Here is a 144,179-nt window from a genome sequence, read left to right as displayed (position 1 = left end):
ACAAAACAAGATGGTCAAGCATATCTTGGAACTGATAATGTTAGATTAATCGATAATTTTATACCGTTTTTATTTTCTAAGATTGAAGTAAGAAAACACAATAAATTGATAGAAGAAGTCGAAAACTGTGGCCAATTAAGCACAATTAAAGGAACTATTTGTTATTCCAAAAGTGATGTATTTTCAAACAGTTTTGAATCAACTTTTAAATTTGGACAATTTGAAGCGGTCGGTGATTTAGCACATTTCGGCTTAGGATTTTTTGAAAATGTTACTATTCCGATCTATAAAGGAGGATTTTATCTAAGTTTTATAAGAGCAGAAGACGATGATGTGATTCTGAAGACTGCAACTGGAAATGTTATGCCTGTTGATGGCAAAATTACAATTAACGAGTTTTTCATTAGAGTTCCGATGATTGATTACAAAACCACGAGTAAAATTCAGTTGATTGATGAAATTATAAAATCTCAAAACATCACGTTTAATTTTCTAGATTGGCAATGTATTGAACAAAAAGGTATTTCCGGAACAACTTATTCGTTCGATATCACAAATATTTATAGAAATATCTTCAATCCCAAGTTCGTTATCATTGGTTTTCAAACAGATAGACAGAATAATCAAGAAAAAAATCCTTCAAAGTTTGATAGTTTGGATGTAAAAAATATCAGAGTAAAATTGAACGGTTCTTATTATCCAGATGAATTACAAAATTTAAACATTTCCGGTGGTCTTTTCAGAATCATGTATCAGATGTATCAAGATTTTAAGAAAGTTTACTACAAAAATATGGAAATGTATTACAACCCCAAAGAATTTATAGCAAATAGACCCATTTATGTCATTGATACAACAAAGAGTTTGACAAATATTTCTAGTTCAAAGAACGATATAATTATCAATATGGATTTTCAAAATGCTGTTACAAACGCGATTTGTTATGTGGTTGTGGTTTCTGAGAAATTTTTAGCCTATGATGTGATTAAGAACGATATTAGAGAAATTCAGTAGTTAATGATGTTCATATTGTTCTCTTTCATTCCTTCTAAAACTTCAAAAATATACTCTTTCGCTGATGAAAAATCTCGATTTCTTCCGGAATAATCTTTGTAATCATAAACAAAATATCCTAAATAGTTGTACAATAGAATGAAATTATTTCTTTTTATCTCGGTAGTTGAAATATAAACATAAACATTTGCGCTGAAAAATTTATATCTCGGCAGACTTAGTTCCATAGCTTCCATTTATTCTTTTTGTAAAATGGAAGAGTATAATGCCAACTGTTACAAGTGTTATAATAGAGGAGAAATTATTGATAAAAGATTAGTTTGTAGAGATTGTAATTTAATTTTGTACGAAAGACCTAAGCCTAGGAAATTTCGAAATAAATTAACATATTTGAATAACCTGCTTATGAAATTACAATATGGAGACAAGAAGCAAACACATTTTGTTACAGAATTTAGAAAACAGAATAAAAATTTTTACTTATCTCTTGGAACCGTTGACAAAATTATTTTCCTTTTCAAAGAATACATTAGGTTTGTAGGTTTAAATACACACGTTTATTATGAGAAGATTTTACCTATAATCTTTCACTATTTGGACATTGAATTTGACTACGATTTTAAACCTGAAATCTTTGATGATTTTATAGTACATTTGGAGAAAGTAAATGAAGAACCTCGTGAAAAGAATGCGGTTTTACTCACATTCTCCCCGACTTCTCGAGTGATTGTTAGCAAATTTCATTATTTCCGTTTATAGATTTTTTATTAAGATTTCTGGATTTTTTCATTAAAACAGCTTAGAAATTAGAAGCCTACAATGAACAGTAAAACAGCTATAGATTCGGTTATTTTCCATTCGTGAGTTACAGATTAGTTTATTGTCCTTTAAACAGTATTTTACGTTGATTTTCTGTGTGTCCCAAAAGTGAGCTAGAACCCTTACATTCATATCTACTTATATATATATATATATTATATATATATATATATATATATATATATATATATATATAGGCTATATACATTCGTGATGAAATTGGGTAAACAATTATTGTTTTTCTTAGTTTAAATCCTCTGAATACGAATCTGCCAATTTACAAATCTAAAATTGGATATGTCCGATGTTCAGAATGGCGGCGGCCAAAACCCTTTCTTGTCACTAGCCTAAAATTTGTACCGAATGACGATAACACATGGGGGTGGTGACTTCTGAGGTCGTAGTAATAAATACTCGAATTGCAAAGTTTACTTATAAGTTCAATTTAATTAATGAAACTTACAAGCACCACTTTTCGTTGGTAAATTAAATGTATGCCTTGCCACGTTGCTGCCAATTAGAGTACAAAAACTAAAAATGTATATCTGATAGGTTTGCCTAAAATATCCAATGCTCTATGGAATTATGCCTACGATATTTTACTTTATAAAACTTTAAGATTTTACTTCCCTTCGCAATACGTAGACTCACAACCTGGGCGTCGGCGTCTTGGCACGAGACATTGAAGCTGTAGTCTAAGAAGGGTTATTTCTAGTCGGTAATTACTAGAAGAGGAGTAGAAGTTATGACAGTGGTAGCCATCTACTCAAATAATACGTGAGCTCGCCTAAAACAAATTCGTGACGGTATTAGCCATTTAATGAGACAAAAAACTTATCACGACAACGTGCTCGTTAGAAGGACGACGCCACAACTTGTATCCATTTCAATCAAGCAAATAAAAGATCTTCAAGGGTAAGTTACTTTACTATTTACAACTTTACTTTACGTTACATTCATTTTTATATGTTTGGCATCAAAGAGCTAATTTAATAATACGAAAATATAAATTTTACTTACGGACATAGCGCGCGAGGTGAAATCGGTCACGTAGTTGGGCTGCTACGAAGGGTTACAATGAAATATTCATACGCGTGCCAATTAGGTAGTTAGTCCGTCGATAATTTAGTTCCGGAACATTGGATAAAAAATAATATTAAGTTGTACTGGCTAACTAGGTTGTGAAATGTTGCATTATATAAAGTGGAACTAACTAACGGTACAAATTATTATTTTACATATTCGTTAACGTACCAGTGTATGGTGCATCATCCTATAATAACCACTACTGTACTTGGTAGTTGTATTAGAAAATATAAACATCTACTTATGAGCTTTATGCAATACCAAACATAGTACAATTCACAAACTTTACTTACCTCACGTTTAAAGTGCTTGGGATCCAACATGACGACTAAGGGAATCGACGTAAGTAAGTTGTTCAGAAGTAAGCGAGAAAATAAAGAAAATAAGAAAAGATAGTATTGGAGTCAAACATTGATTTTGGAAATAAATATTATTAGTTGGATACCTATTATTTAATTGGTAGACTTATTGTAAACATGAGATGGCAACACTGACACCAACCTCTGAAATTACAGAACTATCGTACATGCTATAAACGAAGTATCTTCATATCGTATGAAGATAGGTTTACATTATTATACTTAATTTTCACAGTATTTAAGATTTAAAATATGAGATAAATAGCCATTGGAATACGGATAAAAATGAACTCAAGGTTTTTAGTGTTGAAATATGAAATGCCTTGGATATTTGCCTTGGAGCTTAACCCCTTTATTGTGAGAACTTCATATTTATAAACTAATTTGTAAAATGTAGGTCGTATATAAAAAAGTGTGCGTTCAGGAGGAGTTGTACTCTGGTAGAATTCATACGCTATTCAATATTTACTGAATAAGATATGAGATGTAAACATTCCATTTGAGGTTTCAAACTGGGGAATTTGTCATATGTTGGTTTCCACTGAGGTCTCGTCGAAATCCTCAGATTGTTTTCTTGCGCCGTCTTTTCACCAAGAGTTTTAGAGATTAAATCTGTAAACATATACTACCTTGGCTTAATCCACAACAATGGCAAAGTGTAGGTAGGAGGCTGATGATACAGTTAAAGATAATGTTCCCATAAAATTGTCAACACAAATTGTTTAAAATTGAATTAGTAGTCTATATGGGACCTATGGGACCAAGGGAATCACAGATTTTACGTTGTGTCCCATCCACAAGTGTACTGAATGTATTTATTTCAACGGCAAACGCCAATTTTATACAGAAATAACGAAGAATAATTATGGACAAGATGTACTAAAGTTTTCTTAGGAGCTAACAAGACAGAGAGTAAATAGTAATACACAACATGGAGGCATGACCAGCAAACAATACAGGCAACAACTGTACAAGACTGGAAATTGTAAGGCTAGTAAACACTTTATAGCAATAGGACATAGAACATAGAGCCTAAGGAGAGCTATTAAAATAAGAAATAACAACAATGAATTAAATACTATGAAGGAAAAACAGTAAATAAAGTACCGGTATATAAAAAGGACTAGGATAAACTAGAGTGGGATTGAGTCAACAGTGTATAGGGCTGAATTTGTTGGCTATATTAATATACTGCAGAAGTCTAACTTCCAATGATATATCCCATTCCTCACAAACCAACTGTGTCCTTGTTTAATTATATGTAAAGATTCTATTACTGTTTCCACTCATTTGATCCGTAGATTAGTTCGGAAGTAAGGTGACACCATCTGTTGGTTGTACAGTTTGAGGTTTCATTATCTAACACATCTACTTGGAGTATCCAATGTTGATTGGCACGCAAGTTTTAGTTTTAGTTAGTCTCAGGGCCATAAGTCACGAGAACGCCCAATCACAACCCAGCTCAGTCTCGAAGAACTGGAGCCCATACGCAACTAAAAAGTACAAGTCACACCTCAGCTACTCACGGTATCCATCTAATCTGAGGCAGAGCTAGAGTAAAAAAGTATCAACATTTCACAAGCTCTCCATATACATATGTAGAAGATCAAGAATATTGTAAACAGATCTTAATGAGTCGGTACGTACGAGATCCTACATACGCGATATTCAAGATGGAAACCACTACCACCGGAATACAAGGTCATATCGGAATTTCGTCGAAAGCAACGTCGTACTGTCTGGTCACATGGGATCAGGGTTTTTTCCCAAAATACAAGCCACCAATTGTTTGAAGGACTACATCATGGCGGTCTTACGTGGATCTCAGTACGTATGTGCTCAGAAAACAATCTCAATAGGCTAAAAATTAGAGTTCAGCTATTTCTGTGACACATTTTGAAGTTTACTGTCATACCTGGGAGAGCGTAAGGAGACACGTGCAATCGTTTTTAGTACCCACTAACTCTAACCTAAAACTGATATGAGGTCCCAGGCATCGGAGTTCAAATACAGCACTTTGCCATCAGTCCCGTAAAGTAAGTATCGGAAAATTACATTGAGTCCATTTAGGATTATTGGACAGTGTAATCCTTTTTGATCTCGCCAATACGTAACAGACAAAGAGTAACAATAGAAGAGGAAATAAATTATAGGAAAGACGCTATCGGTATAGTAAAATCGCTTTTATTTGATTACATCATGCTTGTGAGACAATAGGGACATTTCTACCAGAAATCTTTTGCATTTTTGGGAGTCCCCGCGTACTTTATAGAAAATAACATATAGCTGCATCCGAATTCTTATACTGATTTTTCCTAAGTACCTAGGACATAATATAAGGAACTAGGCGTTGTCAAACAAACAAATTCCTCGATAAGCGATTTATTATGATGACTGTACAATGTTTGCATGAATACTAATTGAGGTAAAGCCAGGTCCAATGACTGGCGGCGAAACCAATCAGTGTACAAATAGTGTCAGTAACACACAGGCTGTTTTCTCTTTAGTAAACTGTATCGGATTTGCGACCTTCTTGTAATTGTACAGGACAGTTAATATCGGATAAAGCCATTGCCACAGTGTCAGTAACACACAGGCTGTTTTCTCTTTAGCAAACCGTATCGGATTTGCGACCTTCTTGTAATGGTACAGGACAATAACGGATAAAGCCATTACCACAGTGTCAGTAACACACAGGCCATCTTTTCGTTAGCAAACCGTATCGGGTTTACGACCTTCTTGTAATTGTACAGGACAATATCGGATAAAGCCATTACCACAGTGTCAGTAACACACAGGCCGTCTTTTCGTTAGCAAACCGTATCGGGTTTACGACCTTCTTGTAATTGTACAGGACAATATCGGATAAAGCCATTACCACAGTGTCAGTAACACACAGGCCATCTTTTCGTTAGCAAACTGTATCGGGTTTACGACCTTCTTGTAATTGTACAGGACAATATCGGATAAAGCCATTACCACAGTGTCAGTAACACACAGGCCATCTTTTCGTTAGCAAACCGTATCGGGTTTACGACCTTCTTGTAATTGTACAGGACAATATCGGATAAAGCCATTACCACAGTGTCAGTAACACACAGGCCATCTTTTCGTTAGCAAACCGTATCGGGTTTACGACCTTCTTGTAATTGTACAGGACAATATCGGATAAAGCCATTACCACAGTGTCAGTAACACACAGGCCATCTTTTCGTTAGCAAACCGTATCGGGTTTACGACCTTCTTGTAATTGTACAGGACAATATCGGATAAAGCCATTACCACAGTGTCAGTAACACACAGGCCATCTTTTCGTTAGCAAACCGTATCGGGTTTACGACCTTCTTGTAATTGTACAGGACAATATCGGATAAAGCCATTACCACAGTGTCAGTAACACACAGGCCGTCTTTTCGTTAGCAAACCGTATCGGGTTTACGACCTTCTTGTAATTGTACAGGACAATATCGGATAAAGCCATTACCACAGTGTCAGTAACACACAGGCCATCTTTTCGTTAGCAAACCGTATCGGGTTTACGACCTTCTTGTAATTGTACAGGACAATATCGGATAAAGCCATTACCACAGTGTCAGTAACACACAGGCCATCTTTTCGTTAGCAAACCGTATCGGGTTTACGACCTTCTTGTAATTGTACAGGACAATATCGGATAAAGCCATTACCACAGTGTCAGTAACACACAGGCCGTCTTTTCGTTAGCAAACCGTATCGGGTTTACGACCTTCTTGTAATTGTACAGGACAATATCGGATAAAGCCATTACCACAGTGTCAGTAACACACAGGCCATCTTTTCGTTAGCAAACCGTATCGGGTTTACGACCTTCTTGTAATTGTACAGGACAATATCGGATAAAGCCATTACCACAGTGTCAGTAACACACAGGCCATCTTTTCGTTAGCAAACCGTATCGGGTTTACGACCTTCTTGTAATTGTACAGGACAATATCGGATAAAGCCATTACCACAGTGTCAGTAACACACAGGCCATCTTTTCGTTAGCAAACCGTATCGGGTTTACGACCTTCTTGTAATTGTACAGGACAATATCGGATAAAGCCATTACCACAGTGTCAGTAACACACAGGCCATCTTTTCGTTAGCAAACCGTATCGGGTTTACGACCTTCTTGTAATTGTACAGGACAATAACGGATAAAGCCATTACCACAGTGTCAGTAACACACAGGCCATCTTTTCGTTAGCAAACCGTATCGGGTTTACGACCTTCTTGTAATTGTACAGGACAATATCGGATAAAGCCATTACCACAGTGTCAGTAACACACAGGCCGTCTTTTCGTTAGCAAACCGTATCGGGTTTACGACCTTCTTGTAATTGTACAGGACAATATCGGATAAAGCCATTACCACAGTGTCAGTAACACACAGGCCGTCTTTTCGTTAGCAAACCGTATCGGGTTTACGACCTTCTTGTAATTGTACAGGACAATATCGGATAAAGCCATTACCACAGTGTCAGTAACACACAGGCCGTCTTTTCGTTAGCAAACCGTATCGGGTTTACGACCTTCTTGTAATTGTACAGGACAATATCGGATAAAGCCATTACCACTGTGTCAGTAACACACAGGCCGTCTTTTCGTTAGCAAACCGTATCGGGTTTACGACCTTCTTGTAATTGTACAGGACAATATCGGATAAAGCCATTACCACAGTGTCAGTAACACACAGGCCGTCTTTTCGTTAGCAAACCCTATCGGATTTACTACATTCTTGTTATGGTACACGACAGCAAATATCCTGTAACGCTACTGCTAGACTGTTGAATTACTCTTGTAAACTTATTTCAGTATATACGAAAATGTTGAGGGTTATATGGTATTGTGTAAAATGTAAAAAACTATTTTCAAACTATACGGAAAATATCAAATATGTAGCATTTTTGGGGACAAAAATATTTTGAAAATCGCCAAATGAAACTTCCTTTCTACATTCTACCCAAAGAATATCTTCTGATATTAACTTTAGAATAGAATAGTCAGGGGAGTCTTACCTGACTCTTTATTCACCTTTTATTCGGACTAAAGGTACAAATTTGCTCCATAAAATTATTTAAATCTTGTTGAAATATACGTTGTGCACAAAATTCCCAGTAATTGTAAATAGTTTCATTGTAAAAACACGTATGTATTACACATAGGAGATACATAAGTGGATTACACATGTAAGTAGCTTTATGATATGTTTTAGAATTTTGATAAAAATTATTATAGAGCAATTTTTGTGAATAAACACTTTAAAAACATACTTAGTTTACACATTGTGTTATATTAAATTTGACTATCGTCATTTTTGTGATAAAAGGTATTTTAAAACCACTTTTCTTATAAAATTTTGTTGACTGTAAAACCTATGGCAAGGTTTTAGTCAAACTACGCTCAAAGCAATTATGTTAGTTTAATATTATATTGTTTTAAATATATTTATAGGATTGTTGTCATTGAGCAAGTAGATAGAAAATAAAAATTATTAAATGTTAATTCAAATAAAATTAGAAATGTATATAAAGCTAATAATTTCACTAACTGCAATGTATAGTTATACATACTATTTTGAATGAACCGTTTATTTTTGTGATTTGAGAAAGACCAATGGCCAGTTTAAAGATATACTAAGCATTTTTCTGGATTATTGTCACTTTGTGTTCAACCGAACAAACTGTACAAAGTTTAACTCCTGTTTAAACCATAATAATAAGTATACACTTTTAAAATACAATTAACTGACTTAAAAATACACAAGAAACATCAGCAAACAGGAAGTACGTATCATACATGTAGTGTGATAAGTCTGGTATTAACAAACATGAAAACGCTGAACTGAACTTGCTGTATTGTAGGCACCAATAAAAATATATTAGCATAAGTTCTCAGTTCATGTATAGTAAAGAGTGTAATAGCATCAGTTCATGTATAGTAAAGAGTGTAATAGCATCAGTTCATGTATAGTAAAGAGTGTAATAGCATCAGTTCATGTATAGTAAAGAGTGTAATAGCATCAGTTCATGTATAGTAAAGAGTGTAATAGCATCAGTTCATGTATAGTAAAGAGTGTAATAGCATCAGTTAATGTATAGTAAAGAGTGTAATAGCATCAGTTCATGTATAGTAAAGAGTGTAATTTTTTTACCACCGCCACTTCACTTCCTTTCATTTTTCGCCGTGGGTAATGACTAATGAATAATGGAATACAGAAAATTTAAACTTATTTTCTAAGTAATTATTTTAGTTTAATACTAAATAGACATATCTTAACCTTCTACTGCATGTTTTAGCTTTAAAATTGCTTCACAAAGACCTTAACGGATTTTGAAATGATTTTTTAGATAACATTTTGAGAACAAGTTTTGAGTGTATGTCATCTAAAGCAGGTTTACGCCCACTGAAGGAACGTCCACACTAGTTAGTCGAATTTGCTTTTTCCTCAACATAGAACAGTTTGTTTCTATAAATAATCTATAGTGCGTGCTTGTAGTTTATTTAATTACACTCCAACTTTAATGTCAGAAATATCGACTTGCTTCGAATATTAAGTTGTATTTTTTTCCAGTAAATGACTAAGGCTGTGGGTTTAAAGTTCGTTTGTTACAGACAGAATAATTATCTGAGTGAAGAAGGTTGTCTTCATTACATTTGATTTTAATATTTCTATTCATTTTATCATATAATTCATCTTACACATTATTTTCTACTGCGGTAAAACCAAATGAATTATTTATCATTTTTGGAGTTGTGTGAAGTATTCAACTGTTATTTTAAGTATTCATTATTCCTGAAGTTATGCATTATTTTTCTTTAGATAATAATACAAATTATATTTGTACTTATATTGGACGAGTCTGGATAAGTGTAATTTAGGAGTTCAAGAACAAGTAGTCCTAACTTCGTCTGGGGAAATAAAGACACGCAATAAAATATAAATAATACATAATTGTTCAGATTAAAGTAAACGTCACTCCCAGTTGCTGTTATAAACTGACAAGTTGTGCAGAGATTGATCAATAATTCCGATAGAATCAGTCTACGCAGAACAGCTAATTATTGTGAAAGGTCAATTTTACTAGATCAAAATTAATTTCTCTGAAATCAAAGTTTTAAGGAGTTTCGAGAGAGAATTGATGGGCACTTCTGTCTCCATTTGACAATATTAGAAGACTTGAACAAACTTTTTAATTAGTCAAGTTTTAAGACGGAAATGATTAAAACGTTGCTTAATTCATTTGTTTTTTTTTAAAGGATGTATCTCCGCCATGTGAAAATAAATCACAGTGCTTGATTGTAGTGTTTTGTAGAATTAGCAGCAATCAGCTAAGTGACGTTATATTAGAACTATTAAATGACATTAAAATATTGAATTAAATATCAACCTGTTTACTTCAGAGTATAGCTTTTATAAGTGCCTTATATTTAATTTTTAATAATTGGTTTCTCCATAATTATGAATGCTTACTGCTTAGTATATGGAACCAAAACAATAGTGGATTTTATTTGATAATTAATTTTACTTGACAGATCACCGTGGTGAGGTAAAGTCTATATGTAATAGTCTACGTCGTCGCTTGATCTCCTGAGGGTTGACATTAAAAACTTTTTAATATGCAAGTGTAATTAAATAAATTAAAAATATTTCATTCCCCATGGCAACCGCAGAGAATGTAAGTGATTAAATTAATTAAATTTAATTACTTAAAAGTAATGTATTTAATTTATTCTACTACATTAATGAAACTTAATTACAATAGAATTAATTAATACCAATAAAAAAAATTATTAACATTTTTGAATACTGTTTATTTTTGTTTTGTGACTAATGTTATGTGTTGGGTAGTAGTTATGTAATTTTTTACTGAACATTTCACATTATGTTTTTGGGTTGCCATTTTTAATAGTTAGGGGTAGATAAAAAGTCTAAATCCAAAACATTTAATTTCAAGGAAGTCTTTGATATAATGTATCATTCAATAAACAATTTTTAATTTTAGAATTATTTAGGATTCTTTAAGTTTGAGCCCGATTACAAGTGCCCCTACCATATAGTTTCTTAAATGGTACCTATGGAACCCTCTATGAACACGGTTTAAGATCATTCACTTCTAATTTTGAAAAAAGTCTACCGTGTAATAAGGTCTTTAAGACTAAGTATTACACAAAATAGTGTTTACGTTTAACATTTCTCAACAATTAACCCCAGATCAGGCCATTTGAGGTATTTTCCAGCTCTTTGCGGCGATCAAATTAGGGAGTATGGAGGAATAAAAAGTGATTACTTAGTTTGATTACTGTATATTATGTAAGAAACGTGTATCTAGTTTATTTAACTAAGTCCAAATTATTTAAATTTAATATGTACACCCTTATACATACTCTCAAACACACATGTATATAACTAGCAGCACCCGTGGCTTTGCACATTATTTCCTGCTGAATCACAGGTAGTCTACGCCATAGGCAAGTCCTTTTGAATGGCATAATAAACACTTCACACTCCATCTACTGATTCTTCTTTTAACAACTAACAGAGCGATGTTTAGGGGCCCTGACGTCGGAGAGTAAAGGAGTGTTGATGAGTACCAATTCCATATTAATTGAATGGGTAGATTCAACAATTTCATTGAATTATTTTAGGCAGGGATAAAAAAGATTTACTCCAAATTTTACGTCAACTCCACACCGCACCACCCGGCAATTCTCGATCCTCACGCACAACTTAACTGTAACCAGTACCAGTTACTCAACTACGTAATAGCATCCGCGTCCACCACCACAGTCAACAGCATCTCCACAAACTCCGTACAAGGTCGCAAACTAAGAGCCAAAAGTAAGTCCGAGGCTTTCAGTTAACGTTACAAAATATTATACAGGAAGATCTAGTGCTCAACAGGAAAGAGGTAAATAACCTGTTTTGTAAGTTCTATCTTTAATTTTTGGTCTGGGGAATCAACATGAACTGTTCTTGCGAGAGAGAGTGCAGGCCCAGGATACTTCCATGTCGAATGTGAATTGCTCGTGATATACAAGTATGAAGATTAAAAATAATGAAGACGTATTCTTGGAATTTATATTAGTTGTAGTAATCGAGATTTATAAAACAGGAGCTTGCGAGTAAAAATCGTTTCTGATTGAATCTTTTTGGGATTGGCATGTTACGGTGTTTTGAGATAGAGGGGCGGGGAAGGGAGTCCAGAAGCCCCTCGAGAGAAATAACTTATTGCAAAACGGTATTCTTATCAAATAAAATAACCGACCTTAATTATGGGTACCCCTTCCCATAGATTCAATTTTAGTTTAGTCTTGGATTATTTTGAATTATAGTAAGCTTCAATACTCCATATGCGTCAATATACATATTTTCTCAAACTTCCACTATCTATCCTATAATTTATCAGTAAATGTTACCTGACCCATATCACGAATATTGAAGATCTGTGGATCTTAACCAATCCAGCGTAGTATTAACACTTGATTTAAAATGTAATACATCTTTAACTGGATTATTGTCACATTACGTGTAACTCGATTAATCACCAAACTCTTATAGCATTTACACAAATAATGTTGTGGGAGAACTGTATATTGTTATAAACACGAGTATATATTTAATTGAGATTTTATCTGTAGCAAGCTGACAATTAGTGATGATTATATAGTGTCCTTTTAAATATTAACTTAGTAGCAAGCATGAATATTTTGAAGGCTACTGAACAATTTATCTACTTATGAAAGTTGGGAACTTTGGTTTTTTTGCCGCAGGTAGTACCAAAGTACGAGCGAGATAACCTTTCCCACGTTGAACGATCTGGCACGTTTTGTGAGGTATCACGTAAGTACTCATTTTATACTTATATAGCCTATTGACAAAAATAGTGCCCTCTGGATAGTACCAAAGTACCGATAGGTGTATCTTTGCCTAGAATCAAATTTGCAGCTGATTGGGAGACTTGACAGATAATTAAACATAAATTATAGACTGGATATCTTTCAAGAACGACATTTCCGATAAAGAAATTGTTAATTCGTAGTGGAAACTAGAAATACTGACATATAGGAAAAAATGAAATAGATGATAAGATAAGGCCAGAAAAAGTTATATACCATGTTACTTTTAGCATTATTTCTTTTCGCCGGAAATCGTTTTCTATAGAACGTGCCGTGATTCCCGGACTAACAGCCCAAAATCTATCTGTTCGTATGAATATATATAAAAAAGTGATCCTCAGTCCAATTATTTAAGAGACTCGAAGTAAGTGCCTAATTCTACTTGTTTGGTCCGTACTTCAATTCTGTCAGCCTGTCTGTATGTTTATCTGCTCGCAAACTATCTAGACGACGAGAAGCAAAAGTTAAATATTAACTAACTTTCATGATCTCGGTCCTTATTCAGGATACTACCTGCCGTAGCAAGCCGAATAGTGCATCAGAATTGTTACTATCACAGTATTGGATAATCTATCACATTACATATAAATGCTATAAACTAATGACGTGTCAGATTAGAACTCCCAAAGCTGTTTGGTATTAAAAATTAAGTAATTTGAGAAAAATACGATTGATTTGAACAAAACACTAGCCCGTTATTTACATCAACATTTGCAACATACACAACAACATAAAACATTATACATAACATAAACAACTAATAAAATATTACCACGAACAAAACCTATCTATTTTATTTTATTTTTAAGTTTTGGTTCGGTATTTTTTTTTATTATCATCAGACACTGATATTCAATATAATATTGTATACTACAGCTAGAGTAGTAATAGCTTATAAACAGATTTTGCAAACGGAAATTCCTTTGATAATCAAATAGAATAGGTTTTTTATTTCAAAGTTGGCGTAGAATGTTTTAATCGCTATAGCTAAAAATAAATAATTATGTCATAATAATCTAATTGCAATAATGATTCAGTTTCCCGCAAGCCCGGCTGCGGCTGACGCGATGGGCCGGAGATGACTCACACTCAAGAGATAAACACAAAAAATAACGAAAAAAGGATTTTGATCCAACTATTTAACCGATTTTAAAAAGGAAAACTTTACAAAATTCGTAGTTAGCAAAAAATTCAAGTACATATTTGCTAACTAAAGTACTACCTGCAAATGTTCATTGTCAAAATAATTAAATATAAGTTATGTACAGCATTTTTGTTATTATAAATAAAATAATATTTCTGCTTTTATATACAAAATTATACGATCACCTAGTTTACAAATAAGTTTAAAAAATTTAAATCGGTTGATAATTAAGGAAAAAACAATAAACTGCTTTATTCTGGTGCTGCACCGTGGTGGCTCAGTTTGGAACTAATTCCGGCACGTTTTGTCTTAATGACTTTGACCAAAATTACTAGCTATTATACATAATGACTGGATATTACTATTTATATATTATCATATATCATATATATATATATATATATATATATATATATATATATATATATATATGATTTCAATAAACATTGAATCGCAAAACGTACTTGCTCCGCCGGGAGTCGAACCCGGATCTCTCACTTGCCGGGTGAATGTGCTACCATTACACCACAGAGCGCTTACTTTTTCCGATTCAATTATTTTGTATTTGGCCGTATCTGTCACATATGCGTTTAAATAAGCAAACTAACATATGATCGGAAGACCAAATACCTGTCAAACGACTTTTATTTTCATTAAATTGTATAAATGGCAATAGCCTTATTTAATTTCAATAAACATTGAATCGCAAAAAGTACTTGCTCCGCCGAGAGTCGAACCCGGATCTCTTACTTGCCGGGTGTACAATATATATAGAATATATATATATATATATATATATATATATATATATATACATATATACATGTATATATATATATACATATATATATATATATACATGTATATATATATATATACATATATATATATATATATATATATATATATATATATATATATATATCCAGCCATTATGTATAATAGCTAGTAATTTTGGTCAAAATCATTAAGACAAAACGTGCCGGAATTAGTTCCAAACTGAGTCACCACGGTGCAGCACCAGAATAAAGCAGTTTATTGTTTTTTCCTTAATTATATATCTATATTCTTCATGTGAATAATATATTATTCAAACTAATGACAGCTTTTTCAATCAAAAATAGTTTAAGATTGATCTAATTTTATAAATGGCAACCAGAAGATCGAATCATGGATAGAGTTAAATGTAAAAGGATTGTTAGTTTTATGCCTTTTATTGAGGTCCTCGAAAGAATTCGTAAGTTGCGCTTGTATACTTGAATTCCTTGACAATGTCTGATAGATTTTATTAAAGTAATTAATTGTTCCCAATTCTAAGAGTTGCAGAATTATTTGACACACATATGTTAATTGATTTACTAGAACTGCAATAATAAATAGTCAAACACTAACTTGCTTTTAGTCTTTGGTCTTCAGATTAGATTAATATTTCTTATAGCTAAAGTAGAAACGCCACAGAACTTCTAATACGAACAATAATCTACAATTTAAAACATTTAAATATTTAGTTTGTTCCGAAACGTGGAAGTTCATATTGAGATAAGTCAGACCCATAATAAGTAATAATATCAGACGCATAAAATCAGTTCATAATAATGAACTGATTTCCTATACACTGACAGTAAAATTTTATTTAGTATATTACAATCAATACTTTAATACAAACCTTTGCTTCATTAGTAAACTAAAGGAACTTGTTACTTAAGTACGGATCTGACATACAGTTTCATGATCATTAATCAAGGAATCAATGACAGCCGAGGAGGGTGATATAAGCTAGTAACCAAGATATGATCAATTATGTAAGACGTATTATCTATAGCTGGCTATATCTATATCTATTACTATCAATACGATTTCCTAATCCATACCCATTTTATACTTCTTTGTTATCATCCCATATATTGGTTAGCTAATTTCACGTTAATGTTGAACTCACCCGATTGTAACATATTTTTATTTAAACTTTTTAGAAATGTTGAAAACATTCCAATAAACATATTTTATATTGCTTATAAATTGTAGGAATGGCAGAAGAGTGAAATATCTGATGTGGTAAAAGGATCACCTACAAGTACAAAACAGGCCACAATATGACATTTAATAGCATTTTAATAGTTAATCATTTTCTAATTTTAGTGTAATGATAACATAAAATACCCGACTTAGTTGTAAACAGAATACCCATCTTCGAAAACATCAATGTCACTGACAGAACTAGCTGTATGAAAGAACAGTCAGGGGAAAGTAGACACATCATATTAACATTGACACTCCTAATATTTTGATGTATTTTGCACAATTGTCCACGAAATAAATCAACAGCAGAGAAAAGTATACCTTAATTTGAATTTAGTTTCTTAAAATTCTCAATTGAGTCTCAGTCCTTACTTATTTTCGCTCTAAATATTTAAAATGTACGCATGGAAATACATTTTAAAATGTATAAGAAACAAGAAATAAGGGCTTACCTTTAATTGGCTAAAAGATAGTCGTATGAAAATCAGATAAAAGTTACGCTCACTATCTTAATCTCGCGTCTCATTTCTTTTCTTTGCCGTCACCTTTAATCACCAAATCACCACATACAGAAATTATCATTTCTTTTTTAAAACACAATAATAAACAAGCATGCTATCATAATGCATGCAATAATAACCTTTCACGTAATGTAAAAATAAAAACAAAGCATTCTTTGTTTTTAGTATATTCAGTAATACCACTCGGAGAAATTCGTTCATAATGGAAATATGCCATATAATACGTTTTAAACAAATTATTATTAACTGTAATTCAAATTCCTGCGCTAAATGATACGTAGGTTGTGTAAATTACTATTGTGTTGTAGTCAATACGCGTTCCGAGTATTTTACATACCAGAGAAAATAAATTATTTATTTTTGATGATACCACGTTGGATTCCAATATACATACTCACGTAGGATGTTTCCAGAGTAATGCAAATTAGTCATGTTATGCGACATTTTACATATCAGCTGATAAATACCATTTGTGTTATTCAACAAAGGAACTGTTGAATATTTTTAATAAATTAATGCATTACTCTGTGTTACTGTTTTCGTTTGTTTACTAAATTCGTAGTTATAATTTGTTTTTTTAAACTCATTTAGTATGTATAAAGGTCTGAATTATAAGCCTGGTGGTTTAGTGATTTGCCAATAGGGTTCTCTTAACCACCTACATGAATATTTCGGAGTGAAATAAGATGTGCATATGAACTGTGGGAATAAATAAGATAAGGGTTTTTTTTGCATTTTTTTTAATGCAAGTAAAGTGTCATTGGAAAAAAGCATTCTGCCCATCCTGTTACAGTTGTAAAGAGCAACTCAAAACACACAGTATTTATAATGTTTTCACACACGTTACAGTATAAGATAAGTACACATACTTGTATAACACCTACTCCGCGTATCCCGGCTAATCCTGAGGTCATGAACGACAACAAAAGTATTCACCAGCTACTCAATCCCAAAGTACCGCATATCATTGTGCGTATAAGATACCCTTTTTATCCTTATTCTTCCATGCGCTTTTACTGTTGGAACTGATCTGTGCGAGAATCTAATCCAACAGAATAAGTCGATAAAGAACAAGGCCGATAGTACTGATAAACATTGCAGTGACCACAGACAGGATTTGAACCCGCGTATTAACTCAGACCGAAAGTGTAGCACTTTGGGCCGGGAAATCACCGGGTCCCCCCAACAAACAAGCAATATTTCAAACACCGACTATAGCCACTCTGGCCTATACTTTAAACTAACCCATTAAATACTGAGTTAAGTGTCTGTCAAACCATTAGAAAAGGGAAATTGATCATCAACGTCTTAATAACGGTTAAATATCCAACGCAAAATTTGAAGCTGATACAGTTTCATCCACGCTACTGACAGAATAACATTTAGGACTTTAACAATTTCAAACTCAGTCATCGTCAAAGTGAAACTGGATCAAATAGATTACGTTCACTTCCCGAGGGCGCTGGGTTTTATATTTTATTGAACAATATTTTATTTACAGACTTAATTTAATAATAATTTATAACAAGGGGAATAATAGTTTTATTCATGATTTCTGTTTAATTAGCTTAAATTAAAATTAACTATTTTATTAATAAAACTCAAGAACACCTTCCTTCTACTTGCATATCCATTATTAGTATTGGATATAATTTAAAGTTATTAGTAATTTGGTGATGACAACTTCAACAGTTTTGTTAACGGTACAACAATATTGCATTTCATATTGAAATAGCTGAAAGTCGATTACAACCCATTGTATTTCACATGCAAATAATTGAAACGCCTACAACTTAACCCGATAACATTAATATCAAATAGCACAGTAGGCTAGTGTTCTGAAAAGTTGTTGAAGTTTGGTCTTAATTTAATTGGCAATTCCGTTGTTTGATCGAAATCAAACGCAATGTTACATAACACCGCAGAACTAATTAGTAGCTAACACCATGGAACGTTACAATTACTCTGATTTAATTTATAGGCTTTGAGTTCTGTGGTTATGTCAAACACTGAGTAACCAAAGGTTTACCAGTTTTTACCCGTTGGTGACTCCTCAAAACACTTAAAGAATTTGAAAAAAGGCTTTAATAAATCGATTAACTGTAGTAAAATCGCTCAACTATTTATGTAACAGGATCCAAAATAAATCTGAGATAATTACAATGGCTACATCTACATCTACTTCTACTAGAGTACTATCTACTATTTATTCTGTTCTAGATAAGTTTTATCGATATAATATTGGTTAATACAATTACTGACCAATGGTCTCGCCTGGCGGATACAGAGGTCATCTGAAGGTCACATGTCAAACACGGTGGCTCCATAATAGGATAACTGCTCAGCCGTCAATAATTGATATGCAAGTCATTTGGCATTGATGTCATGTCAGGTGAAGTCAAATTAACTGATATTTCAAGGTATTCGGAAGTTACCTTAAGAGCCGGCTGTAATAAAATGACCTTCAGTAATGGAAACTACGATGACAATGTAAACCTCGTATAGTTTACACAGTAATTTCTGATCGTTGTGATATGGGAGATGTCTAATTTTAAATATATGTTTAATACGCATCCTTTCTCTTAGTTGTTTTAGTAAGTGTGTAGTTTTTGATCAGGAAAATAATGAAGTACAAAAATGGTCTAAAATGTTTTTCTGAATAAGCTATAAGAAAAAACTTGTTACGGAACTATTTTACGACTAATAATAAGATCATAAAAATGCATAAGGTTTAATATTGTTCTTATGCGGCTTCAATTTAGATTGATTGGCCGCCATTACATTGGCCTGAAGCGTTTGGCCTACAAATAAAAAAATAAAACATTCGTGGTGTATTTTAAATTAAAAGGTATTTCAAACTACATTTTATATTTCCATATCACCACAGTTTCAAATTGATAGCCAAAACATAGTTTTCTCAGCATTCCTAAAGAAAGTGGAAATTAAATTCAAAAGCACTGCAAATTGAGGAATTACTACCAAATAATGTTAATATGAACAGTCATTATAAATTAACTGAAAACAGACAATAGTAAAACTGTTCGCTCTTGAAATGGAATTTGTACCGAAGTTAGCAATTAATTAAATGTGGTACTTATGGAAGTTAGGGAGTTGAATTATTACAACCCTCACCGTCATTAAGAGAGCAGGGCAGCTAGCTTTATATTATTAGAAATCCTCTGATCACACATGAATATCGGATCACCCGAAGCTACCAGGACGAAGCAATAAAAGGATAGCTAATAAGAAAACACATACTATAAAACTGGAAATCAGACCTCGAGTAATTTCCAAAACAGGAGGTAAACTTCCAAATACATCAATGAGCCGACAGACGACGTGACCAGCTGCAGCGGCAAGATAAAGATGGCAAGGAACAGTCACTGGGCAAGTCACCAGAAACGGCGACACGCAGGCTGAACTGAACGACACCGCACTAATGCAGATAGATGCTGACAACTAAAGATAACGGTAAAACTTAATATACTTTTCCTTTATTATAATAAAGGATCCTTTATTAAATCGGATTCGTTTCCGATTTAAACTCTCCAGATTTTATTTTATGGAGATATTTATCGCCTACACGTACTTACAACATAAAGCCGAAAAACTAAAAAAATAAATATTGTCCGATTGGCACATTATTAAACAAGAAACAACACTTAAACCTGTAACAATTTTTATCAGAGAAAAATCTTAGTGCTATATCTTATTATTAGGTCTATATATTTAAAATTGAAAATAATAAATTAACCTAAAGTGTAAATGGTTATTTACAGTGTTATTAACTTATTATTATACACAATTCACAGTACTAATTCATCCATAATGGGGTTTTCATAAACGTTTACATATTTTAATTTATATTACTGTAGTGAATGAATTTTGTTCATTAATTTTTTTAAAGTTCTGTATCAATAAATTGTACTAAAGGTTTTTTTCATAAATTACTATAGTGTTCTTTTTTATTTGTAAAACATTAAATATAGTGTCAAAACTATGGATGTAAAACTATGATAATACTTCAAAAGCTAGTTCTTGTAATAAACAAAACTAAATTAAGAAGATCGTGTTTGATCAAAAGTCTATGTAAAAGCAATTATTTACTTTAGTAGTGGTAAACAACATTTTAGATCCATTAATTTAAGTATTCGTTCACAATTAAGACAGCACAGTAAAAAATCCTTGTTTTTACTAATGAATGCCCTAAATAATTGGTTTCCTATGTGGGCATCCGTCTGTTGCAGTGTAAACGTGTGATGGTGATATCGTGAAAAGTCCAGTTTATGTAGATAGTGTGCTAGTTTAAAATATTTACCTATGATGATTTGAATGTATTAACAGATTTTTATCCTAATCGCAATAATATTATAAATTTGAAATTGCCTTTGCACGCATAAACCATTCAACCGATTATACTGAAATTTTACATGAACATTCTTAAGGGTCCCTGGGATGAATATAGGCCAATACTTATTTCGAAAATTCTTCAGGCTATGCCTTACTAGTCTCTAAATCAGTTACAAATCCCACTTTCGTCTTTAAAGTTGTGAAATATCAATTGAAAGAGCCTTTTAAACCAACTGTACTTTTTACACATTGTGTTATGAAAGCAGGCTATGCCCCACTAGTCTCTATAAATCAGTTACAAATCCCAATTTCGTCTTTAAAGTTGCGAAATATCAATTGAAAGAGCCTGTTAAACCAACTGTAATTTTTTACACATTGTGTTATGAAAGCAGGCTATGCCCCACTAGTCTCTATAAATCAGTTACAAATCCCAATTTCGTCTTTAAAGTTGCGAAATATCAATTGAAAGAGCCTGTTAAACCAACTGTACTTTTTACACATTGTGTTATGAAAGCACGACCATTTTTCAATAATTTAACCAATAATTTCATAGTGAAAACATAACAAAACATTATTTCAACATCGTAGCAACCAAGCAAACCAAATAATTTATTCTGGATGCAATGAACTAAATTGTGCACGTGTACATGTGAGGTTGATTATGATTTTAGTTTTGAATGTTCAATAAAAATATCTATATCCATAAAATTTAGGAAACTGTATTGTTTTGAGCCCAAGCTCATTAAAACAATTATATGTAGGTCTATGTTTCTTGGGGAAAAATAGCAAACTCATTAATCATAATTCTGCTTAACATCTGGTCCTCTTTAATCATGAAAATGGGTACATGATGAAGAATAGCCTATACTCGTATGACTAATTCCATTTAAAAAATATAATGCCATTAATAATTATTAATTTAATAATTCCATTAAAAGATATCTATGACTCTGCCGTATTACTTGAAAAGTGCTTTCACTAACAATACTATGAACTTTGTTTTTGAGTTCCTCTAAATTGGTCTAAAATAGTTCGTGTTACTAAAATCGTGGAAGCTATGGAATCAAATACTCAGAATGGTGCATAGAAATTGCGAGAGAAGCTGTGGGTATGTAAATAAATAATTAAATCAAAGTTCTGATTATTAGCATTGCATGACACTGGAACAAGTGACATAATGTTGCTTATACAACAAACAACACACACACCTCTGCTCTGTTCTGCTCGCTTATGAAGTTATACAAGTGGAGGAGGTTGTGTTTTAGGTTATTGAAAATTAGGATGCACTGTAGTCCAGTAATCCAGGAATCTAGGAATCCAGGCTTGATTATCAAGTGACGTCTGTATTGTAATGCCTCATGTGCTGCATTAGTTTATTAGAGCTTCAGTCTAATATGCAATTGCTAGCCTAACTTTATTTAGCTAAGCAACCGAATGTAATGGTTTCGGTTTACGTTATGATTGATCTAAAGTAAATTTACCTCTTAGATATTATATCATTATGTACTTTAGAAGAAAGTAAGTAGTCATATCAAAAGCTACTTACATTGTATTAAGAAATCAGTTGTGAGTATCCTGGATATTTCGTAATTCTAAAATTTCTGCGTATTTTGTGAGTATCCATATTTAAAAAATTATATTGAAAAGAATTTTATTATTCAAGAAATTAAAGGTTAATTCATTAATAGTTAATAATTTTTAACGAGGTTTATACATTAACAATGTAAAATACATCACAATCCATAAATATTCAGGTTTTGAATTTTATGTCAGAGTTATATAGGTGCTAAAAAGAAACATTACATTGATCCACGATAAACGCATGTTGATTTTCCTCTGCATGGGGCTATAAAAATGTACTAAACAGTCTATCCTGAAATCTATTTAACGCCTTATACATTCATAGAATACCTGTACCACCGTATTTTTACTTACCCTAATTACAACACCCACACTATTTAATAAACGTAGTACCTGTACTCAACGTTGGTGCATGTAATACTACAGAGTAGAGATGGATAAGTAGAGCAGACTTGAATGCAAACGGTTCACAAATATCTCTCGTTCCTTTCTTATCCAACAACGAATACGTATTCAGACTGGTGGTTTCTGCTAGCAGCTATTGTTGTGTTTCTTGTTGGTCAGTTATTGCCTGACGTTTCTTCTGTAATGAGAATTTCTCAATACATGAATCTTTCCGGGTTCACCAACATTACGGTTCATTATATACGTTTTATTTATGTAATTCCAATTATGTTTGGTTTAAAGTGGTATTTCAAAATCTTAAGTGGTATAATGTTACGTATATTGTTTCATAAACTGATTAAGAGAAAAGAGTTTCGAGAGCTTCATTTACCTTAAATTTCTTCTTTTTAATCTCTGTACATCAATTCCGATAAAAATACAAACGTTTACGGCTTTAATTGAGAAATACAGTTAAGGACAAAGTTAAAAATAAACTTAAATGTAAAAATACTAAACTCAGATGTTAAATATGACAATTAAAATGTAACTTCATACGACAATTATTTCTTATAAATAAAATAAATTAATAAATTTGCTGCTAAGCGCTAATTTAGAGATTGCGCCGAAAAAGTGGACCAATTCGGTTAATCATTTTTGTAAAATATTTGTTGATATTGATACGAAAAGAAAGACCAAAATAGTTTGAGGATACATCGAAATTCAGAGAAAATAATAATATTTATGTTTTATAACCAAAATTTAACTGACACTAAAGAACTGTTAAAACTTTTAGCAGAAGTTACTCAAAGAGACTGAAACATTTGTTTACATTTAAATTTTAGAACATTGCTTGATAAGGAATGTATTGGAGACAGAGTTAATATCTAACTTTTACACCATATTGCGCCAGTTACGAATTTAAAACAAATAATGTATTGAAAATACTATTTAAACACTGTTTATAAAATCCACTTTTACGACTTCGTGAATGTTTTACATGGTACTCAAAGCATTGTGACATGGCATTTCTACATCAGAGGAGAGAACACTAACATGCCTCAACAAGTCAAATTTATTGTTCCCTCCAGAATACAGTCCAAAAACAACAAGACTTCTTTCTAAACAGCATTTGAAAAAGAAATGAAATGTTTTTAGCCCCACGAGTGATAGGATTTGCTGAAGCTCAACCAATAAGTTAGTAAGAATAACATAAATTACTTCAATAAAAGGCAAGTACTCTTGTACAGGTATATGCAAGCCTTAGGGCTGCTAACTAAAACTCGCCAAGCTTCCCTTAAATGCTTCAAGAGCTTTAAATATTTGGGCCTGGTCAATGAAATACATAAAGCGTTGCATGTTACTCCATATATTGTCACTAAGAAATAGTTTAACTCTCCAAATTCAAATCTCTTCTCCACTAGTCATTTAGACGTTGGGCAGTAATTCAAGCGAGGAGTGATCGTTGAATGAGCATCATGTTCAGTCACCTGTCTTCGACATGGGGGAGTGCTCTGGTAGGGAGAAGATATTTCGAAATAATAGGTGCAAATACACGAGTTAGTAGCCTAAACGTAGGGAAGGAATATTTATGAACCATTACTACATAACTATAACCATATAGCACACTCTTCGTTCTATTTCAACCTCTATTTGCACAACAAAGGTACACTTTTATAAAACTTTCATAAAATAATCTAAAGACCCAGAAAATGATCTCCAATCAATAGCTCTGTAACTTACAAAGAAGTCCAAACATGAGTAATAGTATATTACTGTCAGCAAACTGTTATCACAATAATTTGAAAATAATACATGAATAGATGATGATAACAGGGAAATACACATACAATGAACGACAGGCAAATCGAATCACGTTGAAATAAACTCAGTAAAGTATGGTTTGTAATAAACTTGTGATCCGAAATAGGTAATATAACGAGGCTACGTAACAAGAGTGGAAAAGTTTGAGGCTCTGGCCGCATGCGTCAGGACGCCCCCTTGCCATCACCGCTTAACGTCGCGATGTCTGGCAGTCTCTGTCTGTCCTTGCTCTGCAGTGCTCCCCTTCAAACTGTTGCTGTCTCCGCGCGTCACGTGATCACATACATTTATCCTTATAGTCAATATCACTAAACATTTTTGGAAATTTATTGAAATTCGTATAGTTACGTTTGTAAAAATACATTGATAGATATTTGTTTCTTAAAAGAGCATTTCTTCGTAAATTCAATCTAAATTGCCTGAGATAAAAATGAATGTAATATTTTTTATAAAAATAATTTTTGATTTCTTGTTAACCAAATTTTGAAATTGTGGTTTTGTGTTTTTGTACTGTATGTATTTGCACTTGTATCTGAAAGCAAATCGATTAAACCATCATTCGTATATATTGTTACAAAATTGAGTACTTACTTTTATACGTATGTAATTCTTTGTCTATTAAGAACGCACTGTTGAACTTTTATGTTACATATAACAAAAAGGCCAGGACTACTTCGCTTATGCTCTTGGACATGTATACTTTGCTAAATAGAAATGGAAGACTTTCAACTTGTGGTGTAGTTTGTGTGGCTGTCGCTGAGTAGTGAAGGGTTGAACGTCGAGGAGCCCGTACAGACCTGAAGGATAATGTCTTCATCTTGTAACGAGGTAAGGACTGTTCAGAGGAGTTATAAAGAGTGGTGGACGGGGAAAAAGTATAGCGCATTCTATCACAGTTAGTTATATCATACACATTATAGCTCTATCTGTACTTTTGTAAAATATGTATAAGCTTAGTGACATTTAGGCAATACACTCTCTTGAACATAACACAAGACAAATTGTGAATGTGTTTTACCCACAGTGTTTTACATTAGAAGGAACACTTAAGTATTAACACGTTCAGATGGAAAATACAATAAATACAAATTAAAATGCTTGGAGCAAGTTCACCAAATGATATTGATAAATATCCATTGGTACTACATTTGAGATAATTGACAGTAAGTTTTTATTATAAGATGTTACTGGATTAAAAACACTTCACAATCACCAGCTCATTGCTTATATACTTCTAAATGTACTGTTTCACAAAGATTTCGTTTTAAAATTTATCGTAGACTTACCTTTCTCAGGAGATTCATACTGTGCTTAAATTTAGTTTGTCTAGTTTATTTTCATTTGTTACAAGACAAGTTAAAAGAGACATAAATTCTTCTAAAATTCAGTAGTACAACATAAGTATTTTTTTATTCTATTTAATATGTGATTAATATTTAGTAATATATATATATATATATATATATATATATATATATATATATGTGTGTGTGTGTGTGTGTGTGTGTGTGTGTGTGTGTGTGTGTGTGTGTGTGTGTGTGTATAATCAGATCATAGTCACAATATATATATTCAGATAAATTGTAAATTATTATAAATTCTCAGCCTATTGCTATCGCCATAATGGTTGTACTTACCGAACATGTATGCACTGAACAAGACACCTAGAGCCCAAAACCATCCACGGTTCAAAATAATATAACGCTGCTTGAATAAAGGATAACTGTAAAAAACATTCAAATTGAAACTTAATCCGAAATTGCAATTCTTACAAGGAAGTACAAGGAAATAAACAACTCCGTTATTCATTCACCTAGAGGAAAACAAAAATGTGTTATGGAATGCTTGTAAGATTTACTAAAAATTTAGTCATTAAAATTTGTTGTATATCAAATAGTTTTTGATATATTGAGTACATGTATTAATAAATACATATATAAATATATAGTAATAAAACTTAACCTGTCATAAAATATACCTACTTTTTCCGTCTGAAACGGAAAGACTATTCAGTGCATTATTCAGCATTAATTAATTAATAATATCAAATTATAATATAATTATTGCTCACTTTTCCAAAATATTACTTAATTCACAGCCGATAAAGTCTACGGGGTCAGTTTCTCAAATAAGACTAAAATTGATATCTTGTAATGAGAGTCGCATGTATGTCAGAGTAACTCTCGCGTCTAGTGGAGGAAACTAGTAACATGGGGAACCCTGTGCGTGTGGCCGTTGGCGGAAAAGGGATTAACAACTACGAGATTTAACTGGTGTGTTTTATATTCAGTATGATAAATCCAAGGCCATACGTTATCTATTTAAGTAATTGGGATCTGGAGATTTAGAGTTCAATGAGTAACACGATCTCATTTATGTATTGAAATATTATGTAATAAATGAGGAAACACAAGAACTGAAATTAAATTTAACGGCGATTAAATCCTGACCTTAGAGTTTTCCGTTGCAAATTAATCTTTATATACAAGTAAAGTTTCTATTAGTGTCGAAAATACACTGCCAAACTTTGTTACATTTTACTGTTAACGCAAGCAAGAAATGTCCAACGAGACAACTGTTAACAAGAGTTTTCTCTAAAATTTCTTGCAATCTACTGAGTAGTTTATAGTTCTGTTTTTAAATAGAATTCTAATGTTATCTGTTTACTTTAAAGAAAGCAAATCTAGACTTTCGACAGTTATAATCGTTTAGTCGGGTTTAAATAAACATAAACAGTCCTTTCGTTTTTCTATAAGTTTTTATACATTTAGTATACGATATAATTTGTTGAGGAACTATTGCATATTGTAGTACACAGTATTATGTACGAGTATATTCGTATACTCTACACAAATATGACTTTCATTGTAAAAGTTGTTTGTTTTAAAATATTTACATTAATGAAATAGTTTAACAAATTAATTTACTATTGAACATTAATAGTATCAAGTAATAACTTTGAGTAAATCAAGTGTTTTCTCAAGAAACGCTTCAAAAGCACTGACGATATTGGTCAAAGTTTATCAAAAACTATAACTCGATGGGGCTGGGAATGCAATTTGTGTCTGTTTACCCGTACTATATCTCGAAAACGAATTAACCTATAAACTTGTAATTGTATTTAAATATTAAGAAGAAGAAGAAGAAATCTTGTGCAACATTGAGCACGATGATGGTGCATCGTTATTCCATGGGATTTGCTAGAGAGTTAGCAAATATTTTTATTTTGTTTTTATATATAACAATGATGGCCACGAGAAAAGACAGGATAAATAAATGTGGAAACAAACTGTAAAACAAAGTTATAACTAAGAGGCAAAATTTGATTTGATTTGGAAACATTGATTGTTTTGTCTTTGAATTAATGTACTGAAAACCTTTCAGTGAAAATATGATACATTTTCATCACAGACTTCCAAAAGCAAAAAATTATATTTGATATTCCCTGTTTACAGATATCGTGAGATCTCATTTTCACCGTAACATTTACCTAAAGGGTTGAATCATTTGCTCACAAAATGCGCAGTGGCCTATAACTGGTCAGTCCTTAATGAAACTGTCAGCATTCAATACAACGCAACAAACGTGTTTGTGACGCATCCCGACAAAGATTAAACATTTTTCAGACACATTCACAGAGAACACCGGAGAATTGAAATACCTTTCTCTTTCCTGACAGTCCATACAAAAACCGGGATCCACTCTGAAAAATGAACTGCCTGTCTGCAGTGGCAATACAAGAAAGTATCATGAAATCAATCAACGTCAGCGATAGAACGGATGTAAACACGGAAGATAGTACTTCATAAGGGACAACTTTTTCGTTTTATTTCATAAAAATTATCTTGTCAGTTCTAAAAGTTTATTTGACCTATTCCTAACCAACAAAATATTACAAAAAAATAATAACCTGTACTAAAGTAATATAAATGAGGAAATAGATTTATTTTGCTCAATTTATTACTATTATAATTATTATTTTACTCAATGATTTGATTATTTTTAATGAATAAATCCAATTATTCATCAGTAAAACTCAGAATTTTTTTATCTGGGTTTGTATCCTGTAAACCTTTAATTTCTGAATACAAACTTCAAGATATTATCCTTTGAACTAGAAAAAAAGGAGCCAAAAAACCAATATAGATAATAGTCTATATTTTTTTATTGTCTGTTGTTTTTGTTGTCTCTTATACAGACAAGAAAAAATGGTATTTTTAAAGTAAGAAGCCAAAATTAACCTCTAATTTAAAAAATTGAAATTCAATAGTTATTTATTTTTACTTGTATGTAAATTAATAATAAAAAAAATATTTTCAGTTAAAAAGTTTTAATTACCCCCATGTTGAAATAAAATTTGCAAAGTTTTAAATTAATGCATTCTGTAAACATAAAGAGTTTCGGAAATGTTTGTTAAAGTTAGTTTATTAGCTTTAAAAGTGATCGTAAACGAAAAGAGACAGTGCATTACTTGAATCCAGCCTTTCGCTCCTCTTGATCTATACACCAATATACTCGCACTACAGTTTGTCGTGTGAATATTACATCACGCTGTATGAAGGGTGGGCCAAAATTCCCGAACAATGTAATATTTCTTCAGGAACGAACTTTAGAGAAACTAAGTCTCAAATAATTGATGTATTGCTTATTAAACTGTATACACGAACATCATGTTATAGGATTTTGGGGCAACTTTGGTTTTTTTAAATAAGTTCTTAATTTTTCGCTATAAATTTATGTTTTAGTAAAAGTAGAAAACGTTTGCCTGAAAAGTATGTTCCAATTCTACCTTTTTAAAAATAGCGTATTGGAACTTACAAGTAAGATTATGTTTGCGGTGTAAAACAAGTATCAAAGTTTCGATATGCGAATGATTAATTTAAAAAATACTTTAAAATGAAAGTGCCGTATAAGTTTCTGTAAAATATTAATTCACGAAAATATGCGTTTCCACAAAACACAAAAATAATAAAGCAAACACCATAAAACCTCTTAGATAGAGAATCTCTAAGAGAATGATACGACTTACTAAAACTTTCATAAAAAACCTAAGAAACCCTAAAGGAATAGGCCTTTGCATAGAAAGTAATCCCAAAAAATTATCATAAGAAAAAAAATTATGTTTCATATAAAATTAAGATTTAATATCATAAAACCACTTAGTGAAAAAATAACTTGATACAAAATTTATCTTATAAAAAATGTTCAACTCTGTTTTTTATACACCCATAGAAAAATAAAAACTTTCTTTAAATCATGAAGGGAAACATTTGTTCAGTAACTGACAAATTTCCAATCACATATTTATTTCTCTAAGTTTAATTTAAACGTAACACATTATTAATTATTATTTAAGGCATTGCTTACTATACTAATTTTATTGGCTTCATTAAAATATAACTCTGTTAGGGAGGGAATTAGATGTGAGATTATTTAGGACTCGTATTGATGAGGTGGGTTGTCCATCCTTATCTCAAAAATGCACCTGTATTTACTGAAGAAACACAGGACATTTGTAACGTATCCACCAGGAGAACCATGGGTGGATACCTGGATTGTATCAGTAGAATTGGGCTACTGATCGGAGGATAAAATTCCAATTAATGTACGTCATCCCATTTTTGTGCCAAGTTCTATACTTACTAAGCCTATAGTCTTCGATAGGGTTGCAATTTCGTAATTTTCTTTTTTCAGCCAAATATCTTCTGGTATCATTAGCAGATTCCATCAACCCGTTCTGTCTCCAGCAGGTCAGTGTTCTCAAAGTTTTAAACAAGAGCTACAATTTAATTTGATGGCGAGATATGACTTATTCACTTTTATATGACCATGTAAGAAATTCTTAACACTGATTAACTGTTATTATTATAGGACCCTATGTGAATTTCCACTTGTCCGGAAAAATCTTCAATATGTGTAGTCATGGAAATTGGAAAACGTCCTTAAGCCAGATACCCTTTTGTCTCTTTTATCCAGAGCATTCGACTCCAAGGTCTTTAATCCTTAATCTTTCAATGACTACTTGTACATTTTAAAACCTCAATCAAGCTTGGTCACGTCATGAATGAAATTCTTTCACTTTCATCCCTACAGTCACGGAACTTATTAGTGGTATTGGTTTAGAGGGCACCCTATCATCAATAATTTAATATAGAATTTCTAAATTGAACAAAAAATCAAGTTTTATTTTAATACAAATTTCGTCTAGCTTTTTTATTTAATAAATTTAGTATTTCAATGTGAAAAGGTTTGCATAAAAAACCCAATTTCTGGGTCATGTGAGCCAACATTGATATGACAATATCCAAACAGTATTTTAGGATACGAGTTATTGTTACTTCATGGTCTGAAGGACAACCTCATCTCTGATACATCTGAACATTAATTGTCTCCCGTAAAATGCGTACTTGTTATTATAGCTGTTAAAATAGTTAAGGAAAAAAACTGTTATTGAAAAAAATATTTTTTTAATACCGTACCTTTTTCTTCGTGCAGATTCAAATGTATAACGTTATGGCTTGATCTGATGGCATTACTAGTGTCAGAATTAGTTTTTTATATTTATGATTTATCGTGCTATATTTTAACAATTAAAAAGCCAGTGTAAAATGTTTCAAACAGTTTATGATCAAAAGTATAGCAAATTAATTAAAATTGAGTATTTCGGAATAATTTTCTCAAAAGTGTATGGTGGCTCCACGTAGGTTTAAGTATTAAAGTTAGAGTTTAAAACACGTTGTAATCAGACTCAAGATAAAATAGCTGAAGGTGATAAGATTGTGATTTTATTATCATGCAATATGTTTATAAATTGTCGTTGGAGTGAGGCATATTTTTGTTTTGATAATGTTTTTACAAAGAAAACGTACTTTTATTTAGGTATATTTTTCAAATTTAACATTTGTACTCAGTATTACTTAAAAAGATTAAATTATTTAAAAGTGTAAAAAAATCAGGAAACACGGTTTCTTTAAATTTTTTAAATTGTTAATTAAAAAGCCGTGACAACGAACTAAAAAATAACCTATTTACCATACTATGTTCATTGGCTTAGTTTCCCAAATATGACTAAAATTGTAATTGAGTGGCATGTGTATAATGAAATAGTTCAAAAAATTAACTTACAGTTGAACATCAATAGTAAAATGAAGCGTTTACTCAAAAAGCGCCTCAAAAGCACTGATGGTATTGACTAAGATTTATAACACGTGGGGCTGGACAAATTTAATTTGTACCTGACTGCCCGCATTACATATAGAAAACGAATTAATGTATAGAATCGAAATGGTACATGAAAATTAATTTATTATGTGCAATATTGGGAGCGATGATGGTGCGACGTCACGCCATGAGATTTGGCTGGGCTTAGGTCAGTTAATATTTAGTTTTTCATACGTAACTATGATGTCCACTAGTAAAAGCAGAATACATAAAATTGTAAACAAACTAAATCCAATCATTTGAGATTACAATATGTGGCTTTTAGATATAGAGTAAAAAGGAAGAATGGAAAGTCAATAGTTTCTATGATGGTACATTACTAACCATGAAATATAGCTGAGATCATTGAAGGGTCTGATTAGTAGACTGACCGTTTCTCTTTTATTTGCCGGAATGAATGTAAAGATTTCTTTATTCAGGACGTCTTTCAACATGTAGGACTTATCGAGAATAACATGCGTCATTGATTTGAAATTTGCATCATTAAATATCTAAGCTACTAATTAGTGTACTACTCGCGGCTCTTCATGCATTATCACACCAAATAAATTTTGTAGTCGTATGCACCTTTTCTAAGTGGAATTCCAAGCAATGTTGTGAAAAGGGATGCCAATTCAAACATTTCCCAGTTTTCTGTCGTACTTCCGAGTGATTGAATAAATGGTCAGTGGACCCTTAAGTCAACGAGAAAAATATATAAACCACGGTTTCAGGAAAACATTATGGCCATGTCAGTTTAGTGGACCCTTGAAACTGCTGGAGACACATCTACAGTTACAAAAACATTGCAAATCGTTAAACTTTTCATACAGGGCACTGCTAATACGAATAAAGTCCACTTTTTTCTACATTTGTGCAGGTATGAAGCGATGTTTCTTTTGTACAAACTACTAATGCATAAATTGTTTTTTGCATGCACAGTGATAGCTCACACAGTGTGATCATTAATCGCAAGACGAGTGACTTCAAAAATTTGAAGAGCCGAGTTATTATGTTATTGATAGTAAATATGTATTACTTTTGTATTTACTTTTGATAAAACAACTTGAGAACTATAACGAAATAACTGGTGATCGTTTTTCGGATAAAACTGATGATCAGTTAGAAGGAGAAGTATTACGGTATCTGTCAGTTCATTGAACACGATGTTCTGCTGAAACACTTCAAGCAATTACATTCCAAACTACGTTCTTCTTAAGATGTTAAAATGTGACTTTGTTGGAATATAGCTATTTAATTGTATTCCTTCTGTATTTTGTAACACTAAATACTTAAAACTCACCTTAACTTTTTTATATGCTCAAAATCATACTGTCAAGAGATTCGTGTGGACACCAAATATTTTGCTAAAGCGCACAGTATAAAACTACTCGTACTATTGGAAATGTCGCTATGATATTGCAGATGATGAGTACGGACCAGTAATCATGCTTGACCCAATTTAAACTAACGAGCGTACACCAGTGATGAAGGAACCTGCTATGTTTCATGCTAGATGGAGCATGAATCACCATTGTTCTGTGTGTAGCAATACTAAGTACGAGACACGGGAATTCATATTATTATTAACTGAATATACATTATCTTAAATTACAAACCTAGAGTTAATCACAAATCTCATTGTACAAAATTTGACTGAAAGATACGTTGCCTAATTTTAATTTGCCCCAGCGTTTGAATGAACAACTGGTGTAACTGGAGAACGTGACATATTTATCAATGAATACAGTTTTAGATTATCTAATTGTGTCGAACATTGATGACCATTCTCCAACTCGCCTATTTTTTCTTCCAGCGGTGAGGAATAATATAATATACTCTATTATATATATATATATATATATATATATATATATATATATATATATATATATATATATATATATATACTATATAGAAATTCAAAATGTTATCTAGACAAATTTAAATTTGAACCTAAGCGATATTATTTTTCATAATGTTTACCAAGTCAAATAGTATATACCACAGGGTTTTAAAAGTGGATGTCCATAGAGCAGAATATTTGTGAGCCGAGAATGCTAATCGTTCACGGAGTCTATACATTAGAGTCTAAAATAGACTTAGACACTTAGACTCTTAGACACAAATAATTGAAAAAAATACGAAATAATAAATGAAGAATAAAGATCAGATTGTTTAATATGAGCCCTTATACTTAATTAAAATCCTTAATTAAGTATCCTTAAAATCCTTATACTTAATTACTGTTACACATAGTTTGACTTAATAAACATTATATAAAAGTCATTAACTCAGATAGAATTCTTCATATTTTTAATGCTTGCAGATAAAGCGTTGCATTTATATAAGACAGGAGTAATTTAAAAATATATTTAGCTTATCTAGTGCACCTACTCCTAGAAAAATGAATAGTTGTAATGTGTGGAGCAATGTCGAGGTCTAAATTCACATGGATGCAAGATTTTATTTAATAAAATTTAACTTTAATTACATTAATCACTTTAGTAAAAGTTATCAACACTATATCTTTATTTTTGTTTTCAAGTATTCATATTTATATTGACATTTTCTAGGTATCAGTTTTATATTTAATGGTAAAATAGTTATTCATCCAACAAACTTCGCCTAAGCAAACACAGTCATATCAGTTGTGAGTATGAGTAGAGTAACTTTGTGATGCCACGACTGACATCTTAGATTACTGGGAACCACAATTTGAAAATCTCTAAAACAGCTGGTCATACACTTTGTAGGATTATTCCTTGCCGAGTTCCATTTAACTTCTAAAATATGCATGTACATTTTCAACAAATAGTTTCATGACTTAACTTAATTTTGCTAATGACTGACGCTAGTTTAGTTTAGAAAAGACCAAGAGTTTAGATGTACGTAGATAGTACATAGATTTATTTTCTTCTAAATTGATTATATTATTTCTAACTTAGCTTACTGTTTTAGTATTTAGTAAAATAAACGTTACTGATATAAGTATTATTTTCAATTTTGATATCGGTGCTACCATTTACCTTTGTAAGGTCTAATTAAAATGTTGAACTAAAAATATATGTAACAATTCAGTTTTATGTTCCACAAAGATGTTATAGTCTTTATCGATAAAAGTTAAACCATTAACTATCAAGATATTTTTGAATACAATTTTCCAACTATATCTTTTCGAATAAAGGAATACAATTAATTGTTCTCGTAACTTCCACTCCATGTTATACAAAGAAATTAAATTATGAGGATCTTTATAACATGTATAATTTCAATATAATTTACCTAGCTTGATTTCAATTCATTTGAAAATGAGGGTTCTTTGATACAATACTGATTTCCAAGAAACATTTGTTGCTGGAATTCAATTGTTTGAATTACCAATTATAATTAAAGCTACGAGCTATTTGGTTGTACATTGTTTATTCACACCTAAACGAGTTGTTAGTAGAAATCTAAAACATATTATTATTATTATTATTGATAAGCAAAAAGGTTCACTGAAGCTTTCTAAAAAAATGCAAGCATTGCAGATAATGTTCACCCTAATCTAAGTAATTCTTATGAAAAAATTGAATGCATATAATGCTTTTTGTGTAAGATTATACTGTCAGTTAGCTTGTTAAAAATAGTCTGCTGATAGTAATTGTAAAGCTATATAGTTTATCATTACTAAGATATTGAATCATTGAATTGGTTTTAAAATATTTAAAGTAGTCTTTGTTGAATATAGTGTTCTCATCAAGTCTTGTGATGAAAAATTTGAAAAATGTTTTTCACAGACTTCCTCCAATAGCACAAAGTTAGATTTTATATCCCCGTTCACATATATCGTGAGATCTCATTTTCACCGTAACATTTACCTAAAGTGTTGAATCATTTGATCACAAAATGCGCAGTGGCCTATAACTGGTCAGTCCTTAATGAAACTGTCGGCGTTCAATACAACGCAACAAACGTGTTTGTGACGCATCACGACAAAAATTAAACATTTTTCAGACACATTCACTGAGAACACCGGAGAATTGAAATACCTTTCTCTTTCCTGACAGTCCACACAAAAACCGGGATCCACTCTGAAAAATGAACTGCCTGTCTGCAGTGGCAATACAAGAAAGTATCATGAAATCAATCAACGTCAGCGATAGAACGGATGTAAACACGGAAGATAGTACTTCATAAGAGACAACGTTTTTATTTATTTCATAACAATTATCTTTCCAGTTCTAAAAGTTTATTTGACGTAACTATAAACATATTATTATTAAATAAAAAATCTGTACAAAAATAATGTAAGTTAAGAAAATTGATTTATTAATATTCGGCCAAACGCCGGGTTTGTACCCTACAGTACTCTCATTTATAACTTTGGGATATTGGCCAATGATCCAAGAAAAGAGAAGCCAAATAAACCAGTAAATGTATTGGTTTATCTTTCGTCCTTTACCGTCTGTCTGTCTGTCCTTCATTTTTATAAAGAATTTGTATTTTAAAAACTAATTAACCGAAATTAACCTTTTGTGGAGACTTTTATGTTTTAAAAGTTATTTTTGTTATTTACTCGAAAGTTAATACTTTTTAACAATATTTTAGTTTAAAATTTTTAATTGTCGCCTTTTTGAAATTTAATTTGCAAAGTTTAATAATTAATGCAATCAGTCAAAAGGTTTTGGAAAGTTTGGTTAAAGTTGGTTGTTTAATTTAAAAAATAGATTTTTTGAATAAAAAACCTATTAAGATGGTAAACGAAAAGAGTCAGTGAATTGTTTAATTTAAATTTTTGGCGTTCTCGATCCATGCACCAATATACTTGCACTATAGGTTGTCGTGTGAGTATTGCATATGTAGGGGTGGGCCAAAATGGCCAAACACTGCAATGTTTCCTCAAAAAACGAACTTTAGAGAAGAAAGTCTCAAATAAATGAAGTAATGTTTGTTAGTTAAACTCTGTACACGTGCAGTATGTTATGTATTTTTATTCTCAGTGGAATTTACGGTTTACTTTGGTTTCTTAAATCAGAAACAGTATTTTTTTAATTATGTTTAAAAAAAAAGAAACTTTTGTCTGAAAAATTTGTTTTAATATTAACTGTTAAAAATATCGTCTTGAAACGTAGATATATATAATAATATTTTGTTCACGTTATACCAAGTATCGAAGTTGTAGAGTATAAATTAATAAAATTATGCATTTCCATGAAAAAAAAAGTTTCTAAATCTTAAGCTGTAATACAAAACTTAACACAACCTAAAGGATAGGCTTTTGCACAATATTTAATCCTGAAAAACAATCAACAGAAAAATTTACATTTTGTGGAAAAGTAAGATTTGATGTCATAAAATCCTTTAGTTAGAAAATAATTTAGTATTGAGATAAAAATGTTTTTTTAACGCTGTAAACCTTTATGGAAAACCTAAAGAGAAAAGCTTTGCTCATCGTGTTGATTTGTAAAGGTGACACGTTGGTTTTTTTTCATCTAAAAGAAATTTTCTTCAAGCAACGTGATGACTTTCACGATTATTGGGCGACAAATCAAATTCTTATCAATCAAATGACTTTATTTTTATCATATTCATAATGTAACAAAGGGCGAACTCATAATCAAAATATGGTACTGGTACACTTTTATGCAAATAAATTCAACTGAAAAAGATTATTACTGATAGATTAATATTGTAGTGTTATATTATGCTGTTTGACTAACGGGAATGAAGCTTTTATTCCAATAGTAATATTATTTTATTTTCTATTAATTATACATTTAATGAATGTACAGCCCTTTAATCTCATTTCGATCAAAGGAAAATACATTTATAGAATGGATCATATCTTAATCAGTAGAAATATTGCGATTGAGATAAAAGGAAGTTATCTCACAGTGCAGGGGCAAACGTAAAATGTTCTTTGGTGTTTGAGTAGGAGCCATCTTAAAACGTATTTCTTGAGAAATCTTTTCCAGGAATTAAAATGATTGGGTTTAGATATAAATATTTTGTGCTCTGCGTCGTAATCTCGCATTATACATTTTGAAGGTTTCATAAAATGAATCGGTGGCTTTGTTAAACATGCGGTATGGAGAAAACTGTTACTTAACATATTTTGTGTTTCAAGGATAATTTTGATTCACATTTTATATTTGCTATACAGTGGGTAGGTTGATATATCATCCGTTTTCATATGAATAAGAGAGTGCAATCCTAATCATTTTAAATTAGGAATTGGATCCGTCTTGTTTACTACCTAATACAAAACATATGTAAGTAAAGTAAATAAACACTTTGGATCAGTCCTTGCATTATTGCTGAAAATTAGCTTTAAATATGGTTCATGGTAAAAAGAAAATGCGACTATATGCTAATTATACTAAAAAGGTTACGAACACATTCGTACATTGAATCGTACCTCTTGAATTATATTAATCTCATTATAGAAATTCAGATTAGAGATTAAATGAAATCTTGCTAATAAGGAATAAGGAAAATTTCCAGTGATGATAATCACTACTTAAGATCATTTGAATTGCTACACTAATTACTGTGATACTACTGTAATCTGTATAAATCTTTAAAGTATGACATTAATGACATTTAATGGAGACTTCAAGTATGAGTCATAATAATATATTAAAACACTGGTCGTGTAGTGTAATACGTTGTTAACTTTGGGTAAATGGATTTTAATATTTCATAATATTATTTATGAGACAGTAAAATTTATTGTTATTGTAAGGTTGTTATTGTAAACTATTAAATTGTATAAATGGCAATACCCTTATTTAATTTCAATAAACATTAGTTTAGCTTATTGAGTTTCTCGTGAGATTTATGAATGGCATTAGATACTGAACGGCACCGTTCCATAAAGCCGCCACATAAGTTTTGCAATATATTTTTAAATCAGCTAAGGTCAAGAAACTCAACAGGAGTGTCAGCCAGTTTACTCTTTATAAGCTCTTCTTTCTTTAAATTCGTAGAGGAATTTTCCTTAGAATGAAATTGACCGTCAGCCATCCTATAGTGGAGGTCGAATTTCGAGAATATTAAGGGGTTAAAGTTTTGAAACAATTTTTCTCTAAGTTTTTTCCTAGCTTCATACACTTAAAACTGAACATTAGATACATAAAAAAATAGTTACATCACCGACAGATAACTATATAAAGAGTCTAAAAGCTACCAATCTGAGGGCCTACATATGTTTAGATGGCGCTGATGAAACATTTGTAAACGTGCCTAACGATTGATTTTAAGTGTGTAAAGCTAGAAAAATATAATCTTCAAAAAATTAGCACTTTGTGTGTTTAACTCTTCTTAAATTCATCGATTTAGACCTCCATCAAAACTAGCGCGGATGCCGATCAATTTCATTTTTATGGTAAATTTCTATATGAATTTCAAGAAAAACAATTCAGGTTGAGTTTACACAGTTCAGATTGGCGTTTGGCTACTGGATCATAACTTAATGTGGTAATTATCAATATATGCTCGTATACTGAAGTCAAAAACATTTGAATATCTATTAATGTGTGAAAACTAAAGATATTCGATTCACAGTGAGGCACAAAATACCAAGGGGGAACGATAATCATCAAAACATACTCGGGTTTCCTAATGCCTTTCTCCTGAATAAATAACGAGAGGAAGTTGAGTCTATGCATCAATTCCACACGTATAAGTGAGAGCTTTTGTCATCGTTTCTTGGAGAGTTGGAGGGATCAAATGAAAAATAACTTATGAAACTATAAGTTCTGATTCTCTCATATCTTTAATTGTACTACTATTCTACTAGTTTTACAGTTAGTACACTGGAGTTGGCTGTAGTGAAACGACCTTGATTTTTTATTCCTTAGGAATAATGCTAAAATTCAAACACTTTTACCCCCATATGGTGAAAACAAAGCCACATAATTTTATAGGTTTTCGTTGGTTATATGTGTTATTTGACAATAAATTTTTGTAATTCTTTTTCTAAATATTAACAAATTAAACATTTCACAAGGGAAATTAAATAAGTTTTGATACGAATTAATTATATCTTTAAAAATTAGATATTTCCATTAACTCTACGACAAAAATAAGGACGTGAAAGTGCTCGAAGTTAACATTGTTCTTTTAGCGTAAAAATATGTTAGGCTAGACTTAGAAGTAGGCAAATTTTAGTAAAAATTATGTATTGATGAGATCAGTCAATCCACGCACAGACAGTAACTCGATAAATTGGAACTTTGAAAGCAGTCACTATGAAACAGGAGTGTAAAGTTATTGGCTAGATATAGCCTACTTAGGAGTTAAATATAACTGGATTGCTGGCTTTAATAATATAGCATACGTTATTCTAGATCTCGGTTCTTGTTGCTTTCTGCAGTGTTGCCTGGATTATATTAGTTAATCCAATTAATTATGATTGGTATAATTTTGTTTGTATAAATGAATTTGATGATTATTTCTTTATTGTATGAAATATGTTTTTACAAAGAGAATATATCCTGTGATGCCATCTAACTTTTAAAAGGTACACCGATTGAGTGCTGATGGCCGAGCGGTCCAAGACGTCGGTCTTTGGATCTGAGTTAGAGATATTGTAGGTCCAAATCCTGTGTGACGGTAGCACTTTTTATCAGTGCCATCGACCTTGTACTGTATCGACTCTACCACTTAATTTGTTTGATTAGATCATAGCTTAGGCCAGTGGAGGACAGACAGAATGAGGCTTAAAAGAGGATCGACCTTTCCTTAAAAATACTTGGTCAGTCCCGACTTAACAATAGATAAGTAATAGTTATAGAAATATGTTCCCCTCAAGTTCCATATTAAAGTTTAAAAGGCAATGTGTTCGAGACGAAGTCAGACTCAACACCCCTTTCGTATTCACCACCTGTAATGCAAATATAATGGAGGCCTATTAGTATTTTTAAACTTACATAATTATATTCAACTTACTTGTAATTATATAAACATGTAACCAAAACATAAACCCAATCATATATAGTCCACACCAAAACATACCGATGGTGGGCTGTTGCGTTTTAAACCTCCCTAAACCCCACTCCTGCGCCCAACACTGTTGCCAGTTTTACGTGTACGAAAAATTACTGACCCGTCTCAACATCAAGGAACAGCTGGAGGTTAACAGCGATACGGCAGCAATGCCTGAAATGTCATCGATTATTTTGGTGCAGGCTGCATAGACGAAACCAGAAAAATAGTAGCATGCTGGTTGATGTTTGTTTAATAGCTATACCTACAGAAGGATAAACATGCAAGTTTTCATATTTATAAGACTTTAGATTAGGAAAGTCCCTTGAATAAACACCCTTGAAAGAGTTGTGAACCATCCTGTGCTATTTTGTAGCCTACAATTGTTCTTGAAAATTATGTACAAGTCTTGTGCAAATCTGATGCATTGAATGCTTATTCGGTTTATCATCGTATTTATTTGTTTTTGTCACCTAAGAATAATATCAATTTATTCGTGATCTGTATTATCATTGCAACTCACTGTGTATTTGATGGATTCTTCAACCCTTACAAAATTGATGAATGATACTTAACAATGGACACATACGTATGCTCGATTATGACCTCGGATCTTAGTCTTAGATAATATTTTAATTCCCCTTCGGGCATTGTGTACATTGGTAGTACAATTTCAAGGAAGTTATGTTCGTTAAAATTTTATAGTGATGTTTAACAAATACCTGAAATTGTTTAGATTTATCACTGGCACAAACTGTGCTTAGTATGTTTTTTAAATGTACTATTAAAAGTGTCATTAAAGTAGAAAATGCAATTTCTGAAAACCACAAAATGTATAATTTTCAATGGCGCACATTTTATTATAATGCAACCGTTTATTATAATTTAAATCAGACCCATTACCCAAATAAATACTTTATTTGTTTAGTTAGATGATTTGTATTACATTGACGCCATTTACTATAGGTAAGTTGTTAAAAAACCTCGTAAGGCTTGATTTATTAGTAAGTTTTATATATTAAACGGTGGTAGCACCAATTTGTATGCCAAGTTTCATGTATTTTGTTTTGGTCCTTCTCAAAATGAATAGTTAATAGTGAGACATTTAAAGTTACTGATAGAAGACAAAAGCAGTGTAAAATTTTGTATTCAGTTTAGTTAAAGGTTCCTTTTGGTACAGTGATCGTTACCCTTTTTGGATCCGTTGCCCGTGATCTATAGCACGTTTTGACTATGTGCGTTACACGGTTTTGTTTTGTCTTATTTTACATGGCACCTATTTCGGTTTTGGTTCGCCTGTTTAGCTAAACAGTTTGCCAAGAAGCTTCATATGTAAATATATTAGCTGTAATGTACACACATTAGAACAGGATGTGGATTTTAAGAAATACCTTTACTATATATACGGTTGAGCGTTGAAGTTCGAGCCCATAGACGGCGTTCTCATTGCGAGTTTCTAACGTAGTATGAGTGTCTGTGGGGGAACTCCCAAGTGTGTTATTATTGTATAAGTGAGATCACAGAAGTATATAATAACTTTAAATTCCGAAAGGGAATAACCCTAAAATCAAACGTCTAAGTACACCCTTCTCTAAGTGATCAATATGAGATATATAATTAATTTTACCATTACTTGATTAATTATAAGTAAAAAAAAGTAAAGAATGTCTTATTTTACCAGGCGAAGTTAGGGCTAAGAAGCCCTCTTAACACATAAGTCTGTATGTTATTTGTATTTTATCTTTCTGTGGAGTCAAAGCCTTAATGAGTATCTATAAAATAACATATATACACACATTCCGTATTATTTATGATATTTTATTTATTCTTTATGTTTATGTTGAATAAATTAGAGGCGTTAATTATACTATTTATCTCGTACCTGACGATGATTATGGAGCAATGATTAGCAATTGGAAATCTACTCATTTTCAATCTTAATTTTAAGATTGTTTTAGTGAAGAATTTTCGCCATAAGCGTTTATGGAAAAAAAAATTATGGTTGCCTGTAAAGTCGGTTTTACGGGCGAAGATTTTACGTGACAACGTCTTTTTCTCGGTAGAATATTTATTGATATGAATATTATTAAATTGCACAATAGGAACAAGGAATTGAATGAAAATAAGAATTGCACAAATTTTAACTATAGAAATATATTTTGTTTACTAAAACATTGTACATAATTTGAAATTAATTAAAATTTGTTATTGTAAATGGTAAAGTTGAATAAAACATTTACTAAAATTGGAATTTGAAATTCTTGCTAAACACAGTTAAATTCTAACTCCGCGCGTGGTGATTGGTCGGTTTAGTTCGTTTGTTTGGTCGCACTGTTATGACAGGTTAGAGGTTATAATTTGTTATTTTAAATGTTTGACTAGCAATACGCGCTGTTTCTTCTCAATCGACTGAATTACGATTGATTGCAGAGTGATTTAAACTAATAATATTTACTTAACACTATCAACATTTGTCAATAGTATGACATAACCTATAAACTCAGTTTCTCAACTTTTGTGTCAATCTAACAATTAATCAATCAATCATAGTTTACGATAATGAAATATCAGTGTACAGTTATTTACCTTTATTGTTGTAGTTGTTGTAAATGACGAATCTAAGCACTCCACATTTTCACGAATAAACATAGTTATCTGCTTTATCCCGTGCGGCGGACCCACAGTTATCTGCTTTATCCCTTGCGGATCCCGTGCGGCGGACCCACTGGACGGGCATCGTAACGTTACCGGGCGTTACACTTTTTCATGAGTGACTCCGAGCCGCAACCTAATTTAAGACGTTGTCACGTCAAAAAATGTAATATGGTTACGAATTAGTCAGCTGCATAACATGCATGACATGCCATGGCCATGGGGTGATTCATTTTTAACATTGTAGTCTTCATTGTTTACATGTTCAATATTCTAAACAAAGTTTTTGACGTGACAACGTCTTAAATTAGGTTGCGGCTCGGAGTCACTCATGAAAAAGTGTAACGCCCGGTAACGTTACGATGCCCGTCCAGTGGGTCCGCTGCACGGGATCCGCACGGGATAAAGCAGATAACTGTGGGTCCGCCGCACGGGATAAAGCAGATAACTATGTTTATTCGTGAAAATGTGGAGTGCTTAGATTCGTCATTTACAACAACTACAACAATAAAGGTAAATAATTGTACACTGATATTTCATTTTCGAAAACTATGATTGATTGATTAATTGTTAGATTGACACAAAAGTTGAGAAACTGAGTTTATAGGTTATGTCATACTATTGACAAATGTTGATAGTGTTAAGTAAATATTATTAGTTTAAATCACTCTGCAATCAATCGTAATTCAGTCGATTGAGAAGAAACAGCGCGTATTGCTAGTCAAACATTTAAAATAACAAATTATAACCTCTAACCTGTCATAACAGTGCGACCAAACAAACGAACTAAACCGACCAATCACCACGCGCGGAGTTAGAATTTAACTGTGTTTAGCAAGAATTTCAAATTCCAATTTTAGTAAATGTTTTATTCAACTTTACCATTTACAATAACAAATTTTAATTAATTTCAAATTATGTACAATGTTTTAGTAAACAAAATATATTTCTATAGTTAAAATTTGTGCAATTCTTATTTTCATTCAATTCCTTGTTCCTATTGTGCAATTTAATAATATTCATATCAATAAATATTCTACCGAGAAAAAGACGTTGTCACGTAAAATCTTCGCCCGTAAAACCGACTTTACAGGCAACCATAATTTTTTATATGCTAAATATGTGTAATTTGGTAACACGTTTTGGAACAATGTGTCGGAACACAGACAATATGTTGACGACTTCTGTATCTGTCAATTCAGCTCGTACGTGACGTACAGTAGTTATATTATATTGTAATCTCATTTCGCTGTCCAATACCACTTTTATACCCGTATATTCTTTATATTGTATGGCAATGTGTTTTAAACATTGTCAAATTGATATTGTAAAAATCCAACATATGAAAAGAATAAAGTGTGGAATAAATATGTGTATTGTGTTTTATATTTACTGCAAAAACTAGAGTGATTAACATTAATGACCAAATCTAAGAGGCCAAATCTAACTAAATTTGTCTTGTATAATTTTACGCTGTTTAACTTTACTACTTTTTACGCAATTTTTTTATATTAATGTCTTCTTTTGTTTCTTCTTGTATATATACGTAAGAAGTGACGTTTATTAAAAAATGTAATGTTTCTAGTAAAAAAACCCTTTAAAATATTTATAGTTAAATCATATCTAAATTGTAATTAATTTGAATACATTTACTTTTAAAACCTATAATTTAGGTCTATATTTTACAATATAATAACACGAAAACAGTAAAATATTAACATGTGAGATATTTAAAGTATACTCTTAAAGGTGGTTGTGAGTTCTAAAATAGTATCTAAAATATTGTTACCTTTAAATTTTGTTCCTAAATAGTATATTTTCCATATTTTTATAGCGAAGACAAAAATTCTAAGATAGTTCATAAATACTAAAGTTTCGCAAAATAATGTCGTAAGGTTTATTACCCATTCTGAATCTGCGCGATAGTACGACTGTAGATTTGTAAAACACGCGCACGCTTAAACACATGCGCGAGTATGTTTTTAATCCTAGGATCGGACCACATTATTTTAAACACCCGGGTTTTAATAGTCACATTGCTTCGGGAGGTTAGATAGAATGTCTACTGCACATAAATTGTGAACTGGAGAAAACCAGCAAGTACAATATATAAAATGATTATTTTATAAAGAACATAGGGAATGGTGAATAGTTCCCGTAATGTTTCTTTAGTGCACAATTAATTTTAAGTACGTTTTTTTGAAACGTCATATTCTATATTTGTACTATGCGCTGTCTAAAGTACGAGTAAGGAGTTCACTCATCTTGAATTCGGGGAAAAAATTAAATTTGATTTACAAGGTGGTAAGACTGTCATTCATATTGTTCCTTTTCTATTATTTTTGTCCTCATTGTTCCCGTTTATGTTCCTTGAATTAGGAAATAAAACACTCAAGAAGCAAGCAGATAAAATAGATAAGGTACACTATGGGATCACACTACTGTTTTGACTTGCGTAATATCTAGGCGTGGGATCTGATAGTTTCAAAACTCGTATGTCTTAGCGAATCGTATGTCAAAACCAAAATGTCATATTTACATTTTGGTACTTTATGGGTATCACGAAAACGGTTCTCAGAACAGCTGATGAATTATTTTCCTATTCCTTCATTCGAGTGATTTGCGATTTAATGTTTTTCAAAGAATATAACTACCCACGCTTATCAGTATAAGAAAAACTTTCCCAAGATCATATTTTGGTAGTCACTTTTACATCCGGTACTATGGAAGGATCAAAAAAGTGATATATAAAAAACCGAAACTGGAACAACTTCACCGCTCATTGCGTGATTGTCATGCGATGTTTCAATAACTGTTTCGAAGGAGCTTAGTGATGATGGAGTAGCTAAAACTCTGTTTTATTGTTGTGGCGTAGTCATTAGCTACCAGCCGAGGGCTCTGGCTTTGTTATTTCAAGGATACTTCCACCCAGACAACACTTAATTTGAGGGCTCGCGACCTTTTATACACGTTTTAAATAAAAACACAACAAAATTGCCACTCTTTCCTCAACTGTGAAATCTCTGTACAGTGGTACCTACTTTGTTAATTGAAAACTATGGATGAAACATTATTTGTAGAATATTCCCCATCTTGTTTAATTTGACAGAATGTACCATTTTACGTTATATTTGTTCGTGTATCAATATTATTTATTCACAAGTACAATAATATTAAAACTCTGACTTATAAACTTAACACGAAATACAAAACATTATTTTGTTCTTGGCCATTTTGATCTTTCTCTTTCTATTATAAGGGCCTAAGTTATACAATAGTATTACGTCTACAGTTCGTACAAAGAGTTTATTTTTTTACTGCATTCCTTATTTGCCGAGTACTAAATCCGAAGTAATTTGTTATCGTCAGATTTATAATTTTAAAGTCACTTCATGCAAAAACACCCTCTCTATTTTCTGTCTCCAAAAAATTAAGGATGACTTTATTTACTGAATTAATTTACTGAAGAGACTAGATTTGTTTTTTGTGTCAGGGACAATTCTGAATTCGACCTTTCGATAAATTTTAGTACAAAAATAGTCTGGTCAGGTATCCAATTCAATCGCAGCTATGACTCGTTGCTGTTCAATATACGAACGTTACGACTATGCACATTTCTAGACAAGTGAAAGGTAACCTCAACACTAAAAACAATTCGGTTGATAAAATGTTGATCCAGTCCATAAATACAGAATTAAAACAGAAAAGTCACTCCTCTTAAATTTGTCACATAGTTTCAAAGCATGCAATAGTTGAGGTTTATAACTGTACAATTAAACACGTTCTAGCAGCTTCTTCTTAGAATATATAATAGTTCATTTAAAAACTTTTTTTAATTTTTTTTATTTAAAAATAAAATTCAATAATTATTGGAGTATTTATTTTTAAACGAAGTATTAAATTAAATTATTTCTTTGTTTGAAAGTTATTTTTGACGATGGAAGGATTGTGAAGGAAACAGGATTTTTCCGGACATTTGCCATCGTTCAGTGAAAAAAGAAATCAGTACACTACGTTTCGAGATCTGCAATCCGATCTCTTCTTCAGGTAAAGAACTAACCTAATACATAATTACAAACTAGGCTAAAATAAACAAATCTTACCAAAGCGTTGTGGCACGCCTAAGTCAGGAATCACAACCTACATTTTGTTTGTCAACTTCACTAACTCTATAAACATGCACTTAATAAAAAAAAACTATACAAAACACTAATCATTAAAACTTAACTACGGAGTTTAAAGTATTTGATTTCAAACTTTGTGAACTGTATACTTACGGATATTCAACCCGCGTCCAGGTTGTCTCTCAGACTTATTGGACTTCTTTCAAAAGAGTTTAGAATTTTTTCAACGGTTTGGTCTCCTGTTTATACCACCAGCCCACCCGTTTGTGGTTTGTTCAATAAGCTGCCGGTTTCCTAAAACGTCTTATCCCATCAATAAATGCTGCACCTGTGAGATGTATCTTCATGAAACATTCGACGATACTCACGCTGCACTGAAAAACACAGTATAAAACTTTGCTATTCTCAAAATATACTGAACTTTTCTTTACAAAGTTGCCATTGCTGTTTTATTAAAAACGTCAGCTACAGGTGAGAACAGTGAGTACCTCAGCTAATTAAAACAAAACTTTATATCAACCGTTTCATAGAATTGCGATCAATAATAGAGTAGCTATAGTTAATTAAAAGTGCGATATGACTTTGTGAATGAACTTTATTTCTAAATAAACAGACACGGTAATACAATATCTCATTAATCGTTGTATATGTCATTCCTGTCATTGAGTAAAACTAATTGTACAACTGTTTCATGACCAACTGTTCTCCAGAGAGTCATACGACAATACCTCATTATCTGCAGTATATGTTAAGACTACATAGACGAAATAATGTGTTCATCCAGGGATTAAATTAAGTATGTCAGTATGTAGCGTCATAATGGATTAATGTATTAACATTAAATTAATGAAAACCATTTTTAATTGGTACCCTTGATGGGTGTTATGTCGATCATAAAATGTAATGGAAAACATTAGCCCAAACTGACACACAATTAAAACCTTGACGTCGCTTTTATACCACACTCGAATGGAGTACTGCTGTGGGTGACATTTGAAAAACTGCATTTAATTAAATCATTTAAAATATTTCAAAATGATATGCAGAGCGTGTCATATTGTTGCGTGGTGTGACACTATTCTCTCCTCGCTTCATTAACAACAATTTAATGTAATTCTTTGTAGGTCCTCCTTATTTAATCCATTAAACAGAATGTTTAAGTAATGTAATATATCAGAAATCAGATTAAAACTAAGAAGAGTTCGAGGCTACTATTTGAAATCGGCGCAATTGTGCAATGATAAGGAAAGTGTCACATCAATAAAATCTATCTGAACGATGATAAAAGCACATGAGCAAGCATTCGGATATACCTTTCATGGTGAACGGCCATCCCCAGGTACTTATGGCCATCTATTTCAGATAACGGTGGCGTACTCAAGATGGCTTGGGAACGACAATCTATAATAACTCATACAAAAATCATGTGACCCAGTTTCTCATATCTGAAAAACAACACTAAGATCCTGCACTAGGTGCTTCTTTTCAATCCTTTTTCTCCTAATGTTACAAAAAAACCAAAAGATTTTTTTCTACGAACAATAACTATTACAGCAGACATACAGAGGAATTTAATTTCTTTTAGCCCAACATAGATAAAACATAACTGATATTTAACTCCCTCGATCGGTACAATTACCTAAAGACATACACATAATTTATTTGTTTCAAATATATTTTTATGATAATAATACACATACATTTTCTTGGTTTGAAAGGATACCATGATTTTGGACGTGGGCATCTTCATCTCAGTAAAGGCCATGCACAGGGAAGCAAACAAAAATTACTATACGGCGATGGAATCTCCAACGTCAAAAACCTGACAACATAGCAAGTTTACGTAAAAAATACCAAAATGTACATAAGACCCGAGTGTGAAGAGTCGCAACACATAGACTTAAAATAAATGAGCACAACACAAAACATCTTCGTGAATCTTAATCATCTGTGATGTATAAAACTCTAAAAAGAGTCTCAGATAAGGATCTGTTGACTTTAATAACGTTTACCCTAACAGAGAGCACAGAGCTTTGGCAAAGGAGGCATGGCTCAAACTTATGATTAACGTAAGATGAGAATCACGAAAACACAAGAAAAAGTTGTTGAATAAACAAATAATTGATCTTTTTTATCACTAAAATAGTTAAAAGTTTTATATCAATGCATGACCAGAATGATATTTTATTTACTAACACATAAACAGTAACAAAAACATAAACTGAAAAAGAATGGGCTATAAAAGTGATATATCTTTTAATTAGACTTATGATACTCTATGAAGATACTTTTTCCTCAGAAGACTGCTATTAGGAGAAAAATATGTCAGTCTTATTTTGTTTTTTATTGGCAATTGAACCGCTCCCCTTTCTATGGGAGTTTCTAGTCAACTATATTGAAACTCAAAGTTCAAAGAAGAGTTTGAAAGTTCAAGAAGAAGAAGTATATCTGGTTGTCATTTCCTTCAGAGTGAGACCACCATCTGATAAGATGGAGCTGCGCTATCTTCATCCACAACACCCAATACGACTGGTTTCTTCTCCTTTCGTAACAAATTTGTTCTTTTGCCAGTTACTGTCATTCCTCGTCCAAAAAACAACTTCACCTCCTCTCTCGTAAGTTCATTCTTTCTTAACAAAATAGTGATGATACTGATCGTTTTTTACTCCTTACCTTATTTTTTGGATCCTCTTACACTGTTTTTAACCGTAGGCTGAAGCTTCTTCATTGAATCGGAAATATTACCATTTGTATTGTAAGGTAAACAATGCAGCCATAAGACAGGTGTGTTGTGACAGTAAAGGCTATCAAATATTCTCTGTGATCTGACCTATCTTCAACACGCTTTTGAGATGGTTTTTGCTTATATCCACAACTCTCTCTGCCATACCATTACTGCTTGGGTAATAAGTGCTGCTTGGGTGTGCTGGTTGAAATTGCAATTTCCTTCGCTTGAAAACACATACGGTAGTCACGGAGGAAGTATTATTAACAGTAACTACAAATTGAGGATATCTAAATCTCGGATATACTTTTTGGATTTTATTTATCACATTTGTTGATTTTTATTTAATCCTGAGATGCCTTAATGTAATAAAATGGGGGGAAATAGTTTTCAATGACCAAGTCATTCTTATAAACTCAAGACTGTTCAACCTACTTCCTCAGATCTGACAAACTCTATATTGTGAGACAACAGAGATTCAGTTAGATCGTACCTACAATCTTTCTTTCACGTGTTGTACTTTTTTACTACATTCTGTAAATTCTGGTACATTTTAGACAGAAACACAATTGCTAAACTGTACGTATAATTTTTGTCATTCTATGTATGACCGTTATGGATAGAAATTCTAATAACTTCTCTTTGAGTGTTAAGACTACAGCTTTACTACCATAGAAAAGAATACTAGCTTCACTACTAGAATATATTTTCTTAGATATAAAAATATGTATTTTAAACCTGCTCCTAGAACGTCTTTAGCAACATCTTGAAGTCTTTCCTTTTAGTAGGACGATAACTGTTGTGGCAGGGTATTAATAATTTCTGGATCTAGGTTACTTCAGTATGTTTGAGGAAATGTTTTGATACATTGTGAGGAAAATGTAACTTTTCCACAGAAAGCATTTAAAAAAAATTTAACGCTGAAGCTTCAAACTCATCACTTGCAGTCTCACAGAATCTATTTTACTACTACCAATGTATTGTTCATAATTGTGAAAGCAGAGGATACTAAAGTTGGAGTCTGTAGTGTAATTACAGGTAACTGAATGCATATGAAATGATTATACATAAAACTCTACATTAAATGGTCAGCTGTGGAGTATCTACACAATAGAATGAGAAATACTCAAATTCAATAAATGAAATCACCTAATTATACAACTGCGCTCTTTTAACGTTGTTGTACATTAAAAGCTTGGATTTATACTTATTGCTTGTCGACAAAAAATGGTTTACTTATCATAAAACATTGTGGTTTACGATAATAAATTCAACGTTTTACCAACAGATAAATGTATATGTAAGCATCTATTAATTGTACATATGTTTGGAAACTACACAAATGTTTTTTGTATTACTGTTACTAAAAATTGTGCTTGCATATCCGGAGGTTATAATCGTAGGTGAGTGTGGTTACATATCAGGAGATCATAATTGTAGGTGGGTGTGGTTACATATCCAGAGATCATAAGCGTAGGTGATTGTGGTTACAAATCAGGAGATCATAATTGTAGGTGGGTGTGGTTACATATCCAGAGATCATAAGCGTAGGTGATTGTGGTTACAAATCAGGAGATCATAATTGTAGGTGAGTGTGGTTACATATCCAGAGATCATAAGCGTAGGTGAGTGTGGTTACATATCAGGAGATCATAATTGTAGGTGAGTGTGGTTACATATCCAGAGATCATAAGCGTAGGTGATTGTGGTTACAAATCAGGAGATCATAATTGTAGGTGGGTTTGGTTACATATCCGGAGATCATAAGCGTAGGTTGTTGCTGGTTGCAGAGCGAGGTGGAGGAGTGGGGCCACTTGCCAGGGGTGGAACCGTCCGTCTACTACATCATAGGTGCCTTGCTAGCCATCGTGGGGAGTGTGGGAGTACTGGGCAACACGCTGGTTCTTTTAGTCTTTACAAGGTGAAGTAAGAATGTATTTACTGCATGACTTCATTTATTTCTAGTAACGTATCTGTTATATAACTTATGTATTTAGCCCTTACACTTTACAATTCTTATGAACCAATCAAAGAGTATAAGCTATAACAAGAAATGTTGATAGAAAAAAGAATATCATGTACCTCAAAGCCACTTAGAATAAAATATGGGTTTATCACTAGTGCAGATTAATCGTTGAAAATAATTGTCTAATATTATTTTCAATCTTCCCATAAATATTGCCAGCTTTATAAACATAAAAATTTCTTTCATGTAAAACACTACAAAGCTATCCTGAGTTTGTAATATATATTAGCTATCATTAGTTAACTACCAGATAAATATAATAATTTATACTACATATAATTTTTGCCCAAAGATTCCGACGGTTACGTGGACCGTTTTCCGCGTTCATCGTGAATCTCGCAGTGGCAGACCTGTGCACCTCCTTGCTTCACTCCATGGCGGTGGTCAGCTCCTTCAGTCAACGCTGGGTCTTCGGCAAGATCGGTCAGTATCGCAGTCCATTACGTACATTGTACCATACACGGGTGTTCTTGAGGGACGTTACATGTTGATGTGTTACAGGATGTCAACTGTACGCGGGAGGGGTCGGCCACTTCGGGCTTCTGTCAATCGTCACCTTGGCCGCTATCGCCGTAGAGCGCTACATGGTCATCACCAGCAAGCCGCTCTCCAAGAGTTGGCGGATCACACAGTACGATTCGAGGAAGGTAGGCAGACACGATAACCATATATTTATTTCGTTAATATTTTATAGAGTAGGAAATCTTATGCGTAAAATACTACATAATTATGGGCCAGTAGTTTTGCACATTATTTTCGAATTATACGTAAGTTTTTATACACAAATTGTATTGTTTTATTTTAACTCACAATTGAAAGTTCAGTCATGAAGATTCCCCTATGATGGTTATAATAAAATCAGAGAAGCATAATTTGTAAAATATTAATATCAATGATACTGCAATACTGTGTGTGTGTGTGTGTGTGTGTGTGTGTGTGTTTTTCTATGAGAATTATCAATTCTAATGAATCGTAGAATTAAATATACCTTACTTTAAATATACCAGAATAAAACAAGGTACAAACAATTAAATCGAGTAACAGGATTTGGTGGCATTTTATGTAAAACTTATATTCTGCAGCTAATTTCGTTTTAGAGAAATCCTCAATCCTCAGAAAGATTATCTATAAATAGATAAACGTATAAAGAAAGGAATCATAATTCTGTTTGTTTACAGGATTCTCCTGCGCACATTTATGCTTCGCTCACCCTCGGCCAAATTTCATAGATGGGCAAGCGTAATCATCGAAAGGGATGTTTCTCGTTTAAATGAGTTACTAGGTCAATTAGTTGTTCAGGACTTCGTACGGACAGACAGACAAATAAACCAAACTATAAGGGTTACGTTCTGACAAATTTATTTTTTAGAGCTCATAATACATTTTATTACACCACAATGATAGTACACGAAATGACACTGTGCCCTTGACATATACTTCTGATTGCCAAAATTCCTAACCTAGCATTTAGCGACTTTCGTATCTTTGAATACTTCTTCAAATGTAATATAAATTTCCTCCCTAGTTATAAAATAGTCATCCCCTTAACTGGCTATTTCCTTCCCTTTACTTAACATTAGATGGTAGTACACCAATCATACTACAACTCGTAGTCCAACGACTAAGGTTCAACAGGAAAGTAATCAAAATCGTACTGTCACGAAATGAGACCACAACCATGATGCACGAACCCTCATATATAAACCCCAAATCAGCGAAGCATGTTACGCGACTCTTGGTGAGTTGAACCCCTAACTTTTATATGTTAATCTCGGAAAGTTTTTGCATCTTATAAAACGTGCGATGCATAAGTTAGTAACTACTAGAATGTTTAGAATTTTCAAAATTATATTTTATTTGTACGTAATTGTAATGGGGTTGATAAGATACAACAAGTTTTATTGTTTTATACATGAAATGTATGCGGAAGTTTACTAATAAATACATAAATGATAGGTATGACTAGTAGGATTGTACTAAACATTATTTTTTGCTCACAGATAAGTCACTCCAAAGCGGCCAGATATACTAATTTATCTAACGATTTTGGTAGTTGTTTATTTTAAGTTCGGCCAAACTAAAGAATATAGTTTCTTTAAGCAAAATCAGAAAACAATCTCCCACAAACATAGCTCATAATGCTAAGTTTCCTATTTAGTATCCGTTTGTATTTTCTTCATGCAGTAGTCTTACGTCTGAAATTGTATAAGGTAAAGTGTTCTAATTAGAATGAATATTTATTTGATATATTCTAGCTCTGCAGTTAGGACTAAAATAAATTAACAAGTTTGTCCTGAAACGAGTACTCTAAGAAAAAAGGCAGTGTCCTCTGCATTAGGTTACTTAATACTCAAATAGGAATAGAAAAGTAAATAATTGTGGTGCATCGAATAGCCGCAATAAAACCATTGGAGAGTATAAATCTGCATAATGTTTTGGTTTAAATAGTTTTAAAATGTCGATTAGGCTAAAAGTTCACCCAGAATAGTAGTTATTATAGTTTTTGTGTTAGTTTGGTTGTGTGGTATGGAATTACGCGCTCGACTCTGAAAAGACACAGCAAACCTGGCGGAAGTGAACCAGGAATGGAGGTGGTAGTAAGGAAGTGAGGAGGAGGTAATCGGCTCCTCCACACCATTATCAGGATTGCTTTTCAAGCCAGCATTAGTCGTTGTACAGGGCGTCACTTTATACAGTTAGATAATAGCCGAATTTATTTTTAAATATTTTTTTCAAAGCTTCTCCTATTACTTTGGGGTTAGTGGCATGTATTGACGGATTAATTGATTTGCAAATCTTACAAAACAAAATGTGGAGTAGGAACACAATCAGGTCAGGTCGCTAGAAAGTCCTACCGGTTGAAAGGTTCCCGTTAAGAGTTGTTTTGTTACACAATTAGAATTATAAAAGCACACAAGCAATGGTTTGTTGCGTTCAGTACTTCTTAGAATGGAATATACATACTGATATATGATATCACGAAGAATATAAAACATTTTGCAAACAAATAATTCGCGATTTACAAAAATAACAATTATACTACAATTTAAGATAAAGCGACTGAACTTTTGTAGAGCTGATACAGTTATTAATCGGTTCTGGTGTTTATTGTGAAGTCTTCATGATATACTCTAAGCATGACAACCTCAAAGGATGAGATTCCTTGTTCTAAACCCCATGGAAAATTAATTCAGAAGAGCAAACGAGTCTTTAGAATCGCTTTAGCTTCGACGTTCAAAAGGGAGCGTAAACCGCTGGTCGAGGGCAAGGACAGGATTGGATCCTATTTCTGACATGTATCAAGTGGTAAGGCCACCACAATCCTCCCACACTAATCCCATGTTGGGAGAGCATCTATCTCTGGGTTTATTACTAGCAGATACGTAATTCCTATTGACAGCTATGATTATTATTAGCCTACAGTACATTTTAGTGTAACTCATTATTGTTGGTCAAATTTTAGATTTTAGGCTTCTACTCGGTTATTTTACAATATTGATTTACATAGTTGGTAAAGGGGAATTTATCGGTCAGTAATTAAATTTAGAACATGTCAATCTGGTTGCGCGTATCCACTCGTCTTCTTGCCTAAATATTTGAGGATTTATTGTGTTCCCTACCTGCCCAGTCTTGCCCTGTTTGTGTGTGATATCCGAGTAACTTGAATATCAAAATTAAGGACCGGAAATCGTAAATATCATCCTTAGTGGCCCACCGATCCAAAAATCCGTGTACAATGCCGTTTCCAAGAAACCTAATACTTACAGTATTACCCTTACTTCCGGTAAATGTCTCTTGCTAAATTGGGATTTATAACGAAGTAAGGAGCCTGTAAGTTTCAGAATTGGTCTCTGATTAACAAACTTCGTTGGACTACACCGTTTCTAGTACTCAAACTATCAGGGTATTTCTGTGTATGTAACGTTCTGCGGATTACACCATTCCTAGTACTTAAACAAACACAGTATTACTCTGTTTGCAATTATGGGTGTATTACACCGTTTCTAAGTAACTTGCTACACCGTTTCTAAGTGATGCTGTATTCGTAAGTAACTTAATACTTACGACTACAGCACCCTTCCTTTTAGCCCTCGACGACCTTTAACGACAAGTCCAGAAAACTTAAATATTGATCTTTTGGTCGTAAAAAGTCGCAAATTCGACTATATAATAATAGAATTTACTCCCAAAATAAACTTACTCCTCTGTCTATGACGCCGCTCTGGTACGCTCCAAATGGTGCAACACTCACAAGTTCAGATTACAAGTCTATGGCTTACATGTGAGCTCCACCTTACCACTCAGCGTAACGGTCAGGATCAGAATGACCGCTGCTGGCTAGAGGTGATACGGTATTTCAGTTATCAGTACTTTGTAACGGTTACTTTTCTCCAGTATCTGTAACGGTTACTGAGAACCAAAAATTACTTATGACAGATACTTTCTATCTAGTACTCTGTATGGAAAAAGATACATATATTTTCTCGTACTGATTACTTTACTAGTCCTGAAGTACTCATATACTTACTGATACAAAATACTGAAATATTACTTGAGGCTGACACATAAAATATAAATACTGTGATCGTAAAGCCCCAACTGGAAGATATTGGTAGTTCACAATGTAAATCACTCACGAACCCTGGTGTCAGTCTGATATTCTTGAATTAGTTATTGAGTACTAAATGTATTGCTTTAAAGAAATCTAAACAGTTTATATAATACATTGAGTTAAAAGTGTTAAATGATGTAAACTATTATTAGATATTTTATGTTTTTACTTAAAATGAGAGATTATTTAATTTTTTCACAATACAAAATTCGTTAATATACCAAAAACGCACCAAAGAAAATTAAAATGACTTATAAAATAGAACTTTATTGTCATAACCTTAAAGAAAACCCAATTTAACTGCTCATTGGACTCTGTTCAAAGAAGCAAAGGTTCAATTTATCATACAGTTCGTAAATTACATCTCAAAAAGCATAAACTTTATAATAACAATAAATTACCTATATTTATATATTTTTTACATAATTGAGTTGTACTTTGAAATACTATTAATTACATCAAACCATTTACAAAACTGTGTTTATTAGGAAAAATACTCAGTATTTTAAGCGTTACAAACACGGACATAGTGATTTAAAAGTCATCTACTATTTAAAACTTTACAAATACTGATTTAGTGTATCTAGTATTTAAACCGTTTCCAGTACGGAAATACTGGTTTCAAGTATCCAGAATTTAAAACGTTACAAATACTGAAATACTGATTTAGAGTATCTAGTATTTAAAACGTTACCAGTACGGAAATACTGATTTCAAGTATCCAGAATTTGTAACCAGTATTTGTACTCAGTATTGCCGAGTAACGGTACCAGAAGTAACGGTTACATGTACTCACTGATTTAGCTCATCTGTACTCCTGGCGAGCCAGGCTCTGTCTTCCCTTCACTACTCTTCACCGCGAGGTAGAGGTCGCAGCGCCGGCCGGCGGTCACCAGGACCGACATGTAGCTGACCGTACACGTCTCCAAGCGTATACTTTACTGTCCGTGCCGATACTTTCTGCCGTATATCAACATCCGGCGAGACGTTTAACTGTAAATAAAATATCTTCTTGATGAATGTGAATGCTTTTTACTCACTAACATTAAAAAAGTAGGATTCATATTGGCAACCATTAAATAAAATGTCGCTATATATTTTACACCTTACAAGTTGCTACATAACGATGCTAGTTAATCGATAAATTATAAAAAGAAAGCAAAATCCCAAATTACATTTACCAACGATAAATTTACCAACCGTATTATTTAATTAAATATTAGAAAATATATAAATATGTATATTTCTCTTAATTCCCCTCAAATACTCATTTATATAACACATGCCGATGGTTTGTTCCACTTCCCCTAAATATAGAAGGAAACAAATAAATAATTTCAAAATGAAATTTATGTATAAACACACTTATATACTGCTTACCTTGCATCTTTATTTCGTTACACTGTAAGAAATCTAGACGAAGAAAGATTATATCAAACGTAATGTAACAAACGTTTTGTACATGGTGGTACAGATAATGTTGACAGATGTCACAGTCAGAGCAACCAAAGCCAAAGCTGAAATCCAGATTTCGCATATTGAAGTCACATATTGTAAAGGTTATCTCCTATCTATTCAATTGAGATATCAAAGATCAAAGACAGGTTTAGGGCAGTATAATTTATTATATCTGTATTATAATCATATCAATAATTCTTTGCTTAGTATAAGAATTATTTCCCAGCGGATATTAAATTAAGTTCATGCATTAATGTAATTTACTTAATGTACGTTTTTATTAAATGGCGATTCTATCATAAGCGTATACAAAGTTATTTTATGTAAAATAATGGATGAACTGACAAAAATCAAGTATAGATTAGAATTCTCTACAACCGAATCTACTTTTTAAATTTTTGCACAAAATTCATCGGGATATTTCAGATCGTTCAGAAATCATAAGACGTATCAGAAAAATTAAATGAAAAAATGTCTATGTTTATTGATTGGTGGTAAATTAAATGAAACTTAACACACAGACGGATTAAATGTAAAACTATTATGAACTGGGAGATATAATAGGAAAGTGTTGCACCTTCCATAGGCTTTTATTAATTCTATCAGTGAATCCTTTGTTTTGTTAACATTTTATATAATGTACTATATAGTCAGATAGCTTAAAATATAAGATTATTGTGTTAAAAGTCCAAAATCCACATCATAAACATCTTGTACTTTTTACAATCATGTAGTGATTAAAATGCTCTTTATTGTCTTTTTTAATCTGAAAGAAAGGTAAATTCTTGATATCTTCAGGTATTTTATTGAATAGTTTTGCTCCCTGGTATTCAAAACTATGTTGTGTAGTGCTACCCATACATTAATATTTTGTTACATAAAACCTTGTGCACATCGGTAAAATTATGTAAGTTGCTGAGTTTAACAAGCAGTAGGCCTACTGAATGCAGTACATAGATTGAAGGAAAGGAATAATGGCCTGCGTGAGCATTCCAGTTTGAACCACTAGTGCTCTCTTCTGCAACACAAGAAGCGTTTTTGTAGCATAGCAATTGCCACAGAAGAAGATCTGTACATAGTGTGTGTTTTCGGTGCACTTGGACAATATCCCCCCCCCATCCTTTTTAAGGAATCACGATGCTAAATATTTGAAGCACTTCTCCATTCCTCTAAAGTGGCATTTTTACCAAAAAATGGTATGTCATATTGCCGGTGTTACAATAAGAGCCACCGAAGTAGCTTGGGATTTTTACAACTATTGCTATTCTTTTTGGTTATCATTATTCTCTTTATTACTCTAATTGTTTACTCATATTAAAAATTACGTTATCTCATTTTTCTGCGTAATTTTTACGCACAAGTTCATTAATTTTATAGCAAAAAGTATTTGTTTTTGGACAGACAAAAATCAGCTAAGAGATATTAGTTGCTTTTTAATGATTTTAAAAATATTTTCATGGCTTCTAAATGTTTTTGAGTGCCCTTTTGATTATAAACAAAAGCAGTATTAATTGATGTTCATTTTTAATGTACACGATGTAAAATAGAATGTTATGTAACTTCATAAAAATGTTACCACTAATATATTTAGTTAATGCATTATACTTCTTCTAGGTTTGTAACATTAAATCAGATTGAATAGTTGAATAAACTCATTCCGGATTTAATATATGGTGTTATATATAATAGTGTATTTACATACATTTGAGAAGTAATAATAAAACAAATAAATTCAGAGCCAAGTAAATTTCTTTTGGTAATAATTCAAATTTCATATAAATATTGTCTAACGATGATCTGCGACCTGGTTGGATCAAGTCGTCGATATTTACTCGCTCTGACAATTCATGTTGTAAAGCAAATTTGAAGGGGTCAAGGTGAAGCAATTTGCTCAGATAACAGCCTTTTCTGCGAGAAACTGCAAGAATGACATTTCCCTTTTAGATAGCAAGTTATTTTATACCGCGGGCTTGAACACAGACAGAGGTGAGTGTGCTCTCCAATAAAATCAACTTTTCCCTATTGAAAGCGATCGTCTTTATATTACATCCCCTCGAGAGCCCAATTGGTTGGTTTCTTTGACACCTTCCTCCTTCAAAGGTTGTACTTAATTCTTTTTTATAAGTATTAAAAATAAGAAATTACTTTAATTTCACCTTAAATTGTAATAAATGACATTATTACAATTTAACACAATTTATTTAAAGGAACATTATCCAATTAACACAACACAGTTAAGGTATGATTACTGAGAAGCGTCGAGAAAAGTGGACAGCAAATTATGCCTTGGTAACAGACTATATTAAATACTAAGGTAAAAATTAACTTAGATTTGCTCAAGATTGAATTCATATAAAAAACCATTATTATAACTAAATTAAAAACGTAAACAGTTACTCGATCAATGGAGGTAGAAAGCAAAATATTAAATCAATCAATATTATCACAGAATGTTTGTGATGTGTCTGACGAAGAAAGCCTTGCTATCAAAAGGCCTCACAAAAATAAAAGTTCTAAGTATTGGTTTATGTGTTTTAAATGTAATTAAGTTAAGAAAAGACTATGTTTACCGCTTCGCGATTTTACCGTGTTACTTTATTTATGAATATAATGGATGAAAACTTATTAACCCACGGTCTTGGGTCAATTGACCACTTCGCATTACACACATATTACGAAATTCTTTATTTACCCCTTTATTATACCCTTATTTATTTATTAATCATTGCTTGTATCAGCGAAACCTTTTAAAGGGTTGTATCTCTTGATAGTCTTCAGGTCATTGTGCATGTGAGCGTAGTTGTTACCAGCGACTTTATTACCCACGGCACCTTTACAGGCCCGCTTCCTTTGTGCTTCTGTTTTGAAAAGAGCTCTCTTGGCAACAGTGAAGCCTATTGCGCAAGAATTCTCTGGTTTATATCACCCCTGATTTAAGCCTAAACTTCTTTTGTATAAACCTTCCTCCTTCAGTGATATTTCATTCCAAGTAATCTATAAGATCTTTATTATCCTCTATTATTAAAAATGTTTTCCTGCTACATTTGGAATTACAGCTGACAATGAAATAAGTTTTTTTTAATAGTCTTTTTGAACTTTTTGTTTTCTTAGGGATTAACGGACATTTTAAGCGAGAAAAGATTACCTTTAATCACTTAGGACAGGATTTGGATGTTAAAAAGTAATAAATAACATTATCTTTTATCTTGCCAAAGTCCCGCATTTTGCAAATCTGAGTTTTTCTTTGAACCTTTTGGGGTCCGAAAGCTCGTAGAGCCCGGTCACTCTTTTAGGGTCTGACTTTGTCTTTTATTAACCACTTAATAACCATGAGGTATTTATAAATCATGAAACCTTTTTGAGATATGTATTGGAGTCACTATTAATATTTATCTTTCTATATTTACAGGTATGTGTGTTGACGTGGATCTACTGTTTGGCCATGTCCGTGCCACCACTGTTTGGCTGGTCACAGTATGTCCTCGAGGGCTTCCACACATCCTGTTCCTGGGACTATGTGACCAGGACACTCTCGAACAGAGCCTACTACCTGTACCTGTTGACCCTCGGCTTCCTGGTGCCTGTGGCCGTCATCCTGTACTGCTACGCCTTCATCATGGCCACCATCTTGGCACACGGCCGTGGCATGAGCAGTGCTAAGCCCAATGGTGAGTCTGATTTTGTAAGAATATTCAATTCCCAAACCACTATTAGGGCCTATAACAGGAATTATTGAATAACCATAGGTTGTATCCTCTTTTGATCTGAACCGAATTCCTACTGCCAACTTCTCCATTCACAAACACTCTGAGTTAGTCTGAATAGAACTCGTGTTAAAACGCAGTCTGTGTTTAATAGAATTACATTGTTTGACGTGGAAATGAGAGAAGTTTTAAGTGAGAGGTATTTATACGAGGCTGAGTGCAAGTAGTCCACCGTATCACAATACACAAACAAGTCCGCTATAGAGACATACTTTGTGTGATTAATCAACAACAGTTGTCACAGAACGCTTGTTGAATACATAACCGGCACGTAAAAAGAAGATCCATAATCCAAAGCGAAAATTGTTTCACACGATACAATTTAATCTAGCTATAGTTGTTGTGTGAACAGTTGCAATCCTCGCATATATTGCAATGTTGTTATTATTCTTGTATAATAATGTCGACAAAGACATATGCATGTTAGCAGACATATTATAGATTGAAATACTAAAACTGGATATGTTGTATGAGCAATTTACATTATCAGTTACAGGGTATGATTAAACATTTATAAAGTTTAATTATATGTTAAATTATGCATTTATAACGTCATAAAGGGAATGATCATGCGAGTAATATCCTCAATGTCGGACTTTTGTCATTAATATCCGTCGCATGTGTACAAAATAGTTTTTTTTTTTATATTTATTTGATCAAACAAACTATAGTATGAACAATTTAAGTTGTATTTAGCGAACATTTATTTAACCTTATTTACGTTATTCTGTTGTATGAAATCAAAATATGTTAACATTATATACTTACAGAATAATGATTTATAAAAAAATTGTAAAGGTTATAATACAGTTCGATCAAATCTTAATGGAATTATAAAACTACAATTTCAAGTCAAGCCTCATGATCAAAATTTATAATATAACATTATAGTTAACCACGGTTCTTCAGGGTTTTGACCTAAACCGTATGATCTAAGATTTTGTATGAGATCAACGTTTCCAATTGATTTAGTACCGTAACGTCTAATTCTCTCTCTTTAAATTGTTATACATTTATAACAATGCCATAACTGTTATACATTTCCAACTGTATATAACTAAATATAATTTTATTTCACTGTGGATAAGCCTAGAATCGGGTAAATGACAGAACTTATCGTGAATTTTATAAAACCTACTGTCAAAATTTAGTGTACTCGTAGTATGTCTTGAAGTGATTTATTTCCAAGGGTTGTTATTTTTCCATCTTTGGAAATATGTAGTAATAGTGATAAATGGCTACATATTGAAGTTTAAAATATAAATCACATAAAAAATAACACAAATACGATTGCACGCAGTGGTATATAAGCTTCGCTAAGACATTTTCTTCTGTGCTTTAGTTCTTTTTAAAGTTCTGGCTTATCTCCGCCAAATATGATATTGACTCTGACAGAGCCCATTGTTGATAAACCGTCACTATGCTCAAAGCAGAAAGTCAAAGTGGTCGAAAACTGACTGAGGAACTATGGAAATATGTTCATATTTTCTCTCCGTGACTGTGCTAGGCAGATCTACGAGTGTCCGTGAAGGTTTGAATTTTGACTGAAAGTCTGACTAAGAATATGGAATTAGCTGAGAGCTGCCATAAAACGGTAAACCCCTAAGAAATTATATGAAATGTAGTTCGTGAGCTTTCAGTTTTTAGGTGAAAGTAAAATACAAGTTGCGTAGTTAGTAGTTAAGACTTATAATTCCTTAATTAGACACCAGAATACAAATCCAAACAGACAATACTGGAAGACGAAAGAAAGTTTCTTGAGCTTAAAAGTGAAAAAGAGTAAGGGGGTTTCTAAGGAAAACGGATCCCGGGGATACATGTTAGAGAAATCTGCCCAGGAAAATAAACAAAGAAATCGAGTCCGGAGTTCTCAGAGGGACATCTCTCTGCATCTATGAACAACCTGAGAGATGCCGATAACACTGTAATCTAGATAATACTATAATTGCAACTGAGAATAGAAAGAAGAAGATATAGAAGAAAAACAATATAATTACCATAATTTATAACTGATTCAAACTAATCTTGGTACTAAGATAGTGGTACTTACACATCGCGTGAATAAGTTAGTTAGTTAGTTTAAACCAATAACAAATTACAAAATGGCTATCATTCAAATTTCAAAAAAATTTTCTGTATTTAAAAACACACAAAAATAATCTACACTTTATGAAACTACTAAACAATTATCAAGATTTATTTCCCTCGATATTTTATAACTCTTAATGTTTCTAGATGAGGGGTGTTAAAACATTTAGCAGTACACAGCAACATTGAATCATTGTAAGTGAATGTTTTTTAAAAAATAGTTAGGGCTGGTTTTAATATAATGAAGGCCATAATAAAAAAACACACATTTATATGCGTATAACGGATTGGTCTTGTAATATAAAAGTGTTACGATCTTTATAGTGCCACCATCCGTGTGTGCAAACTAAACGTCCAAACTAGTAATACATCTCCAGTTTGACATTTAGAGATGAGAGCCACATGTGAAATCTACCGGAAGAGTATTTTCATTGTTGTATTGTAATATAAAAGTGTTACGATCTTTATAGTACCACCATCCGTGTGTGCAAACTAAACGTCCAAACTAGTAATGCATCTCCAGTTTGACATTTAGAGATGAGAGCCACATGTGAAATCTACCGGAAGGGTATTTTCATTGTTGTATTGTAATATAAAAGTGTTACGATCTTTATAGTGCCACCATCCGTGTGTGTAAACTAAACGTCCAAACTAGTAATGCATCTCCAGTTTGACATTTTAGAGATGAGAGCCACATATGAAATCTACCGGAAGAGTATTTTCATTGCTACTTCCATATTTTCTTAAACCATATCTTCATTAACATTGATTGCACATGACAGTGTACAGACCAAGTTTATTAAACTTGGTTCATCTACATCTCGTAAATTATTACTCAAGAATTTTTAAATAGACTTGGAATAGTTTGTAACCAGAATATAAACTGTATTATTGCCTTTCGTGAGAATGAATCAATAAAAACTATAAATTTAAATCATCTCCTCCAATTTAGTTTTTGAGCTTATAATTTCTTTTAAAAATTTGAAATGTTTTAAACGGAACAAGTTGTAAACTTCTCATACAAACCAATTGCACAATTTCGAACAACAGAGCCTATACACAGCGAAGGAACGAAAATCGATCTACCCTTTCTTATATATTAACGCACATTGCCACAATAAAATAGATAGTAGACTAAATTGATAAGTAAACTCTGTACATGTTCAGAGGAGATCACCCTTCAGCCAAACGTGGCTTCCAGAGAACACATTCCAGAGGTGGGTCATCCTCTGAGCTCTTCCTTCAGAACTGCTGAGATCATCCTTGTGTTAGTCATCCTCTTCCTCGTGTCCTGGACGCCCTACGCCGTCGTTACATTCATCGCTCAGTTCGGTGACCCAAGACTCGTCACTCCCTGGGTGGCTGCCCTTCCCGCCATTTTTGCTAAGGTTCGTTAACGTGATCAAACATTTCCTCATGATCATATAATAATTTGGATTCGTAATTGTTTTAATAAGTTTTTTATACGTTAAGTGCTTTTTTGCCACTGGTAATAACAAGGTAATTGTTAATTGTGTGTACGAATAAACATGTATATACTGATGATCACTTCTCAGTGAATATTATACTTTATATCACGTCCTTGCAATAGCCGCTTGATAGCGTTGATGGTTATAAAATGGATATGTATATGAATAGTACACTTCAGTATATACAATACTATACAGAGTGTACAAAAAGAGGTGTCAAAAACGTATGTAGCTGATAGTATTTATAATTTAAAACAAGAAATGTCATATAAGCATAGGCCGATAAATATCTCGTTGAGTTACTACCCGCTATTCTTTACTTTGATACAACATTACTATCTCTGAAACAAGTTAATCTAAAGAAACCACATTTAGCAAACAGGTTTTAGTAGGTGGTGCAAGTAGGCTGCTTCATTTGGTGGGCGTATAAATAGAAAAAGTATACAGTATACTAATTTCCGAGTAACCGAACAGTCTAATTTCCTGGATGTATACCTTCCACCAAAATAAAACAAAAACACATTTTTTCTTATACAATTCTCAATTCAATGCTATATAGCTGTATATAGTATAAATAATTGTATAAAGAACTTTAATTCTCTAAATTCGTTTGATCTAAAAATTAATCTTGTAATCGAAAATTGTTCCGTTTCGTACATTTTTGCGCCACGGGTTTTGCTTCTGAGAAAGTTTTCGTGGAATGTTATACAAAACGTTTTAAATAACCGCCAAATAGAAAGTGCCTTGTTAACTATTTATATTACATTCAATAGTACAAATAATATTCATTCGACTCTTTAGATCTGGAGCTAAAAGTTTGGTTGAGTTGCAATTTCATTAACAAGCAACTGCATAAATACAGACTATAAAGAAAACAAACTTGACATATTTTTAGGAACTTTTAACGTCCTTATTTTAATATATGAACACGCTCATTTGTTGATACGATTCAGGGACATTCTGTACTTTTTAGGATACAAAAATATGACAAACTTACTACTTAGTTTTTCCTTACAAATAATTAGAGTCTGATGAAAGTTGCGGTGAGAATTACAGGCACATAACTTAGGAGCAATTGTTTCTAATATATACAGAATGTTTCGCGTTTCATCCTTAAATAGAAGTGGAATCGGTCAGGATCTTTTCCAGCCTAGATTCTCCAGATGGACGTCAGCGCGTCTGGGGAAGGTGGAGTGAAGGATTTGCCCAAACCTGCTTCTTCCCCAGGATGCCCTTCAGTAGGTGTTCTACTATGTTTTGAAGTAGTATTAGTTTTTACGCGCATACAGCGCTCGTAGCACTTTTTGTATCAACTTAAAATATAAATGCACAAAGGAATATGTAAATCATACTAAAAGAGCATATTTGCTACATTTGTTGGTTCTCATCTCCAACCGACGCATGACAATACTCATCTGTATAACGTTGCAGTAGTCTCTGGCTATCCTAGGCGAGGTTGGTATTGAAATAATTGAATGCCACCAAAGTGTCCGGATCTCCTATAGAAAACGTGTGGGATACTTTGATAAAAATATTATTTAGAATTTATCTCTAAACCTGGCTGCCTTATAAACGCAACTATTGGACAGTGACAGGCAATACCACAAGAAAATCGCCACCATCGTATTACTGGAATTAGACGGAGGCTACACGAGGTAAAAATAGCAATAGGTAGGAATAAAAAATACTGATAAAGCACTAAATTGTTAAACTATATCATCAAAACAGTGTGTATTCCTTAAATTGGTTTTTATTAATCAGCTTATTTTTTATTATTTTACCAAATGTTCGTATTAAAATGTCTTTTGCAATGTATTTTTATCTGTTTTTATTTTCGAAATTCTAGATAAAAGAGAACATTTAATACTTATATAACTTAATAAATCTTTGATAACCTATATGTACTAAACGATGGTAGAGTGAAACCTTTTTCAAGATACATCTACATATATATAAGTAAAAGCAAACTTTTGTTTCACATTAATCTACAGAAGCGAGTGCGCTCCGCAGTCAGGTTTAATATTGATTATAGCTTGGAGTTTAGTTTTAAATTGGCACAGACTCCTTAATGTTAGTAAATCCTCTGTAATGCAAGGTTCACCTCCTCTGAATGGAAGTATGAAAACTTTCTCAATGAAAATCCTCAGCGAACCTCATTCTTTATAATTTCAGGTTAAGCTCGAGGTGGGTAATATGTGGTAAGATAAGTTTATAGTATTTTTATCATATTTTTAATAAATCTGTATATTCCATATCCTCGATAGTAGTTTAGTTCCATCCTTCTGTTCTGATTGTAAATCGCATAATTACACGTCAGTAGAAAATGAGCATGTATCAGAAAGTAGCATCATCCTGCGGTACTCCAGTTGCGCTGTCGCATGCGGAGGTTGACAAATCTACAACAAGAGGCATTTGGGCTTGTTTGGTTTGGTTTGTGGTCAACCGAATAGACCAAAACGGTAATACTTGAAGTAGCCGTTAAATATGGTTGGTAGGGGTAGTCGCATTTGAACAAAATTATTAACAGATGTTTGTGTTTTTGTCAATCAATTGTAAGAATAGCAATAGATTAATTTTCGTTAAAACTGTTGGGTGTGATTGTCTGAGTTTGCTGATAGAGCTAAAATATGAATTTCGTTTCAGAAGCAACGGTGCAATTAAATGAACTTAAGAAGTACAGGGTGGAGCGCGGTAATTTGCTTTTTTGCATTGCAGGCTGTGGCGGCACTGTTGGTCGAAGAGAGGGGAGAGTGAGCGTGGCTTATAGTGGCTGACGGGAGATTTGTATTCCTCCGCGTTCCAGTTGCCATCATGCAGTGGACACGAGAGGAGAGGTCGTTTTGTGTTGAAGCGTATATTTCAAATGCCCACTCGATCATTGCAGTGCAGCGTGCTTTTCGTTTACGATTCGCTGTTCCCCCACGCGGACGTGTTCCTGGTCGGCAATCAATTGTAAATTGGGTAACTGCATTCAGAACAGTAGGGAATGTGTTATGTGTACGAAGGGGACCTCAGAGAAGGATTACAACACCGGAAAAGATCGATAGAGTTAGAGCAGCAGTACTGCAATCTCCAAAATGCTCTGCTCGGAAGCAATCACTTGCTCTTGGCATTTCAAGACGTTCTCTCCACCGGATTCTTCATGATGAATTGAGATTTCACCCGTATAAAATGTGCTTGGTCCATCAATTGTCAGCACGGGACTATTTGACATGGCGTACTTCTTGTGAAGGCATGCTTGCAACTATACCGTGTGACACAATTGTGTTCTTTTCTGATGAGGCACATTTTCACCTCAGTGGGTGTGTTAACAAGCAAAACATGCGCTACTGGAGTGAAACAAACCCCAGAGAAGTCCACCAGAGACCTCTGCATTTGGACCACGTCAGTGTGTGGTGCGCCATATCACGAGTAGGCATCATTGGCCCTTACTTTTTTCAGGATAACCGTCGTGTCATAACTGTGAACTCCGAACGGTACTTGACTATGATACAGGATTTTTTTCAGCCGGCTCTTGAGGCAATGCAATTAGAGGATACATGGTTCCAACAGGATGGTGCCACTACACACACAGCGAGGGTTACCATGAATTGTTTGAGGCAAATGTTTTCTGGACGGCTTATCTCTTTGAGGGGTGAAGTGAACTGGCCTTCACGCTCACCAGACTTAGCCCCATGCGATTTTTTCCTTTGGGGTTACCTGAAGTCGAAGGTGTATATCAACCGTCCCAACACCTTGGAAGACCTAAGGAACAATATTGAGGCTGAAATTGGCAGAATACCAGTCGACATGCTTGTTAGAGTTAATGAAAACTTCAGAATACGTATGCAGCAGTGTGTGGAAGCCGAAGATCAACATTTGCCAGATACATTATTTAAAACCATGTAATTTAAAAATTTCCTCACTGTTCAATGTAATTAAAATAAAAAATATTTTTTTTATAAGGTTCATAATTTTTTTATTTCATTTCCAAATCAGCAAATTACCGCGCTCCACCCTGTACTTGCTTGATTCATTACATCAACTGACTGACTTTGGACAATTAAAAATATTTTATTTTTTCCTAAAGTAAACTTTTATTTTTATTACATATAATTTTATAGAAAATTTACTTAATCTTACTTTTATGCACTAGGATTAAAAAAACCCTTTATATCATACATTATACAATGTTATACGTATTTCTGGTAAAAAGAACTACTCAAATATTTAGTGAATAATAATATTTCAAATTATAAATTTATATTAGCCATCAATTTATTGTCAGTAGCTTGATTTATTATTCATAGTGCCTGGATAACTAAATAAAGTTAAATTAGGTATTTTAAATATCAACGAGTAATCTATATGTTAATATGATATAGAAACACAGAGAACCAAATTACTTTAATTAAATAATGAAACATAGGTTCACGGTTACCAAGAGAATGTAGAATACATGTATCGCTGTGATCTCCTACTTAATAGCATCTAAGTTAAGTAATTCTGGAAAGTTGCTATGCTTTATAACATCTGATTGAATACGCATTTTGATTATAACATCCTGAAATAACGCAGAAGTACGAGAAAGCACAATCATCTCAAGATAATAAAGAAATGGCAAAATAAAATTAATATTCAATCCTATATTTTCAAGCATTGTTACAGAATATAAGATATATAAGATATAATCCATACTTAATAATGAGTATACTTGTGTAAGCGTTGATTGTGAATGTAAAAGCATCACAAAAGTTAATTAATACAAATACCTGATTGGATATTTTAACGGACGGTTAAAAAGCACTCGTTATACATATTCATATTTGATTTCAGACAACTGTATGGAATTTTATAAGTTAAAGAAATTAAATTGGTTTACTTTACTTACGTTCAATGTATTTCATATGTTAAAATGCACGCTTTCAAAAAACGCCAGCTTCACACAGCTTAAGGCACGGTGCCGGCCACTGCCACTGTAACCGACCGTTACAGTGCTGTGTCTGCCTACACAATGCCATGCAGGATTAAATGCACGCTTTCAAACACAACGGACAAGGCACGGTGCCGGCCACTGCCACAGTAACCAGCCGTCACAGTGTCGCGACCACTTACACAATGCCATGCAGGATTAAATGCACGCTTTCAAACACAACGGACAAGGCACGGTGCCGGCCACTGCCACAGTAACCAGCCGTCACAGTGTCGCGACCACTTACACAATGCCGTGGAAAATTAAATGCACGCTTTCAAACACAACGGACAAGGCACGGTGCCGGCCACTGCCACAGTAACCAGCCGTCACAGTGTCGCGACCACTTACACAATGCCGTGGAAAATTAAATGCACGCTTTCAAACACAGCGGACAAGGCACGGTGACGGCCACTGCCACAGTAACCAGCCGTCACAGTGTCGCGACCACTTACACAATGCCGTGGAAAATTAAATGCACGCTTTCAAACACAACGGACAAGGCACGGTGCCGGCCACTGCCACAGTAACCAGCCGTCACAGTGTCGCGACCACTTACACAATGCCGTGGAAAATTAAATGCACGCTTTCAAACACAGCGGACAAGGCACGGTGACGGCCACTGCCACAGTAACCAGCCGTCACAGTGTCGCGACCACTTACACAATGCCGTGGAAAATTAAATGCACGCTTTCAAACACAACGGACAAGGCACGGTGCCGGCCACTGCCACAGTAACCAGCCGTCACAGTGTCGCGACCACTTACACAATGCCATGCAAAATTAAATGCACGCTTTCAAACACAGCGGACAAGGCACAGTGCCGGCCATGCAACTGTAACCGGAAGCCACAGTGCCGATACCACCTACACAATGCCGTGCAGGATTAAATGCACGCTTTCAAACACAGCGGACAAGGCACGGTGCCGGCCACTGCCACAGTAACCAGCCGTTACAGTGTCGCGACCACTTACACAATGCCGTGCAAAATTAAATGCACGCTTTCAAACACAGCGGACAAGGCACGGTGCCGGCCACTGCCACAGTAACCGGCCGTCACAGTACCGCGACCACCTACACAATGTCGTGCAGGATTAAATGCACGCTTTCAAACACAGCGGACAAGGCACGGTGCCGGCCACTGCCACTTTAACCAGCCGTCACAGTGTCGCGGCCACTTACACAAGGCCGTGCAAAATTAAATGCACGCTTTTTAAACACAACGGACACAAGGCACGGTGCCACGCCACTGCCACAGTAACCAGCCGTCACAGTGTCGCGACCACTTACACAATGCCGTGCAAAATTAAATGCACGCTTTCAAACACAGCGGACAAGGCACGGTGCCGGCCACTGCCACAGTAACCAGCCGTCACAGTGTCGCGACCACTTACACAATGCCGTGCAAAATTAAATGCACGCTTTCAAACACAGCGGACAAGGCACGGTGCCGGCCATGCAACTGTAACCGGAAGCCACAGTGCCGATACCACCTACACAATGCCGTGCAGGATTAAATGCACGCTTTCAAAACACAACGTGCAAGGCACGGTGTCGACCACTGCAACTGTAACTGGCCGTCACAGTGTCGCGACCACTTACACAATGCCGTGCAAAATTAAATGCACGCTTTCAAACACAGCGGACAAGGCACGGTGCCGGCCACTGCCACAGTAACCGGCCGTCACAGTACCGCGACCACCTACACAATGTCGTGCAGGATTAAATGCACGCTTTCAAACACAGCGGACAAGGCACGGTGCCGGCCACTGCCACTTTAACCAGCCGTCACAGTGTCGCGACCACTTACACAATGCCGTGCAAAATTAAATGCACGCTTTCAAACACAGCGGACAAGGCACGGTGCCGGCCACTGCCACAGTAACCAGCCGTCACAGTGTCGCGACCACTTACACAATGCCGTGCAAAATTAAATGCACGCTTTCAAACACAGCGGACAAGGCACGGTGCCGGCCACTGCCACAGTAACCAGCCGTCACAGTGTCGCGACCACTTACACAATGCCGTGCAAAATTAAATGCACGCTTTCAAACACAGCGGACAAGGCACGGTGCCGGCCATGCAACTGTAACCGGAAGCCACAGTGCCGATACCACCTACACAATGCCGTGCAGGATTAAATGCACGCTTTCAAACACAGCGGACAAGGCACGGTGCCGGCCACTGCCACAGTAACCAGCCGTTACAGTGTCGCGACCACTTACACAATGCCGTGCAAAATTAAATGCACGCTTTCAAACACAGCGGACAAGGCACGGTGCCGGCCACTGCCACAGTAACCGGCCGTCACAGTACCGCGACCACCTACACAATGTCGTGCAGGATTAAATGCACGCTTTCAAACACAGCGGACAAGGCACGGTGCCGGCCACTGCCACTTTAACCAGCCGTCACAGTGTCGCGACCACTTACACAATGCCGTGCAAAATTAAATGCACGCTTTCAAACACAACGGACAAGGCACGGTGCCGGCCACTGCCACAGTAACCAGCCGTCACAGTGTCGCGACCACTTACACAATGCCGTGCAAAATTAAATGCACGCTTTCAAACACAGCGGACAAGGCACGGTGCCGGCCACTGCCACAGTAACCAGCCGTCACAGTGTCGCGACCACTTACACAATGCCGTGCAAAATTAAATGCACGCTTTCAAACACAGCGGACAAGGCACGGTGCCGGCCATGCAACTGTAACCGGAAGCCACAGTGCCGATACCACCTACACAATGCCGTGCAGGATTAAATGCACGCTTTCAAACACAACGTGCAAGGCACGGTGTCGACCACTGCAACTGTAACTGGCCGTCACAGTGCTGCGTCCGCCTACACAATGCCGCACTGGAATACATGTAAATTCGCTTTCACATTAATTATATTTTACAGTATCTTCTTATAAATAATGCTTATCAAGAACATTTTTTTTATTTGTCTTCTAAATCTAATTCTGTAAGTCCTATCCATTAATAATTTGTCAAAATTAATAACTTAACAACTAAAATTATCTTTTATTAAACGGTTAGAACCGATAGACCGGGTTTGTAGAAGCTGAGTAAATAGATTTTTCATTACAAACCCCTGACCTCAATTTATAACTAGAATTATTTAAACATTGAAATATATGAACACTATTATTGTGTCAGAGGAAATAATTGAAAGTCCTTTGAGTGGTGTTTAGTAACAAAAAGATTACCCTCGCCCTTTAAACAGAATTAAATTAAGCTGATTACTTCATCGTCTTCTATTATACTTGAATGATTGAAAAACTACTTCTAAATACAAACATTGATGGGTTTATAATAATTACATAATGTTTATACTATTATTTATACAAAAAAACATAGAACGTCCGACACAAAAAATATACAATATTGAGATAGAGAGTTCATTAATAGTAAGTATATTTTACAATAGATCAATTAAACCTTGCACCATAAACACAATATACCTTACAAGTTGATTTTCAGAGAGCGTTTGCTTTGGTGGATATTGACATTTTATTGAAGCAGATGATAAGTTATGGAATTAGAAATAATGCATTAGCTTGGATATGGTCACTTTGTAAACACCGAAAACAAGCAGTTAAAATTGAGGATTACATAAGCGGGACTTTACAGTTGCAATATGGAGTGGCACAGAGAGAAGTTCTTGGACCCCTGTTTATTATATATATATATATATATATATATATATATATATATATATATATATATATATATATATATCTCAATGAATTATTGAAATTACGACTAAATTGTCAGATTTGCATATGCTGATGAATAGGTTAAGGATATCATCAATATCAGATGATTTGAGTGCAATATCAAAATGGCTTGTAGACCAAAGGCTATTAATTAATGTTAGTAAAACAAAGTACATATTTTACTCAGAAAGGGATAGAACATGCAAAGATTTGCAGGTAGATTTAAATTCTATTGCCATAAGTATCTCTGTTTATATGAATATATGAGCGAATCTATTGAAATGGTGAGTAACATAAAGTATTTAGAATTAATCATAGATAGGATGTTAAAATGGGATGTTTACAGTAATCACTTAGTAAAAAAATTAAGAAAGATAAAGTATGTACTATTCTACATGAAAGAATTCCTTGATATAAATTACCTTTGTATTTTTTGTGGTTTGAGGGTGTCTTAAGATATGGCATAATTCGTTATGGGTGCAGTAGTGCAATCGGTTTTAAATCCGATTGTTATGGCCCAGCGATATGCTATTAGGAATGTTTTTAGTTTGAAGAAATTTGAAAGAGTATCACACGTATTTAAAGATAACAATACTTTAACTTTAAGTAGGCTCTATATAATGTGTTTGGCGATTCATATGCACAAGTATATCGGTAGACACGAAATAAAATGATATAGCATCAATACAAGACTATCGCATAACATTTCTATAAAAGTTCCTTGTTATTCCAAAGAAAATGCACGAAAACAGTTCACCTATATGGACCCTAAGATCATAAACAAATGCATATCAAATATGGGAAATGATCTAATTTTTGAAACAAACCAAAATTTAAAATGAAATAAAAGGGTATGTTGTAAACAGCTAAGAAAATAATAGTTTTTATTGAATGTCATTATTTATTTATATATATTATAATTTATTTATTGTTAGATATCTATTAATTGTTGTATATTTATTGTTAGGTATTTATTGTTGTATGTTTATTGTTATATATTTATTGTTTATTATTTGTTATCTTTTATATTTTTATAATTGTTGAGTTTGTTAAATATTTACTATTGTTATATTTACTTAGTTATGCCACTTGAATATTTGTTTTTGCGTTCTCTTTTTAATTTATACTTTTGAGTGTGTTTGGGAAATGGAAAATTGGCAATAAATGTATTATTTGCATAGCATCAGAATAACAATTTCAAAAACTCCACGGTGGATGAACCTGATGAAAAGAAAACATACTGTACTATTTTACCAACTGTAAAATGATTGTAAATTTTATGGCAATTTAATATTAATATACAACATATTTAGTCAAACGTGCTCTGTGAGCACCTGACATTGTAGGCTTTGAAAATGTTATTGAAAACAGAGTTATTTGTAAACTGTGTAAACTCTTACATTTCAAAAAAATTACTGCAGTTCATTGATTAAATAAATAAAATGATGTAAGAAAACTATATTCCTGTTTTTAATCCATGAACATGAAGTTACATAATTATTTCCCTTAAATTCGTCCTAATGCATTATTGTAAGTTGTAGACTGACTACTCGTTCCATTGTGGCTCCGTCTGACCACAATCGGGTGTGTGTGAAAGCGTGCATTTATTCCTGTATGCCACTTTGTATACTTGTCGGCACGGTGACTGCCGGTTGCAGTGGCGGTGGACGGCTGCCACACGGCACGGTGACGCCACGCGCCGGTTGAAGTGGCGGTGGACGGTTGCTATACGGCACGGTGACGCCACGCTGCCGTTTGCAGTGGCGGTAGACGGCTGCCACATGACACGGTGACGCTGATTGCAGTGGTGGTGGACGGCTGCCACATGACACAGTGACGCCGGTTGTAGTGGCGGTGGGGGTGGACGGCTGCTACACTGTGTGACGGTAGCGTGCCATGTTCATTGTGTGTGAAAGGTCCAAATCAATTCCTCGTACTACTAAAAGCATGTAGTGGACATCTGGACTATTTTTCGGAATTGTCTGTGAAAGGTTTTTTTATGTTTAGATTAAGGTTGTGAAATATTAAAATGTATTATGAGCAAAGTCTGTTGTGAGAGGACTTAAATACAATTGGTTCGATTGGCAATACAACACTCTCAAATGAACTTATCTCCATGTAGTTGGTAGTGACTTATCTCCATCTCTCTAATCTCTTATGTCTCCATCGTTAATAGCGAGTACCAATTTTTTTATATCAACACTGTCTCATACATCATTGCATTTTTTTTTTTCCTTTGGGATATTGGGGTGGATTCATAGATCCTCACACGTCAACCTGAGCTTATTGTGTGCCCTTTTGATGTTAGAGGGGTAAGCCTATCTTCGTGCCCTTAATTAGGCTAAGAAGCTTTTCCCCGATACTAGCATCTGGTTCGTCGCCTGGTTGTTTATCACCGAAAAGAGCCCTTCTCCTTGCTCCCAGTCTCTCACAGTCCAGTATTATGTGTTTTGCAGTCTCTTCAGACTTATTGCAGAGTCTACACTCCGAGTCCTCATTTCGTAAACCTAGAGTGTTTAGGTGTTTCCTGAAGTGGCCGTGTCCAGTGATCAAGGCAATCACTTGCTTAACCCGATCCCTGCCCAGCCCCATCAGCCATCTGGTGAATCCGGAGCTAGAATCGGCAAGCAGTCTTTTGCCGAGTGCTTGTCCTTGGTGACTCTGCCACCGCAAGCGGTGTGTCTTCCTGGACCATTTGTTTATACTTTGGTAAGCGGCTGACTTGCTTATACCACAACTCGGTTCTGGACCGGTGTATGGCATGCTTGCTCCGCTTTTGGCAAGCCTGTCGGCGCATTCGTTGCCACCTATGCCTGTGTGGCCCGGTACCCAACCAAGACGCACACAGTTGCGTGATCCAAGCTTGCAGAGAGTGTTAAAGCACTCCCACACAAGCCTGGATGAAATGCTGTTGGAGTCAAGAGCTTTAAGAGCTGCCTGACTGTCTGACATTATACAGATGTTCATTCCCTGGTACCTTCTGGTGAGGCCTAGGTTGGCACAGGCTAGGATACCATAGATTTCAGCTTGAAATATGGAGCAGTTCCGACCCAAACTGCCGCTAAGGGCAGTTCTAGGGGATTGACTAAACACTCCATATCCAGTTCTACCCTTTATAAGCGAGCCATCCGTGTACCAGACAAAGCTCTTTCTTATTGTTGGGATGTTATCTTGCGATTTCCACTCATCTCTGGAGTAGAAGTCAACAGAGAATGGCTTATTGAATACGAACTCCGTTCTCATTGTGTCGGAGACCATTTCGAGAATAGCGCTTGGGTTTACAGCTTCAGTGATGGCGCCATGGCTCGCGTTAGACGCGCCATTCCTCCACAAGCCAGCAACCATCAGCCGATAAGCTGACTTACGCGCTTCAGCTTTTATATGGACATCAAGAGGTAGAAGTCCTAAAGCCACCTCGAGGGTCGCTGAGGGACTGCTCCTGAATGCTCCGGTTACAAAGATTGTGCCAAGCCTTTGTAAGCTTTCAAGCTTGGCTTTGGCAGTTACCTGATTCACCTTTGTCCATCAGACTAATGAACCATAAGTGATTTGAGGCCTTACAACTGCTTTGTAAAGCCATAGTGCTATATGGGGTTTTACGCCCCATGAGATTCCTGCAAGTCTCCTGGACGTCATGAGCGCCCACTTTGCTTTGTGCAGGATATTATTAAGATGATCATTCCACGTAAGCTTATGGTCTAGAGTCAGTCCTAAATATTTGACTGTCTTTGACCACTCCAGCTGAGTGGATGCGATTTTCAGCCTAGAAAGAGACTCTAGGTTCTTTTTTCTAGTGAATGGTACAACTACTGTCTTAGAGGGATTTACTTTCAGTCCCTCTCCCTGACACCAGTTGTGTACATGTTGAAGGTTGGTATTCATGATATCAACAACAACATTTGTATATTTTCCCTGTACCATAAGGACTATGTCGTCTGCATATCCTTGGACATAGATTCCGTTGTTAGTAAGGTCCTCAAGTAGACCATCTACTACTAGATTCCACAGTAGAGGTGACAGGATGCCTCCTTGAGGACATCCCCTTGTGGGTGCGATCACAAGCGATACTTCATTGAGATCGGCCCTGATCCGTCTGGAGCACAGCATGGCCCTAAGCCACCGGCACAGAGCTGGCTCGAGGCCACGTCGCTGTGCTCCACTTACCATTGCAGTGAATTTGGCATTGTCGAAAGCTCCTTCAATGTCTATGAAGGTGCACAATGCCAATTCCTTGACGGACAGGCTATCCTCAATCCTACTGACTAGTTGGTGCAGTGCTGATTCACAGGATTTGCCTTGCTGGTATGCATGTTGGTTGCGATGAAGGGGAGTGTCTGAGAGAACTCCCTTTCTCAGGTGCCTCTCCACCAGTCTTTCTAATGTTTTCAGTAGAAACGAAGATAAACTGATGGGACGAAAAGATTTAGGGACAGAGTAGTCCGCTCTCCCTTTTTTAGGGATGAAGACCACCCTGTTGAGACGCCAGACTTGTGGTATGTACCCATAGGCTAGGCTCGCCCTGAATAGTTCACATAGAAGGGTAAGGAGATTCTCCGGCCCTTGTTGAAGCAGGGCCGGAAAGATTCCATCCCCTCCTGCAGATTTGAAAGGGGCAAATTTAGAAATTGCCCATTTGGCTTTAGAGAGAGTGACAATCCTTCTGGCAATGGCCCAGCTACCACGACAAGCTCTTGGCCGTGAGCCTGCCTCGTGGTTACCAGACGTTCCAGTGTCGTCATTCTCAAAGATACAATCAGGGAAGTGAGTCTCAAGGAGAAGTTTGAGGCTATCACTAGACCCGGAAGTGTGTTGACCTCCCTGGGACCTTAAAGATCCCAAGTGACCGGTTGGACTTGAGGCTAGTAAGCGTTGCAGTCTAGCTGCTGCGCTTAACTCATTTACCTTCTGTGTAAACTGCCTCCAGGAACTTTGTTTTGCTTTTTTAATTGCTAGGCTGTATTCTGTTAGAGCTCTATGATAGGACTCCCAGATACGGCTCCTTTTGCATTGATTGTACAGCTTCCTGACATTAGCCCTTTTGCGAGCGAGGTCCGCAGTCCACCACTTAGTATTGGTTCGACTCTTCCCCCGTCGCAATGGGCAATTGTCGTGGAAGCTATTGATTATAGCATTCTGCAGGTCAGAAGCTATCTGATCTATGTCTGTGAAGCATCGCACCCTTCCGCCTACCGATCCCAACTGTGACTGAAGGTCAGACTTATATCCCAACCAGTCAGTCCTCCTGGGATTGCGATAGAGGACCTCTGCAGCCTCATCTTGCAAGTTAAAGCGGATATACCTGTGATCCGATAATGAGGCCTCTTCGCTTACGTGCCACTTATCAACCATTCCAAGTATACCTTGTGTGCAGATTGTTATGTCAATAACTTCTTGTCTAATTCGTGTTGCGAACGTAGGGCGGTTACCTTTATTACATATAAATAGGTCCCTACTTAGAAGAAATTGTAAAAGTGCCTCACCTCTGGGGTTAGTGTTGGTGCTGCCCCATCCAGCAGAGTGATGGGCGTTGGCGTCACAACCTAGAAGAAGTTGTTGACGTCTGGCTTGTGCTTCTTCCACCAGGAGCTCTAGGTCTCTTGATGGAGGGAGTTCCCTGGCATCATATGGCAAGTGAAATGAAAATGAAATGAAATGAAATGAAATGAAATATGCCTTTATTTAAGAGGCGGAGTTAGGGCTATTTAGCCCTCTCTACCACTCAACCTCACATAATATACAGATATATGTACAGTGAAAGATCTTAACTAATAACAAATTTTAAATTAAAATAAATGCTTAAAAATTAACCAAAATATATACATACTATTTAATAATTAAAAATAAAATTTATCAGCTTAATATGTAGAAAAATTCAAACAAAGTTAAATTAAAACTTAAATTAACAGATTACTTTTTAAAGAATTTCTCGTTATTACTACATTCATTCTCTCAAACACACAGCCCGACCACAAGCACGCCACGAGCACCGCCACCCGTCACCCCCACAGACCGGCCAGCAACAAGTCCTTGACCTTTGCCCCAAAACGAGCTCGGCCCTCTATAATACGTATATCATCAGGAAGAGAGTTCCAGAGGCGACATGCCTGAACAGTGAACGACTTACTGAAGAAGTTCGATCGATGAACAGGAATTGACAGTAAGGTGGATCCCCTTCTCGTAGGTCGCTCACTTATATCGGAAATAAATTTGAAATGTTCGGACAGGTAAACAGGTGACTTGTTTTTGATAACTGAATGTAGAGTTGAAAGAATGTGAAGTTGGCGAAGTTGTTGAAGTTTCAGAAGCGATAGCTGTTTGAAAAATGGAGTCACATGCTCATAACGTCTGAGATTGAAAATAAATCTGATACAATAGTTTTGAGCACGTTGAAGCCTGTCCGAAAGCTCAACAGTCATGTCACTGATCACAGCGTCACAGTAGTTGAAGTGTGGCAGTATGAGAGTTTTAACCAGCATAACCTTGACACTGAACGGTAGATATAAAGCAAAACGCTTTAAACTGTGAATGCCAGCAAATATTCTATTACACGTTACCGTAACCTGGTCACTCCACTTAAGACTTGAGCTCATAGTAAGACCAAGGTTTTTCAGTTTGTTTTGAAAATTTAGTACGTGGTTATTGAGTTTCAGTTTTGGTGCAACGTTGAAGTCCAAACGGTCGATCAGTCTTGGGTTTCCCAATACCATTGCCTGCGTTTTGTCTTCATTTAATTTCAGCCCATGTTTATTTGCCCAACAAGCAATTGATTCAATGTCGTGATTGAGCAGAACCATAAACGTGTTCAGTTCATCAGGCGAACAGTGTACGTAAATTTGTAAATCATCGGCATAAAGATGAAACTTAGAGTGCCTTATAATAGATGTGACGTCATTAATGTAAAGTGAGAACAATAGGGGCCCAAGAACAGAGCCCTGTGGAACACCCCGTGTTACGGTTTTCCATTCCGATATTGTTTCCCCTTCTTTGACACATTGCTGTCGCCCAGTAAGATACGATTTGACCCAGTTAACACACCCATCGGAGAAACCATACTTCTTCAATTTGATGAGGAGAAGGGGGTAATAAACACAGTCAAAGGCTTTGGAAAAGTCAAAAAGCAGTAAAATGGTGATTAGTCTCTTGTCCATTGCCAATCTGATATCATCAGTAATTTTAATTAGGGTTGTGGTGGTGCTGTGATTAGGCCTGAATCCAGACTGCCATTTAGACAAGATGGTATAGGTATTCAGATAAGATGAATAATTTGTTGATGTACCACTCTTTCAAGGCATTTGGAGAGACAAGGGAGAATACTGATTGGACGTAGGTCAGAAGGGGATTGCGGATTAGACACTTTTCTCAACGGACGAACTAAAGCATGCTTCCAGGTTAAGGGAAAGACAGATGAATTTAAAGAATAATTGAAAATGACTACTAAAACAGGAAGGGTGATTGGCAATGTATCTTTTAGAAAGCGCAAAGGTATGTTGTCAGCCCCAACTGCGTTGCTGGTCATCCTCGTAAAAGCAGCAAGCACATCAGCCTCACTCACAGGTGTGAAAGAAAACTGGCGGCCAGCAGCTTCCTGAGGAGCAGCCTCCAGCTCAGCAAAATAATCGCTAGCTGCAGATATATTAACAGGGATATTAATAAAGTAATCATTTATAATATTGAGGTCAAATGGAACAGGTGGACTGATATTGGATTTTCCCACACCAAGGTCTTTAATTTTACTCCACAATGATTTAGTGGACTGAGGTTCTGAAAGTGTTGTGTGGTAAAATCTAACTTTGGCGTTACGGATTTTCTGCTGCGTGTGATTCCTAAGACGCTTATAGGCCTCCCAATCTTGAGTGGATTTAGAACGTTTAGCTTTCCTGAAGGCGGAATCCCTTTGCTTTTGCAAATTTCTTATGAAATCATTCATCCATGGAGAGGGGGCTTTGGTTACTCTTTTGGTTATGATTGGGGCATGTTTATCAAATAAATTAGTAAGAAAAGCATTAAATTTGGTAACCATTTCGTCCACATTATTGGCAGTGGTTACTTCATGCCAGGGTAAAGCAGCAGCATCTGTAAGAAGTGAAGCATGATCTATGTCCCTGTATTTGCGATATTTGATTATATTGGGCTTATTTTTGGGGATATGGAGTTTATAGGCACAAAAAATGAGATCATGCTTTGAAAGTCCAGGGGCAGGAAATTGTCCGTGGTGTGCAACGTGGGTCGGGTTAGAAACAGCCATGATGTCAAGCCACGTGTCGGTTGTAGCAGTGTGATGAGTGGCCTGAAGTGGTAGCAGAGACATGTTACATGACTGAAACATTGTGGTCAAAAAGGTTTTTTCATACGTAGTAGGCCCTAACAAATCGGAGTTAAGATCGCCCATGACAATGACATGACTGTAACGAGCCATAAGATCGATGAGTGTGTGTTCAAATTCGGCAAGATGGCCGGTATTGGGGGCCCTGTAACATGCACCGACTAAAACATGCGTCCCATTAACACTGACGTCCAAAAACATAAATTCAGGCCGTCCCTCTCTAGATGTATCAGATAAGAATAAGATGGAAGTAGGAAACTGAGACTTGACATAAACTGCGACTCCACCACCACGTTTGTGTAGACGGTCGTTCCTGAAGATGTTGTAGCCAGCTAAATTAACACTCTTGTCGCTTGTGGTTGGTTTTAGCCAAGTCTCAGAGAGCAAGATAATGTCGGTATGTAATGGCTCAAAAATGGAACGAAATTCATCAATATGACTAAACAGTGATTGTGCGTTAACGTGGGCTGCCTTGAGGAAGTTGTTGTAGGGAGCGAGAGAGCGGCAGAGAAGCGCGGGCAGGGAGAGCGAAGAGGCGCGCTCGCTCGGGGCAGGGCTGTCAGAGCCGCGCGCGGCTGCGCGCAGAGGCGCGATACTGCAGGCAGCGAGCGGCCGGCGGTACACGCGACAGTGACATTGCGGTCAGAACATTCACACACACACACGCATACCATAACAAAGAAAAAATAATACCTTATCATAGAATATAAACTTAAAATTAATTGGAATTATTACTACACCACCAATAATCATAATACATTTAAACATACATGCAAGCTTGCAGGCTCTCATTATAATAATTATTAGTATTATAAATATTATAAATACAACATAAATGTAAGTGGAGAAAAAGAGAGAAAAAACAAAACAAAAAATCAACGAAAATTTAGTTAATGAACATTAATAACTCTATATTCAGTACAGAAAAAATAAAATAAAATGGTAGTAAATTAAAAACGGGAAAAAATTGTTAGCAAAATTGAAGAATTTAAAATGGTACAATAAATGCTGTACTTAATCAGTTAGCGGGTCGGAGGTCGGAGAGCCGGGTCGCCACTCCCTTGCTGCCGTCGCTGCCCAGCCACAGCACCCTGCCGTCCTGGGTCCAGGTGTTGCGGACCCCGTGCTGCGCCGTCACCCTCTTCAGCACCTCCAGTCGCCGCGCCGTCAGGTCCTCCCGCACCGTGATGCCCGTGCCCTTCAGCTTCTTCTTCATGTTGTAGATCGTCCGCCGGTCTCGGTAACTGATGAAGCGGACGATAATAGGCCGATGCCTCTTCCCGCCGTCGGGCCCGGGCTTGGGCTGGCTGCCGACTCGGTGCGACCTACAGATGGCGGAGACAGGCAGGTCCACACCGAGCTTGTCCCTGCAGAGCTCCACCACGATGCGGTCGGTGTTCTCCCCCGTCGTCTCCTCCACCCCGAAGATGCGGAGGTTCTGGCGTCGCTGGAACTGCTCCAGCTCGTCACAGCGCCCCTGCAGCTGGCCGTCCATCTCCTCTAGCCGCTGGGTTAAGGTTCCCACCTGCTCCCGGAGCCTCGCCACCTCATCGCTGACGGACGCCAGCGCCGCCCGCACAGCCTCCTCGACAACACCCTTCAGCTCGTGGGTGATGCGGGTCACGAGCCGGCCGAAGACGTCGCCAGAAAAAAGGTGCTTGCCGACGAGGTCGGCGATGACAGTCGCGTCAACTCTGGCGGCCTTGTCGGTCCCGGTGGCAGGCATTGTTGGTGTTGTAGAGCGGCCGGGGTCGGACGTCACAGATAAGGAGCGCTCGGACCTTTGCTTATCAGCTCCGCCAGATAATGGAACAGGCTCACCTTTAGACCCGGACCTGAGCTGCGGCGGCGATCGGTACATGAAATACTGTACTGATAAGAGAATTACTCACTACACACGTTATAAAAAGTTTTAGTGACTCGATAAAAAAATACCTACTGTTTTTACGCGTGTAATGACACCACTTTCCATAAAAACTGTCAGAAAAATACCAGTTAAAACTATAAAAAACTTTAGAGCCGACTTGCACACGTGTTTGCTAGCAATCAGTCATCCCCTCCAATGTATACGGAGCCTACAATTGTGCTCTGCACTATGCCTCCATTCTTCCAGGTCAGTGTGCCCACAGTGAGATCTCTGGAGCAGAATTCGTTGCGGGTTAGAAAATCCAAGCCTCTCTTCAACAGGATGCAGGTTCTGACATTCCTTAGAGAGGTACAGTAAATTAACTTACCTTTGGTTTCATTTAGGCCCGCCACTCTCCCTTTGTGAAGCCATGGTTCTTGAATCAATGCCAGATCAAATCCCTCCTGGAGGAAGAACTGGCAGAAGGCTGCCGAGGCAGCCCTACTGTGCTGGAGGTTGATTTGTAGAACTCGTGGCATTGTCCTTGACTGTCGAGGAGACAATTGAGACCTGCCAGAGTCCTAAGTTGGCTCTACAGTTGGAAGCCTTCACAGCCTTGTAGCAGACCTCGTCCAGGAAGCAGACGAATCCGTAACCTTTCGGGTCTGGCTTGGATGGAAGGATTTTCCACTCGTTTACATTCAGGTTGGGGTTCTGCTTATTGAACATCTCAAGTACCTTTTCAGGTGTCTTCTTCAGAAGCTTCGGGTGAGCTCTGAAAAACACCCTAGTGGACCTCAAGATGTCCTTACGCAGACCCACTCTCAGAGAGATGTCATCTCCCAGAGGTTTTATTCTTTGAATAACTTCTTCCAGCCAACGTTTGGTGTGCTCGTTGATGCAGGAAGCAATTAAAACACCTTTCTCTAGGTAGGTGCCCGCAAACGATGGAACGGAACCATCCTCCAGGGGTTGGATTTCTTCCAGAATTGCGTCCTCGATGGCTTCTCCTTGCTCTGCACTAAGCTTCGCTTCCGGGTAACCTTCGAGGGCTATGGCCATTTTGATCGCTGCGACCTCTCTGTAGGTAGCCTTGGGTGTGCTACCAGAGGCCTCGGGATCGTGGGCTTCGGGCTTTTGGGTTTCCCTCCTAGCCTTCTTTGCGGGTCCCTCAGCGGAGGGCGGGGTGACCAAGGTGCCTCTGGGGCGTTTGGCCGACCCCACCCCCGCCTTGGTACCCGCAGTTGGGCCCGGAGTTGAGACCTCCTGCCGTTCTGGATTCTTTTTCTTCTTCTTTTTCCCCCTCCTCCACATTGCATGATTTTTAGAATTTAGAAATAAGCATTTCCGCTGCTTAAACAAGCATTTCCTGTTTGTTCATCATAGGTGTCTGGGCGGATGTGCGTATCCACTTACATCCGGAGGATGTTTCTTTAGAATTGTAATACAAGACTTCCTTTCCAGCAACTATCTGTATATTGATTCTACGAATTTTGTTATACTAATAATTACGTTTGTCTTACAAAGGAGAAACAAATCATGATTTGTAGACTGCCCGGCAGGCGTCCGAATCATGCATACATATATTTGTTAGTAGTCATAAATATAATTTTGTGTAACATTTTTACATTATTTTTACATAATATAAAAATAGTAATAAATAAGTTTTTTATTTTGTACTAACTTGTAGGTATTACACTTTTGCACATTTCATTGTTCATTTAAGCTAGTATTTTTATAAAATTTGTTACGTAATTTTTATATTGCTGGAAAATATCTTTTATACATTTATCCATTCATGTATATTCTTAAAACTAGAAAACAACAATAATTATGACATCTGTATTAAATTTTTGAATGTTATTTCTCCAGAAAGCTTAAATTATTTTTAATTTATATTAAAAGCACCAAAATCGATATAGTCAATCGATAAGAAACATAATATTATTATTTCAATTTATACATCTAAAATAATCTGGTGATTCAAAAGTATGTGAATTGTTTCCATCATGGATTTTAAGACACCTAAACAATAAAATTGCGTTATTTATTAAATAATTATTTACAATATAATTATTATAATACGACATAACCTGCGACGACCGTATTAATATTTGCGAACTATTGTGAAAAAGTAAACGTCTCACCTTAGGCTGGTTTTAGAGAATAGTAAGATAGTTATATATTTGTAAAATATATATATTACTGTATTTGTATTATATACATCCAATATAATACGGCCTTGTGAACATGACAACTGCTGTGATTTGTAATTCATTAAAACAAACTTCGTACAGAGATAGTACTTACCATGCCATACGTACCAATGCCTTAAGTTATCTACCCAGTCTCAACCAGTAATAAGCTTAATGGGTACCATTTATTGTTTACAAAATATTATTTCACACAGCCTTTAATGAAATGAATTTAAAAATATTGGGCAACTTAAAACAATTTTTGACTTACACACCCGTTAATATCTCCTGCAACAATTTGGCCGTTCAAGTTTCAAAAAGAAACGGTTATATTTAAATTATTAGCCATTTTACAACAAACAAGAAAAGGCTTTGAATTATTATAAAGCAATTTACTGCAGTTGTTGTTCATACAATAACTTAATACCTTGATAAGTTTTACAGATGATTGCCCAGGAACGTTTTTAAAAGTATACGATAACATTCAAAAGCAATTCGATTGAATAACAAATATAAGTTCTGACTGATTGCATTTAAGCAAAAGTCCACATAATTGGATTTTCAGAAAAAACTTTGGGCTAAATATTTAAATAATAATATCTATTTAACTACTTCACGGCTACTATAGTAATGTGCCAACTGTGGGGCAGCCGGGATAATAGTAAGCTGAATTCATTGTAGCCAACATTGCAACTGATATAGAGTTAGTAATTTTTATAATATTATGTATTTACATGCCAAAACTTAACAAGCCGTCATACCCTTAGTACTGTAGAGATTAATATTCAAAAATAATAATAGATTTTAAATTTGCTATTTCGAGATAGCAGACATAGTAGACAGTAATAACTGTATATAAATAACTATTTGGATTGGTTATTATTAGTGAATTGACGCTCTGAATGTTTGTTCTATAATCCTACCACAATTCCTTTCATTACATCCACACTCCTATGTGAATAAACAGGGAAATCTAGCACAGGCTAGCTCATACACCATATCATTACAATGCATCGACCACAGTCTGATTCAATACATTACTAACGGGCTTCAATGATTTATAATGCATTAAACCACTGCCATACTAAAGAAGAACAATTGTTTTACAAATTTGATTCTGTTCCGAAAATAACTGATTATGGCTTCCACACACAGCCTTGTACTGCCTTATACCATTCGAGACGCTTGCACGTTTTTACGTAGAATGTCTTTGTTTACCCTAGAAAACCTGTCCTCTATTCCTCTTTAATTTAGTTAAAAATGTATCTCGTCACCATTTCTGACTCAAATTTGACTAACTGTACTAAGGGGTTTGAGTGCCTATCCACAATTTAAAGATAGTGAATAAGATTGGAGCAGAAAATATTAATGTTTTGGTTTGGTTTAGATTGATTAAACAACAAATGTTAATTGAGGACTCTTTGTGTGATTGGGTATAGTTTTAAACTAGTTGCAGTTCAACAAAGCCTACATTGGAAAAGAGTTGTTATTAATAATAAAACTAGTTTAACGTACTAATAGCAATTAAAGAAAATGAGCATGAGTATTCTTCAATATTACCTCTGTTACCCAAACTAATGTTGCGAATGATATTGGAAGTTTTTAGTGAAGCATTAATTTTTGGAGGCACCAAATTAATACTTTTTACAAAACTAAACGGTCCTCATTATGCTTATTATTGGTTGAGAAATTATATCGTCCTGTAATAATGAACCTTCGTGACGGGTTGGGTGTCAGAGATCAGATATGAAGATTCTTCCCAATACCTAGAAACGTGGTGGGCAATGCTTGGAGATATGTTCCTCTCAAGGCGAGGGAGTTCTATGATTGATGATGATGCTTAACCGACTTCTATCATTTCCAGGATTAGTCCTAGCGAGTTGGAGTAGGGTGCGGAGATTCTAGAGACATCTCGCTCTCTCTGTAATATTCTCGATACGATGACTTTTTAGGATCATTTCATAATAGTTTATAAAGTGAACTCTATAACTTCCTTTTTGAAAGAGAGGCATAGTCATTAATATTAATGTTATAATGATAGATATGACACGAGATCGTACCTAAGCTCACACAATCTGCTCGATCCACTTCAACCCTCTCTTCTTGAAATTTGTTTGAACCATTTCAAGTGGGTTGTTCTCTGTGTTATGTTTTAGGCGTCAGTGGTATACAACCCTATCGTGTACGGACTGTCTCATCCTCACTTCCGGTCTGCAGCACGTCAAATCTTGCTTCATCGCCTATTGGGAAACTCCACTTCTACAATGGCGCATTCACAGTTTTCTCTCCGCAGGTGGGTTTCACTAAGTTATATGAATTAACTGATACATCTGTTACACTGTTCTATATTACTGCACCTTGCTTCCTGTACTGTGTATGAGGAAAGGCATTTTTATCTGATGTAACATTTTAAAGCGTAGTAACCTCTCAGTATCAATGTTATACCATAGGTATATAATTCTTTCATAAGTCCATTACGGTACCTTAGATTGAAAAAACCGACCCTATTTGACCTTTGAGTTGAACGATTCCTCTGGCCAAAGTAAGAATTCTTCATACGTCAAAGTTGTACCTATCCATACGCTTGAATAAGTTAACCTGATGTAACCAAAATTATTAAACTAGGCAATTGTAAACAATACACAAGACAGGTACTCACTCACTATACCATTTCGAACGTAATCTTAATAAGACAATTAATAAATATTTTAATCAAAAATAAAAGTTTCAGTTATATTTATTATTGTATATGCTGAGAAATATCATTATGTTTGTAATTCATACGTGTCCGTTTATCCAGTTAGATTTGATCGGTACAGAATCTTGTGAATCAGAAACAATAAACTGCATGTTGCAATGTTTGTCTATGCTCGTGCAGTGCTGCATAATGTTCACTGGACTGACACCGCTGACATTTGTCATTGACATCGTGATGATTGGTAACAGAGGGAGAAGATCGGTTCTTCAAATCCGACAGCCGGATGGTTACTCTCATGTAGCAATTTTGCTAGTTAACGTATCCAGGTCATCGCGTGTGATTTTGCGTATGATATCATTTTGGGGGCTTCTATCTTAATTGTTCATTGAATACGCAAACTAATAATTGACTAATTCTGTTTTATTTTAGGATTTCTTTAAAACATTGATCTGTATTCGAGTTCTAAATAGGATATTTTGTGGAAAGTTATTAATAGATTTGCTGACAGTTTTTAGACATTTTTGTTTTATATATATTGTTTGAGGGACAACAGGTTTCATTTTATAAACTTTAAATGTTTTCTTAAATGCACCTTAAAGAACACTGTATATTAATGGTATATTATTTTATCTTATAGAGTTTTTTTATGTAATTTGAATCTGGACCTAGAGTTTAAGACAGTATTGATATTAGATTCGCCATTTAAAAGAGTTAAATTGGTAGTTAAACACTTCATTGTTAAAAATAAGTGCGTTGTAAAAGGAATGATTTATCATTAAATATTTATTAGTAAATTTGTTTGAAATGAGGTTTTAGAGGAAACTTTGTTTGTTTCATTTGAATAGTTAAAAAACAAGTTTTATAATAACTAAGAAACCGGTAGGTAAACGTCATTGTGTAACTGGAACAATATATTATGTATGAAAATTAGATACTACATTACTTTCCACTTATGCCCAAACATAAAAAATAAATACTTTCTTTATAACTTATACGCTTCTCAAATTCCTTGGGGAAAAAGGTAAACTTTGATTTTAGAAAGTCCAACCCTGCGTTTAAAACCCCAGTTTTGTAAACTCGAATACAACACACAGGGTGGTCATTGAATACCTAGCGCTTACTATGACTAAAGATGTCTAAGTAAATACTACACTTGGACAAAATATTTCCCTCAGTTCCGATTGTCACGCATATTTAAGATGGTCGCAATGCCCGGCGCCCCCCCCAGGCTGACAATTTAATTTGCTCGGTTTGAATGCCATTTGTAGCTTTACAATTTAAACTTCAATTCTCTGTAGTTAAAAAATGTTTAAAATTTTGATACAAATCTTATCCGACAACTCGTTTAGTTTCACAATTTTGTAGGTTAAAAATACATGTCCGTGCGAGAATGGATAAAAATAAACATTTCAGTACTACTTGAAGAAGCTCTTTCTTAAGTTTCCATAATGTTTGATAAGAAAAAGCTTAGAGAATACATAAAATAATTTTTAAAGTATTTCTAAATAGCGTGATTTACTTTCTGAATTACAGCTGGTGTTATTTGAGCTGTTATACTCGATAAAACATGAGCCTTGTCACTGTAGGTTTCTAGAACAGATGTTGCATAATATTTAAAAACATTTCAATTTTACACGTGGATTTGAAGGTTAGCGCACTTAAATTATTCCGTCTGCCAATAGAACGAATAGTTACACGTATTTGGAGTTTATAATAACAGCATACGCAAGATTGGTACACAAGTAATAGTATATACACTTATTTTTATTAATCAGTAAGTTAAGAAAAACTAAAATATAGCAGTGTTACCGTCTTATCACTTTCTGTGTTTATTATATTGGTTCACTGCATATTGTAAATAACATTGTGGTAGTTAAAATGCCGTCCTTGCATGGAGAATACTTTTCTCTCAATACCGTTATTAAAATAAAGGAGTATATATTTTGAAATATACCAAACTGCTGCATGAATTCTTTATTTAAAGTTTGTTTTTGAGGTGGTTTGAAGGGGGTAATAAGATATCGAACATTTGCCATCGTTATGTGTTATAAAATCTATAAACTAAGTTTTGAGGATGAAATCAACCCTATTTCTTTAGGTGTATAGTAATTAATACATAAACATATACTTAACACCTACAACAGCTTGCGGCAATTGACTATAACTTGAAAACGTGTTTTCATGCCTCACTTATATACGAACATATTTAAGCCCAGTCTTTAGTTTTACCAGATGTGTTTCATACTTTCAATGGATGTTAATTATTTAAAATTGCCACAGTCCTGTAAATATCAAACTTGGATAATGTTTGTGTGGCAGAGTGCGTGTGGAGAGGGCAGCGGCGTCCAGCCCTGGAACTCTGCGGAAACACTCGCAGCACTTCCCGAGGACCAGCAGCATCGAACCTGAGCGCCATAGCGATCCTAGCCCAAGGTACAATAACAATCTTAATGTTACACAAATTGTAAAACACGTTCTTTAAATATATATATATCTATCATCAATTTCCTGGACACTGGATTGGTCGTGGAGGGCCTCACCCTTGGCCACCAAGATCACCAGATCTATCTCCATTGGATTATTGCATCTGGGGATGGATGAAAGACATTGTATACAAGACAAAAGTGAATTCTCGTGATAAATTAATTGCCCGTATTATGGATTCGGCTGTGCAGATACAGGGAAGTCCTGAAAAATTAAGAAACGCAACAAAAGCAATACACAGACGTGCTGCAAAATGTATTGATAATGATGGCCTCATTTTCGAACATCTATTATAAAAAGGTGCGTACGGTTGGCCCAACCTGATTAATTTTGCTTAAAACTAGTAATGTATTATACTGAATAAAATCGATTTTTTGGTACTTATTTCTGTTTTATTTTAGACTTTGATTACGTCAATTTTCTCAGAATTAAATTCTCTACAATTAAAGTTTGTTGATTTTATGTATTTATTACCAATTTAACAAAGTTATTGTACATCAAACTTAAAAAAACATTGTTTCGTGCCCCAATTTTTTGCATTTAACCCTGAATCCCTCAAAAGCTACTACAGGTACAGTTCTGAAACCTATTTTATTAGCTTTATCAGGTAAAAATACATAAGAATCCACGATATTTCTTACTTAATTAACCTTTCCAAAAGTTCAGTATGGCTTTATTTTACTCTTTACCCAGGAATTCAGGCGAAATCTTTCGCTAGCTGTAACTCGCTAACGAAGCGTTTTCGGACCTATGTTTATATAACATTTTTTCATTATTTTTACTAGTAAAATGTGCTGTAGAAGTGGGGGGAGAACTTCATGAATCACCCTGTATAATCCGCCTTTTAAAAAGCTGTCACGTACAACGATATCAGTCTAATTTTGGAGTAACCATACTAACCGTATCATTATAATTTAAAGTAACCATTCAACTTCATTAATCTAATTCTGGATTAACCATTCTAATGGTCTTAGTCTAACTTGGGAGTGATCATTCTAATGGTACATGTTTAATTGTGGAATAACCATCCTAACGGATTCATTATAGTATGGTTGCAATAATTTTAAAAGTACATGTTTAATTTAAGAATAAACATAATAATTTTAACGGTATTAGTCTGATTGGTAAACGACTTTAATTGGTTTTGAAACTTGGGTTATTTGACCCATAAACAGTATTTTTGAAATATCATATCGTTATTTTAAAATAAATAGAATCGGTCAAGCAAAAGCTTGAAGCAAAACGGAGTACCTTAAAGATGGAGACAATCTTGTGTAGGAAGCGGTGATATATTTATCTAAACTAAAAAGTCACTAGTCAACAGGTCTCATTAAAAACCTCAGCTGATGATAAGGATGTGCATTTCCTAGTATTTCACTTCATTAGGAATCGCTCAAATCTCTTTGCACTCGGAAGACTCGGTTAGCCGCTGAAAAGCATGCAGGTGTATAGACACACCCAAGACTTGCACACTTACTCTTAATTTCGTATCCTTATATCACTAACGGAATTTCGTTTATCTTAAAGATTGATATTCTGTCCTTGTAAATTGGGGTCTGTTAAAAGAAACAATCTTAATTACATAATATTATTATTTATAATGATATATGTTTTGTTTTCGTGTATATATACTGTATATATATATATATATATATATATATATATATATATATATATATATATATAATAAATTGCTCAAACTAATATTTAAGTATATGTATATCAATGTGTATATTGTATTATTTTAAAGAAACAGTTTGTATTAATAACTGTAATTTTAAATTGCTATGTTGTACAGTTTTGGCCAAATCTGGTTTACATTTTGTCTTGATTACCTCTCGATTTTATAACGTAGCCTTAGATTTCATCTTTAAAGCATTTTAACCTATAAAGTTTTTATATATATTTTTAAATACGGATTATTCACTTTTTTTATAACTTGACAGATATTTATGTGTCGAATGTATGCTTTCTATTTTGCCCTTCACAGTTGTAACTCTTTACATGTTTGGGGGGAATATAACATATTGTTCGGTATATTACTTGGTATATGTAAAACCCCTTTTGGTGCAGAGTGTATTAAAACATTATTTCGAAGCAAGAAGGAAGCAAAATTGATTTAAATATGAGCATTTAAATCGAAAATATATTTGTTTGCTATACTGAACAGGTAAAACAAATACTTCCCAATAAAATTTAAGGAAAGTTGATGTTTATACAATTAACGAGTTAATGCTTCAATTTTATTCATTTATAAAAGAATCCTAATTCAAACCAGAATTAGGTTTGTTAGACTCCTTCTTTCAATTTTACAAGATGGCAACCTTCTGTTAAAATATTTATCTCAGCTATTTAAAACATATAATTTAAGATTTATACATTTTAACACCTCTTTTACGATAGTGGCTATAACGTCTTGAAGAAGCTCTATCTCAACTATGTAGAATCATTGAAGAAGGAAGTTTTGAGAAGTGCACAATAAGCAGCAGGAATACGAGTGGACACGTAACTATCTAATTCTAACCTGATTACAACCAGACCTACGATTGTTGTATTTAATATCCCCTGAGTGAGCTCGTAGGCTATATCCCTATTAAATAAACAGTTTCAATATGGAAGTCATTTGTATTCACTTTGAAAAATGTTTTGTTAATGTTAATTATTTAACAGTTTAATCAATCCAATAAAATGATTTAATATGACAGATTTTTACATTTATACTATGTATTATCGTTCACATTTTTATCAATTTGTGACTTTATAAAAGGCAAATAATGTTTCGTAAACTACTCATTTTTTGGAAACAACAATTTAATGAGGTTGTATTTTTAAATGAAAACTGTAACTCATTTTACCAATAGTATACTACATAATTAGGTATAGGCTATATTTATATAAATTTCCAATAATGTAGGTAATGTTTTATTTCACTATTCATATGTATATAGCTTCTGTAGTCTTTAGTATATATAAGTATAATAATTTTTTTATTAACCATTTGCTCTTGTAAATAATATTTAGCATAGCAGTTGTGTGCAGTGAAAAGTTTCTGTTGAAACCATATCCAAGTGATAAGTGTTTAGACGCCACGGAGAGCAGCCAGGCTGATAACAACTTGTACTGTCTTTCTGGACTCAGATAACAATCATGTTTTGTATTGTTGTCCACTGACCACATTACTTGTAGAAGTGGTCAGTTAATTCCAAGTCAGTCTTATGTTTTGTACAATGTACTATTATGATGGAATAAATTCATTTATCATATTTTTGTTTGTGGACGGCCATTAAATTGGAAAATGATTACTATACAGTTTATTTCCACAAAAACAAATTTTTATAAATAATGAGCTAATATTTGAAACTAGTTGTTAGTAAGAGCAGTTCCATATAAGTAAGGAATGCAATATTGTAGTTTCGAATTACGGTGGACAACTGTTTTCAGAGAACTGTTTTACTGTATAGAGAAAATGTCTCAAAGTGAATAGTTAGATCCCTGCTCAGCAGCTAATAAAACCCCTAATTATTCCTCTCCTACCCCAACATGCTCCAGGACTTAACTACTTTGTCATCGCTGGCTGACATGAGCCAAAGTTTGCAGCTGTCTGTAGCTCAGTTATTGTGTTCAGTTCAGTGAATACTTTCAGGCATTCATTGGCAACTCTCTTCTCTAGCGGATTATCAGTCTTTTTACTTTTGTCACAGAACTGTGAACAGAACCAGTCTAGTGGATGGCATTTCAGCGGAGATTTGATGATTGAAAATACCTTTTTCGTACCGATACATTTAATATGGTCTTAATGACATCATAGATGTGTTGGTGACATATGACTTAGGTGAAGTGTTACTTTAAAGTTGTTATATTTTATTTAATATTTTGTGTCTAAAGCAAACTTACCTGTGTTATGCCATGGGCCGCCTGGTGAAACAAGTGCAGTGTGCAGTTTTAAAATACAAGCCTTAATATATAATGTTGTAAATAAATAATTTGAAATTGATTATATTTATGGATGTATGTGATTGTGTATATTTATGTATATCATCCATGTATGTGTATTTGTGAAATACATATTTAAAGGGGCAATAAAGTCACTTTTCATTGATAAAATTAAACAAATGTTTAGTGTTTTAGAAAATTATGTGTGTCCATAATTATAAAATGATCGCTGAGTATGATGTGTTACTTACTCCTTATTAGAATCTCTAAAAGGGACCTTGGAGACCCCATTGCTATCTCAATTGACAATAAATCCATAGTATAATTTTATTAATGTACAATTAATTATTTTGTAAATATGTATGCAAGGTATATTTATTTGTTATTCATTTTTGGCCACCCTTAAAGTTTGACATTTTAGATCTTAAGGTTTGAAATCAATGTGTATTTAGTTGAATTATGAAAATTAAAAAAAATATTTGGATACTTACAATGATACTTACAGGAGAGTTTTGAAACTCCACTTCTTCACTTTATTTGGTACATACATTTTTTTCGTTAAATATGGAAATCCAATACACTAAATATTTAACAACCTGAAAGTTATCTCCAGCAAATTATTTGCGTCCTGAGATTATTTTACCAACCAAATTCTACTTCCTCCACAAAGTTCTGCCACTGTTTTATGTCAATAACGATAATTTACACAAACTTACATTATCTTAGCGATGTTATGCAGACCAATTGATGGTGGAACGATTCTATTAATATGTGTTTTATTCAAGATCTAATAACAGATTACTGCTATCAAAAATAAAGTTGTAGCTAAAATGAAACGACATTAACTGGGAAAACTAAAAAAAGATTTGGTTAGTTTTTCATATAATACCCATAAGCAGTACGTATTATAAAAGAAGCAGCGAGTTTGTCCGCTTAAGCGCTGCAACTGAACTGACATTACATAGCACTTATACGGTGCAAGGCCTATTACCTTGAATCGAGGCTTGAAGTCCGTCACGTGGGTGTCCTCAAGCGGGTAACAAGAGCCCTCTTTAGCACTTTGTGCTGTAAGCTCACTTTATATTCTGAGGGTAATGTGATGGGAGGATTTGAGTTAACTGTAGCAGTAAGTTATATCCAACGCACTTCACTGTTGTGTCCTGCACATGAAAACAAAGGAGGAGGTAGGCCACAGACAAGACTTGAAATAGGAGATCTTAATTAATTATTTTGCACTCATAAGAAATGTGGTGCCTATATATTGTAAAAATAGACGGGGGGTTTGTCAAATAAATGTATACACCCCCTTTCGTAACTGGGGTGACTTTGTTTTAGCACTTTACAAGTCATGATAACATGATTGGCAAATGACAATCCGATGATCATTAGTAAACAAGCACAGGACAATTTATGTTTTTAATAGTATTTGTTACAAGTCTCTGGAAAAGTAGATTATATTATATTCTTGTACTTTACTACAATACATACTTCACTCCTCACGTTTATATTTACGGCGAAGAGAGAGTTACTATATGTCTGTTGTGTTTTTAGATGAGATATTTTATGGGTATGTGTTTAGCTTTTGCAGTCATTTAATTAATGATTAGTTATGGTCCTTTATCAAAGTCAATTAATCTTTTAACTTTTAAGAAGAATGAAAGTTCTTCCGGTGGTTGTAAGTCAATTTCAATATTTAAAAATAGCGTTTTGTTTACGAAAAATTTTACTAATTTAAAGTAACTAAGTAGCGAAATCCTGTTGAACAAAAACTTTATAACCTGTCTTTACGGCAAGACTTATGGTTCCTTGTAGCCTTACATATAAGCAAACCATAATGTTCCTTGATGTCGAATATACAAGGGGCCATGATGCAATATACAATATACACGATGGCTAATATATATATATATATATATATATATATATATATATATATATATATATATATGTCCTAAAATGTCCTCACACAAAACTTTATAATGTTATTTGACAACAAAAATAATTTAAATAGTTAGTATGTCTAAAAATCAATAAGTTTATTTCACATTTGTTGTCAAAACATGTTGAATTTTGCAACGGAATCCTAAAAGCAATTTTTAAAAACTCTACTCTACTCATTCCTCTACATAATTTTTAAATACAGCTTATCTCTTGTTGCTTATATTTTTATCTTTACTTTACTGTTACTTCTTCTTTAGCTCATTCATCACTATTTGTTTTGTCTAAAATAAAAACAAAGCAGTTTTGTTAGTTTCTGTTGACTGTTATAAAGTTTTAATGAATGAAAATATATTAATTTTGTAGCATACATTCTGTATCTAAAATTCTTATATCAGTGATTTTCATGTGTTTTTAGTTTTGAGAAATCCTTATCAGTAACATATCAGGTTTAGCTTGTTATATAGTAAACTAAATCTATGATGTCTTAATTTAAAGAACTTAAACAAATTTAAATTCGACTACACACAAAGGTAGTTTATAAAATACCCATAGTTTTATAAAATAACTGGAGCATGTATGTCTAATAAAAAATGATATGTCAAATAAAACAGTTGGTCTGTACAATTTTTTTTAAAAAGACACATTTTCTATTGCAGAATGAAGACCGAGTTATTACGCCACGCTGACGTGGAGGCGGTCTGGCAGCCTGGACCCGGCAGTGGGCGGGTGCGGTCCTCGCTGAAACGTAGCAAGAGACATCGCAAACAAAACTACAATAGCACAGGTAAATACAAACATCCTTATCTCTTCTTAACCAGGACGTGGAGATAAACGATCATAATTAGAGATTAACTACTCGTGATGAATTAAGTTTAGTGTTTAACTAATATAGTTCGAACATTTCATTGACAAGTGCGACAGGATACTTATACATATTACATGAATCATTATTAGACTTGAATTGCACATGATGAATCTGGCTGTTCTATTACTATTTCGTATAAATTGCATCGGTCATGATTAAAATTGTAGCGAAAATGACCATACTCTTGCGGGGTTGGTAGCAACGTATTAGTTTCTTTGTTAAACGAGTCCTACCTATTCATCCAGGAGTATGGGAAAAAATCTTTGGACTCTACTTGCATGTCGGACTCTTACTCAACTGGTAATTTCCGAAACATCAGCTGATTTTACCTGCAGTGTATACTTCAAAGCCGGGAGATCTTTTGTAGGAATCAACAGTAGGAGTTGGCAGCATTGAACAATAACATTAGCGACTACAGGTGCTTCAACTTTAGAAAATAATTCAATGGTGTGTCAAGTTTCATATGGGCAGACAACCAACTGAAGTATAAATATCCTTTCAGTTGGAAATAGCTATATATTTAAAGCTTAGAACTAGTTTCTTAAAATGGCATGTTTAAGTTACAAATACATTTCGAAGAATTTAAATGGAATTCCCTATGTACGATTACCATCACGTAACGTGATTTAGTGGTATGCAATGCAACTGTCTCGTCGTGTCGTCAAGAATATGTGTCTGAATGGCGAAATGTCTCCAAGCCTCTTTGAGATCAGTAATAGCAAGTGGCAGAAGTGTCCATGTCCTTTAGCTCTTCCTAGTAGTAGTGAAACTTGTAAAGGATAATCAGCTGAAGTAGTACCTGATCGGCTGCACTGCATTTACCATATACACTTATTCCTGCAATACGTCATAGAGAAAATTGGGTAGTACCACATCATATTTTTCAGCAGTATCGCTATACAGGAAGCGTTTTGTCCAGTGTTGTCAATTTTAATCGCACCCTTATTTTTATCGCTGAAGAATTTCGTAATTAATTGCCAAAAATTTGATTGTCTTAGATTATTACTAAACTAATTAATAAAGATTTTACATTCTTCTTTAGAAACGTCCAGTAAATAACCACATAAAATAAACATAAAATAGATCAGTGTTGGAGATTTCTCATCCGCACCACACCGGACAACATCCTGACCGAGAGAGTAACTCCCAATGAACCAATGATTACCACTTTCAATTCCGATATATACGTATTAAAGTTAGAGTTTGAAACCTAATTTCAACCCTCCAAGTTAACGCACTCAAAATTTATCGCATAAAGAAATCTGTATTACACATACTAAAACATAAATCTGCTTTCGCCAACAACAGGTGGTGGAGACACCGTTAAACGATCAACTTCGTAGAGCCTAATTTTAAATATATGACAAGATAATTAAGCTAACTAAAATATAACTGTTTCTTGTCACACTTTGGAAAAGGAATAGTGCCTGCCAGGACAAGTATGATTGGCTGCATAACGTCAGAATTATTACTAACAGGTATTAAGTCTTATTACAAACACGGTTTAAACTACGTTTTCAATCAATTATCTATTGGTGTGGAGGCACATTTGTGTGCTAAACATACAAAGGGGGAGTACGCTACGCCACGTGTCGTAACAGGCTTTCAGCAAAGCCTTTCAAATCTATAGCTTCTTTCATTATCAAGATACCCTACGGACAGATAGACAGACTAATAATATATAAAAAGGACATTACAAAAAAATGACGCATCATAGAAGTCATTATTATAGAACTGATGTTTCATGCAAAATTTAAAATCTACATATGAAATCTTTCACTGCATATCTTGTTACTTGATACATTCACACCTTTTATCATTAAATTGATTTTGAAATTGATATGTGTTCATAATAGAAGTTTGCACACAAAACCACTATAAAATAATAGTGTATAAGTAAGAATGTGGTTGGTGTAGTGTATGTTTGCGACCTTTTCGGATCTCTTGTAGGTGTATTGAGTTTGTTTACAAATTTATTTATTCTGCTATTTTCTCGTTGCCATCGTGGTTGCCTATAAAACCAGTTCACCCATATTCGCTAACGCTCATGCAAATCCCATGGAGTGACATACACCGTCATCGAACTCAATGTTCCTCGTAAAAATGAACCCTAATGCACAATCTTATAGGTCAGTTCTTTTCGAAATATTTTGTGAACAGGCAGTCAGATAGACAGACAGGAAGGACATTTTTCCAGCCCCAGGTTATCCAACAATTAGGAATTATGAATAATATGATACAACTGTGTATCGAAGGACCCGAAGGACATAAGAGTTATATCACAGACAAATATAGAGGGTCTGGGCTGTTCTTTGACCTTTTAAACACAAAGTAATTTAGCATTTCGACGCTTTTAAATAACTTACTTTAAGAAAATACACTTAGAAAAATAGATATTAAGATATAAAGTCTAGGCTGTTCTTTGACCTTTTAATCACAAATCAATTTAGCATTTCGAGGTTTTTAAATAACTCTTCCATGGTATCTCATTAGAAGAAAGTACACTTAGAAAAATAGATATCAAGATATAAAGTATATGTAATGTGTATAAAATATGTAGACAAAACCTCCTATTCAGTACCAAAGGGGTCGTTATGGTTCTTAAAATAGAAGGTAAAGACGGCAGACATCTCAAGTCCAAGCTTAAATGTAGCTATTATAGTACTCATACTGCAACAGTGCTAAAATCTTAATGTCACTTAAGCGCGGTTATTAAGTTGTCAGTTCTTTGTTCTTTACTGTACAACAAAAATGCATATATACAGTGTGTCCCACGAGTAACCCACCAAATTTCTCAGGTGGTTTCCTCTCATTAAAATAATGAAAAAAATTCATATAAACATGTGTCCGGAAACACACACACACACATACATACATACATATAACACAATACTAGAAACGGATAAAAAATGCCTTTATCTAACTCATACAAGTAATAGTTTCAGGCAACTAATTATGAACATCATCAAAATACATAATTGCACCATTTAATTCTTAGCACAAATAATGTTTTACTTTTGTTATGTTGGCAGTCAATGGTTCTCTTTAAATTATTAATACTTTTGAAGCTCCAATCTTTTAAAGCCATAAGCATCGTACAATATAATAAATGAACCCGCATTTACGTATTTAATCCGATTAAAACCTCTACTACATCTTTCCACTCATTGTTTACACAGGTGAGGTTACGCAAATATGTCGTAATTGCAGCAAAAAGAGAGATCCTACTTTTCATTCCACTTTGTAACTTACATGTTGAACACTAGTACAAGATCTGTTAGATCCTCTAGTCTCAATCCACTCGTAAGAAGTGCTTAAGATCTTTTTATTCCTCATATCAAAATATATTCTACGAGTGATGTCTGTATTTTGCCATTTAAGGAAAAATGTTACCATTATGCTATTGTATGACGATCTAACCAATCATCTTTTATCGTCGTTAGGATAATTTACATGTTCGACAAAGGTCAGCTTTGTTTTATAAACAAAAGGCTACAATAAATTAATTATAATGGCCAAAAGGGTATAATATAAGAAAGTTTAATTTAATACGAACAATAAAATTTACCTTGAAAAAAAAAAAATAGAACACAATTCTTACAACTAAAACCTAATGTATTAAAAGGGAATCAGGTGAAGTACACCCAAACTGAATGGAAGCATTCCTGAAATAAATGATACTTTAAACGTACAATTAAATAAAGCTTTACAGCTTAGCGATGGCTCTGTCGCTGGTTTACAGGCTCGATGTTGGGATTATGTATAGTAGCGCCGTCGTTTTGTTATATTTATATTATTTATTACACTTACCATGGCCTCGTAGATACATAATGATGGGAATGTTCACGTGCTAAGGTACTTAAATGAACTTCTCTATGAGCTTGTTTTGAGATATACCAGCCAAGTAGCTTCTGGCTCTAGAGTATGGTGGCATTTCGAAAATTGGGACAGCTAGGACGACCAATTTTAACAATTAAATTGTCTCTATTTTTGTGTTGTCACTACGCTGCAGGAATTAGGTTCACTCATAAAAAAATATTGAATATAATTCTATAGAAAGGCATAATTGTGGAAAGAATGGAATTTATGAGAACGCTAAGTTTACTTCTGGGTTAAAATAAAGTTTACGATCTCTTAGCCGCCTCCTTGGAATCATCAGTTCTCGTTATTGTTCATCGTTTGTACTCATGATCATCAATTAGCCATTCACATTGCAGCCACCTAATCATCTCCTCCTTCTTACTACCTTGAACTATCATTGATTCTTTCACTCTTAAGCGCTCATTTACCTTTGGCCTTATAAACGCAACTGTTTTTAATTATAAAACTGGACTGTTTTTATTAGTCATTAACCACATCCGGTTATGCTGGGTGAACTTGTCAATCTATATTACTTATATATCTAAGTAACAATATCATAGACTTTCTAGGCTTAGTAGGCTATGGTTATCATCTGAATTTCTAAAGTTGTAAGGATTCATTTAATAAAATTCATATTTAGTCTTTACTAATATTATTAGCGCACAAACATTTTACAATGATACAAACATTCTAAACTCATGTTACTTAATTGTTCTCCATCTTTACTCACATTTATTACATTATACATGTATTTTATAGACCTTTCATACAGATAACCTCCAAAGCAGTATACTTGTACATCAACGACCATTATATTACAAACTTATAAAAAATTCCTCATTATATAATTCATTTAGGAGAACTTATATCCACGTGAACAGAATGGCACAAATTTTCACATACCTTAAGTAAAATGTCAAATCCTTGCAAGTTTCTATAAATATAGCTTTGATACAGTATTATTCATGACGATTAGTTACTCCTTATTAACGTTTTGTTATTATGAACTATAAGTCTGTAGTATGACCTCTCATCATAGTAACAACAAAGGTGTTCATTATTTCCTTATGTAAACAACTCGTTTATTGAAGATTACTTTGTAATATCAACCCAATTTCTTTATTAGATATCTTTGACGCAACACCACAAAAAGCCTATACACTTTATAATTCCTCATAACTACAAGCTATGAACCTTTATTATAATTATGTATAATATACATGGTGTTTGAAAAGTCTGGGTACGGCTTAATATTTTACAAACCATAGCAGATAACATCTATAAACTTTGCACAGTGTCATATGGCTATGTAAACTATTTTTCCTTGCTATTACCATGACATGTTAACCATGGGGGGACGGCCCACAGAGGAAAACATGGAAATCTTAAATTAAAGCATGGGTCGAGTGATACCTCATTTGAAAGAGCTCACTTAGTAGAGTTGAATGCCACAACCCGCATCTCAAAAGGTTTATCCAATCAGAAATGGCGGGTTGTTTTAGGTACACATTGTGAAGTACGTTATGCGCTGCCATTTCTGACTGGATCGTCGTATTCTGATGCGGTAGGCGGCGTTTCACTCTACTAACAAATGGTTTCACTGATTAGTATTTATAAAAAATAGCAAAAAAATTTAATTAAAAAATTAGCGGTAAGTTAACTATTTAACCAACAATGAATAATGGCAGAACTTAATTAATTCATAAACATAAAGACGACGAATTCATTTTAGTTAAATTTTTTGTGTTATAAATTTATGACATAATTTGCTAATTAAAAAAAGTCAGTGAAAACACATCGGTTAGTAGAGTGAAACGCCGCCTACCGCATCAGAATACGACGATCCAGTCAGAAATGGCAGCGCATAACGTACTTCACAATGTGTACCTAAAACAACCCGCCATTTCTGATTGGATAAACCTTTTGAGATGCGGTTTGCGGCATTCAAACTTTACTAAGTGAGCTCTTTCAAATGAGGTATCACTCGACCTTTGCTTTAATTTAAGATTTCCATGTTTTCCTCTGTGGGCCGTCCCCCCATGGTTAACATGTCATGGTAATAGCAAGGAAAAATAGTTTACATAGCCATATGACACTGTACAAAGTTTATAGATGTTATCTTCAATGGTTTGTAAAATATTAAGCCGTACCCAGACTTTTCAAACACCTTGTATATGTTATTCCAACATCTTTCAACTATAATACCTACTGGATTTACACGGTCAAAACCTTCTTTATATAACATTTAGGTTACTATATAATTACTTATGTTGAAATTTATCTTTTGTGGAGAGATAAACGTTTAATAATGATAAACATTTTGAAAAGATTAATAACTAATTATATTTTTAAAATATCTGTAAAATGACCCAAAAAATTACACTGGTCATAAACATATGATGTCATATAATTTTTTAATTGTTGTTAAAATCATATATCCTGAAGAAAATTCTATAATAATTAAAGTTAGGAAAGAAGAAACCATTTCCTTACCATAATAAAATAGGCAAAGTCTTATATTTAACACAACACAATGTTTATGACATGAATTAAAAAATAGAATCATTGTAATATTCCTAAACCTTATAATATTCCTAGCAAATATACGTGAAAAATTATGATTCTAATTTAAAATTATACTCATCATTTTGTATTTAATTTGATTTATTACATACTATAGGGGTGAGGTTTAAAATTTGCTTTTATTTGAAACTGTTACCTTACCCAAATATGTTTTTCGTTGTTTTTTCACAGCCAAACTTAAAACCCATTTGGTTTAATTGAATAATTTTGAAACAGTACGCTTTTTCCATGATTACTTAATGTAAAACTTGTTAAATGCACCTTCAATTTTAGTAGTATTTCTATGAATTCTAGCATTATCTGATTATTGCTAGTGTATTAATGTTTTGTTACTTCTGTACAATATATATTTATAATGACAATATAATCCTCAAGACGTCCCTATATCCTTGTAGACTCATTTAAATTACCGTGAAGGTGGTACACTGGAATGTGAATAATTGTATCATATTTTCGTCGTCTTTGATCATACCTAATTGTCTAGATTATTTACTCAAAACACACTTTATTTGTTTTTTTTTTTACGAATATAGCTGTTGGAAACATTATTTAACGATGTCTTTGTAGTGCGATGTATATCCCAAACAACTTTGAGAACACATCCTTATTGACAACTTACTAATTAGATAATTTGCGCTTGATTTCCCTTAGAAATATCGATTGCCGAATACCTACTTCCTCAACATTTGAATCAGCTAATTGTTCACTACTTTCCTGGTTTTCCGTTACAGTTTAATGGTTTTCGTGGTACTCGTGGCCGTCCATTTAGTTTGTTATTTACATATTTAGATTCTTCATTATAAAACATATATTAACACTTAAATGCAATTTTGTCCTTGTCAAACAAAATTCGTCATTAAATATTTATTGAGGAGATTATGTAGATAATGTATCATTATTACTTAATTACATAAGTTAATCGTAAATAGAGTCATTATCATGGAGTTTTTAAATATTTATTATACTCTCCCAGTTTTTTCCAAGTGTTTAGGATTGTTGAAACAGTAAGGTATACATTAAGTAAATATCCAGTCCGTAACTGTATTTCTACATGTATATTTAACAAAAATTTTATGAAAATAAATTTGCTCCAACTATCTGTACGACTTCGTCATGTACATGTGATTTCTCATCTCAAACGAACCATGTTTCCAACTTAAACTTTCATACTTTTGGTTAACTATTAGTCTTGTTTTAACTCTACTATTATAATATTTTAGAGGTCTTTTAGTTTTTACTTGCAGAGTTTAAATGTAAAACAATCCTCTAAAATAACATTATAAATATTTGTGTCTACCTTTTTTTTAACTTAAACCATGCCTACTTAGATTTTATTGCTTTAATTAATCGACTCTACTACCAAATCTGACCATAGATACTGACCATACATGCTCCCTTACAAGTTAGGCCCTACTTGCAATTTTTTTAGTACACGATCTGTCGTATCTTTTACCATTCCTCTAAACGTTACAAAATTTAATTTCTGTTGGGGTTCTAATTTTGATCTCCTTTTCGTAACACTTTTCGTTTACCTCATTTACTCATCAATTAAAATTTCCTCATTATAATTGTTCTAGTTCATGTATTTTCTACTGCTTTCTAATTTAAGCCATACTTCCTTCAATTTCTGTCACACAGATTAATTGGTCTAGATAAATAATTGACAGCATGTCTATTTATAAAGTTCGTGAGAATCTAAATGCCCATTTGAGAGTCTAAGTTTGTAGCTATTATACAATTCTTCATAAGCATACTGTACAATATTAATCCTTTCAAGGTAAAATAAAATTTCCACAATTATTCATTAATCTGGTTTTAAATTCCATGTACTTTGTAACTTCTAAATACTTACACTTAACATAACTTTGGGAGCATTTAAAACTTCTCCATTGTATAACGTCCATCTAGCCCATCCATTCACTTGATTCTCTCTGTAAGTGTTTATCATGATAAATGAGTTTTCCCAATGTCTGAAATAATAAAAAAAAACTTTCTAGCAAATTTGATCCATTCAGTGAATGACTATTATTAATGTTAGACCGAAAATCTAACAAGCATATCTACGTTATTACTCACTACAAATCACTACAATCAGGAGCGCACCCAGAATCTTCTCTGGGAGCTGTCCGAAACACCGGGAAGTCGGAATTATGGAAACCCCGATATTAATATGGGTTTTCGGGGGCTGTCCCTGAGAAAAGTTTGAAAAATTAGGTTCTATAATCGTTATTTTATAGAACTTCTGAACTAATAAAGATCAGGTCAGAGTGTATAGTTAGCAGTAAAATCCCTCTATCACCAATCATCAGGTTTATACAGGCATGATAAAAATATTCTGAAACAAATACTGTTTATATGAAGTGAATTTTAACGTCATGCAGCAACTACTACAGTGAGGTTAGTTCTTACTATTTCTTGCGTTTTCTACCTGTACCAGGTACTTTCAGTAACCGAACACAAAGTGTACACGCACTGATTTAGCATCATGTGTTACAGCGTACTCCTAAAATGGTACAGTTACACGTTACAGCTATTGTTACTGCTAAACAGTCTGATTATTTAGTACCAGGAACGACGATAACCGTGTAATGTATTAATAATGGTATATTTTCAATTAAAAATAACATTTATGTTGAAACTCTGAAATCAGTCATAAAAATACAACTCTACGACTATTTCACTTTAAGAAATACACGGAATTACATATATAATAATTACATTTTGTTCAAAATGTTCTAAGTACCCAGTACTTTCAGTATCCGAGTAATTTACTTACTTTCAGTAGAAAGCAGAAATTAACGAACTAAATTGTAATATGAGGTAGTTTGTGGTTGATTTTCATACTGGGATATCGATACTTTTTTATCAGAAAGTAGACATGAAGATTTAGATTTGGCCTTTCTTTATTTAAATTTAACTACTTTATACAATATTTTGATAATTTTGTAATTAAATTTCGTTTATGTTAAAGATACTTCATATAAACTGTGTTTTTTCAGAATATTTTTATTATCCCTGTATAAACTTCCTAGTGACTGGCAGTAAGGAAATTTAATAAATCATAAGGTATATATTTACACAGTGATTATAATGTAAGCAAGTTAAGCAAACCTAACAATGACTTAGAAGACTTTATGCTCAGTCATGTTTCGGAATTTATATTAGGGTTTCGATCATCATCAGCAGACATTTACAGTTTCTGCAATCGATTAAATATACATATTAATAAATTAAAATCTTCTTCGGAAATTGACGTTAACAAACTAAATCAGCTAATTCTCAAGAAAAGAGTACACAAATTACGGACAAAAGCTTTTTATGACCTCATGATGGAATAAAGTAAAGATGAAGTTAAAGTTTGCTTCGATCTACAACAGGTGTGGTCATTGATCAAACTCCGATCCAGGAAACATTTGCAACAATTATATTTCTATGCTCTATGTGTGACTGATATGTCGTCAACAAATGCGGTGTTTATACATGGACTGAAGATCAGGCTGGTCGTGTGCTTACATAAATTTCTTCTGCCCTGTTTCACCACCTAGATTCAGGAAATCTTACCCCAGTTAAGCGGTTAAGAACTTTTTTTGTTATGGTATTGGCGCAGGAGTGGTAAGGGGGCCTTAAAGCAGGTTCCATTAGACATTGTCTTACATTAGCAAACAAGAGAGACATTGAAATTATTTTGAAACCAAAACTGTTTGGGGATGTGTGGGCAGAAGATGAACAGTTTTTGTTCTAAAATAAAATCTTACAGAAAGGAATACAAGCACGTGAAGCTCCTGAAGAAGATAAAACCATGGTGTGTGATTGTTTGGATAAAGACATTGGACTTCATGTTTAGTTAACGTTGCATATTATAGGAAAAATCGAAAGAAAAGTATATTGAGGCTATTTCATTACCTAAGAACTTTAGACATTAGATTTTTGTTTAGTAAATATTTTTTTTAGTTTTATTCTTAAATTACTTCATATTTTAGTCTTTTAAAATAAATATATTTTATCGCTAAGGCTTTTTTTCTCACTAAATACTTTGCTTGTTATAGAAATATCTTAAAACGTTTATTCTTGTAATAAGTATAATAATAAACACAACGCTTTTATGACAACAAACCACATTTATTTGACACGTTGTAATGCGTTTCGGCATTCCTCCATCGTCAGTGTACATTAGCTTGTCAGAATATTTGCACAAAAAGATAGGAACCGTCTGTTTGAACAAAAGGGTACGTGTTCATATTATAAACCAAAATAATGATTTAATAGGATACAAATTATTTAAACTACTTATTTAAAGTGTGTTATTTTTTGTTTACAATGTACATAAACATAAAGTTTGGATAAAAGTCTTCTACAGTTTACTCCGAAAAATGTTTTCCAATTTTCCAACATCCGTTTAGGTGTGACTTGTAATTTTTTGCATGGCACTCCTCAATTATTAGCTTGTTTGAAATGTCAATAAGCATCAATATTGGATTTTAACTAAACTTTCTCAATAAAGTAGTGAAAAATATACACTTAACTGTAAATAACTACTTGTATATACAGGAATTAATCGAATTAACACCATTGCGTTTGCTCTTCTTAACGGTTTGATATGGAATTCTTAACCTTAGCTACAGTAAACTTGTCCTCAACAAATGGAGCAGGCTGAGATGACAATCAGAGCTCTTAGAGCCCACACACATTAACCATAATCCTCTTAATCAAGTAAACTATATTCCGTTTTATGATCTCAGCAGTGTTGAATGTAATATTTAACCTTAGCTACAGTAAACTCGTTCTCAACAAATGGAGCAGGCTGAGATGACAAACAGAGCTCTTAGAGCCCACACACAATAACCATAATCCTCTTAATCAAGTAAACTATATTCCGTTTTATGATCTCAGCAGTGTTGAATGTAATATTTAACCTTAGCTACAGTAAACTCGTTCTCAACAAATGGAGCAGGCTAAGATGACAATCAGAGCTCTTAGAGCCCACATACAATAACCGTAATCCTCTTAATCCAGTAAACTATATTCCGTTCACTGATCTCAGCTGTGTTGCATGTAATACTTAACCTTAGCTACAGTAAACTCGTTCTCAACATATGGAGCAGGCAGAGAAGACAATCAGAGCACTCAGAGCCCACAGACAGTAAATAAATAAATAATAAATAAAAATGCCTTTATTTTGAAGCGTTTCTCAAGTACACTGATTTACAGAACAACTCAAGTCAATACATAGTTCCATTAAGATATAAATGAATTACAAGTGACATACTTACTTACTAATGAGCATTTTTCATAATCTAAGTTTGAAAGTATCTACAGATGTGTTTTCTTTAAGGCTATGCGGGAGGTCATTATACAATTTTGGGCCAAAAAATGAAAAACTTTTCCTCTCACACTCTTTTGATACTTTTGGAAAGTGCAGCGCTCCACCATGGCGACTCTCCTCCCTCTGAGACACCTCCGCCCGAAATGAGAGCCTCTCACCTAGGTATCGCGGTTTATTGAGGGAAAGAATTTTGTGGACCATACAGCCGCTGAACATCTTGCACATTTCCTCCATCGGCAACATCTTGATTTCTTCTCTGAAAGAGGATACGTGATCAAAGCGTCTAAGGTTGAAAATGAACCTCACGGCAGAGTTCTGAAGTCTGTGGATTCGATCCCGATCCTCCTTCAATAAACCGTTGCCGTAGGCAGGATAGCAATAGTAAAATACTGATAGGATCAGTGAATTAACAGATGTATCTTAGCAGATTCTGGAAAAATGCTTCTAAATCTGTATAGACCCTTTAATCTACCCAGTGCTCGCTGAATAGTGTAAGTATAGATAGTGTAGTGAATGGTTGAAAACGAAAGTTAACTGTCCAACACAAGCCCCAAAGTTTTTGCTTTTTCGCAAACCCTAAGGCTCGCATAGAACAGAACAACCGCCTTCCCATTCACATTCAAGGTCTGTACTAGTTCTGCTGGTGCGGTGTGGAGAACTGTGCACTTACTCACATTCAATTCCAGACCATTGGCAAAGGACCATCTGATAACTCCCTCAAAACCAGAATTTATCCTATCAATGGCGGATTCAATGAGGCTTGGCTCATATGAAATATGCAGCTGTGAATCGTCAGCGTGCAAGTGAGCAGTGCAACTTTGAAGGCAGTTCGGGAAATCAGCCGTGTAAAAATTGTACAAAATTGGTCCTAGACAACTACCTTGAGGTACACCTCTTGTTTTCAACAATTCAAGATTCGTCCTCCAGTTTGGTGATCTGGTGCCGGCAACTCAGGTAAGACCTGATCCATTGAACCACGTCTTCGTCAAAGCCGAAATAACTCGGTTTTGCAGATAACATTTCATGATGTATTGAATCAAAGGGTTTAGAATAATCCAGCATTATGAGAGAGCTATATCTTCCTTTGTCCTTTGCATCTATTAAGTCGCATATTAAATTTGTCAGGGCTGTGCATGTACTGTGGTTGTACCTGATTGTAGTTTTGGTAAGATATCTGTTGAGTCAACGTGGGACATTATTTGCCTAATTACGATCTTTTCTAGTACCTTAGACATGGCTGGCAGTATAGAAATAGGTCTCAATTGCTCTACTGTCACAGGCTTAGTAACTTTTGGTAGTGCTCTTACTACGCTTAGTTTCCAATTTTCAGGAAACACTCCAGATTGAAGAGACATGTTTACAAGATGTGTAACGGCCTCTTTGGCATAAAAACTAACAGAGCGTATCATGTCTATAGAAATATTGTCACTGCCAACTGCCTTAGATTTAATTTCATTCATCACTGATATCACGTCATCTGAACTGACAGGTGTAAACGTAAATTTTGGTAGTGTTTCATTTAATCTGCTTTGCTTGAACATGTTCATTACATCACAATCAATTTCTTGTTTGGATCCCATTTCGGCAAAAGATTTATTTATATCTTCAGCCTTCAAGTGAGATGCGATGTTTTCTTGGTGATGTTCATTTGAAACAGCGTTGCTTTCTTTCATAACAGACCAGAATTCTTTGGGACTTCTTGATGAACTAAGTTTGTCTTTGAAAAACTCTCTCTTTGCTTTCCACATCAGCCCGTTTATTTAACAGTAACCGTAAACCTCTTAATCAAGTAAACTATATACCGTTTACTGTTCTCAGCTGTGTTGTATGTAATACTTAACCTTAGCTACAGTAAACTTGATTTCAGCAAATGGTGCAGGCTCTAATTTCAACGAGGGATGTCAGTGGTATGACCGCAATCAGAGCTCACAGACATTGACTATAATCCTCTTAATCGAGTTAAATCCATTCCACTTATCGCCATTAACAGCAGCAAATCTCCTGAGGTAGTTGAACTACTGTATGTCATATCTATATTTGTGGCTTTTATTCGTACTTAAGTTTGATAAAAGTTACTTACAATGTATAGATAAATATTAACATTTTTTATATAATACCTTGAAATAAAATAAATAATTTACAGATATATTTATACAGATTAATTGATTTAAATATAATTTAAAACTTGCGTATGTCTACTTCATGACAGTTCTTTTGTTAATACAGACCACATTAAGTAACTAGGTGTGAAGCAATTTGAGTAAGTAATTGTATAAAAGCACGATGTAATGTAATTGCACTGTGAAGTACTCACCGTATTAAAAAAATAGCTGCCTAGTTATAATATTTTAATCACTTCAATATTGTGAATTAAATGACGCAGATTCTTGCTATTTCCTATAATCATATACATGTTGTTGTGTAAAGTATATTGTACTTAATTCTTTCCACTTTCCTCAAAACAATATACGCGTCAGTAATGTTCTTATTTAGGTTGTATACTTACTGTACGGAAAACTTCTTTATTAATGCAGTAAAACTTTGTTAATACGAGCTATATAAGTATATCGAAGTAGAATAAACAATTTGTATAAGTAGTAATGAGGTTCTCTATTCAGAATGCTCGTGGTTTTTCGAACGAAATCCAGTGGGTATTTCATACAAGAAAGGTTTGCCTCAACATTGTTTCGCTGTTCCTTTTTATCTGAACAGTTTACTCGCTTTTCTCCAGATTAGTTCGCCTTTACATATGTGATAGGACGTTGCCATCTGCACTTTGTCGAAAAGGTAGTTCCCTTGCTCTCTTGCAAACAAAAATATACCCATAAATGGGTATTTTTACGTCACGATATGGATAAAAAATGTAGCGTTTCCTCCTTCATCCAGCCCATGTTTAAATGAATTATTGCAAAAATGTTTTAATTAATTAATTACTGTTCATTAACACTCAATAGACTTTATATACTGTGAATATATACACAATACCTGTTCATAAAATTAAAAATAAGGCTTATGGAGGTCAGGGTTAGTTTAGAAAATGTGGTGTGTGTCTCCGCCGAAACTACACAAGTGCACCCGCCGGGTAAGGATCTCTACGCGCTTTGCTAAAACCCTTGAAGATCTCTGACTACAATTAAAGTCCTATTATTACGATAGTCAAGGCCTCTTACTGGACACCTTTCTAACATCTTAGTAACTACTGAACATAAAGAATTTAGTTATAAAAGAGCTTAGTAAAATCTATATTTTCATAAATGTTTATTAAACACAACAATACATTGTACATAATTATCGTAATAACGAATTTTTACTCTTGTTATAAAATTGTTCTCGTTACACAAAATGTTAGTATTGGTGTGTAACAAAACATGTTTTTAAGCTCAACATTACACTCACTCTATCGTTTTTCAGCTATAACGAGCGAGGCCATGGAAACAGTAGGAGTTCCCGCGGCACACCCAACCCACGCCATTCTGGACAAGACCAAGTCGAAAACAAGTGAGTATGATTTACAGTACGTCAGTAACTTTACAGATCAACAAGAAGTGATCATTAGGTTTCCATGATCATAATAAAACAATCCCAAACATGTAAATATATTACACAGCCTCTTTCAATAGATATTAATAGATAAAGTTTGAAGAAGAAACAGCATATAATTAAACAATAACACACAATAATAATAAAGGACAATACTCATAGTTTTGACCTCTTACTGGCTTACTACATTACGATTGTTTATTGTTTTGCCATACAAATACTTCGTACAGACAATAAAGTTGTTTATTCAGTTTTCTTAATCCATATGGAGTCATTTTTATGTTTTTTTACTAGTAGTTACACACGGCTTCGCACGTAATTCCGTACGCTTTGCGCGTGTCTGAACACTTCTGTTTCAAGTGACTTGTATTTCAGACGGCAATATTGGGCTTGAAATGTTGCCACGATCAAGAATATGCGTTAAAAATGTGTATAAAGGCCATTGTAATTTACTTCGTTCTCATAACTTTTTGTTCCCTACTTGATTTTGCCTTTTCCCTAATTAAGAATATATATATAAATATATATATATATATATATATACATATATATATATATATATATATATATATATATATATATATACATATATATATATATATATATATATACATATATATATATCACATACCAGAGAAGCTTACTTGTGTCAAAAGGGATTTATAACGTAATTTAAATGTATGTTAAAAGTTGGACATTAACTTTGTCTTTCATATCTAATACTCAACATTTGATAAGCATGTGCCGTTAAAAGTACGTTAACAATGGTTCTAATTAAATGTTTGTTTCTTTATAAACTGAACAATATTTTAATATTTTAAGGCATTTAGAGCTTACAAATTAGAGAGAGAGAATATTAGTCTTATTAAGAGAGGTATCGAATTACTTTCTATTTTAAATTCTATTCTAAAATGTTGCAAGAAATATGTAAAGTAAGGATGTCTTTTCCACTCTGTTTAATGAGAAATATAATGGATTGTGCTCTTATTAGTAGATTCCCATTAAGAAAATGAGCCATTGTTGTCATCGTAGTACCCAGCCGAGTGAATCTATCAACGAAAATCAACGGAATTGCGTCTCGAAACGTTCCACTCTCTACCCTTGTTCAATTGATTTAAAAGACATGCGAACGCGTATATATGCATATGTATATATATATACGTTAAATTGTATAAATGGTAATAACCTTATTTAATTTTAATAAACATTGAATCACAAAAAGTACTTGCTCCGCCGGGAGTCGAACCCGGATCTCTCACTTGCCGGGTGAATGTGCTACCATTACACCACTGAGCGCTTACTTTTTCCGATTCAATTATTTTGTATTTGGCCGTATCTGTCACATATGCGTTTAAATAAGCAAACTAACATATGATCGGAAGACCAAACACCTGTCAAACGACTTTTATTTACGTTAAATTGTATAAATGGCAATAGCCTTATTTAATACGTATATATATATATATATATATATATATATATATATACATATATATATATTAATATATATATACGCGATCGGGCATTGAATCGAATTGCCTAAAAACAATAGCACGTTTGGACAAAATAAATAGGTCTTATACGAAGTAGATTATATATTACTAATCAAAATATGTGTATTATACCATAATCAACTCTGAACATTTTAGTCTTTGAAAGATAATCTTGTTAAAAGTTTCTCCTACAAATTTATATTAGAATAAATTAATTTATAAAGACATGTTTTATAGTGAAATTCACTAAATGTGTCAGTTTATTAAAGATTCGGGTGGGTTCAACATCTTATTGTATATATTCACTATCTTTAATTAGTTTCCTGGTATCACTCGAGTGTCAAAAGTCGGTACAAGTAGTAATGGAATTCCACGCAGACGCCACCGCGTGGAATGAACTAGCTCCACGTGTAGTCAATTCAATTACAGTGAGGCTGCAAAGTCCAAATTACAAAGTCATTATTTGTGAGGTTGTTTTTAAAACAGGAAAATAATTCCCTTAGTTTGGAATGTTTCCATCAAATATCCATAACATTTGTTATGTAAAGTGTGTATTTTAAATAAAACTCTATAGGTTTCAAAATTGAGTAGCTCCCACAGTAAAAGTATTCTATCCTCTTACACAAAATGCATATCTTGTTTGCCTAAAGATCAAAATGATTTTGAAGCTGCTGCAAATATATTATTAAACTGTAAAAAATTTTAAATGCCCATTAGTTCACTCCTATTGAATGTACCACTATTTATAACCTCATTACCATTCTATTTGGGGTTGTACGATACGTATACTTCGTTTTCTAAATAAATAATACGTCATAAAATGTCAGTAAACCCAGTTGAAGGTTTGTCGCTTGATACCGAATTATACATTGGTTATTATAATTTGTTATTAGGCTCAAATATTATGAATCACATTTTGAAGATATATGATAGTGGAGCATTTTCTCAAGTTCACAAACACAAATTTCCAGATTTTGTAAAAATAACTGTGTTGTATTATAAATCTAACTACACTAAAGTACAATCCTAAACATTTTATATGATGTTGGAGAAATTATATTATTGTAAAAGAAAATTATCCCTAGAAATAATTGTTACAGAGTGAAAAGATCTGTTGGAATTCATAACATTAAGTATTTAATACCTATTTTCGGTGAGGATAGGCCTAGGCCAAGAGCAAAAACTGAGGAAAAACTATCTCAGTAAAAACCTATCTCAGTACCCAAAATGAAAGGATTTCAGCTATTTAAAACTTAATTCTAGTTCCTTACACACGATTCGTAAAATATTAAAATTATTTACTAGTAAAACAAAATAATTCATTTACCTTTTACCTTTAAAAACCTTCAAACATTTTGAAAATTTATACAAAATTGATATTTAGTAATATTTTTAATACATGTTTAAGGAACAAGGTATTAAGACAATGTTCAAAACAATAATGCTCAAAAAAATAATCTAAAATAATTACAGAAACATCTCCCATTAATTCAACATTGAATTTATATGGCGTTGGACTCCCCAATTATTTGAAACATATAATAGAACAAATCTCTTTATAAACGATCTCACAAAACTTGAACCTAACTTGATAAGCTCACGAATATGGAACAGCGAGGGAAGAAAACCGAGCCGGACATCGATTTTCTTTCAAATAATATTTCACAACATTTACATTTTTCACTACTTTAGAGACAAGTGAGTCGTAGTTCAGAGAAATTTTCTAAATAAGAATAGGCCTATCTTTATTCATACCAAGGACTCTAAGAATGTCCATGTTAAATGTTAGTATAATTGGTTAAATACTTTACGCGTAAAAGTGGTTAAATACTTTACGCGTAAAAGTAAAACAAACAAAGCCATTTTCATATTTACAACATTATTATAATGTAGGAACTGTAGGCTATATCTTGCAGCAAGTACAATCCTATTTATTATCCACACAAATCTATAATTATATTTCCATTAATTTCAAAATAAGTGTATTTACATTTGTAAGGATGCATCTATTTAAATCTAAACATAAAAGCTGTGAGTAAAACTGAAAGGTATATATTTTTGTGGTTTGGTGTATGCATCAGAATATAATACGCGAAACACGTTCCAAATTATTCTTATTGTTAATTAAACATAGAATGTCTTCCACGTAAATTCAGCACATTTCCAAAAAACTTAAAATTTATTTATAACACGTTTAATATTATTACAAGCTTAATATTATGGCATAGTAACTGTTTATACACATCTGTAGTTTTATACTCTAATACTACATTAAACAGTCTCAATACCTGACAATAGACTCCTGTTAAGAATCATTTTAAAGATAAAGGCGAAGTAGACAATTACACTGCATTAGCCTAATCTCAATTAATATTACTTACCGCATTCTCATTGACTAATGCGTAATTCTCGGTATTTTATACAGTCAGACTTTAGCAAGAGGTTAAGATTTTATTGCGATAAAGATAAAAATATAAAAAGTGTGAAAGTTTGGCAAATTACATGGAAAACTTTGTTAGTTTAATATAAAAAAGTATCATAGTTCAAAATTTGCTCCGGGCAACTATACGATTATATAGTCATCACTTTATCTTACTATCAACCAATTAAATACAGTTCTGAGTTATCAAAATTACACCATTAATAAACCGTGACGGTCTTTTAACAATATCTATCGATTACGGTTTGCATCCCATTTTATATATGTTTTCATCATGTTAAGTGGACCTTTTTAATTATTGTAAGTTATTACGAGGGAAATTATTACTATTCTACGATATATTACTATTTCTCATTATATTTTGTGAAAGACGATTTAGTCGACGTAGCTTTTGTTAAGTTATAGTAACATTATTTGATATTGACTAATTATATACATATATTTAATAATTGTATCTTGATCGGTTATTAAAAGCTCCGTCAAAACCCTAGTAATACTTAACAATGTTAAGCGTCCATTCCCTTTACACGTCTCAGACACACGGTAATAGAATGATCGTGTATTGCCCCATTACTTGGTTAGTAACATTTAGACAGTTTAGTTGTTCTATTATTATTGATCACAGTCTGTTTGGTAACAACCGTTGCAGTCCACAGTGTTTTAAACTATCTTGCAGAACGATTTACTAAACTTACATCAGTCTTACATTTATTTGTAATGTTAATTAATACACATTTTTGTAAATTAATCAATCTTTACAGTCACTATATTTTATTTCTTAATATACTCGTACATATTATGAAGAGAAACAAAAATTAAAATCTAAATACAAAGATAACGGGTCAGAAAACCGTATGGAATTGTAATATATACATTCTATAGGATATATAACTTATTTTAAAATGCTTTTATGAAGCTGCATATTTGAAATGAAGAAACTGGACAGTTAATATTTATGAATATGAACGGTTTACAGACATGGAAAGAATTTGAACTCGTCTAAACTATAAAGATTGATTAAAGTCAGTAAAACAAAAGAAAGTAATGGTAAAAAGCTTTCGGAAACATAAAGAGAACCTAACATGTATAATATTAAATTTTATATAATATTGAAAATACAAGTGCGTTTACCCATAATGTTGACTCAAGAGATAAGTCAATGAGCTCTGATTGTGTTTCCTTCACTGAGCATAATATAAAGTTCACCAAATTAAAAAAAAATTCAATTCTTTTCTAAGTGTTTTAGAACACCTATCTTTGAAATTAGAAAAAAGTTGTGGCAGATTTACACGCAAAAGAACAAGTAAAAGAATTAAATTAAAAACAAGCTAAACCTTACGGACAAATAAAATTATGTAAGATGTATTATATGTAAATATTACGTTTAAATAGGTAATAGATTAACCGGTTATGGGCCTTTTTCAATTTCTACTAACTAACCTAATCTTCTTTTTAAAAATATCAAACATTCATCTAAAGCAATTGATAGTAATTGTGAGAATCTTGTAAAATCTGCACTCCATACAGTCTTGCTAAACTAGATATCTTGATGATATTGTTGACCATTAAAAGTTCTTAATATCTTATTGAGGAGTAAGATGTAAAGAGCCTTGAGGAAGGAAAGCTTACTCTTACACCTAAAATCTTTCAGGTGCGAGAGAGAACGAATTAGCCGTAGATGGCGGAGAACTTGACCCTTGTTCGGAGTTTGATCCTGTTTTATCTTATTCCCACGAGATCCTAAGCGACAGATTTCTTCACAGACACTTCAGTTATTAACAACATATCCTCTGTTAAAAAAAGGATGAGGAATGAAAGTAGTCTTCGTACGGATTGAAAGTCTTAGATGTTTACAGTAGGTGGAGTGTTAAGTTTAAATAAACTAGTCTTATGTTTCCTACTTGTCTCGGTAAAAATTATCCATGGAGGGAAACTGAGTTCTGTTTTGTTTCAGGAAACTGGCTGGACAACGTGAAAAGGTAAATAGAAACGATGCATCGACCTCGTACAAAATGGGACCTGGCTCGACACAGATACCCCTTCGTGATGCGTCGGGGTTTTGGTTAACTTTGTAGAGCGGAAGTAACGAATGTGTCGGAAATACATAAAGTGATGTGGCGACGGAGACACTCATTCATCTCCTGACTTTTTCAGACGAAAAGAAGGAAGACTGGCGTTCCATCCTGTCGCCTGACACAGTGAAATTGACGGTATTTTGCACATTTTGCAGTCACTGGCATTTTAGTAATGCTGAATAAAACAGCAAATAAACATGCATTACAATACGTGGGTGCTAGTAGTTTATTCATCACATTTAACTGAGTGTATATGAATGTTACTTTCTAAATAGATTATGTCTTGTTGTACACTGACTCACTGTAGTTTGTGTTTTTGATGACAGTTTTGTGATAAGCTTTAACGGGCCTAAATTGGTTTTATAAAGTTTAAATTTTATGGACGAAATATCATACTTGTACGTTGATAGCTTCCTTTCGAAACTTTAATGTTGATTGACATGTTCATACTCCTTTAATTATATGCTATAGTCGATTTTTTGTAAAAAGTGTGTAAAGTTATTGCTTTTGTAATTTTTACATTGCATCTCACTTCACGGTTGAATTTGAGAGGGTGTATATTTTTTGTCAAAAGCATTTAAAATTGTTAATTGTAAACAGATTTACACTTGTTTCAAAATGTGTCAATTTTACCAGTGTTTGAGGTTTAAATCAAATACATTTTGTAACCCTAAATTAGTTTCTTTTATAACCTTACTCCTTTACTACTATTCTCTTTAGTATAATATTATAGTTAAACCCCGTGGTAGGTTCTTCTTAACTTTTACATCTGGTATGATAGTATGCTAATAACAAATATGACAGTGGTGGATTTTAATGACTTAGAGCACAGATAATGCGATCGCTGAATGTTGTCAGCAACACCATACAGGATACAATGGACTTTGATTGCAGTATTAGCCTCTAAACAGGTTGCAACAATGGTCCTACGCGTTTATATACAGTGTGTCCCACGAAGAGGTTTACACGTGATGACATCTCATTTACTAACCGCTCATTTTGAAACTATACTCACTTGCCAATTAGACTATTATAATAGCGTGTAAGATTTACAACAGTAAACTACAGTATGATAGTGAAAAAGCAATAATGACAATATTATTACAAGGATACATATTATTATTAAATTATTATTGTTATTACAAGGATTTATATAAAACTTTACTGACTATAAACTAAATTAGTCCTTTATTTGAGTCTATAATTTAAGGTTTAGTGTTTTGACTAGTTCAACCTGTATTATTATTATTTTCACATCTGTTACTGCATTACCAGCCCCTTTCAATCCAAATGCCATTTCTTTCCATTTTTTCATACATCATATTACATAATTAATGTTCCCCAATCATAACTACTTGACATTTGTTTGAATGATTAAACGAACACAATTACGTGTCATTCGGAAGCCTATTACAAAAACAATCAATCTGTCTCTATTACGCCATGTGTTGCAAATTACGCCATCGAACTAATTAATTACCAATACGCTCTTTATGTTTCAATAACGTATTATGTACTGCAGTTCAATATCACGCCTTGCAGATTTACTTTTGACTGGTTTGAAGATAATAGTTATGAATTATTAACTAGGTGGTGAAATCCATTTTAGAATCCCGCTAACATACCAACGAAACAATTGAAGGAATAACTGTGATTTTGAATAGTCAAAAATCTCCAGTAAGAAATGATGGCTCATCCTTGCAATTCGCCTTATTACAAAGCCGCTTGTTTCACTGACCAATTTCAAGCTTTTCAATTCCTCAGAGTAAATTAAACTTTTCACTAAAGCAGATAATCCTACAAACAAAATACACAACGTATACAAACAGGGTGACAACACAAACAAATTCACATGACGAGGCTTCACAAATCAGGTTTATACTAATTTGTTTATTCCCTGTTTTATTTTTTAATAATGATATACGAGTTAAAATATTCGAATATCTTATTTATTATTTTTCTAGGCCAACTGATCACGACAATCAATTTCACTAAAGAAACTCATTTCTAAGGTTTAACCAAAACATTTTGACTACATTTTGAGATAATGTTGCCGAATCAGGTACTATTAGAGCATTAGATTTCATCCTTCCAAACTTCAAAGTTTAAAAAATAAAGAAGAAGCAGGAATATTAGGATAATACGAATATTTTAATAAGCGGCTCATCGCATCTAGTTGATTATGTAGATCGCTTAAACATTTTTGGTATTATATCACTGTGTATGAATAATTATTCGCATATAACTGTATTTTCATATTTTCACAATCAGTCACATATTCTGTGTAACTCAATAATATACCAAATTTTTCTTTTATATGACGGAGGTTTCCAGTATCAGTATATTATGTGAAATATAGATTAATTCATTGTTGATTTATAGTTAGTATTAGTGATTAATGGTTGATAACAACTTCCCAAATTACTCATCATAACTTCGATGGCTCTTGTGACGATCGTTAATTACATGTAATATTAGTCTCCTATCATTTCTCTTCAGTAACTTCATGCGGGACCTCCATTCATCTGAATTGTTCACTTACGGTTAATTTCAAGCTAAGTTGTACAATAATAGCAAAAAAACTTTAAAAAATTAAACTATTTCATGTTAATTTACTCTTTCTATAATATATATCTCTAAGAAAATTAATATATGTCTATTAAAATAGGGATGCATAGGATTAAATGAGGTAAAACTAGGATTTGAGTCGTACCTGTTCAAACACCTGTAATAAATTATATAAAGTTTGATCCTTGTACAGGCCAATGGTTTATGCATACGGGAAGAATTAGGTTTAAAATGGGGATCGGCCAATCCTTTTCTCTAGAAATAGACTGCGGTCATTGGTACAGTAAGGCGCTCTCTACAAGAAAGAGTCTTGTTATTTTACCTTTGGTGAATCTTGTGTTTTATGGTTTCTTGGAAAGTTATATACATAAAATTCGAGTGCATTTGATTGTTATTAAAAATTTAATAAAACATTTGTCTTTTCATCGAATTTGCTCAGTAGCCGGGTCTAACTATCATTAAAATGAAACGGCTCGGCTAGCTGAATTCATTTCGACACACAGCTGATTGGAATGGTCCATAATTAGTGATTTACTAACTACCGAACACTAATAGTTGAGTTTCTACGGCTACCAGTGATGTTCCTAGTTGGTGTGACACAGGTCTCTCGACCAACAACCCCCACACGAACAAGGTAACAGGTTTGAAAACATATACAGTATGATATTTATTATGAAGAGTGTGCGAGACTTGGTGGGAGGAGTTGTAAAAGGAGTTATGCAAATATAACGAAGACGCGCGCATGTGGCGACTTGTCGGAGGAAGACAACTGGGTATTTCATCGACTGTCAGCTGTTTACATAGAGCTCAATTATCTATTGTTGCCTGTACCAGTAAATCTGCTTAGCTCGTCGCCCCGTGTTGTTTTGTTCGCTTAGTGAATATTCCTCGTAATGGAAACATTCGTATCGATGGCAACTCTAGGGAAAACAACCTCTCAGCTGGGCAATAGAAGTAATTTGGGGAGTGAGCGAGTTCATATTTAGTGAAGCTATTGGTCAAAACTCCATACAGTTAAAGAAAAGAAAAAAAGACCTTGATATCGTGAACTCCCAAAAATATAAGTAAAATTTCACATAAATTAATGACTGATAAATTTGCCATAAGAAAAACAATTTACAATACTTACAAAACCGAGAATTTACATTCTTTCCTAAAATTATTGAAACATAAACTAAATATAAATGGCAGTGTATCAAGTCCTAGAAAAAATGTTAAATAATTAGGATTCAAATGAAAAACAATTGAAAGCAACAAAAACACTTTGATGATTTGAATTACATAAATCTACGTAGATTGATTGGTTGAAAAGAATAAAAGAATTCAGAAAAAATCAGTCGTATGAATTAACAATGCGATTTTTTAATTCAATATGAAATAATTCAATAACTGTTTTAAAAGTAACTAACAACTTTTTCTAATATCCAAGTTAATGTTTTTGTTTTAAGCCAGTCATTTGAAATCGACATAATTAGTCAACTTCGCTATTGAATCAGATATTACTTGTAACAAATCAAATATATAATTAGCTATCTCTTTATGCTCCATTCTCTTTTGAACTCTTTCTGTATGCATACTAAACAATCAGAGAGCTCTACGACTGAGTAGGTTTATAACTCAAATTTATTATATAACTTTATGAACAGATGTACAATTATTTTTTGGAATTTTGTTATTGACGATGGAAGTTTGAAAGAATAACATGATTTTGGATATTTTGGCATCGTTATATATTAGAAAATGTGTAACACATAATATTGAAGATTAGAATCTATCTTCTTCGTCAGGTGAGAGGGGTATTAGTACATACAAAAATAAAGAACAGAAGACAAGAAAGGAAAAGGTAAAAACATACCAAAAAGCTACTTGGAGTCCATAATAGGCGTAATCGATGCACAGAATGCAAGTGCCTAGCATAAGTTACGAGTACGATAATCACATATCACACCAGGACAGGCTAAAGTGGGATACTGAGACGAAAATCAATGTCGGCTCTTCTTCGGTATCGCTGGTGATCTATCTATCGTTTGGTAGTCGTTCCCGCAGTTAGAGCACTTCTGAAACCCTGGCTCTACTTTGTTCTAGGGCGATAAATCGTTATTACTTTGCAATATGGCAGACCGGTTTTATGATATTGCTATGTATACTGACTACAAAGAAGTGTTTTATGTTTAATATTTCAAAATACTATGTTCTTGATTGGGGAATAAGATATACCAGACTGTCACCATCTTAAATTAAACAGAACATAGTGAAATACTAAATAGAATAGTGCAGAATTAAATCAATTTGGAAACCATAAAGGATAAATAATACGCAATAGAAAGGAATCGGGAGATGCGAACGTGACGAGAAATATAAAGTGAAGCTTGCCCGGCAGAAGGAAGCAGACGATAGATTACTTAATAACCGTTCAGGAGAAACGGTAGATCCTCATGGCTTACGCCATCCAAGTCCGAGTCTAACTTGAGAGTTAATACAGCTTTTATGTTGTCTGTACCTCAACAATATTGTACATATCGGACTTCACTGACTCTGTACCTACACCTGCGTATTAAGTTTCGAGTGCAGTTTCAAAAATGCTTCTGCAAACGTGATGAATGATGTACAATATAATTAACAGTTGATTCTCATAAATTGAATAAAGAGAATCAAACTAACTCGGGGATTGAGATGATGTTTTGGAAATTAAATACATATCTCGTTTAACATACATAGATATCAACATACATACTCGTGGTTATCATACATACATAGATATAGATATCAGCAATAATAACAAATTATATTTCCATTTTGACGAAAAACAATAATTGTATTGGAAACGTCAAACTACCATTTGGAACAACTGTTAAGAAAATGTTTTTTATTTCCTATTTTTCCATAAGTTTAAAACCATTTTATCAGGTTTGTAATGGTTAGTTAAATTACCTAGTAGGAAAATGATATCATCTGATAACTGTGGCACGACACAGCAACCCTTCGTAAACTTTGTGGATTTAGTATTTAAATTTAACCTTTATCTTATTAGTTAGTTAGACCTCCGCTTGCAATATGTTTTCGGAAGTGATTGTTCTGAGCACACTCGTTTTTCTACAAGAACGGTTTACTGCGCCTAGTATAATACTGATTCACATACCTGTTGACTAGCAGGTCGAGAGCGAATTTATATTTCATAGCACACAACTTAAAATTTTCTTTGAGAAAATGTGATCGTCAATGTCACTAATTTTGTTGCAGATAAAAATGGGAGAGTATCGAAACGGTCAAAAATATGAAATGACAATCTTTTTCAGATCTTATTTTTCCTATCTTGAGACATGTAAAATAAACTATAAGACACTTGATGAATACCAAGTCAGCGTCAGCCATTTTGAAAGTGGAAAATTTTAATATTTTGTTTTTGTTTTTCTAACCGTGATATAACTATTATCTATAACCGTCGGTTGACTAGGTACATCAAGCTATAAAAAAATGCTATCTTAGAAAGATTGTTGATTCATATGTTTAACCATTTCGATACCTTCACATGTCACTCTTTACCATAGGTAGTGCGGTATTATAAATTTCAACAAAAGTCAGGTTGTGTGATTGTATGATGGAAAGTGCTTTTCAGCTCTTATACTGTGCTTACAACCTACTCACATTTAAACCGACAGTACAGTGTCATATTAATCCAAGGTATTTATACGTGGTTGGATTTAATATAGAGATGGTTCTGTCGAAGTTCTTCTGTGTCCTAAATACTCTCAACAATAATCGCATGGTCTCAAACAGAAAATATAAATAAGCTGTTTTCTATACGATCAATGAGAAGAATATTAACATAAGTTTGCGTGGAAATCGTTTTTTATGTCATAAATAGGTGATTACGTCAGTTCTGGAACAATTGGATTTCAATTATTTCTAATTGTTCAAAGGATATGTTAGATTTGATTAATGATTATTAAAGAATCTAGCTTAGTTTTTTATTGATGCAAGGAATCGCATCACCAAGATATTGAATCATTTTCATTGTGCACTAACGAATCCAATTTTTAGCATAAATTGGAAAAAGGACTTGCCTTAGTGTTTGAAATGAGTACGCACACTCTACTCTCTATCACTAAGGATAATTAACGCTGGAGTTGCCCGACATAGTATTCGTGATATTGGACACTCTGGTCTCTATCACTAAGGATAACTAACGTTGGAGTTGCCTGACATAGTATTCGTGATATTGCACACTCGGGTCTCTATCACTAAGGGTAATTAACGTTGGAGTTGCCCGACATAGTATTCGTGATATTGCACACTCTGGTCTCTATCACTAAGGATAATTAACGTTGGAGTTGCCCGACATAGTATTCGTGATATTGCACACTCTGGTCTCTATCACTAAGGATAATTAACGTTGGAGTTGCCTGACATAGTATTCGTGATATTGCACACTCTGGTCTCTATCACTAAGGATAACTAACGTTGGAGTTGCCTGACATAGTATTCGTGATATTGCACACTCGGGTCTCTATCACTAAGTGTAATTAACGTTGGAGTTGCCCGACATAGTATTCGTGATATTGCACACTCTGGTCTCTATCACTAAGGATAATTAACGATGGGGTTGCCCGACATAGTATTCGTGATATTGCACTCTCTTGTCTCTATCACTAAGGATAATTAACGATGGGGTTGCCCGACATAGTATTCGTGATATTGCACACTCGGGTCTCTATCACTAAGTGTAATTAACGTTGGAGTTGAGTCCCGACATAGTATTCGTGATATTGCACACTCTGGTCTCTATCACTAAGGATAATTAACGATGGGGTTGCCCGACATAGTATTCGTGATATTGCACTCTCTTGTCTCTATCACTAAGGATAATTAAGGATAATTAACGATGGGGTTGCCCGACATAGTATTCGTGATATTGCATACTCTGGACTCTATCACTAAGGATAATTAAGGTTGGGGTTGCACGACTCAGTTTCGCAATCTGCACACGTGCTCTCTGTCACTAAGGATCATGAAATTTGGTGTTGCCCGACATAGTATTCTTGATCTTGCACACTCTGGTCTCTATCACTAAGGGTAATGAAGGTTAATGTTTCCTGATATTGTATTCGAGATCTGCACACTCTGGTCTCTATTACCGACACTTTATTACCGAAATAGGTCTCCGAGACATCTTCATATAACTTATACATTTTCCTCATCGGCGAATTAGACCAGGTAAACTCAATTGTAGCGACGATTTTGAAAATCGCTTGCGAGGATGCAGGCAACTACGAGTGAATTAAATAAATATAAGATGGGAGTACACTATACCAAGTGTCGCAAAGCAGGCTTTTCTGTTGATATTTTGTTGTTGCCATCACAGTTATCCAATCTAAACATATTCGCTAACGCTCAGGCAAATTCCATAGAGTGACACGTAGAAGAGACAGTTAGACAGACATACATTAAATTTGTCAGTATCTCGAGTGAAACGCTCTACTAATGACCAGTTAATAAATAAATATCATAATACATATCGCTTGTAATCCCAGTTCAGATTTTAGGTGGATTAAATCTAAGTGGAGCACATCTATGTTAATAGTTGTCAGTAAACTTAATATTATCGATAAACTTATTGGTACAGAAATGTTGATAGCTAAATTCGGTGTTAATAGCCCGAGATGCCTTAAAAATCCTTTAAGTGAAGGAGTTGATCAAAAGTTCGGATAAGTTCAAGAGCAGAGTTAAAACTCCAATGACTTATACAACTCTGTCGACAATTGAACTTTGTTTGCACGTATTAGGCTCGTGCTATATTCTGTGTGTAGTTTTCGATCTATGAATTTGTATCCTAAATCAGTTTTTGACAATTAATACCCAACTGCAATTATTTGTTCTTACGGATCAAAGAATGTCAATTTATTGTCAAGTTCTCACGTTCAATATCTGTGGTACGGTGTTTACCTAAACACAGCGCTATAATTCCCCTCTCCTCACAACCTAATTCTATCTCTTTCAGTGATTATCGCTGACTGTAGAGTAAGAACGGAATTACACGATTTCAAAACGAAGAGAGAGGGAGAGAGAGAGAGAGAAACAGAGAAAAATAAAAAATTACTATTTATAGAGGAGAAGTTAGGACTTAAAGCCCTCTCTTCCGCTTAACCCGTAAACATACAATACAATACATACATACAATTGGTGTTTCTAAAATTAATACATTATCATCTATTGGTAAGAGATCGGACAGCAAGCGGAATACTTCCTCAATGGTACTAGCTTTAGGAGGACAATAAAGGACGCATGACAAAAACTTCAGCTTTAACTCACTTCTAGAAAAGAACTCTGAACTTAACTCTGACTTTTTACTATAAATATGCTCTGAGAGGGTCAGGGTATTTATAATTAACAAAACTGTAAATATACTACCACTCCCTCTACCTCCGTATCCTCCTTATCATGTCTAATGGTAATATAAACTTGTAATTGATAACGATGGGATAAAATGTATGGTATGGTTTCAAGAAAGTTTCCGTTACACCTATTATGTCATAAAACGTTATGTTGAAAATAAGAAACAAAAATTTTACGATGAGTTCTTATGTTATGTAAAGAACATTAACATGTGCAACTTTTAGACCCTTAATTAATTATATTAACTCTACCGTGACTATTACCGGTAACTAACAACAGTTTTGAACTGTTAAAAATCATTATGGGAAGTCATCATTTATAAATAATGTATAGGCTAACAGAATTATTAAAAAAAACTTTCAATAAGCAATACAGATCCAATAATAACAGCATCAAGGACTTTGAACAAAAAAAACAAATTATTGTTTTATAATTGATTATTGTAGATAGTTTAGACAAACGAAATAAAACACGGAGTAGTATATAACTGCATACTGGTATTTACATAATAAAACTACTAATATTTCGAGAAAACATTTCTTTGTCAACAAGGCATCTTCAGGCCAGTTTATTTACATTCTCATAGGTGTCAATGGCAACAACACGATCCACTTGATTGTTTTTCTCATAGTGATAATAAGTCCTTTCCTTAGCCACAAGTAGGTGTACTGTTCTTCTCTCTCTGCTGCGCGGACTGCATATTCAGAGTGTTCAGTATAAGTGTTCCAATATTTTTTAATTTTGTTCTACACATCAAAATTTAAAAAAAGTTTATATGAAGGTATGTCCTAAAACATTTAGATTTCCGTTTATCTGTCTGTAGGTGTTTATTATCAAAAATATTATATCTTTCGAACTAGAAAAGATAAAATTATGAAACTTGAAAATATTTATAAACTTTGTTAAACCTTTTTGTAAATAAAATATTAAGACATTCTTTTCAGCCGTTTAAAAATGGCCGACGTTAATCGGTTTAAAATTATTTTGATAGACTAATTTAAACTTCCGCCATTTTGAAACGGGTAAAAGTATTTTGTTAATATTTCATTTAAAAAAAGTCTACCAAAGGTAAATATAATTTTCAAGTTTCATAATTTTATCTTTACTGATTCAAAAGATATAATTTTTGTATAAAAAATACATACAGACAGATAGACGGAAAACTAAAGGTTTTAGTTACATACCTTTATATAAACTCTTTTGCTCATTTTTATATTTAGAACAAATTCCCAAAATATTGGAGCATTTTTACTGAACACCAAGTAGAAGCTTACTACTATCTTGTGTCAAGCTCTCATTGACCTATGAATCCCTCTCCATAAAGCCGATGTCCTTCGAATTTAGGTTTTCCCTCTCCCGCATATTCTTAATGAATGTCTCTTTGTCCAATTTTCGAACAAATCTAACAGAAAAATTACAGGTCTTGATCCATCCTTCTATTTGTACCGGTAGCAGTTATCAAGAAAAATCTTCTATCAAATCAAAGCGAATTGAATCAGAAAGTTTAGCAACGATTTTCAATAAAGCATTCTTTCCTTCGTAAGGTATTCTACTTATTTCCACATTTGTTTTGCATGATTGCCCCAATGGACTCACTTTATTACTTAATTATTTAAATACTTTCTTCAGGTTGGCGTTTTCCTGGTAAGGAGTATTTATGTCCATTATCGCTCTCTCTATTTTTTTCCCACTAGAGTAAACTATTGTTTTATTTACTTACAGAATTGATTAATTTTTTCCCTAATTCCTTAAGAATTTTAACAAATCCCATATTAGGAGTCGTGATCCTATCTGCATCAGATAACGCTGCGACTTCTTCCTTATCTATTCTACCGAAGTCTCTTCTGCGACACTAGGTGTAGCGAAATCTACTTTTTAATGTATGTAAAACCCATATTATACAGTATACTATTGTATATTAATAATCTTTTTTATTATGATTTGTTTGTTATTAAAGAATACAATTCAGATAAGACGACATAGTCCTCCAATATGTTGGAACATTCCCTCATATGCTCAAACTCACCTGTACCCCCTCCCCCAACCTTCAAACCTACACTCACATTCAATATAACGACTTAAAATATTGAGTTGAAACTGAATATATGAAAACATTATCTTGAGAAACGGTAGAACCAAAGTGAGTGTAAGAAAAAGTTACGTAAACCCAACTATTAGTAAGATGTGCCAGGTTATAAATGTAAAAGCTCACTCTAATACATTCTCGACTGTGCGGGTTGTCCTGTTTTTCTTAATGTTCATTACACCTAAGGATTACGTTGTGTATAGTATTACCTACAGTAAAGTATATTACATATCTGTATGTTATAGCTCTTAATTATAACCGCTCTTAATTATAGTACATGAATTTCTAGAGGGAACATATTATACATGACTCAGTGGTGTCGATTGTCACTGACATACGATATTAGATGCTTGCGGATTTCAGATATGAAAAATACAAACTTTGAAGTTTCAATAAAAAAACAAATAATATAAGCAATAAAATGGCCAACGAGCAATAACAAAAGCTGCAAACAACCGTCCTGGATATACACACGGCTTTGTTTTGGCGAGAAAGCAAACTTGGCTTTACGCAAACTACGGTAAATTTTCAAACATTTTATTCACACATATGAGAGCTAATTTTAAGTTTTTCTAATGACGTACCTCTTTTGTGTGTAATGTACTGAACTTTGTGTATTTCATGTGTTAATTTATCGCATTTTAAATAAGTTCAAATATTTCAATAGGTCCATGATGAAATTATATGTAATATTAGTAATCTATATTTTTATTTTTTAGTAAATTATAAGCCTTTATGGTATATTTTTATTTATAGTGAAACTTAGTTTGTTAAAAATCGCATTTCCCTGTTAGACATTTACACGATGTTTATAAACGGGTGCCCCACGAAGAGGTTTAAACGTTTGATTTTATATTACTTGCCCATTTATTCACCGAAAATGTTCAAATTCTACATAATTAATTCAATATATTTTTAAAATATTCTGTAAAAATTTCAGCTCCCTAGCAATCGTTGAAATAAAGTGGTGGCATATTTGAAAAACTATATTTAAAAATTAGTATTTATGGTTTTATAACATTATTTATTGTTATATTCAAGAGAAATAAAGCAATTCAATCAGACAGCTAGAACATAACCTATTTAAAAACCTACTATTATAGTGCACATCTATTTGAACTGTAATTTATCCACGTGATACACTGATAACAGCACTTAACGGATGAATCGTAAGCTCTTACAAAGAAATTCTGCGGAATCTGGAGAAGTTCCTCTTCAATTGATTGTTTTAATTCCTCATTATTATTGAAGCTACGGGTATAAACTTGTTCCTTTAAGTAACCTCACAGAAAGAAATCACAGACAGTTAAATCTGGGGATCTGGATATCCAATCTAAAAAATCACTGCCACGACCAATCCAACGGCCATGAAGGTTGTCACTTAGTAATTACTTGATAGGATTAAGGAAATGAGGAGGAGCACCATCTTGTTGGAAGACTGCTTGGTCCATTTCTCGAACCGTAAAATGAGGTAAGACTTGTTCATGCCCATTACCCAACCATTTTACTGCCTGAAATGTCGTAAGATAACCCCCCCGTTACAACTGACAGCTGCCCAAACAGTAATTCCTTTTGTTTTGAGTAGAGCCTATGCGGATGTCAAGAATATGCGGATTACCCGTGTTGTAATAAGAAAGCCTATTATGCCAATTATTGTGTTGTGTTTATTATGCCTATTTACAGGAATATTGCGGTAGAAAGTGGACTTATCTGAAAAAAAAAAAAAAAACAATTGGAGTATGCCAATTAGGATCTAGCTCATTAAACTCAATGATATGAGAAAAACTCCACTCTCCTGTCCGGATCATCTTCAAGAAGATTATGATGGACTAGGTGATTTTTGTAAAATTAATTTAATTTTTCTTAATTATTCTAAATTATACGGAGCATTTATGCGCATACTAGAACTTCTCTTTCCTCATTTGATCGTCTAGAGTACTTTTTTACGACACTTCCAGTTTCTAACAAAAGTTTTTTCCACTTAGTTGTTGTATTTCTAGGTGGAAAAAAAAAAACTATATACCAATCTACAGCATTAAGACAACATTATTTATATTTCAGGCCCTGTATTCTCATCTCCATACTATGCAAAATCAGGTAACAGAGCTATTAAATATATGTGTGTTACTCTCAGCGGCTAGCCTTAAACTCCCACACAAAATACAAGGGATTTGAATCCATTAGGTGTCTTAGTCGAGCTTTTTAAACAAATAGCCATTTTACAGTTTTTATATATCATTAGAAAGCTCACTGATTAATAACACCAACCTGAGGATGAGATATTTCAAGTATAGTTTGTTCCGTGTTGGTGAATTTTCTAGAAGGGTCTGCTTATAATGCCATATTCTTGGGCATACCTCTCCGAATTTAATCACATTTAAATCCGCAGTATATGGAGTAATCCAAGCACCTGAAGACATGTCTACACGACTCTAAAAGTTATTATTTGACATTATTTTGACTTATTTTTTTTAAGCCTAAAAACTCTTTTCTAACTTTTACATTCTATTAACCACCCCACAGTTCTATTCTATGTAAGAAAATGAGAGTTAATTAGCCCGATAAAGACATTTTCAAAATGTATAGAGACCAAATTTTGCTAAGCTGTGCAAAAGTACATGTTCATTGGGAGCTTTTGAATAAAATGTGATTTATTTAAGAATACAAGAAACTTCAGGTTTATAACATAATTACCCAGGCAGAGATATAAATTTCTAATTAAAAATCATAACTATTCTAATGGGTTTTTGTACTGTCGCAATTCAGTTTCATATGAAATAAAACAACTGAATTCCCTTCTTATTATAATTTAATAACACATACGTATATTGCAACTTTTTTAATAGATGTACAATTGTGTCTAATGCTATGAATTTATTATTATATTCAAAATCTCATTAATTACTAAAGTAGAACAGTTTTCAAAGCTATCTGTAGTAATATACGCTTGTACGGTGAAATACGGTTATAAATTACTAATTATTATCCCAAACATCCACACACGTGAAGTTGAATCAAAGCAGTTTTAGTCCATTACTAATCCGGGCTAATCCGAAGAACAAACACGCCCAAGTTGTTTTAAGTACCTCTTGTATAGAGGTTTCCCTATAATTTATCAAAGTTCTGTTAAAAGTAATTTTATGGCATACTTCTATACATAATTTACCTCAAACTTCGAATAAAAGCAAATAGTAATCAATGCAATTAACGATGGGGTTTATAATTATAACTATGGATTAATATTAACTACCAGTTATAAGCTCGGTATTATTCGTGTAACAAACTACCGCACAGTTGTTGATAAAAAATTAATTCTCTGTATGGAATAACCTATAGAATCACTATGTCAGTCGTCGAAACATAACATATCAATGTGCTTTAGGGTTTTTCCATTTCAGTGAGCAGCGTTATAAGCACCATACTGATTCATAATTGAGACAAGAACAAAGAATATATTTGTCAAATAAGCCCGAACTACATACAAGAAATTCCCATAACAAAATACATTTTAAAAATTGCTTTCACCTTGAGGCCCTGCTTCTTTGGTTCGTAATATGTTCAGTATAATCCTTCATAAGTTATAAAATGTCCGTGTAAGCTCTTGATAAATATCGTAAAAAACTAAGAAACTCAGACTAGTCATTAAAGTGACTGCCTTCATCCTTACTCCCTTCTAGTTATATTAAATTAAAATTGATCCTAGATTTTAACCGTTATATCAAGTTTATAATTACAAAAATTATAAACGATATACTAACAAACATAGACCCCTAATGCTACTTTTCCTAACTGCTACCCGTCCGTGTTTTTCTTCCTGAAATAGTTTTACTACTGTAATTGTGTAATTTATAGTGTTGCAATTAGGTATAAAAATTTACTTTTTATATCCTAACTTACTGATAATAATAAATAAATTGTCACGTTTGTCCTTATACAAGTACTGTAGGGGAAAATGTCCTCCTTATTAGGCTACTTAATACTCAAGTATGAATAAAAAATGGTAAATGATTGTGGTACATCGAACATCCACAAATAAAGCCATTCTGTAGTATCTACACGACGTTTTAGTTCTAAAGTTTAAAAATTTCGATTTCGCTAACAATTTAGCCAGAGTAATAAGAATTATGTTTTATGGGACTTGGTATGAATTACGCGCGCGATTCTGAAGAGATACACCGATCCTGGAGGAAGTGAATCGGAATGGAGGAGGTAGTAAGGAAGTGAGGAGAAGATAATCGGCTCATCTACACCATTATGTGGATTGCTTCTCACGCCCAACTTTAGTCGAACTTCTTCATACAGTTAGATATTGGGCGAGTGTGTTTTTAAATATAATTTTTTCAAAGCTCCCATTATTGTTTCGGGATTAGTTGCATGTATTGATGGATTCATTAAATTGTAAATTTTTACAGCAAAATGTGAAGTAAGAACGTCAAAAATCAGATACGGCCCGTTGAAAGGTTCCTGTTAAGAGCTATCTTGTTAATCAATTGAAACAATAAAAAGTACGCAAGTAATGTAATGGGGTTTTGTGGTCAATACTTATTAGAATGGTATCTGGATATTGATATGTGCTATTATGAAAAGTGTGAAACATTTTCCACAAAAAATAATATGCAAAGTACAAAAAATATCTAAAACTTAAATAAAAAGCTACTTACTAAACATGGCACTTTTGTAGAACTCGTGAAATTTCATAATTTCATGAGTTTTCGAAATAAACCCACCCGATTAATATCGTTTTTGGTGTTTGATTGAAAACCTTATTGATATACTCAACGGCAACCTCAAGGGATAAGGTTTTTTGTTCGCAACAACATCAAGGTAAAAACAAGCGAGTCAGAAGAAAACATTCAGAAGAAGAGTTCAAAACGTTCAGAAGGAAACGTAACAAAGAAGAGTTCAGAAGAACAAACGAGTCTATAGTATCACTTTACTGTAGCTTCGATGTTCAAAGGGAGTGTAAACCATTGGCCGAGGGCAAGGACAGGATTGGATCATATTTCTGACATGTATCAAGTGGTTATGGCCACCACAATCCTCCCACACTGATCCCATGTTGGGAGAACATCTATCTCTGGGTCTATTACTAGCATATGCGTAATTCCTATTGGCAACCACGATCATTATTCTGAGTTTTACTTTTAATAGCTTAAACGGTTACGAAATAAATTATAAACAACTGTCCTGTATACATATGTTTCACTTGATATACTAAAGCTATACTTTAGATTTCAAGATTTGAAATAAACTTTATATTTCTCCTAACATCATTACTCAACAATTTAAAAAATCAAATATCTGGAAATTTTAAACCTCACTCATTACTCCCCTCAAATACTCGTGTATATATACAGGGTGAGTTTTTTAAAGTGATCCAATAGCTAACTTTTTAATTACATGGACTTAGCACCACACTTTAAATTTGGAACTTGCTCAATTTTAAGTTTTACTCAGGAATACACTTTCAAATTTTTTGAAGATGGCCGCCATTTTCCAATATGGTGGCCAACTTTAAAATCTTTGATGGACCCTGTATTTTATGTTGTTTTTAGATTCTACTCTAAAAAATAAAACCTTTTTGTACTTGAGAGTTTTTCCATATCTCTAATGGTTCAGGAGCTACGTGGACTGGAAGTTTTCACCATTTTTTCGGACTGATCCGAAAACTTTCAGTCCACGTAGCTCCTGAACCATTAGAGATATAGAAAAACTTTCAAAAGCAAAAATGTCTTTATTTTGTAGAGTAGAATCTAAAAACAACATAAAATACAGGGTGTTCCATAAAAAATTTTAAAGTTGGCCACCATATTGGAAAATGGCGGCCATCTTAAAAAAATTTGAAAGTGTATTCCTGAGTAAAACTTAAAATTGAGCAAGTTCCAAATTTAAAGTGTGGTGCTAAGTCATGTAATTAAAAAGTTAGCTATTGGATCACTTTAAAAAACTCACCCTGTATATATATATATATATATATATATATATATATATATATATATATATATATATATATATATATATATATATATATATATATGTGTGTGTGTACGGGTAATGGTAGCACATTCACCCGGCAAGTGAGAGATCCGGGTTCGAGTCCCGGCGGAGCAGTACTTTTTGCGATTCAATGTTTATTGAAATTAAATTAGGCTATTGCCAGTTATATAAATTAAATGAATATATATACAGGGTGACAATTAAGTCTGGAACCTCTTTTTTAATTTTTAAACCACAATATAAAAAAATACCAAAGTTCACACGTAGTCATTGGTGATAGTAACGCACACATGTGCCCAATTACCGACCGGATAATCCCTTTGGGGGACGGTCCACAAGGAGTCCGACAAAATTCTTAAACAGCAGCATAGGTCAAGTATCAAATTAAACGTCTTACTTATCAGAGTACAATTCCGCAAACCGAATTTCAAAAGGCGGATTCATTCAGTAGTTATACCGGTTTGAATTTTAAAACTATTGAACAATTGTTAAATTATTAAGTATTACAAGTAAAACCAATTTTTAAGTACCTGTGATCAAAATAAGTGTTCAAAATGTTCCCCTCCCATCGTCTGACAATTTAGTAATTGAAGCCAGGAATCAATAATTATTACCAATAACACAACTACTGTTAGAATGTGAAAGTGGCTCTTTGGGTTTTCCCAAAGAGTGAACTTTGACCCCCAAATGAACTTTGACTGCAACCGTAAGTTGTTATCTGTATTTTGTTAGGAAGATAACAGTTCAGTTGCACGGAAGCTGTTAGCGGGTTTAGTTATGTAGATGGAATAATTTTCAGTCATTAACAAGTTTTAAAATTGGTTATCAATTTGTTTATTTACCGTTATGTCACTTAGTGAGCGTGAAAGGATAACTTTTTTAATTATGCGTGGGTTGGGAGATAATGAAAGATTATATGAAGCAGTTAAAAATTTATTCAATGATACTTTTCCAGAGATATATTTATCCTATCTCTAAGTCTACAGTAATAAAGACAATGGCCCGTTTTGTAGAAACTGGTAGCGTTAACGATCGTGTCAGAACTGGAAGACCAACAAGAGTGACGGGTGAAGCCACATCATTAGATGTTCTTCAGTCTTTCGTCGAGAATCCAAATGAATCAGTTAGATCTGCTGCAGAAACTCATGAAATGTCTCGTGAGTCAGTCAGAAAAGTGTTAAAAAAAGGCAGCTTTCAAGGCATACCGAGTACATCTGATTCAGGAACTGAACGAAGACTACTTCGATCGGCGGCTCGAATTTTGTGAAGTAATGATCGATAGAATTGACCGAAAACAAATCCTTTTGAAAGATGTTTTATTTTATGATGAGGCAACATTTATGTTGAATGGCAGTGTCAATAGACATAATTGTCGGTATTGGTACAACAGCAATCCGCACTGGAAAGAAGAGAGTCATACACAGCATCCACAGAAACTTAACGTTTGTGCAGGTATTATAGGAAATCAAATCGTGGGCCCATTATTTATCAATGGTAATTTAAATGGTGACTCGTATCTGGCAATGCTCCAAAATGAGATAATTTCTGCACTACAAGCTGCTCTTAGTCGACAATTTCAAAGAATTTATTTTCAACAAGATGGCGCGCCACCACACTTTGCTCTTCTTGTTAGAGAATACTTGGATACAACATTCCCTCACAGATGGATTGGAAGACGTGGTGCAGTAGAGTGGCCTGCTAGTTCCCCTGATTTATCTCCGCTGGATTGTTTTCTATGGGGATACCTCAAAGATAAAGTTTATCGTACTAAGCCTCGAGATTTGGCGCACCTAAGAAATCTCATAGTCCAAGAAGCTCAAGATATTCCTCGTGACTACCTTCAAAATGTAGTGGATGGCTTTTACAACCGCCTAGGACATTGCCAGACGATGGGAGGGGAACATTTTGAACACTTAATTTGATCACAGGTACTTAAAAATTGGTGGTTACTTGTAATAGTTATTAACAATTTACATTTTTCAATTGTTTTACAATTCAAATAGCTATAACTACTGAATGAATCCACCTTTTGAAGTCCGGTTTGAGGCATTGTACTCTGATAAGTAAGACGTTTATTTTGATACTTGACCTATGCTGCTGTTTAAGAATTTTGTCTGACTTCTTGTGGACCGTCCCCCAAAGGGATTATCCGGTCGGTAATTGGGCAGATGTGTGCATTACTATCACCAGTAATGCACACATGCAGCACGTGTGAACTTTGGTATTTCTTTCTATTGTGGTTAAAAAATTAAAAAAGAGGTTCCAGACTTAATTGTCACCCTGTATATATATATATATTTATATATATATATATAAACACATGATGAAGATTTTCTGCCATTGCCCCTACATATTGGAGGGAACAAATAAATCATTCCTCAGTTGAAAACTATGTTTGAATACACGTGGGGACTGCTAACCTTGCATCTTTATTTTGTTACACTGTAAGAAATCTAGATTCAAGAAAGATTATATCAAACGTAATGTAACTAACGTTCTGTGCAAGGTAATATAGATGATGTTGACAGATGTCACAGTCAGAGCAACCAAAGCCAAAGCTAATTCCAGATTTTGCATATCGACGTTACATATTATATTACATTTCCTATTTGTTCAATCTCTAGATATCAAAGATCAAAGGCCAGTTTAGTGCCGTATAATTTATTTTAATGGTTCAATACCTGTATTTCTAATCATTCAAGTAATTCTTTGCATAGCATAAAATGCACGTAAGAATTACTTTGAGCGCACTAAATGTCTATTATTGTGGGGACAATAGGATATTAAATTAAAGTACACGCATTAAATTAATGTACTTAATGTGTTTGTATTAATTGTGCATTCTATCATTAGTATATACTAAGTTATTTCATGTAAATGTATGCATGACCTGACGGAAATCAAGTATAGATTAAGATTTTATACAATCGGTTCTACTTATAAAAAGTCTGCAACAATAACAATTCAATGTTTATTGAATGGGAATGAATGGAATGAAACTTATCGAACAAAAGGATTTTAAAATGTAGGCAAATTATACACTAAAAGATATAGGAGCGTGTTGCACCTTCGATAGACTCTTATTTGATCAATTAGCCAATGATTTATTGTTGTTAACATATTATATAATACGTCATATACTCAGATAGCTTATTTCGAAGTCCACATCAGAAGTATTTTGTACTTTGTACGAACCTGCGTTAATTAAAATGCTCTTTATTTTTTTATGTGAACGAAGATAAATTCTTGATATATGTAAGTATCTTATTTAATAGTTTTACTCCCCGGCATTTAAAACTATACTGTGTATAAATACGTTATCACAAATATATTTTGTTAATCACTTATGATTATTCTATTTTAGCATTAAAATTCGATTAAATAGTTTAATAAACTCATTCCTGATTTTAAATATGGTTGAGTATAATAGTTAGTGTATTGTGTTAATAATGATACAAGTCTAAAGTTAAGTAATTTCCGAAAGTATTCTTTAGGTAATATCTCAATTTTCATGTCAAGAGTGTCTATACCGATAAAGTGTGATTTGGTTAAATCAAGTCGATGATATTGAGTCGCTCACGCAATGTCTGATAATTCACGTTAGAAAGCAAATTTGAAACGGCCAAGGTGAAGCAATATGCTCAGATAACAGCCTTTTCTGCGTAAAACTGCAAGAATGAGATTTTACTTTTAGATACAATTTATTGTATATCGTATTGAATGTTCTCGCCAATACAATCAACTTTTCCCTATTGAAAGGATCGTTTATTTATTACATCCCCTCAAGAGCCCAATCGGATTGTTTCTTTGACACTCTCTTCTTCAAAGGCTGTATTTAATTACTTTTTATAAGCATTACAAATAAGTAATTATTTTTAGTTTACCCTTAAATTTCAGTAAATTATAGTTGAAATTTTATTGAAATATACGTCATAGGTTTAGCGAAAGAAATAGTATCCAATTGACACAACATAATATGTTAGTTGTGTTTATTGAGAAACGGTGAGAGAAGTAGACAGAAAATGATCTCTCCAGTCTTGTAGACAGATATTATAAACTGTTCTCTATATCAAAGGCTAAGGTAATAATTAACTCGGACTTGCATAAGATTGAATTCATATCAAGAAGAGCTCGTTATTTAAATTAAATTGAAAACGTAAACAGTTACACAATCATTGAAAGTATAGAGCAAAACATTTAATCAAGGATTACGATTATTACTTATCGTAGGATTGTCAAGATAGGTACGTATAGGTAATGATAAGGTTATAAAGTATAGAGAAAAACATTTAATCAAGGATTACGATTATTACTTATCGTAGGATTGTCAAGATAGGTACGTATAGGTAATGATAAGGTTAGAAAGTATAGAGAAAAACATTTAATCAAGGATTACGATTGTTACTTATCGTAGGATTGTCAAGATAGGTACGTATAAGTAATGATAAGACTAGAAAGTATAGAGAAAAACATTTAATCAAGGATTACGATTATTAATTATCGCAGGATTGTCAAGATAGGTACGTATAGGTAATGATAAGGTTACGATTTTACAACTAGGGTCGCCACGGTAGAGTACTAAAGCTAAATCGGGCCTTATTATAATTTTCGTAAAACCTTTTAATTAGGATACATCGACATTTTAGTTGTATAGTGAATACACTGTTTTATCAACTTAAACTTGCTGGACGAACTTAACTTCTTTTTGGAACGCTAATGCGAGTAAGTAATTGCTCAGATAGTTCCTCAATGACGAGCTAACATTCAGGCACGGGAGGCACACGGCGACTTTTGTCGTTCCTTCATAACATGCCACACTAGTACCTACACAAAATCCGATAAGCAGTGATAGCCAGTGGTAAGGACCCTCCCGAGAACCCTGGTTCGATCCTAGTGGCTGACATGATCTTTTTGCTGCCATTCAGGAAATTATTTTCATTTTCGTCGCTCTAGTCCTGGTAGTTCCATGTACCATCCACAGATGGAGCAAGTTTCTGAAAATTATTAGAACAGAATGAACAGAACCGTGTTCTGGAGTACACATATTGAAAGTCTGTAAAAGAATTTCCTCCAATATACTCGTATATATTTGCTAAGAAACTGATCAAATCATTTAGTTAAGCCCATATTGAGAATTGCCTACTATGAACTTTTTTTCTACGCTTATCCAATGGAATTACACTGGGGGTACTTTCCCTAATTCGTATTTTAAAATGTTGTTCATATTATAAAAAAATCTGTTCGCATACATAATCAATAACTTTACTTCCCGAGAGTATTGCAGAGAATCCTTGAAGGAGCTCAAATTATTGACATTGCGTGCGCTGTATGTGTTTGAGACGAGCATGTTCTATCATCTTATGTGCACGCTGCTGCAGGGCAGGGATGTCCATGGTTATAATACAAGGCCGGAGAGTTGCTGAACACAGGCTACATCTTCATGGACATCTCCCACCCCAGACAGGTGTGGGATTTATAAATCTTTTACCACAAATATATAATCCATCACTATCCAAGAAAAATTCAAAAATACACTAAACGAATATTTAATAGCAAATACATTTTATTCAATGGGCCAGTTCCTAAAACTCAGCAACCAAAGTTCTCGGACCTAAATGATGTGGTAAGCTGAAGAGTGTGCGACTCAACTCATTTAAAAGATTTTAAAATATGGGCATTTGTACAATGATTAAATTAATTGAATGTATTTTATATTGTTGTACATTTAATTTTTTGTTTTTGACTTTTTTATTTGAATTGTTTTATACAAGTTTATAGGGAGTGTTCAGCCGAGTTAGGCAAGCACACGGTCGACACTCGGGCCTTGCTGTCTTAGTGAATGTTGTATTCATCTAACTGCAGTTCACATTTTCTTACTCGTCATTTACTTAGTCGCCTGTAAAGAATGACAGAAAATATATATGCCGATCTGAGAATCTTTAAACACGACTTATCTAAGATTGTGGATTTCAAGGAAATCGTATTGCTAGGTTCCAGTGAAGGAGAAAGATTGTAGATATATGCAGATTAATGTAAAAACAACCACCACCATTGTAACGAAGTTTACACCAATCTCGTGCATACTAGAATGGCATAATTACAGTTATACACCCAAAATGTTCCTAAATTGATTAGCTATGTTCCTGAAATATTGATTAGAAATAAAATACATTTTCAGTTTTCAAAAGGTAATGATATTCAATTGACATTATTTGGGAGAGTCTATTCCTAAAAGCAAGAGTTCTTAATCGTCTTAGCTTTCTATAAAATCAAGTTTTACTAATAGAATATCATCGACGCTTTAATTATTGTATTTCAGACCCGAAGAAAAAGGGCAGACTCTATGAATATTTATTATTTATACATCCTATATGCGAGTCAATCTATATATACAATATAAGTATATTTAAAATATTTCAATCTGGTATTGTATGTATATTATCAGACTAAGACTTGCTATTTTTTTATCAACCCTCAGACGAGAGCAACGTGTGCCTTGTGAGAACGAAAATAGGCCAACATACAATGAACGTTGCCTGTCCCAACCACTACATCACCTCGCTTGTCAATGTTGATGGCTCCTCTGTTACATAGTGTCAAGAACATTACTGGCCGTTTTGTTGCAGAATACATGTTGTTAAGAGATTGGCCCAGATAATATGAGTGTTACATCGACACTGCTTGTTTCTGCAAATACCTCATATCGTTTTTTAATGTTGGTCTCTCCTTTGTTACCTTCCGTCAAGAATAGTA

The 144,179-nt window shown here is 33.8% G+C and overlaps 1 protein-coding gene across 1 annotated transcript; it reads left to right on the top strand.

Annotated features, from left to right (window-relative positions):
- Positions 1 to 25,268: 25,268 nt before the first annotated feature.
- LOC124359201 (rhodopsin, GQ-coupled-like) lies at positions 25,269 to 121,057 on the top strand. The gene is made up of 11 exons (XM_046811757.1): positions 25,269 to 25,847; positions 52,484 to 52,614; positions 53,012 to 53,142; positions 53,221 to 53,366; positions 62,199 to 62,457; positions 65,809 to 66,029; positions 89,303 to 89,439; positions 92,164 to 92,277; positions 98,859 to 98,986; positions 114,246 to 114,332; positions 120,262 to 121,057. Exons 1-11 carry the CDS (start codon positions 25,827 to 25,829, stop codon positions 120,288 to 120,290), a joined length of 1,404 nt encoding a protein of 467 aa, XP_046667713.1. The 5' UTR covers positions 25,269 to 25,826; the 3' UTR covers positions 120,291 to 121,057.
- The last annotated feature ends 23,122 nt before the right edge of the window (positions 121,058 to 144,179 follow it).

The sequence above is a fragment of the Homalodisca vitripennis genome, chromosome 4, assembly GCF_021130785.1.
Source record: "Homalodisca vitripennis isolate AUS2020 chromosome 4, UT_GWSS_2.1, whole genome shotgun sequence".
Classification (NCBI taxonomy): domain Eukaryota; kingdom Metazoa; phylum Arthropoda; class Insecta; order Hemiptera; family Cicadellidae; genus Homalodisca; species Homalodisca vitripennis.
This window is presented reverse-complemented; position numbering and strand designations above follow the sequence as displayed.

What these genes read in the sequence shown, in the direction of transcription:
- LOC124359201 (XM_046811757.1), top strand. Translation starts at nt 25,827, where the DNA reads ATGTCTTCATCTTGTAACGAG. An exon ending in CACAGTACGATTCGAGGAAG is followed by an intron (nt 53,367 to 62,198) that starts GTAGGCAGACAC and finishes CTATATTTACAG; the next exon opens with GTATGTGTGTTGACGTGGAT. An exon ending in CATAGCGATCCTAGCCCAAG is followed by an intron (nt 92,278 to 98,858) that starts GTACAATAACAA and finishes TTTCTATTGCAG; the next exon opens with AATGAAGACCGAGTTATTAC.